The sequence below is a fragment of the Lepisma saccharinum genome, chromosome 9, assembly GCF_977018435.1.
Source record: "Lepisma saccharinum chromosome 9, izLepSacc3.1, whole genome shotgun sequence".
Classification (NCBI taxonomy): Eukaryota; Metazoa; Arthropoda; class Insecta; order Zygentoma; family Lepismatidae; genus Lepisma; species Lepisma saccharinum.
Window position 1 is genome coordinate 43,550,403 of NC_139237.1, and position 121,896 is coordinate 43,672,298.

Genomic DNA, 121,896 nt, shown 5'->3' on the forward strand with positions numbered 1-121,896 from the left:
ACAAACGCATGCTGACACTCAAAATACAAATCCTCATAAATTATTACTTTGACAGTGGTTCCAGGCGCCAGGGACTCGTTACCCTGAAAGAATAAAGTTTCCAGGGTATGCTGCACAGGATAGAGGTTGACATTTTAGTGTGTTCGAAATGGTCACGCCATAGAACCCAATGAAAAATATATGAAGTATTACTGGTACGATGATCGACTTCGATGAATTCCTTGTGTCCTAAATCATTTTGTTACCTCAAAAAATATGTTCATGTAACCATACGTGTATTGCTTCTCCCGCATTAGTAATATGACAGTTCTTCAGAAAACGAAGAGCAACTTAGCTAATAATCTCTTAAATTCTGAACTCAATCTTACTTGTTTATTACTTATGACGAGTGATATTTTGTCAAAATAGCCTTTCATTAGCCTAGAGATACTTAATGGACAATGAACAAATAATTTGTTTTCCGTGCGTGTTTTAAATCATTCCTAATAAGACGTTCATTTTAATCCAAACATTCAGTGGCGGCAATTAGGAGGAGCGGGGAGTGGGTTATGTAGTTCCCCAGCCACATTTTGCCACTTTTTGCCCCCGCACTATGGCCTCTTTATGCTAAGCCTTTTATACCAAGAAAACGTATAATCAGGGGTGCCCACGGGGGGATTATCGCGCAGGCTGCGCCATCGAGATTCTTTGGGGGATTTTTTCCCTTCAAATAACGTAAAATTCAACATTCATATATTTTTCCAAAATACAGGTAAAAATTTTACACCTTAAATTTACCATATTTAATCCATTAGATGAAGAAAAGAAAGCGTTTAAGGTCATTATTGAAGGTGCGAGGGGGGGGGATAAATATCCAACTCTTATATGTTAGGCCTTAATTGACACGTGGGTTCTGGGGGCAATTCTGAATTATACGTTGGCGGGGACAGTATTCAACTCTAAGTCTTAGATTATGGCGGGTATTTTAGTTAGAGGGGCATTGAGCATTAAGGTATCCAATTCTTGGGTATTACTATTGTCTTAGAATGTTGCAGAAATTCTGGTGTGGAGACTGAGAATTAATTTTTTGGAGGAGGCAATATCTAATCTTTAATATCAACAGTAAGTCTAAAATTGGCATGGACATTTTTGTGGTAGGATTGAGTAAGAAATTTAAAGGGGGAGATAGGAAGCTCTTGATAAAGTGTTAAATCTTAGATTGTCAAGGGATTTCTGTAGTGAAGAGAGAGTTTGAACATTAAATTTTGGAGACTGTATTTAGCGATATGGTATCCACAGGTTTTCGACCACGAACGTGCCAAAACAGAAGTTGGAAAAGACTAAATATCCCGGGATCCTAAGAAAGTATTGACACCCCGTTAAATTAATATTCTTGAAAGCCTGCAAAGACATGGATGTAAAAATGTTCTTGCTTGCTTCGCTCGCAATAATGTGTTTGTTACAACAATGCGTGTTTGGCGCTTTACTGAGGTGGATGTGAATTTTTATGCTATAGCTGCATTACAAGACATGAGCGATATTCTCCATATTCATGAGTAACATCACTTCTTAAATTATAGTGCTTAGTGTTGGTATACTGCTTAGGGATTACGATATAGTTTCAGGGCGCAAATTATATGATTTGGGGGGGACATGATTTTTGTGGGGATGCGCCATTGGCCTTGGGGGGGGGGGAGATGGGCACCCCTGCGTATATTGTCCTTGCCCCTCAAATGTTGGCACCCAATCGCTGCTACTACAAACATTCAGATAGATTTGTCAGTTGTACAAACCTTGTAAGCTAAGAAAAGTAACCCCCAAGGAGTAAGAAAACTCTTTCAGTCAAAAACTTATACGATGAAAATACTATGCTCAGGAACATTCATTTAAATTACGAGAAACTTCACGATTGTCTACCATCGCACTTTCTATCATTGCCGCCGAATACATAAAATCAAGTATAGGGTGGGAAATAACATTTTGCTAGGGGTCCACAGTAAAAAGTAACAATAATTAAGAAATTATGGTAAAACCAAATGTTTACTACGACAATTGTGGTTACAAAAACAAAATTAAAAGTTAGTATGCCCGCCGTTTGCTTCTCTCAATGCACGAATACGATCAGGGTAGGAGCTCAGAAGATTCGGAAACAGTCCGTATTCCATTCCATGTCACGGAGGACTTGTTCCAGATGTGCAAGGAGTGTTGGCCGGGAATAGCGGTCCGGTCCGCGTTCCCCTATCATCAAGGACTCAACTGCGTCCTTCAGAAGAGCCCCAAAGTGCTCCGCTGCATTCAGGTCCGGTGATGCACCCGGCCATTCAGAACTGCTGAAGAAGTCAATGCCACTTCGCCGAAGAAGGTCTTGGTTTTAGCATTTGCCTTGAAGCAAGGTGCTTTGTCGTGAACCAACTATTAATTTTGTTTTTGTAACCACAATTGTCGTAGTAAACATTTGGTATTACCATAATTTCTTAATTGTTGTTACTTTTTCCTACAGACCCCTAGCAAAAGGTTATTTCCCACCCTGTATGTGCCTTGTATTTGCAACACAAGCTTAAAACTAATTCACATTTATTTCACTGTATTAACATGCATGAAAGAATGTGATTAGAATGTATGGCTGGTGTATGGCTGCGCATGTGTAAACACTTCCTTGAAATAATTGTGTCCATCAGAGACAAAACGAAAGGAAATGGAACAAGATGCGAGAATAGATTTGAAAAGAATAAAGAGGAAAACAAGGAAAGGGAAAAGAAGTAAGAGGAAAATCGGGAGTGTAAGAGAGAGGGGGGATACATACGTCTTACGTACACATACATGGTCTTACATTTATACTGCCCACCCTAATCTATCACTTTGGAGCTGCTGCCCACCCGGTCGAAAATTTCTGGCGCCGCCCCTGCTTTGGACCCAAATTATGTGGCATCATTCTCACTGGAATATTGTCTGTTAATTGAATGCGGTATTCGAAACCTTTAATGTGTCCAATAGAATCACTAATAACGTCAGAAAATTGATTTTTAAGCTCACCTAGTGTTTCTTCTAAATCCTGCAAAAGCTCGTTCATACCTCCACAGAATCCATCCGGAACTGAAGAGCTGGAAGTTGACGTAAAGGGTTTCCTGGATTGGTTTCCTGGAACTTGTCCACTTCTTGTTTGTTGTGGAGCAAGCTGTTGACCACGTCTTGCCTGATGGAATTGAGAAGCATTCCTTGAAAATCCACTTGTTTTGACTGCTGCTGGCAGTATCTTCTTCCTTGTAGATTACCATTGTTAACAGAGGGTAAAGACACAGGTGCATTATTAAAGTTCTCCTGGAAAGATACATTTTGAATATTAAAACTTGAACAGTTCCATTTAATTGGCAAAACCACTCCGCCGTTGTTGAAACTAACTTCTTGTTTCGGCATATTTATGTCCAATTTCGATTTTATTTGAAATTTCACACCCAGTATACAGTCAACAGGCAAATTGTCACTTACATAAAAAGTTTGTGGCCACGATAAATAATCGCACTTCACATTTAATGTTACTTTTTGGTGAAAATATATATATGTTCCGTTACCCACTTTTAATTTATCATTGCACTCATTAATCTTCATTTGTCTCTTAAGATTTAGTTTATGAATCACATATCTCCTGATAATTGAATCTGTACAGCCAGTGTCTATGCAAGCATTTAATGTTTCATTTTCTAGAACAATAGGGACAAATACTGCAACCACGGTATCACTTTCTTTGGAAGAATTTGCAAATTCTGGCATGAAGGTTTTATTCTGTCTATAGGGGCAACTTTTCATTACATGTCCTGCCTTATAACATTGTCTGCAAATTATTGGTTTACTTTTCACGTAATTTGTCACTTGAAGTAATTGATCTGAAATCTTTAACGATTCTTTGATGTTTCTGCAATAATTGTAATCTAGCTTTTAGATCATACACACACGAAGGGACACCATTCAAAATAAAGTGTTCAGAATAGTTAGGGAGCATTCTTTCAATTCAGCACTGAATAAGCTCTTCTTCAGGCCACCCCAAATCTACTAAAACTGCAGCCCTCCATCGATTTTCAAAAAATTCTAATACATCTTCATTTTTGTCTTGGACACGAAATATGAACTTATTAACAATGAGTTCTTTTCCGAAAGTTGTTACGAATTTATCCATTATTTTTTAACAATTGCAGACCAAGATAGATCACTACCTATGAGTTTCCATATTACGTCACTTATTTTACATGGCAACTTATGTAAAGCAGATAAGTATTTCTCTTGCTGGAAAGATATCCTTTTCAATTATGCTGTTCATATGCCATATAAAGTCAAACCGATTAAGAGGATTTTCTTCCATTACTGAGGGAACATTGTTAATCAAACTTAACAGAGTTGACTAGCGACATTGCTTGTTATTTTCTTAATACAACTACCAGCACAAATTGGAGAATTATTCCCCCTATAATGTATTTCATCACCACTGGAATCAGAAAAGTCAATTAAATTCTTGGAAGGACGTTTATTGACCCACTTATGCCTACAAGGCATTCGATAATACGAACTTTTAACCTCAGCTTTCACTTCAGACCGAGATACCCCTGGCCGTGACGAAATCATCGCCACCTGTTCCTGGCCACTAGTCCTCTACAATTACGTATACTACGGGCTGACAATTTGACTACCCTCACTTATTAAAATATTTAGCAGAATCTGAGGCCTTTGTGGGAAGTACGAAAAGTAAATAGTATATTTAATAATTTATTGAGGAAACAACGACTAGAAATTTGTCGTATACAACAGTAGTAACTTTAACAATAGAAATTTTCCAGTAACAAATTTAGCATAACTTACCTGATTAAAATTAATCATTCAATTTACAAATATAACCAAACTTCATATAGGGCAAAATAAATGTACCGGAATCAGATTGTGTTTCTTACGTGGAAAATATATTATTAATCAATAATTTTGAATAGGGAAGTTCTAAATCTAATTGAATACAAATGAACATGATTTGTGGATGTCGGTTAACTCTGAAAGGACCATCTGCGTTATGGTAGCATTAAACATAATATATATAAATAGTGCATAAATGAAACTAATTTACTAAATCAAGTAATATGAATCTTAGATTAAACTTAAATATATTAATAATAGCTACTACCTGTACACAGATGATGACTTCAGCAGACCGATTCTACCAGTTCAAGATAGAGCTACGATATGTGAACCCAACCGATGTCAGAGTAAGAGAGAGAGAGAGCTCCGCACGCCACCCGAGAACCCTTTCTATAGTCACATGACCTAGTGACGTATTACTTCCCCAAAAAAGGAAACAAACGAAAAACGAATTGCACACAATCTGATTCATATTCCTTTGCGAGCGAGGAATAGCGTTACATGGTTGACTGCCTTTTCTTTGGGAAGTTTTCTTGTTGACTTCTAGCCACATTTAAAACCTTGCATTCTGCTTATTTCTTTTTTTCCTCTTCCCTGTCCGGATTTAGCTAAGTCCGGCTAATCGGGGTCCGGAATAACGAGGTTTTACTATATTATTATATTAATGCCCACGAAAAATACATCCTAACTTATTTCTTTTAAAGCAAAACTGTTATAATCTGATTTCAATAAGAACTCCACCACGAATCACTACTACAACAACAACAACAACAACAACAACAACAAGAATACCAACACGACAAATTATTTGGTGGTCTTGGGAGCCATTGAACTCAACTAGAACACTATGAATATGACATATTTAATAATGTAGTTGGCATATCCAAGTGGGTTGGAAATAATGATCCCTGGTTGAGATATGTCATTGATAATAATTTGAGGTTCAAGACAGAGGTTCAAATTGTAATCGTGCATTAATAAAAAAGGATGCATGTTTGTTCGCTACTTTCATGTGACAAACATCTGATTTTCCATTCCATCCCATTCGAAATGAGTCCAGAAAGAGGTCTAGAGCTTCATGTCATTCGGAAATGTTTGTTTTTAGAACAACCATAAATTCTAAACAGGAAATCCGTGTGTGCTATTCTAAAATATTACATGTATATGTATGAAAGTTGAACTTTGTACCTCCAAAATGAAAAAAACGTTTTTGCGCCACTGAACGCAGATATGCACTATCAAATTTTACAGTCCAGACTCCCCCCTCCCCATCAAAAAAAAATCCTGCATACTAAAGTGGTTCTCGTATTATACAAGGCTTCCAAAATGCTCCTACGAAACTTGTGAAGATCATTCAACATTCGACACCATTACTCAGATACTAGTTTCCAAATTTGACACGAGGTGTGTCTATAATTCGTTCTTTAGAATTTTTCTAAATAAACATGACAGTTGTTCTACATCAACATGCAATGTTAATTATATATTATGCATTAATTAGCTCTTTATACTAGCACTAGACAGTGAACAATATCTGCACAATGCTTGCTTATCCTCTAGTAGATCCTAAAATTTTACATTTATATTCCTGGAAGGAGTTAATTTCCTCAGCACACAGCATATATCTTTTCAATGGAAGGAAGAACTAGAACTTAATTATCGAGATTTTTTTAGGATGTGGTGTAGCCACACTGCGTTCATGATTACACAATAACGTTGTCTGAAGATTATTCCATTTATTTGTCGAAGCTAATTAACCTATATTTTTTGTTTTGTTCAATTTGTAAATGTATGAGATTTTCATTACTTTTATGCAGAGTGTATGTACGAGTAGTTTATTTGTAGCTTTCCTTGCTTATAAATGAAGAGCAAGTATGATTGATGGATTGATTTGGTTTATTTTACTTTGCATTTCTGCAACTTTTGGCTAATCGCGAAGATGAGGATGACTGATGATATGATTAAATTGATGAATGGACAATCACAATGAACACCCATCCCCATGCCTGGATTCGAATATGAAAAATACCTTCTACACACACACACCCATGTATATTTCAAGAATATTTCATTCTTTTCATTCCTACAAATGTTTCTTGACTTGCTATCAATTTTTGAGCATACTGCCCACATGTTTTACCTCAAAACCTTTGGTGGAATTTTTAATGTACAAATAATTAAGTCCGATTTATCCATATCGATCGGGAATCATTGTGTTTAGTTATTGGCTCATAATCTTGTTACGGAGGGTTCTGGGTTTGAATCTGGTCTAGGGTGTGGTTCTCTTGTTGTTTTTGTTCTTTCGTGTAATTAATCTAATCATTCTTTCATTCTCATCATCGCGATTAACCTTAGAGGGTAGAAAAATACGTTAACTAACAATAGGTGCATCCCACTTTTTGCAAAATTTGCCCCAGAACTGTGCTCAGCCTTATCTATCAATGGAAAGTAAACTGTCCTTGCCTACCCAGTTTTAGAACCCAATCGCCGCCACTGGGTGCATCAGGTACTTCTTGAGGGAGAGAGTTGAAGTGTTGAAAACATTTTCAATAGAACTAGGAAGGGGGAAATAGAGTGACTTTATTCTATTGACCTATCTTCTTAAGGATAATGAAACCCAAGAGTGTAATTCCATGTCAGATAAACTAATGTCAGAAAAGTTTTCATAGTTTTGGATTTGGTTGAAATGTGGCAGAATGGTTCAGTTACGTCTGGAAGGCTCGTAATCTAATCCATGGTACATGACGCTTGAAAAGTAGCAGGGAATTGGTGGATATTTGCAATGGCGTAGCACAAAATGGACAGGTGATATCCAAACCAAGGTGCACACACTACATAATAATGTGCACAATACCACCTTCTCCCAATGGTGCGTCCACAATTTTTCGTCAATTTTACAATTTATTGTATCCTCAGCGTTATGTAAAATGAATTGTGTGATAGATATGGAGGCAACCTAATACTTAATGTGTCTCTTGAGCCCACATCAGGGTTACTAGAAATATTAATACTTCGTTTCTTGGTGGATTACAGTTGTAACTTCAGACATACAAAATATGCATCTTTTGACATGTAAGACATTTCAAGACATATTTAGGATTTTGCATTTGGTAATGTAAACAAGCTGTGGGTATGTTGATACAAGGTATGTGTTTCCTTCGGTGAAGGTTTGTTGGGTGAGTAAATATCACTGGGCTGTGATCAATAGTTTCGAAGTTATCGAGTCCTGAAGTTAACTCCGGAACTCATTTCTCAGATTTGGATCACATTTTCTGTTGTGTGCCAACTTCTAGAACTTTTTCCTCGAAGGAACCTAATATTTGGAATACAAGCATTCTAGACGTGATTGAACCATCATGCCAAATTTCATCCAAATCAAATGCTATGACCTTGAGGCCTTGGTTGAACTGTCATGGAATGGCCCAAAATGGGTTTGATGTTTATTACAATTTATTGAAAAATTTGTGTTAATTTTAGATAATCACAAAACTAAAGACAGCCCGCTTGCAGTTTATACATTGTAATTTACAGCTTAGATAGCATAGAGTAACTGTAATCGAGTTTTATTTCAAAATGATTAACTTTAACGTTTTTGTTCACAGTAACTGTACCTGAGTTCCATTTCAAAATAAGTAACTGTAACTTTTGTAACTGAGTTTCATTTCTGCGCAAAGTGACTTACCAGCGGCGCTTTCTTACATGGGCCCGTGGGGCCCCAGTCCATCCAATGACATGTTGTGTTTACTATTATTATTGTTATTATTATTAGTACATTTGTTATCATGATTCATGGTGGATTGCTTATTGAAATCAATAACTGTATATTTTTTTTTAAATATACAGGGAGTCTATAAAGTCCTGCAGGAAACTAAAACTTCAAAACTTCAAAACTATTAAGTTTATTAAAAAATATTTTGTGTGTACTTACAGCAAGGTTGAAAGTTTTTTTTTTCTGCTTGTTAAGGTTCATCGCCAAACCTCGAATTGTGCACCATTCACGTCCAAACACTGTTGCCGTCTTTTTGCGAAATCGAGAAATGCGTGCTGACGGTGCTCGTCTGGGATATTCAGAATCACATTACTTATTTTGACCTTCAGAATCACATTACTTATTTTGACCTTCAGGTCGTATTACTTATTTTGACCTTCAGGTCGTCCAGATTAGCTGGTGTCTGTGAATACACCTCAGTTTTTACATGTCCCCACAGCCAGTAATCGCAAGGTGTCAAGTCTGGTGATCTTGCAGGCCAAGGTGTGGGTCCTCTTCAGCCAATCCATCTCCCCTGATTCACAAAATTCCATTATCATCTCACAGTCTTCGTCTATCAGCTCGTGTGCAAATTTTAACTATTAGGGCCAGGTCTTCACCTTCTTGCATACGATCTTGACTTCGGTATTCCCAGTTCTTCGTTTTAAGCGATTTCATTGGACTCCGGCCTACGCTGTCCTGCACTGTCTGGATCACATCGTCACTCTTTCCTGGCCTTCCACACACTTCCCGTTGACTTGAACTTTTCATACCATCTCTTGATACTTGTGTCTGCTAGGGGTGGTTTCCCATACGTTGTTTGGAACTTTCTCCGCACTGAAACGCAATATTTTAACTCCGCAAACCACAGCACACACTGTGTCTTTTCCTGGATGGACGCCATCTTAACTCACGAGATTACCAGTGGAAGCGTCATTGAGCAGTGTGGCCAGAACAAAACTTTAAACTTCCTTCTTCTCACCCCAGAGTTTTAGTTTCCTGCAGGACTTTATGGACTCCAAGGATGCACTGTTGGCGTGCACTTTGGAAGATGTCTTGCCGCCTAGACGATCGTCAACACATACAGAATCAATTCGATTGAATTTGTTTATTGTACTTTACTACTCTGAGTAGGAGGCTACTGGAAATAATCCTCGAAGGCAGCTGATTTTACACCCTTACTAGACGCAGTCTTCAAACACATCATGTGTCCAGGGACTGACTCATTAGATATACACACAACCATGAGGACGGAGGAAGAATCAGACTCCGAAACGTAGGTACTTAAATATTTAATACAGTGGTTAAAAGTCCAAAAACTCAAGATTAGTTTCATTGTATAGGCTAATGTAATGACTAAAAAGAATAACAAAAATAGCGTGATTTTTTTTCATGTTCAATATAGCATCCAGTTCGGTGATCGAGCGCGTTAAGTAGTCGGCTTTCGATCTCTCTACCGAAGTTTCCGTCACTCATTGTTAGCGTCGCGATTATCTAAAGTGAAATAAAAGCGACGCTAACAAAAATACAAATACAAAAAATAAAACCCTAACGACACGAGCACAGAAAATGAGCGACAGAGGAAAAATTTTACATTTGGTGTTTTTCCTATTTAGCGTCACTCCTCTGCAACTTTTTGCTAATCGCGACGAAGAGGATGAATGATGGAATTAAGGAAAGGTCACTTACAATGAAACAGCCATAGCTACGGTAGGAATCCAACCTGGGACAGTATATTACCAGATCTTTTCCAGCACTCAGAGTGCTCGGTCACTGACTAAGAAGATAAGAAGACAGAAATGTAGTAAAAAAAAGAAGACTGAAGAGGATCAGATATAAAAGAACAAAGAAAACGAATGAGAGATAGGTACAAGCAGAAATTGTACCGGAAACAATTACGCCTCCCCGATGGCGCAGTGGTAGCGTCGTCGGTTTGTACCCGGTGGAGGCACAAGTGGTTCGGATCCCACTGTAAACTGTAGGTCCAGTCCCGATTAGCCTTACTGTGCATAAAGTGGACCTAAACACGAAATCAATCAATCAAACAATAGAAGAAACAATTGAAAATCGAGGTTGGCAGAGAGAAACTTGGAAAGAAAGAGAGAATGATATGGAGAATGAGATGTAAGAGATGTAGATCAAGAAGAAGATAGAAAGAAAAAGGAAAACAAAAATAAAGTTAAAAGGAAATAGACAGAGGAAAATGGAAAGAAAAACGGAAGGAGGACAGGTAAAAAATCAGAGGAAGGGGAACAGTGGCTGCAAGAAGTGGAGAAAAAAGAAGAAGTTGATAAAGCGAGAGAGAGATTGGGAAAGACAGAAAGAAGTAGTGAATCGTCGGCTGAAAGAAAGATAAAAAAGAAATTGGAAGGAAGGAATAAACACCCTGTGTAGTCATTGACACAGACACCCGAATAAAATTTTCTTGCAGCGACAATGTGGAGGTAGAAGTAAAACACCGACTGAGAGTGCAGGAAGGAAGACACAGAATAAAAAGAGTGATGGAGGTTAAAGACAGAAAGGAATGAATGGGATATAAGAAAATTGAGAGGAAAAGAAAAGACGATAGAAGAAGAAAATTATGTTATGTTTGAGTAGAAAGGGGCGGGTTACCCCTCTTGACCCCTCACCTACTATGGGTGTATACATGAAGATTATTAGGTAATTGAGATGTGGCACAGGAACATCCTGTTTGCATTACATAGCTACACGAATAAGTGGACTACTCATAACTGCAAGGCAATATGGAAGAATTCGCTGCTAAGGCACACAGATTTTACACAGAAGCGGCAAGCGACACGAGCTCATTCAGCCTAAAGTAAAATTCACACCAAACCGACCGCGACACGAGAGTTTCACACCGAAGCGACAAGCGACACTTATTTTTCTGCTCAGTTTGTCCATCATAGGGAGATGATACCGATATAATTCTACTGATGAGTTTTATTAGCAGCCAGAAGAAAACGTAATAAGAGACATTGTTACATGGAAATCATGTAAAATTTGTGCAAGTTTTTTAAACTCGGGAGAGGCATGTTGTTTATGAGAACAAATACAATACTGACCTCAAACTGCATACGCTAGACTTCTCGCTTTCCTTTCTATCTTGGATAAAGCAAAGATCTAAACACTAGAGCAGTGGTTCCCAACCTTCGTGAAACCGTGGCCCGGTATTTTATTTTTAAGTCGATGACCCGATCCCAAGAACATTCCACGTACGAGGTGGTATCAAAACGTTTTGTTCGTTGAGGTATAATTTGTTTAATAATGGAATGATTGCCTGTAGTGTCCTCTACTCAGAGTTACTCTTACACATAGTTGCCATGACGTTCGATGTATTTGTGCCAGCGTTTTATCCAGCCCTCAAAACCAGTTTGGGAAAATTCCACAGAACACTCCCTGCCCCACCGTTTAGAGCTATTTTAACCTCCTGTAGGTCATCGAATCTCATGCCACGAATCACAGACTTAGCTCAGACTTTATGGTATCCCAAACTCTCAATCATTGCATGTGCTGACCCATAGGACATGTGCACTGCATCAGAAATTTCCTGGATGGTGATGCGTCTATCATCTCGAATGAGCTCATCATCCCTTGTGGCGGTTGTCGTCGGTCAACGACGTTGATGGCCTGCCACTCCTTGTCATGTCCACACTTTCGATTTTTTGTAAGCAAATTACAGTCGAGAACTGCACCAACAAACTTGGAAAGCCAAAATAACGTTGTGTTCAATTCTTGAAACATTATACACGTCGATATCAACAAATCAGATGTTCAAAAATTATCTAAGGCCGCACGTTGGGCTCTCATCTAGAGCTCGTTGGGGTGGACACCCGTTTTCCACATTTCACCGTCGATCAGATTAGATTTACTCATTACGGTAATACCTCACCAAGGGAGATTTATGAACGTGGCCCATGAGAGAACAACAGTGCTGTTTCCCTGCGCTACATTTTCTCCAATCGCGGTGTGTGCCATTTCAATGTAAAATATACTCGCGAAGCTATTTTGAACGCAACTTTAAATTGGACCAGATAGAGCAGAGAATCAATTCGGAATTCAAACCTTAATTATGCTGGACCAGAATCTTTATCCGGACGATTTAAACGCGGTCGAATTTCGGTGCCGAAATGAAACAATACGCAACTTGCACCGTATTTTAACCCTTTCGTGCCGGTAGATGAAATATTCGTCATGGAAATCCCCCGAGGACGGAGCTCATTTGAAGCAAAATGTAACATGTTGGAAAATATTTTGTTAAAAATGTTGTAATAACTCGAGACATGCAAATGAGAGCTCGTTTTATTCATAATTTCCAAGTCTTTCATTCTGTAAGGTAAACATGTCGATGTGTACCTATTTTCGGAAGCAACGGACAGAGGAATTTCCATTTTTTTTTTTTTTTTTTTTTAAAAAATTGGCTAGCTCCCATCCATCAGCGCCCATAGATTTGGGCAAGCCGCCACTAGTCGCTGATTGCCCCAAGTTATATAAAGGCGAATACGATAGTAGAAATAGTAAATTTATTAAAAAAACAAGATGGCATATGTGCGGTGAATGCTTGGAGATTATACCAGAAAAGATTCCGTGTGTTTTTTTTAATTCGGTTTCCTGTTTATTAAACTTTTTTTACCAAAACAAATGCCTGGGAGATGGAAAAAGAGAAATACTGCACTTATTCAATGAAATCTATGAGAAAGGGGATTGGCCACAAGATTTCACGGAGACTGTTTTGGTACCTCTGCAGAAGAAAAGCAATGCCAGAAAATGTTCTGAGTACAGGACAATCAGCTTGATATCTCACTCGGCAAAAATTGTTCTAAGAATTCTGAACAGACACCTATACTCGAAGGTCAGTGGCGAGTTAGAGGAAGAACAGTTTGGTTTCAGGAAAGGAAGAGGTACAAGGGATGAAATTTGTTTACTGAGGACCATTGGGGAAAGATATTTAGAGAAAGGAAAGGAGGTGTTTGTAGTATTTGTAGACCTAGAGAAAGCCTTTGATAGAGTGAATTGGGTTAAACTTTTAGAAATTCTGAAGAAAATTGGTGTAGATTGGAAAGAGAGAAGACTTCTAAGCAACTTATACATGAATCAACGAGTTAAAGTGAGAACAGGAGACGAAATGACAGAAGGCTGTGAAATTGGAAGAGGAGTACGACAAGGATGCTGCCTATCGCCTACTTTGTTTAATATTTATTTAGAAGATATAGTGAAAACTTGTTTCCAGGGCACAGGAGGTGTCAAATTAGGAGGAAGAAGAATAAACTGCATAAGATTTGCTGATGACATGGCATTATTCGCTGAGGATGAAATAACCATAAATAGTATGTTAGAAGAGTTAAACAGCAGCTGTGAGCAGTATGGGATGAAGATTAATGTAAAGAAGACAAAGGCAATGGTTATAGGACGGAAACCAAGGAATATTAATGTGAGAGCAAACAGTGAAAGAATCCAGCAAGTGGATAGCTTCAAGTACCTCGGATGCACTATAAGCAGTGACATGAACTGCAACCAAGAAGTGAAAATGAGAATCGCAATAGCAAAAGAAGCTTTCAATAGAAGAAAAAATGTTTTTTGTGGACCCATGGACATAGGTCTAAGGAAGAGATTAGTGAAATGTTTTGTGTGGAGTGTAGCACTATATGGTGCAGAAACCTGGACGTTGAGAAGAAATGAAGAGAAACGACTCGAAGCTTTTGAAATGTGGACATGGCGAAAAATGGAGCGTGTAAAATGGACGGACAAGGTAAGAAACGAAGCCGTACTGAAAAGAGTTGGTGAAAAAAGATCTATACTGGAGACCATCAAGAAGAGGAAAAGAAACTGGTTAGGACACTGTCTAAGAAGAAACTGCCTGCTAAGAGATGCCTTAGAGGGAATGGTTGAAGGAAGAAAAGTCCGTGGAAGAAAGAGATATCAGCTTATGGATGATATTAAATTAACTGGGTCGTACGCTATTACGAAGCTTAAGGCAGAGAACAGGGAAAGCTGGAGATTGCAGTGAAAAACCTGCCAATTAGGCAGAAAACAATGAATGAATGAATTACCAAAACATTTGTTTGACGAAATATTCGTCGTCCGTCCTTGAGTTACTTCTGACATCTATAGGCCTCGCCCCGAAAGGGTTTTGTATGAAGAAATGGGTTCCGGTCACTGTTACCGAACGCAATAGAACCCATTAGACTTTATGGGTTCTTAGACATTGAACAATCCTAACCCCGATTAGCAATTTAAATTCACATGAACCGATTTCGATGAACGTACTACTACAAAATGACTTGCATCATTCATCAAACTCAGATATCGTGGATCGCCTCTCCTGTATTAAATGTCTGAAATATTGCCACTTCTCTAAATCTCTAATTAATTATTATCTACTCTCTTTGCTACAGTAGATAGAAGAATCCATCACCTATTTATCCAGTAATCATTAGATTTAGATATGTCATCACGAGAAGTATCATCTCGGCCTGTGCATGGATGTTTATGAGAATCCATTCATCAATTTCATTACCGTACTCATTCCCATCTTCGCAAATTAGTCAGAAGTGGCACAAAAAGCCAAGAAAATAAAGCAAATCAATCAATCAATCATAATACGTACCATTATTTTAAAAAAATACTTTAAGAACACGTTCATTTTAGGTATGTGTTTAATACCTACATACATAACGGCATCAAAATGACAGTAATATCTTGGTATAAATTGCTAGATGATTTTCCAATATACTTATTATTATGGAGCGGAAGTTTCCAACATGTTTAGAATGTCCTAAAAAATGGGGAAAAATGACGTAAAAAAATGCAAAAAATGACCATTAAATTTCTTAGTTTCAGGTTAAAAATTGAAATGAAAAGGAAATTAAACAAAATACAATATTGCTTTTAAAAAAAAGGCAGCACGTTTTGTGTTTCTGTGGCACTGTAAAGAAAAATAAATTATCACGATCCACGTAAAATAATTTTTGTTTAGAAATTTAACAAATTGTATAAAAAATAGGGAAACCAAAATCAGGGACGCATCCGGGAAAGGGTTCATAGACACGCCCCCCCCCCCCTTTCAGGAGAAAGTACGTCGGAAAAGTAACTTTTAACATCCGAAATTGTTTGAAATATCTCACATACAAGAACTTTCTAAATATTTAACGATTTTTTCCACTTACCTTACAGATAATTGCAGTATACCACACCACCATTGTCTTTCCGAGGATATCAAACGAGAATCTTCGTCTGTTGTCAGCCAGACTCAAGAATATTACCAAAATGAAAGAAGTGACAAAATATGACGAAACAATACACCGAATATTGCGAAAAATGACGGGAAAATGCAAAAAATCGAGTAAAATGACCTAAAACTTGAAAATGGGCAAAACATGCAAGAAAAATGCACTTTAAAATTATGTTTTTTGGGTTCTAAACGAAGTGTAATATTGTGTATATTTAATGGTCATCGTCTCCGAGATGTCAGAAAAGAGATGAGACTTCATCAACGTCCACTCCATACTTATTAAGATATGTGGCAGTAACTTCAATTAATACTTGTCTATACTGAACGCAACTCCACCTGGCGGCTGACCTTGACAGCTATTTCTGGACCTTTCTGTCAACCAATCGTCTTTGAGGGTGTGTGGCTCGATGGGTGTCAACAAACTCAGTTGCGAAGTAAAAGCTGAAGGGATTGCATCGCTCTCCCGAAGCAACGTTGCCAAGCGTACTTCTGTTTTTGCCAGTTGTCTATTTGCATGTTTGCGTGTGAAACTCCCTTATATAGGACCACGTCTGCACTTGTACCATTAACACCCCGCTGATTTCTGGTGCTGGCAATACCCTTGTTCGATGAGATTTGTTTCTCGCTTTACAGTACGTTTGGCAACGTGTGGTGGACCCAACGCTCATTTGTTTCGTCCCGCGAACAACGTTCGGTACCTTGTAAAAAAAAAAGCCCGATTTCAGTCGAGAAAAATTAAACTGATCGCTGATTCTCAGCCGCCAGTTGGAGTTGTGTTGAGTATAGAAAAATCCAACTCTTTTTATTCAATCAGAAATAAGGATTTTGGCGCTACACTAGTGGGGTCGCCAGGCCCTTAGAACACCCCTGGGCTCACAGGAAGGAGAACAGAAGTGTGGATGCATTATTGTTATCTACCTTAATTGATAATTCACTTCATTGTGTATTTTACTTACCACGCTCCAAGGTAACGCTACAAGTTTAAAGAAAAAACAAAGATGGCTGGCTTGACTATAAGGTCTTCGTCTGGCTGTCCATTGGCAAGCTAATCAAAGATTCACGTTACTTTACTACAAGTTGACAGGCAATATTTCATTTCTTTCAAATCAAATATCTACTTTTGTGTTTCTATAATGCGTTGAGTATAGTCTCCCGTTTACTTTTATTTTATTTTTCTTAGTTTGTATTCAATATATTTTCCAATAGGTTGTATTCTAGATTTGAAAAATAGAACTTTCGGAAATATTTTAAGCTAGTAGTGAGATGGACAAGAAATATTTTCCTGTCATTTGATTCAATATTAATGGCTTGAATCTTTGTATAAATGAGCTTTTTCAGACATACTACAAGCAAAATACACTTCACTTCTCTTAGTAACTTTCTTCAAACTTTGTAAATATATATTTCGGTGCTAATTGAAAATTGTTTAATAGCACTTTGAACAATTGTGTGTGCACATTTGAGGGGAATATACTCGTTTACCTTGTTCTCACGCAAAAGGTTAGACAGGTGTCTGGAGTTGCCCGGTGTTGATGGTTTCATTGCCCACAACAGGTTAAAGTAACTGTAAAGTATCATATTTCGCCATATTTGTGATCACACATAACCCCTGTCCTCTGTGTTGTTGGGCAACTAGCTTGCACTTGTGGAGACTAGAGAGCACTCCTGTGGTGCGAATCTACCAGTAAGGAGAAGAGCCGCTTGCATTAAGAGGTAAAAATAACTGTGGCGAAATGCCCCCTCCTTTCCATGGAACCACCTACTGTTGCTACACCTTGTTTATTTTTAACATGTAATGTTTTATATGTTTCTTATCTTACCATTAATATGTTTTTGTGCTTGTTTTAATATTGTTGTTTGTGTTGATATAATTTTTTTAGTTTTTGGCTGTGTGTTGATTAATAGCAATACCGGAATCTGAAGACATTTCCGTTGTCGAGAGATAACTAGATCTGTAATATTTTACCCGGACAACAGTGTACGTTGAGACAGAACGTTGATTACGATGTGTAAGAAATTATTTTTAAGTAACTATTTTACAGAGAAAAGTACCTTGATGGTGTATGTAAGTATAGTGGCGCTGAATAACTGGGAATCATGTTTAATGATAGAACAACAATAAACTTTAGTAAAGGTAAGAAAATTATGTTTTCATTCATTCGCTATCACGTCCTGAGAGGGCTCGTTAACATAAAGGAAAGTCTTATAATCCTACCGAGCACTGTGATTGGGCAACTACCGTGACGTTTAATTCTGTGGCTCCGACCAAATGGAACGTCACACTGTTTCTACTGCATTCATTACAATGCCACCTATGTTGTTACTCACGAATCACATGACGAGAGGTTTCATACTTGTGACATTTTTCTACGCGGATTAATAATAAAAACATTACGTTATATTACCGCGTGAAAAACCTCACAGTTTTCCTCATTACTTCGGTACGCATTGCGTCAGTCTTTTGTAAAGTTTCTAGTTATCTGAATCGCCGCTAGAGGCCCTCAGCTTCACCACTTGTTTCCGCGATTACGCATAGACAGAAGCAGTAGTTTTGGGAGGCAGTCTCGACTCGAAAGAACACAGGACACGTTGGTCACGATATAACTCCTCTTCTTGTTCGACCTTCGAGAACAGTGCCTGCCTTTAACTCCAACTCTCGGATCACGGCAAAGAAGTTCTTTCGAAACTGTATGGTGAAGAATACCCGAGAGAGTTGTTGCTGTTGAGAGGGAATCAACGTGGTATTGGGACTATACGAAGTGTCTGACTTTTGCCCACTTTGATTCCTGTTTTCTCGAAGTTGACTACGCACGAGGCGAGCGTAATTGACGATGTTCGAGGGAAGGATAGAAGCTGTCGTTCAGTAGGTTACATCGTGTGAAGTCTGGTTAGAATGCTGACGTTGGAACGATTGCAAGTTTTAATATTCGCCTTTTCTTCACTGCTGCAACGTATGGACGTCGTTTTGAGAAGGGACGTGTTTGGTCAAAACAACGCTTAGGGAGAGGATGATTGACTTTTGACGTTACGATTGCTCAAGGAACCACACAGTCGAACGACTTGTCGCTGAGGTATGTAATTTTTGTGGTAGTTGGTAGTGAATAACGAAGTGTCATCGTGGAAAGTACATAGTCAGGTGGATTATTTGCAAGTGTGAATTATCAGGAAATATTGCAAAGAGTGTAAACGAAAGGGTTACATTTTTCTCTTCGCAACTGTCAAGACGAACGTCACGATTGACCCAGAGTGACGAGGTGCGACGTTCTGCTCTCCTTCTTGCCCACTTACGCCTAATTTGGCGAACTACACGTGTACAGCATTATCGTAGGGTTACGCTTTATAATTATCAAGGAAACATGTTCGCTACGAGTCAGTAAAAGGAATTTAAATGCACTTACGTAATTTGGCGCCGATGTATTGGGAAGAAATTGATACGCAACGTACCTTACAAATACCTTGTAAGAGCACCAAAAGAATTGATATTTGTGTAATGTCGTTTAAAGGCCAAAGATTCATGATTAGGTCTTCATAGTTTATAAGAAGAAACATTTTTTACAGAAATCGCTGATAAGCTAATGTATTGTCAAATTAGTAATGGTGTAATATGGAACACGTTGATGGCATTTCACTTGGAAGTAATTTTAAGAGATTGATCTAATCTATTGTTATAATTCCGTGGAAGGTTGAACTATTGAATGGACGCCGGTTCGTCTAATTGTTATATTGTTGTATTTGATGTTGGGAAAATAATAGTCATTCTTCGTTGCGGGACTTTTATAATAAACTTGACCACGTGTCGCAAATCATAAATTGTGTTACCTGTTTGTCCTAGAAAATATACTCTTGATCAAACTTGGGTAATTGGAATTGTACGTATTTGGACACGGAACGAACCCTCAACTTCTGTTCTAGATTAAAATGCCTTTTTGAGAAAATAGAATCTCCTTGCATTAATACTGGTGGTATTCTCTTTAGTTTAATCAATTGGAATGTCCTGATTCGTGGTTCTCTTACGAGACTGAGGGGACTGTGCAAAAACACGTCATTAGCTTCAAACAAAATAACTATTGTAACAATTCGGTTGGGGTAAGTTTAATTTTGGTTCCACGGTCTCAGTTCACGACTTCCCCTTTTAACATTATTTAACTACCCACCTAATTAGTTACATACTACACGAAAGCGACCAACGAAGCCTCCTGCCTCGCTCACCCTCCTTGTTGCCACTTTAAAACGCAACAGTACCGGTTCTCTCTCTAAAATCGACACACGAAAGCACTCTTTAAAAAAAGGCCTGGTGCACACACTGATATTTCACACAACAAATTCACTGCAATTACACTGAAAGTAAATGTCAATGCCTTACCATTACCTGGTAGCAGTCCATATGTCTACTACTTTTGACGGTAACACATTACTCATGAATATTCCAAGCTCAAATTTAGCAAAAATCAATACCTCGTTTCCGTGCTCATAACCACCAATCATAACTTATATTCTGTCAGTAAATACCCACTGTTTATACTCCATTTCGAGCAATATACCTCCTGGTAAATCAATCTACCAAAACAGGCTAATGTCAACAGTGGGAATTTCTACGAAGTAGGAAAGTTCCGTTCACTTTTTATTTGCCTTCATCAACAATTCGAACATGGTGCAAGATACTTGCACTTAAACTAATATAAAGAGTTTAGTACCCAAAGTTGAGAATGGTAAAGTACTTACATAGTACATTTGTATGGTATGACAGATTTCGGTAATTCTTTTAATTGTTATTTAAGTTTCAGTGAATTGTATTAGGTTGCGTACTTTGCTCAGTTATTGCCTAAAAACCGATCTTGCCCTCGAAAAATCCTTATATTTAAGTGCAATTAGTATTGATACCGCCCGTGCAGAGATAAGCCTCCAACTCCATCTATTAGCTGCCAACCTAAACTATCCATATAATTTTGAGCAGATGTGCATGGTGCTGCCATCTAACGGGCTTGAACTATTGCAAAACTTGTGATGATATATAGGGTTAAAATTGCCAACGAATGAACATGTATGATTAGTTCATTGCTCAAAGTAAGGAGCACATATGGTTTTACCTTTGAAAAAAGGTATTCTGGTGAAGATAAATACAGGAAACGTGATGTGTGTCTGATACGACATTAGTGGGAACTACTGGAGGAATGATGAAGGAAGAAGGCACGTATCAAGGAATTCCTTTCGGGAGGGGCTGAACACCGTCATTTTAAGAGGTGTCACAATCATGTGTTTAAGACTAGTGGTATTGATTGGGTTCCAAAACGGGGGGTGCAGGGCTTAACATTAGCCATAGTGTGGATGCGAAAAAAATGGGGAGCAACTGTCCCCTAAATCGTTGCCACTGTTTAAGGCTGCCATTTCAATAGGAACGTGGAGTGCCAAAGGGAGGGTTGGTGAGGTCATAACCCCATTTGCAGCTCGTGTTGACTACAGAAGAAAAATGTCTCCTCAACCGGTGGGAATGTCTCTCAATTTCCTTATTTCTCCTTTATTCTGTGCTTATTAAAGAGGTAACATCTTACGATTTGACATACACAGCAGGACATGTACTATGTAGACAATTTAGCGAAAAATCTATCGAAGTCAAGGGTGGCTCGGTGGCTCAATTGGTAGAGCAATAGCACGGTATTCCAGAGTTCTGATTCGGGTCCTGGTAGAGCCAGCAATTTTCGCTAAAATGCAACATATGCGACATCTTCTTCATTTCTCTCATCGACATTCATAAAATTAAGGATGTGCCTTCATGGTATTTAGTGTTTGAGTGTGTGTCGAATCAGTAGGCTTAAACAAAATATTTTTTTGCCATGAAATTCTCGGATTGCTTTACACGAACTTTGGTCCGGGCACAATTAAATCATCACTCAAAACTTTGATTTTCAGTTGATCTGTGCAGCTTAACTATTTTTTAATAAAACGCTCCAATGCCCGGCACTGCTGATATATTCACTTTAGAGAGAGAGAGAGAGAGAGACCTTCGATCTCTTCCGCCTTCGACCTGAACTAGCACTACACTGAGGCTCCAGACGTCAATGTCCTTAGCTTTCGACTCGAACTGGACCTAGTAGTAGACTTCGTTACTTTATGGTATTTAGTCCATTTAATTTTCGAATCACTAGAGCTTATAAAGCTACAATGGACACTGACTGATTACTAATCGACTGTATGAACTGTCAAACTTACATCTGAAGTCTCATTCACCAACCAATTCTGTTGTACAGATCAACCGGGAAATTGAAGCCGCGTATTTAGATCCTCATTAAATTCTAGAACGTTCACGCAGATATAACGATTCGTAAATATTGCCAGTAGTTCGACTCCTTCTCTTATTCAAGAACGTTCCCTCCGGCGCTTTCCAAGGATTAAAAATTACATCGAATCGTCTTACTTGTAGCGCTATCTTTGTTGTGCAGCTTCCAAATGCTGACAAGTCTTTACATAGTGCTCAAGTTTTCTGCAACAACACCGAAAGCGCAAGAAAAGTTTACGTGCATTATTATCAACAACAGGGTTATAGAACATTCTCCGTCTCGTCTTGATAATTATTTATCTTCTTAAATTATCGTCGCATTATTCAAGAAGACAAAACCCTTAATTTTATTTAGTGTAAACTAAAAAAATTCCTAGCCCCATGATCCTCACCCTGGATGCGTACTATTTATAATAACAGGGTTATAGAACATTATCCGTCTTGCCTCGATAATTATTTCTGTCAAATTATCATCACATTATTCAGGAAGCCAAAAACTAAATTATTTCTAGCGTAAACAGCAAAAATTCCTGAAGGGGACTCGAGCCCCCTGATCCCCATCTTGGATATGTGCTCTTAACAATAATAAGCTTATAGAACATTCTCCGTCTTGCCTCGACAATTACTTCCCTTTTTAAATTATCGTCACATTATTCAAGAAGCCAAAAACCTAATTTTATCTAGTGTAAACTGAAAAATTTCCTGGGGGGGGGGGGGGCTCGAGCCCCTTGATCCCCACCTTGGGCACGTACTATTAACAATAACAGTTATAGAACATTCTCAGTCTTGCCTCGATAATTATTTCTCTCCCTAAATTATTGTCACAGTATTCAAGATGCCAAAAACCTAATTTTATTTAGTTTAAACTGAAAAATTTCCTGGGTGGGGCCTCGAGCTCCTTGATCCCCACCTTGGGTACATGTTATTAACAATAACAAGGTTACAGAATATTTTCCGTCTTGCCTCGATAATTATTTCTCCTTAAATTATCATCACATTATTTTATTTTGCATCACGAGACACCAAAAACTTCATTTTATCTAGTGTAAATCGAAAACTTTCGGGGGACCACTTGGAAGAAAGTGTGTGTTTCTTGTGTAATAGTGTAGTAATCCAACAAAATACATAAGTACAATAATCTAGTGCAGCGGTACAGTGTGGAGCGTAAGCAAAATACTAAGAAATGAGTGATTTTATCACTTGCCTTCATTATTGATTGGATATCATAGCTGTCTTTCTGACACTTTGTAGTAAACAAATTTGTTCTTATACTAATCAGAGACATTGAATACACAGCAATCTCCGAGGAGGTTAATGTTGCTTATATGAATTTAAATCTTACTTGTATTGTGTTAATTTGACACCCATTATAAATATAAATATGAAAGTCAGTTCTGTTGTTATTGTTCACGAATGAATCTCCATTCACCCTGCAAATAGAGGTCAATGTTAGTTCGCTCCTACTAGAAGAAATATAAATTAAAAAGAAATACATACTTCACCATACTGATGGTGATACAGATTATGAGACTTGGTATTGAGTAACCTCTATTGGGTTAAAAACATAACGTGCAGTGTTCATTCGTGACAATATCAATAAATTATAACTATACACTTAAAGTGGTTTGGTCAGTTACATCATGTCCATAGACAACATAAATATGGAAGTTCTCATGAATTTTATACGGGAACAAAACAAGGCTATGGTGGAACGGAACAAGGCTATGATGGACAAAATTGAAGAAAAAATAGACAAAGTAGAGAAAAAACTCGACCATAAAATATATTGCTTGAGACAAGAAATGAAAGAACATGAAATAAGGAAAATTTTAAATTAAGGTAAGGTAATGTTGGAATGTGTAACGACCGCCATGTTAGGCAGATTTCAGTTGTATATTGTCATTAATCTTATTCGTATACTTTCAAGTTAAGAACTTTGATTAAATTATTTATACTTAATTGTTTTCATAATTCATATATATATTTACGTTTTATCTTATGTTATAATATTATTCGCGTATTTTTGCAACATTTATTCAGAATTTATAGCCTAATAATTATCCCAAATAATATATGCAACGTTTTCATTGTTTTTCAAGCACAAGTTAAATACATTTCTTCTTAATATCGAATTTTGTTCAACAATGTACAAATAAACTAAATCTTTATTTAATATTTTTTTTTTATGTGCAAGGGCAAATATGATTTATTTGATAAAATCAGTTTAGTTATTTATATATAGTGTAATATTGTAATATTATAGCAAAGTATTTCTCCCTCGTTTTCAATAAAATATCGTTTTCCTATTGGCTGTTTATGTTAGGAGTGGGGGAACCACGCTTCGTGTTCTTGGCGATGTAAAAACTTCCACGTTCGCATTTTTAATTGTTGCCAACCCTAACTTTAGCTTACTATCGCTAATTAACATTGATCTGTTATAAAAATTATCAGTTTTTCTTGTGTTATTTGATGTTATGAGTTTGTATTGTAAGTTAGAACAATCTGTTATGCTGCGCCTCGCGCTTGAGGTAGGCAGTTGAGGTCTTGATATTAACTGTGAAGGCGGTGCGCGGACTCTCGTGTTAAATAAATTGCTTGTCACTGCCTGCGAGCGTGCAAGACCCAACAAAATACAATTTTTAACTTGTGCGAATCAGTATGTACGCGCGCGATTCGTGATTAAAGATTTTGGACATTTTAATTATAAAGTATTTGAATTATTTTATTTACTGTCACGTGTCGCAATTTGGTGGTTTCCTTCCTGGACGAAGGGTTGATCGTCTTAATCCCGATCCCTGGGTGAGAACTGGTGCTCCCAACTGACCAGCCGGAGCAAGGAGTGGTGGTACGTTGCGTTGAATTGCATTTTGTGGTGCCGCAACGTGGGGCGTTGCATTGCATTTTGTGGTGCCGCAGCTGTGGGGCATTGCATTTTGTTGCAGCCGCAACGTGGGGCGTTGCAATTTTGTGACCCCGCAACGTGGTGCATTGCAAATGTAATGCAGTCGAACACAAGGTAGAAAGTAGATTTTTGTGTCTAGAAGATAAGGTTAATGAGCATGCAAACAAAAGTGATTCTGTACAAAAAAAAAAGTCATGATTTTAAGATACAACAGGTTGATGTCATGGTGTATTATCATGAAATAAGGTTACAGAATTTGCATGAGGTAAGAGATTCTCACGTTAATCTGGAAACACTGATAAAAGATACAAAAGGTAAAATTGCTACATTAAGTAGTACGGTGGAACATGTTATGTTCACAATTTCAGATTTGCAGAGTAGATTGTCAGTAATAGAAAGTAAAATTAATGCCGAGGAAAAATCAGACATACTACGCCAGTTTGATCCATATTGTTCAGAAAATGAAGGAAATAATACTAGTATGACAGATTTGTCTATAGACAAAGGTGAATGTAAAATATTGCCTCTTATTGAACAAAAAGGCAATCGGCTGATAGAGAATAAAATCGTTGATGTTTTAGACACAGTAGTAGAATCTGTGAATAATTTACATAAATCTACCGAACATTTGTTGTATAAAATAAATCAAAATTCAGATGTCACTGATCAGGTAGAACCCATTAGGTTTGAAAATTATGCATTGTCCTCTACACCAATATAACATTTTTGTGCCAAGGGTGTGCTTGATGATTCCATGGTAAAATGTGGAACTGAATCTGTTAGAAAGGTTAAGGAGGTAATTTCAAATGTGCCTAATGTAAAAGAGTGTGAAGTGAAAGCAAAATCCAAGATCACCAAAGACTTACCCCCTACACACCATGAAAGTCAAGTTGTTTAATCTTCAGATTCTGAGAGAGAGGCAGTTCCTGTTATCAGATAACATCTAAACAGAAAAGCACGTTTCAGAGGGATTCAGTATTTAAGATGTAGATGTAATCTTCCTGAGTGCAAAAACAGTTATGCTGCTCTAGAAGATGGTAATACAAAAACAAATTTGGCTGAACTTCCCATCAAAAGTGATCATGCTTTTCGATCTGATACGCCAGATTCATCTTATCTGGATCAAACATGCATGCCACCTTCACAATACAACCCTCATGGTAGATTAAAACCTAATGAACTAAAAGAATTCCCCAAATTTAGTGAACTTTTCAAGATCACTATCCCTTTCTCATTTTTGGAAGAGGTAGACGAAACTCTTGAATTATATCAAGTCCCACCACAATATTACATGAAATATATAAATGGGCTCTTAACAGATAATGCAAAACAATGGTTGAAACAAGCTAAAGGTAAAATTAGCTCTTATGAAGATTTCAGATGTCAGTTTTTAGATCATTATAAAGATCAACATTGGAGAACAAGGACTTTAACCAGAATATTGAATAGCCCTTATAGCAAAGAAATTCATAGTAACTTGATTCAATTTTTCTGGAAAACCTGGAAGTTGTTGGAAACTGGTCAACCACAAGTCGATGTATCTGAAAAGTTAGCTCAAATTTATTTTCTTCTATCTCAGAAAAAAAGAGAACATTTCCTGTTCCACAATGCCAGTTCACTTGAACAGACTATCAAGGTCTTAGAAAATTCTGAAAGTCTGTACACGGTAACTGGCAGTTACTCAGTTGACAGACCTCAAAACAAACAAAGCTCTCATAGGATCCAAGTTAACTCAGTAAATTATAAAGATGATGATTTTAATCAGAATATAGACAGTAGTGTAAGTGTATTGTTTCTAAGTCACACTTTGTAGGTATCCTCTTTTTTTAATCAATCGAATATCAGTTTTTGACATATTTTGACAATTTTTTGTCGATGTTTTAGCGTTTAGCGATGTTTTAGTACAAATTTTCACTTCACCACTTTTTTTCCCACTCACACTTGGTGGGTATGCATTTGTAGCCTCTTTTTTATCAATTGAATATCAGTTTTTGACATATTTTGACAATTTTTTGTCGATGTTTTAGCGTTTAGCGATGTTTTAGTAAAATTTCCCTTTTTTTTCCCCACTCATACTTGGTAGGTATACCACGATCTTACGTGATATAACTTAACCTATCCTAGTGTAAGTGTATTGTTTCTAAGTCACACTTTGTAGGTATGCATTTGTAGCCTCTTTTTTATCAATTGAATATCACTTTTTGACATATTTTGACAATTTTTTGTCGATGTTTTAGCGTTTAGCGATGTTTTAGTAAAATTTCCTTTTTTTCCCACTCACACTTGGTAGGTATGCATTTGTAGCCTCTTTTTTATCAATTGAATATCAGTTTTTGACATATTTTGACAATTTTTTGTCGATGTTTTAGCGTTTAGCGATGTTTTAGTAAAATTTCCCTTTTTTTCCCACTCGCACTTGGTAGGTATACCACGATCTTACGTGATATAACTTAACCTATCCTTTTTTTATTACGTGCTAAACTGCCTCTACGTGCTTTGACCTACTTTAGAGTAGACCCAAATAGAGAGTTCTGCGCCATCAAGTGGGGTTCAAAAATACCTCAAAAACTCACTTTCTCTCCACGTTCCGCGCCTCATTTATTGCGCTGACGATGTTTCACAGCGAAGAAAACAACACCAAAACATCAAAAACTCACTTTACTCATTTGGGGTTCCGCCTCGAAGTGAGGCTCGGTGAGGCTCGCCTTAATGGTTTAACGTGATATAACTTAACCTATCTTACGATTTTTTTTACGATCTTCAGTGATATAACTTAACCTATCATTTTTTTTTATTTGCACACCGAACTAACTTACATTATATTTTATATAACCTAAGAAATGTGTTGATTTTTTTTTTAGTATGTGGCAATTTTTTTTAGGAATTATTTTTAAAACTGCTCCGTGACCCTCTCGTTCTTCACGTCGTGGACGAAGGACTTCTCTGCGACCAGGATGACGCTGCATAGAGTATCGGCAGGCAGCGCGTCGTGGAACTCGCAGACGATCTTGATGTTGGTGCGATCGTTGACCACGACCTGCTTCCTTTTCGTCGTGTTGATGACGAACATCGGCCTGTGGGCTTTGAATTCGCTGGGCGTGTAGTACACGTCGACGTTTCCCTCGGTCACGCGCTTGTAAGCCGTGTAAGCTTCGTAAAGTTTGAGGTAATCGTCTTTGGTCATGTCGAGGTTGTAATTCTCGCGCGGGAACACTTCGTTCCTACCGTTCTTCAGATAAACGTTCTTGATCTTGCAGTCGTCGAACTTGCTGGAATCTTTTTCCTGATTCTTGTCCCTCCCGGTCTGAAAGAGCACTACGACGAAATCTGACATGTCGAACTGTATGTTGTTGAACTGCGTCGTCACGTCGAATTCCATGTGACTCCCCGACGCCAATTTCTGCACGCACTGGTAACCGTGAAAGTGAATCGGCACCTGCGGACTCTTCAAGATCTCGGCTTTGTACTTGAGGGCGTAGTTCGTTTCGTATTCCACCACCGGCATTCTCAACTCCATGCTCCGGATGACGCATTTGGCTGCTTCGGGTAAAGTGTTGGGCAGCGGCGTGGTGCCGTCCGGACCCAAAGTAGCGTATCGCATCAGTGCGTCGTTGTCGTTGGCAGCTCTTCGAAAGCTGATCCTCAGTCCTCCCTTCCACATGATCTCCTTGTAGTCCGAGAAGAATCCCGGAAGCAGACGCTCTTGAAACTAGTCAGCGGAGCTGACAGATCGAGCTTCCTCCCCAAATCGAATTGAGTCGCGTGCCTTTCCACGAACTCCAAGTAAGCCTTCGCCGTGGGCCACACGATGCTCGTGACGATCTGATCGACCGAATCAGTGGTGCGATATCCCGTGTCGAAGTATTCGCCCCCAACGCTTTCTTCAAGATCGTGATCAGAAAATTTCTCTCTCGCACGTCTATGGCGGTCCTCAACCCTTTGAATTGCACCTCGTCGCTGTCGGCCAGCTGCACGACGTATTTTTTCTTGGTCAACGCGAAAAAGTTTTTCAGTACGAATTCGACCTTCACCCGCAGTTCGGGAACCAACCGCTCGTGCAGGTGATCGATCAAGTTAACCTGATCGCGTTTATGCATGAGGATGAAAAGCGAATCCGTGTCCATGTACATCATGCGCGGACGCGGGTTCGAGGGGAAATTTTCGACCACGTCGCGCGATTTTAATAAGATGGTTCGCGACAGAAAAGTGACCAGAGAAGCACACGCGGGATTCTTAGAAACGAACGAGCCCCACGTTTTCCCGTAAGGCCTTCGAACGTAAGGTTGGTTCACGTGAGATCGAATTTCTTCGGGATTGTTTTTCAGCTCGTACATCTGACCGTACATGCTGTTCATCATCAATTTCGCCGTGTTCTGTTTCGCGTCCATTTCGAGCAGTTTACCCGGCGGCAAGGTCTTCTTGCAATTCTTGACTTCCTTGATTTTTTAACGCAAGGCCATGATCTTGCGAATGCACGTGGCGTTGAGCGTGTCGGGCGAGAAATACTCGTGAAGATCCGCTTCCGTGCAGCCGGTTGGGGATTCGTACTGCCGCGTTAAACATCCACTTCCGTGCCCGGTGGAACGGACGTTCCGGTATGGAATTCACGCCCTTCAACGTGAACTTGGAGTGGCGAGAGCCCCACTGCGACCATGACGCTCGGGTAGAGGGGACGTATGTGAACCCCGAGAAAATTCTATATAAAATAACATACCTGGAAAATATATTCACAGTATAGATTGAATTTTTGTTTTTTGTATTCCCCGAGAAATTCTATATAAATAACATACCTGAATATTCTATTCACAGTATAGATTGAATTTTTTGAGTTTTGTAATCACCCCCCAGAAATTCTATATAAAATAACATACCTGAAAATTGTATTCACAGTATAGATTGAATTCTTGAGTTTTTTTGTATTCGCACCCAAGAAATTCTATATAAAATAACATACCTGAAATTCTATTTACAGTATAGATTGAATTTTTGAGTTTTGTATTCACACCCAAGAAATTCTATATAAAATAACATACCTGAAAATTGTATCGCTAGACTTTTTGATTTCTGTGATTTTGGAGAAAGCATAATGGCATCCACCACCAGTTTCAATCGTAAAAATTATAAAACTGAATGTGTTACTTGTGGGAAGCTAATCTCAAGGAACAATTTATCGGTACACAGAGCAAGATGTAGCGAGACAGGTTCGAGAATTAATCGTTCGTTACCTTCTAAGTCTTGTGCTCGATGCGGAAAGATGATCAGCATTACACATTTAAGTAAACACCTTAAAATTTGCAAACCATCGACCGGACAAGCATCGAAAAGGAAAATCGATAATTCAGAAACGGAAGCTTCCACTTCCAAACAAGTTAAATTATCTAATGAACGAAAACCAATTAGATCTGCATTTAACCGTCATATTCAGGATTTCTCTTTTACTTCGGAACCAGGCTGCGACATTCTTAGTTTCTTGCGTGAAACGAAAACATCCGTGATAAATATTCTAAAAAATAAATTGGAAAATAATTCCATAAAAGTATACGTTGATCTATTTTCCGAATACGAAAAAGTCGACGGTACAACAAGAGTCTTTTATCATCGAACAAAAAACCAGGCTCTTCATTTGGCGGACGTTGATAATTTGGACGGATTTTATTCTGATCTTTCAAATGAACTGGTTAAGAAACACGACGATTTCGAGGCTAAAGGGTCGGGATGGTCTCTGTGTGGAAGTCCTCACACGTTAACCGTTTACGTGAACCGATTCTCGCCTCTTCGCGCATCCAGCTACGTTCCTCTTCCACCGAACATTCAACACAAGAGGGCTGTGTTAAATATACAGAACAGCGATAACAACTGTTTTCTCTGGTGTGTGTTGGCGGAACTTCACCCGATTCATTGGTCAAATAATCCAGAACGGGTTTATCATTACAAGCAGCATGAACCTGAACTGGAAAATGCAATGGCTGGCATCGAATAGCCGATGACCATTTCTGATATATCAAAATTCGAAACACGACCACGAGATGCAGAAGGAAAACGCTTAATCATCAACGTGTATTCCTACACGTTGGATAAACATGTCGTGCATCCCGTCAGGATAAGCGATGTCGACGATGACGATGCTCGTGTGATTAATCTTCTTCTTATTTCAAACGACAGTGTTCACCATTACTGTCTCATTCGTTCACTATCACGCTTGGTCAGAAGTCAATCAACCAAGTATGCAAACAACATCGAAGTTTGCCCGAGATGTCTAACCACGTTCAACGATCGACAACAATCCGATTATCGAAAATACACCGGACGTCAGATTGCTATCGATAAACTTGCCGAACAGAAAATATATTGCGGCAACAACAGACCGGTTCGAATGTTGATGCCCGAAAAGAACGAAGTGGAAGAATTCAGGATGCACAAGGCGTTGTTGGAACATCCCGCAATCATCGTTGCTGATTTCGAGGCGTTCCTCAAACCACTCTCGTACTGCGATCCGGATCCCGGAGTTTCTTCCACCACACCTTACCAGCTTCACGAACCAAACAGTTTCGGTTACGTTGTCGTGCGACAGGATAAAATAGATGAACCGTACGTATACCGAGGACCCGATGCAATCGAACGCTTCTTCGAAAAGATGATCGAGGAGGTTGGGAAAATTGGATGCATGCTGCAAACATCGAAACCGATGCTTCCGTTATCAACCTCAAAATCCAAAAACCAAAATTCGTCCCCATATTCTTTCACAATGGTTCTAATTACGACTTTCATCCCTTAATTAGGAAACTCGGATACGACACTCAAAAAATAGATATTCTTGCTCAAAACGAAGAACGATACATCTCTATAAGTAAGAAAGTTATGATTCCTGAGACTAAAAATACCATCGAGATGAGGTTTCTGGATTCATACAGATTTCTCTCTGCCAGCCTGGACGCTCTTGCCAGCAAACTTTTAGACGAACAATTCAAAATTACAAAAGCTAGTTTTCCCAACGTAGACATAGAACTCGTTAGACGTAAAGGGATTTATCCTTACGAATATGTTAGTGATAATTCTAAATTTAACGACGACGCTCTCCCACTTCCAAGAGAATTTTACAGCAGACTCAGAGAGAAAGGAATCACGGACGAAGAATACCAACACGCGCAACTCATGTGGGAGAAATTAGAATGTAGGACACTCGGAGACTACCACGATGCCTACTTAAAATTAGACGTAACGATACTCGCGGATGTTTTTCAAGCGTTCAGGAAAACGACAACGAATATTTATAAATTAGATCCAGCGTATTTCTACAGCCTACCGGGATTAGCGTGGTCGGCAATGTTATTCCAGACAAAGGTCAAGCTGGAACTGATATCGGACGTGGACATGTTACTTTTCATCGAGAGGGGGATTCGGGGCGGGATGGTACAATGTGTGCAGAGATATGCAAAAGCCAACAACGTGCACATGAAAGCAGATTATGATTCAAATCGAGCATCGAATTACATCTTCTACGCCGACGTTAATAATCTATACGGACATGCCATGGTACAGAAACTTCCTTACGGAGGATTCGAATGGGCATCAATAGATATAGAAAATTTCGACGATAGTGAGTATGGCTTCTTCGCAGAGGTGGATATCGAATTCCCCGACCATTTACACGATCTGTTCAGCGATTTACCACCGGCATCCGAGTTCAAATCTTCGCCTCATTCTAATCAAAGCAAGCTTTTATTGACTCTAGAGGGCAAAAATAGATACGTTGTTCATTACTCGAATCTCCGATTCTTGATCGGAAAGGGTGCTAAGGTAGCGAATATTAGAAGAGTCCTCAGGTTTAAACATTCCGAGTGGCTCAAACCGTACATTGAAACAAACACGCAACATAGGACAGTTGCCACTTCCGATTTAGACAAAGATTTTTTTAAATTGATGAATAACGCGGTGTATGGCAAGACGATGGAAAACGTGCGGAATCACGCATACGTGAAATTGGTTTCGGATAAAAATAAATGCATGAAGTGGGTTGCCGATCCTAGATTCAAGTCGAGAAAAATTTACAACGAGAATTTGGCACTTTTCAATCTAGATATAAAATTGATGAAATTCAGAAAACCAATTTACGTTGGCGCAACGGTTCTCGACTTGTCGAAACTTTACATGTTCGAATTTTATTATGACGTGATGAAACCCTTCTACAATGATAAGATATCACTTTTGTACACGGACACCGACAGCTTTATTTACAGCATACAAACACCTAACCTCTATGAAGACATAAAAAATCCTTCCATGCTTGAGTATTTCGATACTTCTGCATATCCTCAACCCAACAGATTTGGGATTCCTTCCCTCAACAAAAAAGTCCTAGGTAAACTGAAAGATGAATGTAACGGTGATATTATTGTCGAGTTCGCGGGTTTGCGTTCGAAAATGTATGCCTTGAGAACAGAAAGTAGCGTCACTAAGAAAGCAAAAGGTGTGTGCAAGAATACGGTGGAGAACAAACACCTTCCACGATTACATCGATTGCCTTTACTCACAATCGACGATACTAAGTATAGAACAAAGAATCCAAAGTGTAGACCACGTGATTACAACAAACAAAGTTAGGAAAGTAGCATTAGATCCGCATGACGATAAAAGATGTATTTTGTCTTGTGGAATCCACACGTTGCCTTGGGGACACTATCGTTTAGAAATTAGTAAAAATTGTAGGCGATGCAATTGAAAAAAAAAAAACTTTAACTGTCTCACATACACAATAAAATAAATAGCAAGGACAATGAATCTTTTTGGTTTCCGAAAGCAAACAATGGAGACTGTACACCGCACGACAGATCTACCTTCCGTGTTAACTAAACTCAACGGTCTGTTGATCATTCACCTCAACAGCATTTGGACGAAATTGGATGAGGACGTGGGCAAAAACTTTTACGTCTTCAATAACAATTTACATTTCTACGAAATTCCGATCGACGGGAAACTTCGGATCACTGTGAATCCGGAGAACGAAGGGCGAAATATTAAAATTTCTAGCGGCAAGAACATTTTTCGAATGAAGCATGACAATGTGCTTTCTAACATGGAGTACGATGTTTCCGCAGGAGATTATCTTTAAGTTCAACTCCTCGGAGATTACGACAAACTCATTCCTCTCTTCGTAGAATTTCGAATCGTCTATCCTATTATAAATAACCGTTAACAAAATGCCTAACGACATTTTCGGCAACACTAATCGTGTAGACCACGCAGAAGAGATTCTCATGCTGGACGTTCGAGTTAAAAAGTTGAGGAGTGATTTGATCGCTTTGCAGGAGACCTTAAACAAAAGTTTAGAGTCGGAGATCGCTACGCTCCAAACACAATGTCTCGATCCCATTCTGAAAATCGATTCCGAACTGAAAACGCTCATTAAAAAAATATTGATTGATTGATTGATTGATTTAGTTTATTTTACTTCGCGTTTTGTGCCTCTTGGCTAATTTGCGAAGATGGGGATGAGTGATGAAATGATGAAATTGATGAATGGACATTCAGAAACAACCAAGCCCGACCGGGATTCGAACCCGGGACCCTTGGCGTCACAGTCATAAAAAATTATGTCGACGTACCTTCTTACGACAACGTTCAAAATATACACTTGAGCGTGGATTCGCTTCAAAATCATTTGCTCAAATTACAGCAATTTCAATCGAAAAATGAAGATTTGGAAAAATTGAAACTCGAAATCGAAGAACGAACTTCCGCAATCGAAAAGAATTTCTCTGAACTTCAAACCGTCGTGAATGATATCGACGTAGAACGCTTGCATGTCGTCGTTTCCAAATTACAAGAAGAATTCACCAGCACGTTGGAAGAAATTAAATCAAAGTTACAGACTTTGGAAGATACCATGACGAACCTACCATCGTCAGACGAACTGCAGGTCACCGGTAAAAGCGTCGCGAACATAAAAATTCAATTGGAGGCCTATCAAGATTTCGAACACATTCAAACCACCATCGCTACGCTTCAGGCGTCTCTGGAGTTGATCAACGAAGAAATTAAAAATATTCACGCTGAAGCGAACGCGTTGACGAGCATTCAAGACACGTTAAGCACGGTTCAGCAGAAGATCGAATATTTAGAAAATTTGAACGTCGAATCGAACCTTGCTCATTTTCATCACGTACTGGACAACATACAGGGTGACTTGGAATCGTTACGGACGAGCGTACCTTCGAAGGAAGATTTGGAAAAATTGAAAACGGCGGTGACGGCATTATCCGATTCGAGCGACATCAAAAGTTCATTGAGCGATCTCGAAAGTACGGTGGCCAATCTCCCCACCTCCAAAGAATTACACGCTTTGAAAAGGAACATATCTCGAATGCTGAAACGACTGGAAACGGAAACGGCAAACGTGGAACAGATTCGAGATGAAATTACTTCGCTGGTGTCGACGCTGCCCACTTCTCAGAGCGTCGCGGATCTTCACACGCAGTTTACAGAGATGCGAAGCATCGTGAACGATCTTCCCGAGAAGAGCTCGAAATTGAATCAAGTTGAGAACCTTCAGAACATTGTCGTCAACATCAGAGATCAAGTTGGAGTGCTGGAATCCACGCAGGAATCGACGCTGGCCTCTTTCGGTGCCAAGTTGCAAGAACTGAACGAAAACTACAAGCAGTTGAACGTGGAAGTGAAAATCAAACCGTCATTTTCTGCCGTAACGGATACCATAGTCGAGCATTTGCTGCCCATCGAAAATAAACTCGGACACGTTCACAGTAATCTGCTCGGCGTCGACACTAAATTCGCCAAATTGTTCACCTTGCAAGCCATCGAAATCAACAGCGTACCCAATCAGCAGAGAATCTCCACGTTCGTCGAAGGTAACAAACTGTACATGTTACATCCTTATCATCCGTACTACAAGTTTCTCCTCGATGGCACGATTCAGATAAACGAATTTTCGTACTGGTCTCACGGCAGAAAAGCTAGCGTTCCCACCATGACGTTGATATCGAATCGTGGCGTCCAGAAAGCAGGAAACATTCCTCTGGCACGTTGGAACGAAACGCGCAACATATATGAAATACACGAAGACGAAGATCTTACCGTTTTCGACGTGAGTGCCGGCGATAAGCTGATCATTAAAAACACGAGCGAGGTGCCACCCTCTTTGAATCCCATCACGCTGGTGCTTCTCTTCAAACGTAATCTCTAAAAAAAAAAAAATGTCTAGGCAAGCCATCGTCCAAGAATTGCATAAACCTGCACGACGCAACTACGAACGTTTGGCGGTGGTAACCAAGGGCATCGATGACCTCTGGGAAAGTGACCTCGTGGAGATGAGTAGCGGCAATTTGAAAAATGTACATAAATTAAACAAGGGAAACAAGTACCTCCTCACCGTCATGGACACGTTTTCGAAATTCGAATGGGCTCTACCTTTGAAGGCGAAAACAGGAACATGCGTCACGGAAGCATTCAAATTAATTTTTCGCGAAAGCGGCGGCAGACGACCTCGGTTTCTGCACACGGACAAGGGGAAGGAATTTTACAATGCCGTATTCCAAAAGTTTATTCGGAAACACGACGTTCAACATTACTCGACCTTCAGTGACGTCAAAGCCAACATCGTGGAAAGATTTAATCGCACTCTGAAATCGCGCATGTGGTCACGCTTCACACTTCAGGGAAGCTACAAGTGGGTCACCATTCTTCCGGAACTCGTTAACGACTATAATCACACGGTGCACAGAACGATAGGCATGAAGCCAGCTGACGTTACCAAGTCTGACGAGCAACGTTTAATTTCTAGCGTTTACTGTCCAAAGTACACATCCACGACAAAAAAAGCTAAATACAAAATTGGAGACCAGGTGAGGATCAGTAAATTGAAGCGAACGTTCGACAGGGGTTTCACACGAAACTGGAGCACAGAACTTTTTACCGTAGTTCGAGTTTTACCCGGGAACCGTCACACGTATATAATAAAGGACAGTGGCGGTGAAATTTTATTGGGGCGCTTGTACGAGGAGGAACTCTCTAAAACTAAATACCCGACACGTACCTTATCGAAAAAGTTTTGCGTAAGAGAGGTGACAAACTTTTGGTGAAATGGCTGGGACTTCCGGGAACGAGTTAGATCGATTCGAACGAAGTGATTCTATGAGTACGTGGAATGTTGTGAAACGTTTACCTGATTCGGAAAGTCAAACGAAGAAAAAAACGGCGAATTGCTCCCCGACTGCATACGATGTCTGATCGTAGGACCTTCGGGGTGCGGAAAGACGACACTGCTCATTGATAATTTTATCCTCGCACCCAATTGGTTAGACTGGGAAAACAGACACCTCTACGTATTTTCGAAAAGTCTCGAACAAGCGAAATACCAGCAACTTATGAAACTGTACGAGGGACTGGGCATTGCAACTTTCGCATATGAAATCATTCCACTGGACGATTGTCTCGAGAATTCCGTTGTGGTGTTCGACGACATGATCTTGGAAAATCAAAACGAGATTCGTAATTTTTTCACTCGAGGTCGTCACAAAGGATTAGATTGTTTCTACCTGGCACAAACTTTTTCCAAGGTTCCGAAACAACTGCTACGCGACAACGCTAATTTCATATGTTTGTTTCGACAAGACCACACCAATTTAAAACATGCACATGATGATTACGTAGGGGCTGACATGAATTACGATCTATTTTCTAAATTCTGCTCCCACTGTTGGAACAGTGACGATTTCGGATTCGTGACCATTGACATGACTCGAAAAGCAAACCATGGAAAATATAGGAATAAAATAAACGTTTATCTAGACGTCTCAAAGGCTAACAAGAGGACAATTTCAGATTTGCAACAAGAAGAAAAAAATCCAAAAAAAATCAAAGGTCGTGAGAATCTAAAAAATAAAATTTGAAAACAACATTTGTTTTTTTTTTCAAACGTCTGACAAGCATATATAAAATAACCATTACAACAAAAAGTGAGTGTTAGAAAAAGTGGATAGTCTCAAGCGGGTGACAGCAAGAAAACTACGAGAACCGAACGTATTGGCTGAGAATTCGACGTTTCAGAAACGTTTCAACGTATATAGAAAAATGTCAAAACGTCAATTTCAAGAAGAGGACAATCTCAAGTTGCGGGAATACCTCGTGAAACGCTTCAAAGGTTGGAAATCCGAGAATCGCGGATCCTACGAAGAGAAGAAACGTCAGGATCAACCTGTGATCGATGCCATCAGCGGTCTAGGTAAAGAAATTAAAAGTGTCACGGAACAAAATAAAAATTTGATCAACGAACTCGTTCCACACGCAGCTAAAAGTTACGCTGTACCCACGCCCATTTCGAGCATTCCTTCGACGCCGTTCGAACTGAAGGACGTACCGGCACGACGTCAAGCCATAAGCAGTACCTCTTCGTCTTCGGATAAAATCGAGTTGGGACCTTTGGCACGAGACTACCTGAGCACGGGGAAATTCGACAAGGATGAAGTGTTCGGATTGTATCCCAGCTTGGAAACCAACGAAGGCGGTGTGGTGTGGAAGATTGAGAAATCGAAAGTCACCTTCGAAGGTAACGACATTAAAGTTAATTTAGGCGAGAAGAATAGTTGGACCAGGTATCCGGGTACGGTGGGACTGTGGGAACTTGTTGCCAAAAAGCAGCCGAAGGATTACACCGACGAAGATTACCAGAGTTAAAGGGAAATTCTGATCATGACGGATGCCATGTACCAGAACAACGACGCCTCGCAGAATAGGGTGAAATCGAGCAGCGGTGAGAAGTACAGGAATCTCATCAAACCGATATGGAACGAGGTGAAGAGTGGAAGCGGCGTCAAACGCTACAACACGTTACCCAAAGAATACGTTTGGGTGGACGACGTGAGGAAGCTCGTGGACCGATTGTTGGTGATAGCCGGCGAAGAGAATGCAGGCAATCGTAATTTCTACAACGAGAAGGTTGGCATCGTGGACATGATCAGCACGAAACTTTCCAACTTCATCGTGAACGACGACAAGGGCATAGGTTACCTCATTAAAATTATCAACACGCTGCCTCCGAGATTCTGGAACGAGGCCGAAGGAAAGGGACTCGTGAACGACATCATCAACAAGTTACCTTTCGAGATGCATTTACCTGGCTACCAGTACTGCAGACCGGGTACCAAACTCGAGAAACGATTGGAGAGAGGAGACAAGGGTGTGAATCCGTTGGACGCAGCATGCAAAGATCACGACATCGCTTACAACAACACGCAGACGGATCTGGATGCACGTCACGAAGCAGACAAGAAATTGGAACATGCCGCTTTCGAAAGATTCGTCAGCAGAGACGCATCGTTGGGTGAACGGGTCGCCGCATTAGGTACGACCATCGCCATGAACACGAAACAAAAATTTGGGTGGGGTATATAAATAACATACAGTAAAAAAAAAATAATAACAACATGTCTCGTATAACTGATTTGCCGCCCGAGCTACTATGTAAAATATTCAAACACGCAGTAAACGGAGATTGTGAGGATGTAGGGAAACTTTTGATCATAGCAAAAACGACGCCGGAATTTCGTATCCCTTGTGAAATGGCTGTCAAGGACCATCTTCGGGAGATCAGTGGCATGATGTGCGGTGATCTCGACACTCTTCTTTCGGCCGCAGGGGAAAAATTAAACGACAGGTTGGATGAATTGCACGAGGCGAGGCAGGGGAGAAGACGATACACGGATGATTGGCGCAAGTCTAAACAGGAGACCGAAGAAATCATCACGCACATCATCGCGTTTTCCGAAGCACGAACTTTCTTTTTCTGTTAAATAAAAAATAATAATATATATATACGTGTCAAAACTTGATATATAAATAACACACATCGTGAAAAAAAATTAATCTTCGGTATATATAAATAACACACATTGTGAAAAAAATTAAATTTCTATAACACCCTGAAATTTCTCCTTCGATATGACTGAAAAAAAATGAGTGATCTCCAAGCATTAAAACAAATGCTAAATTTGTCAGTCGAATATGTAAAAATTCAGGAATTGGCAGTCGACAAACCTTACACGATAACTTCCGGTTCAATTGTTTCTACCCAGTATGGTCCCAAGGTGCGTCTGTTGCTCAACGGACAATACAGTCTATTTTTACCAGATCGATACGCTAACATGTTATCCGACGAGAAGATATCTATTTTAATCGAGAACAAAACTCGAATCGTGTACAAGGGGACAAAGGAACTTCTTGGTAAGAAAACAAAGCACGTAATAGAATTTGTGTAACGGGGCTGCGCGGAGTATATATAAAATAACATACCTTGAAAAAAAATTACACGAGAGAGGGAAACAAAAAAAATCTCAGAACATATATATAAATAACATACTGTAAAAAAATTACACGAGAGGGAAACAAAAAAATCTCAGAACATTTATATATATAAATAACATACCGTGAAAAAATAACATATAGAGCATCAACATGAAGCCCAAGGGTGTCGTGTACCAGATACCATATTCGAATCTTAAAAATCTAGGTGCCCTCGATGGGTTACTCACCAAGAAACAACGCGAGAAGAAACGTTCTTGCTTGACGAAAGGACATGGAATGAAATTACTTCTCAGCACACCACAATTGAGACGCTTGCAGCGTTCGCGGAAACAGCAAAAGATCGGAGGTTTCATATTCAGCATCCCGGCCATCCTGGCAGCATTGGGGGCCGTTGGAAGTTTGGCCGGCGGAAGTGCCGCCATCGCGAAAACCGTCATCGACTCGAAGAAGAACAAGGCGGAATTGGAAGAACAGAAACGTCACAACCTGGCCATGGAGAAGAAAGAGGGGAAGGGCGTGATGAAAAAGTTTAAAAAAAGAAACAGCACTCACCAACCGAGACATTGAATCTCTGATCGAACCATTACGAATCAAACACTTTAGAGGAGTTTTCATGTCCGACTCGTTACCTTCAACCGTTAAAAGAAGAGAATGCGGCGTAGTAAACTTGGACAGTCAAGAAAATCCAGGCACGCATTGGATATGTTACCACAAAAATGACAAAGCATTCGTTTTCGATTCTTTCGGAGGTGTTCCACCTACAAATTTAGTTCATTATCTGAAAACGAACAATCCTATATACTACAACGACGAACGCATTCAAAATTTCGGAGACGTGAACTGCGGTCATCTCTGTCTCTCCGTGCTCGCGTTTCTCTCTAAAATAAATAAGCCGCCGCAGGTGGAAGATTTCCAGAAAGCATTGTGGAACCTTAAACACGATGGGGGTGTTCCATCTCACGAGCGAATCTTCGATCTTGAAACTCACGCTGCACGACGACATCGTCTATCCTAAATCCGTAGCTCTGCGTGCATTCTACAGCATGTACCTCATACCTAACGTCACGCAGCACAACAACAAAATTATCGTAGGAAGCGAACATATCGTCGTCACGCCAGGTCAATACAATCTTTCCACTTTGCAAGCTCAATTACCCAAAGGCACGTACCTTTCTCAAAATTCGGTCACGCACAGAGTGGAAATCGTATCGGCTACGGAGACCGTGGACCTGGGCACAATGGGAGAACTTTTAGGTTTCGAGAACGACACAAAACTCGAAGCTGGCATCAAGCACGTAGCAACCAACATTCCTAAATTCTTGGCCATAGAGACTCTGAACGTTCACTGTAACGTAGCGGAAGGCATGATCACGAAATCCTCGGACGGGTTGTTGGGAAGTCACAAGCAGACGGGAATCATAGCCACGTTCAAACCAAGTTCCGAATTCATGGAACCGATCATCTACACACCCTCTTCGCCGATCTATTTTCCTGTAAGTCGCAACCGCATAGAAGACATAGAGTTGGTGGTGACGAACGAGAAAGGCGAGGTGGTGGATTTCGCAGGTGCCACGACGACGGCCGTCCTGGAGATCAACGTATAATAAATAACACACATAGTGAAAATGGAGCAGATCGAAAGTTACGAATTGCAATCTTTCCCTCCCAACCGTCGCACGTTCGCCAATCTGGACGAAGCGAACCGGGAGATCGAATACGACGTGGACGTAGGCGACGGGTTCGTTCATCCTCACAGAGCGGACCTCTACCTTCAATTCGACGTGGTGAAGAAGGAAAGCGGAGACGCGTTTCCCCCAGCAGCAGCAAATTTGATACTCGTGGACAACTTCGTGCCTCACCTGTTTTCGCAGGTGGAGGTGAGGAAACACAACACCGTCATCGACAGAATAGATTATCCAGGCATCACGTCGACGGCAGTGGGAACATTGAAATTATCCAAAACGGACGCGGCATACTATCAGGCGGGAGGGTTCGAAGCGGGGATCAAAATATCGACGAGAAGTCACACGGTGCTCTTTCCCATGCGTCTGCTGCCGGGATTCTTCTCGGACTACAAGGAGATCATGTGGAAGGGAGGACTGAGGATCACGTTTCGAAGAGCGGCCAACGACAACGACGCACTGATGCGATACGCTACTTTGGGTCCGGACGGCACCACGCCGCTGCCCAACACATTACCCGAAGCTGCCAAAAGGGTCATCCGGAGCATGGAGTTGAGAATGCCGGTGGTGGAATACGAAACGAACTACGCCCTCAAGTACAAAGCCGAGATCTTGAAGAGTCCGCAGGTGCCGATTCACTTTCACGGTTACCAGTGCGTGCAGAAATTGGCGTCGGGGAGTCACATGGAATTCGACGTGACGACACAGTTCAACAACATACAGTTCGACATGTCAGATTTCGTCGTAGTGCTCTTTCAGACCGGGCGCGATAAGAATCAGGAAAAAGATTCCAGCAAGTTCGACGACCGCAAGATCAAGAACGTTTATCTGAAGAACGGTAGGAACGAAGTGTTCCCGCGCGAGAATTACAACCTCGACATGACCAAAGACGATTACCTCAAACTTTACGAAGCTTACACGGCTTACAAGCGCGTGACCGAGGGAAACGTCGACGTGTACTACACGCCCAGCGAATTCAAAGCCCACAGGCCGATGTTCGTCATCAACACGACGAAAAGGAAGCAGGTCGTGGTCAACGATCGCAACAACATCAAGATCGTCTGCGAGTTCCACGACGCGCTGCCTGCCGATACTCTATGCAGCGTCATCCTGGTCGCAGAGAAGTCCTTCGTCCACGACGTGAAGAACGAGAGGGTCACGGAGCAGTTTTAAAAAAAAAAATCCTAAAAAAAATTGCCACATACTAAAAAAAAATCAACACATTTCTTAGGTTATATAAAATATAATGTAAGTTAGTTCGGTGTGCAAATAAAAAAAAATGATAGGTTAAGTTATATCACTGAAGATCGTAAAAAAAATCGTAAGATAGGTTAAGTTATATCACGTAAAACCATTAAGGCGAGCTTCACCGAGCCTCACTTCGAGGCGGAACCCCAAATGAGTAAAGTGAGTTTTTGATGTTTTGGTGCTGTTTTCTTCGCTGTGAAACATCGTCAGCGCAATAAATGAGGCGCGGAACGTGGAGAGAAAGTGAGTTTTTGAGGTATTTTTGAACCCCACTTGATGGCGCAGAACTCTATATTTGGGTCTACTCTAAAGTAGGTCAAAGCACGTAGAGGCAGTTTAGCACGTAATAAAAAAAAAAGGATAGGTTAAGTTATATCACGTAAGATCGTGGTATACCTACCAAGTGCGAGTGGGAAAAAAAGGGAAATTTTACTAAAACATCGCTAAACGCTAAAACATCGACAAAAAATTGTCAAAATATGTCAAAAACTGATATTCAATTGATAAAAAAGAGGCTACAAATGCATACCTACCAAGTGTGAGTGGGAAAAAAAGGAAATTTTACTAAAACATCGCTAAACGCTAAAACATCGACAAAAAATTGTCAAAATATGTCAAAAAGTGATATTCAATTGATAAAAAAAGAGGCTACAAATGCATACCTACAAAGTGTGACTTAGAAACAATACACTTACACTAGGATAGGTTAAGTTATATCACGTAAGATCGTGGTATACCTACCAAGTATGAGTGGGGAAAAAAAGGGAAATTTTACTAAAACATCGCTAAACGCTAAAACATCGAAAAAAAATTGTCAAAATATGTCAAAAACTGATATTCGATTGATAAAAAAGAGGATACCTACAAAGTGTGACTTAGAAACAATACACTTACACTACTATAGACAAGAATGATCATGCCAAGAGTAACTCACGAAATGTACATTCTAATAGCAATACTCAAAATTACAAGGCATGGGGATTTAAAAATCAGGGAAACGCGTGAAACACCATCATCAAAATGGAGGTGATGGGGGTGATTATAGCCAAATAATATATCCTCCCCTAAAAGATGGCAGTCCAATAGATTTAAAGGAATCTTTTCTAGGTAATAGAATGTTGCTTGGCGACAGTATGTTTGTGAGACTACTGGAATATTTATCACAGGCCATGGTTACTGTAGATCACAATAGAAAGAGACGTATTGGTATGTGCGTGAGTGGACAAAATACTGCACAGTTGCTTCAACAGGTTAAACAAAACGTCAAGATTAGTAGACCACTTATGATTATGATAGGAACGAATGATTTGTTACATGAAAAGGAAATCGAATCATCTAAACAAAGTATGAATGAATTGTTAAGTCATCTTGCTAATAAGGTCTGGGAACATCTTGTTACTTAGCTTACCTCCAGTACCGAGATTGATGCAGGAACTTCAGAACAAACATTGGAAAAAATTGGCAAGATTGGAATGAACATATACTAAGTTATCAGGGAAAGAAAGGGATCAAAGTAGCTGACATCTCAAGTCTATTTTTCACTTCTGAAAATAGGATAAACTTAGAATTATTTGAAAGTTTCGTGGGAATAGGAAAGTTCCGTAGATCAGATTACATACATTGGAATAAAACAGGTATGCTAGCTACTCATTTTCTAGTAGAAAGAGGGCTTGTTGACTTTTGTTTGAATAAGTTTGTAGAAGCTATAGTTAATCAGGGTCAATACTCGCCAAGCAAGCAAATTAAAACTGTAGCACAGATTCACGCAAACCCCAGTGAAAATCAAAGTAAGGAAATTAGAAGGATCAAGGACACCAATAGATTTGAAGACATAACTTGTTTTGATCAGGAAAACTAATAAACTCCTCTTGTAAAAAGTTAGGGAACAAGGTGATGTCTTCCAGTCCTACCATTTGTTTTTAGACTTAAAATCGTATGACATGTTAGATGATGATGTGGAAACTTTAAAGAAAATAAACAAAATTCCAATTAATAGAGAACCAAACTTAGGGAGCACTGAGTTGATTCAGGTAAAAACTTATAATAAGCAAATTGTGGCCTTATGTGATTTCGGGGCGCAATGTACGCTCCTTAGTGAAGAGATATGGAGGTCTGTTAAAAAGTAAGCGTCTCACTCTAGGTTAATTCCAGCCACTCATATTAAGCTTTTAGACTATACAGGAAGAGGAAATAATGCGTGTTAGGTAAGGCCAATGCACAAATTGTAATCTCTGATTACGAGTTCCTAGTTGAGTTCATTGTGGTCCAAAACTTAAAGTTTCCCATAATAATAGGATTAGATGTATTAATGGCTCTTGATGCGAGTCTAGATTTTGCTAACAAAAATATCAGTTTCAATACGCCTCAAGGAATAATTTTGTCCAAATTTCTCTCACATAACTACAACTCTGTTAATTCCTTGGTTCTTGATCACATGATTTTACCTGTCAATCTATGCAGTGAATTACATCCCTCACTTGAAGCTTTTAGGAATAAAGCAAATAAAAGTTCCATTTTAAATAGCAGAAAGAACAGTTATTTGAACTTTTTATTAAATAACAAGACCTGTTTTCTAAAAAACGTGGCTTATGCAAGCTTTACGTGCACAAAATTGAAGTTGATACCAATAAACAAATAGTGAACAAAACTTATCCCATTCCCTTTGCCTATCGGAATTATATTCAGGAACAAATAGATCAACTCATGGATTGGTGCATAATTGGGATGTCAAACTCTGAATGTCTCAATCCTCTTGTAGTTAAGAAACCAAATTCCGAATTACGCATGTGTCTTGACCAGCGCAATGTGAATTCTGATGTTAAACAAGAACAGATAACACCAGGCAAGACAGATGAAATTTTATCTTCGTTTGCCAATTGCAAAGTATTTAGTTCTGTAGATTTGTTTAACGCTTTCTGCCAAGTAGGTTTGACTCCTGATTCCAGAAAATACACTGCATTTCAATTCAACAATGTATTATACCAATTCACAAGAGTGGCATTTGGTTCTAAGAACGGCACCGCAGCCTTCATAAACGCACTGAATCATGTGTTTAAAGGCATAGCTAGTTTCGTATCAAAAGTAATGATTTTGATGATCGCCTCTCTCATATTGAAGAAGTTTTCCAGAGATTGTTAGATGCAGGAATGACCTTAAAGTTAGAAAAATGCAATTTTGGTAAGGATAAAGTGAATTTTTTAGGTTATGAAATAGGACAAGATGGTCAGACAAAAAGTAAATCCTATGTAGAAACGATATTGAAACTTCCTGGACCTACTTTAATTAAAGAAGTACAAAGGATTTTAGGATACTTCAATTGGATTTCAAAGTTTGTACCCAATTATGCTTCTACCGCTTCTCCTCCGTACCAGTTGACTGAGAAAGGGAGAAAATGGCATTGGACCAAGGAAGCCCAGAATTCTTTTGAGAAACTAAAATAAATACTAGCCAAAGATGTATTGCTTTACTACCCAGATTTCAGTGAACATTTCTATGTGCAGACTGATTGCAGTACTAAGGGCATTGCCGGCTACTTGTTTCAAAGAAAACATTACAAATTTCTGCCTATAGGTTTTGTAAGCCGAACCCTCAAACCATATGAAAATGGTTATACTTCTACAGAGTTAGAAGTGCTAGCCTTTTTGTTCACTCTAAATACATTCAGGGCTATCTTAATAGGTCGCACGTTCACGATCATAACTGATCACAAAAGTTTAACGTGGTTGGAGAATACCCATTCTTGGAACAACAGACTCACAAGATGGTTTCTTCAATTACAAGAATATTCATTTAAGGTTCTATATTGCAAAGGTAGTGAAAATTGTCTCGCGGATATGTTGAGTCGTAACTTTGCTATCACACCAGAACAAAAGATATATATTCAATCATTGGAAATTCAAAATGGTCTACATCTTTTACCTAGTAAACATCAGTTACAACAAAGTCAACATGAAGACTCAAATTGCATGGAAATAATAGAATCTCTCATATCAGATATTCAGGTAGATTCTCCTAAACAAGAAACTTTAAGTCAACCTACGAAGTTAAGAACGGAATATTAATTAATAAACACTTTCATAGCCCAAACAAAGTCAGAGTTTACCTTCCATTGAAATATGTACCACATATCATGTATGTGTTTCATGACCTAAATGTACACTTCGGCGTGGAAAGGACATTAAAGAAAGTAAAGAGATCATTCTTTTGGCCTAAGATGAAACGAGACATAAAGAAATATGTGAGTGATTGTGAAGTTTGCATGCGTAGTAAGCAATTTTTCATGAATATTCACATGACTAAGAATCCTGGTGAACACCTGTTCCTAGATTTGCAAGGAATGTTTCCTAGAGGACCTAAAGGAGAGAGATTTCTATTGACCGTGACCGTATTGGATTCAAGCTCACGCTACCTATCAGTGTATCCCATACCAAACAGTAACACCTCCACCATACTCAATAGACATCTTGAAATATTATGGTACATTTAGGCAATCCCACAATTGTCATTTGTGATAACGGTAGTCAATTCAAGTCCCAAGAATTTCAGGATGATATGAGGAATAAAGGGGTTAGGGTCTTCCATACTCCAACTTACCATCCTTCATCCAATTGCGTACAGAGATACCATTTGGAAATAAATAGGATAATGAGAACATTATGCAAAAATAATCATCCTCACTGGCCAACATACATTTCACACATTGTTCACTTATTAAACAATGCCATTTCCAGTCAGACAGGTTATGCTCCGATTGAATGGAGACTCAACCATAGCATTGACTTAGACTGTAAGAAGCATATACAGTTAAATACAGATAATCAAATTCCTTGGAAAGAAAAGCTACTATTGGCAGACATGAAAAGTATTCTTTCCAGAGACAGAAAGGATACTAACAGCAATTTGAAGCATAAACAGAAAGAAATTGTGCAAGTTGGTGATTTGGTGTTTGTAAAAACACATCACTTGAGCTCTAGTGTAAGGAAAATAGTTAGAAAATATTGTGAGTTGTACTCAGGACCTTATTTGTGCCTTAGGATTGTTCTTACCAGTAACGTAGTTGATTTGATAGATTGTATAACAGGTAGCAAGCTCAACAATCAAACTGTTGAAAACTTCAAGATATGGAAATGTTCATCTCATAAAAGAAGGAAATGGTTAGAGTATCTAGCTAGCAAATGTCCCCAGCCACAACTACCTGAAGAAACTACAGTTGACTATAATTTGGAGCTTCAATCTAAAGGGAGCAATTCAGATAGCTTCTATAAAGTAGTTGACTAAATTTTGGGTAAATTATATGAAACATATTCTTGGTTGGACAAACAGGATTGTTTTATACTTCAATCAAAAATACGTTTTCCCAGACCCGGGGGATTTATGACAGATTTCGGTAATTCTTTTAATTTTTATTTAAGTTTCAGTGAATTGTATCAGGTTGCGTACTTTTTTCAGCTATTACCTAAAAACCTATCTTGCCCTCGAAAAATCCTTATATTTAAGTGCAATTAGTATTGATACCGCCTGTGCAGAGATAAGCCTCCAACTCCATTTATTAGCTGCCAACCTAAACTATCCATATAATTTTGAGCAGATGTGCATGGTGCTGCCATCTAACGGGTAAATAAGAAATGACACTGCCGGAGGGATACAATGGAGGGGAATGGAGAGAGAAAAAACGGGATCGTGATCTGGATTTTGCTTGAACTATTGCAAAACTTGTGATGAGATATAGGATTAAAATTGCAACGAATGAACACGTATGATTAATTCATTGCTCAAAGAAAAGAGCACATATACACTATGTTGCCATTCGTCACCGGACACCCCATACCAGTACGTTAATCCGGTCGCAGCACCACACCAGTATCGGGCAGGGCCACTTTTTGCCGCAATGACGTCCGCAACCCTTCGACGAAGACTTTTCACCAATTTGCGATACGTGTCGACGGGAATCTTGCCCCATTCCTCCTGCAAAGCGGCAAACAGCTCAGTGGTGTTTTTTTGGGTGACATGGCCTGGCTCTCAAGCTGTGCTCCAACTCGTCCCAAAGGTGTTCAATGGGGTTGATATCTGGATTTTGGGCTGGCCAATCAAGTTTTTGCACACCCGTGTCCTCGAACCACGTGTTGATAATGCCTGCCGTATGACATGGAGCATTGTCGTGCTGAAACAGGTATGGGCCAATACCGAATTGTTCCCACAATGTCGGTAGCACAGAATTGTCCGGAACTTTTTGGTATGCATCGGCATTCATATTTCCCCGAACTAAAACAAGTGTACCAAGACCGTACCACGAAAAGCAGGACCACACCATGATGCTACCTCAGCCGAATTTCACTGCGGGTACGATACAGTCCTGTAAACAGCGTTCACCAGGCATATGCCACACCCACACATGTCCATTGGACCGCCACATCTGGTAGCGAGATTCATCACTCCATAGGATGGATTTCCATTGTTCGAGAGTCCAATTGCGGCTTTCCTTGCACCACTGCAACCGACGGGTCGTATTGCTAGCTGTGATATGGGGCTTGTGAACTGCTGAGCGACCATGAAAACCAAGTGCGACGATCTCCCGGTGGACAGTACGATCACTTGCAGCACTGCTGGAAGCCGATTGAAACTCCTGTGTCACCATCTGTAACGCCTTCCGGTTTGACTTCACCACACGTTTCAAGCATCGACGGTCACGATCTGTTAATATTTTTCGTTTACTGGGTCTGGATCGGCATGTCATGACCCCCTCTCGCTTCCACTTCACGATAACATCACTCACTGTCGACCGGGGTATCTGAAATTTGTTGGAAATCTCACGGGTAGAATGCCCAAACCTGTGGGCTCCAATGATCATCCCTTTTTCTGCCTCACTCAGTTCGAGTCGTCTGTCCATATTGACTGCCGTAGCTGGTATGAGTGTATTCTCAACCGGCAATGCCTTTTATAGGTTGTATGACATGTACAGATCATCCCAAGCACTTTTTGAGGGGTGTCCGGTGACGAATGGCAACATAGTGTAGTTTTACCTTTGAATAAAGGTATTCTGGAGAAGATAAATACAGGAAACGTAATGTGTGTCTGATACGACATTAGTGGGAAGTACTGGAGGAATGATGAAGAAAGTGTGTGTTTCTGGTGTAATAGTGTAGTAATCCTACAAAATACGTAATTACAAGAATCTAGTGCAGCGGTACAGTGTGGAGCGTAAGCAAAATACTAAGAAATGAGTAATTTTATCATTTGCCTTCATTATTGACTGAATATCATAGCTGTCTTTCTGACACTTCGTAGTAAACAAATTTGTTCTTATACTAATTAGCGACATTGAATACACAGCAATCTCCGAGGAGCTTAATGTTGCTTATGTGAATTTAAATCTTACTTGTATTGTGTTGAATTGACACCCAATATAAATATAAAATATGAAAATCAGTTCTGTAGTTATTGTTCACGAATGAATCATCGTTCACCCTGCAAATAGGTCAATGCTAATTCGCTCATACTAGAAGAAATATAAAATAAAAAGAAATACATACTTCACCATACTGATGGTGATAATGGTGGGGGAGGGGTCACAGCCATACTCTTTGAAAAGGTCACATTTAGTATTGCATTGTTTACTATCAACGACTACCAGCAAGTATATTTGATATTTAAGCAGTGTTCAGTGCAAGGTTCCATTTATTTGACTCTTTTATTGTTCAAGAAAATATTGATACATCAATGGTTAACAATTTATTTATTCCTTTACAAAGTATTTATTTTGCCTTTCCTCTCCCCACTTCCTCAACCTGACATTCTTGTAATATTCACTCTCTCTCTCTCTCTCTCTCTCTCTCTCTCTCTCTCTCTCTCTCTCTCTCTCTCTTTCTCTTTCTCTCTCTCTGTCTGTTTCTGTTTCTTTCTATCACTCTTCATCATTCTTTGTGTGTGACTTTCTTTAAACTTCCTCACCACCTGTCTTAATTTCTCTACACCAGTGGTTCTCATCCTTTCTCAGTTCTGGGCTCACTTTGAAGGATATTACACTTCAAGGTACCCACTTTGAAGGATATTACACTTCATGGGATCCACTTTGAACGATATTACACTTCATGGGACCCACTTTGAAGGATATTACACTTCAAGGGACCCACTTTGAAGGATATTACACTTCATGGGATCCACTTTGAACGATATTACACTTCATGGGACCCACTTTGAAGGATATTACACTTCAAGGTACCCACTTTGAAGGATATTACACTTCATGGGATCCACTTTGAACGATATTACACTTCATGGGATCCACTTTGAACGATATTACACTTCAAGGTACCCACTTTGAAGGATATTACACTTCATGGGATCCACTTTGAACGATATTACACTTCATGGGACCCACTTTGAAGGATATTACACTTCATGGGATCCACTTTGAAGGATATTACACTTCATGGGATCCACTTTGAACGATATTACACTTCATGGGACCCACTTTGAAGGATATTACACTTCAAGGGACCCACTTTGAAGGATATTACACTCCATGGGACCCACTTTGAAGGATATTACACTCCATGGGACCCACTTCGAAGGATATTACACTTCATGGAACCCAGGCGTGTGCCCCCAGTTTATAATTATATATTTGCTAACATCGAGTACTTTAAGAAGCCCTCTTTTAAACTTGCTTAAACAAATGACACATACTTCATTCTACAGAGCATTCCGTGACATTCGCTACGAGACGCTACTCTCGTAGCAAATGTCACGGAATGCTCTGTAGAAAAGTAAATATGTAATTTAAAATAGCTCTAGTCTAACATATAACTAAACACACATGCTGAAATTGAAAATATTTTTTTTATGCGGTTAGCTTTCTAATCTAAGCAGTCTCGATAGCAATGTGAAATGATGACAGTTGACACCTCTCGGCAACCGCATACACACACACAAAGAGAGAGAGAGAGGGGGGGGGTGGGAGACGGAAATATCAAGCGACAACTTAAGTCGACGTGGATGTGACACACAGATAATTAAGAACTCATTGCTGCCACGGAAACGAAAACGACAGATATCCGATCCCCTTGAGTTAAGCATCAGAGACATGTCGATAAAGAGAAATGGTAGAACGCGAAATGTAGAGTTTAGACTAAGTACAACACGAGTTTAATATGAATTGCTAAAACAATTCACCTTTGTAATTTAAATGTAATAGGTTTTTAAGACACGGTAAATAAATTTTCGAACCCGACTTCGCAACCCACCAAACGCCCCCTCGGGACCCAGCAGTGGGTGGCGCCTTATAGGTTGAGAAACGATGCTCTACACGATATCAACCCACTCCCTCCTTGTATCTTACTCTCTTACTCTCTGTCAGTCTCCTTACTAATCCTGTGTATCTTAAAATATATTTTCACGTGTTCTCATCTGCCCCTTAATTTCCGTTTCCATTGCCTTATCTTCAAACTCTCCCATTTTTTGCAATTCCTTCTCTTCCGAGTTGATTTATCTTTGTGTATGAGTCGTCTCTCCCTCTTTCTCTCTTGCTCTCAGTCAAGAACGTCTCTTCCATTCTCCCTTTATCTCGTTGACATAGAGAGAGCGAAAGAGAGGTAGAGTAGAAATGGAATATTCAAGAGGTGCACAGCTATGTTTACACTGAAATGTTAAACCTATCCACAGAGTCAAATATGACTTTTCTTTACTTATTTCAAAAGACATTACACAGGTATACTTGTATCAATTTTATTCCACAACACAAAATACATAAATCAGCATCAGCCTATTAACTATTAATCATTTATCGTTAATCGTCAAAAAAACATTGTAAATACAGTGTTATGTTTTGCAAACATTATATAAGTAATAGCTACGTATATATAAACACAAGATTTCTATACACTTGCACAAGAACAGTACAAACGTTATTTTAATTCTTTCTTGTAGGTATGCAAATGCTCGAAGGCATCCACGAACATCGCCTGAGCTTCTGTACTTCGAAAGAACACAATCAACACATTTGTCCATTTCGATGTATTGATATTTTCATATTCTCAGCCATCTTGTCGTCTCTTACAAGTCTCAGTTTTACATAAATACTAATTTCAAAAGTAGATCCCACATACATACTTTCATCTTACATTCATTTACCAATCACCTTCCTTTTCAATCGAAGATAAACACAGCTCCAGCTGGGCAACGTCATAGACACACGTGCGCGCGGCGGTAATGACACTCCGGATTGTGGGAAAACCCACCAAGGAAGGTCTTGACATATGTCGCGGCGGAAATGAACCGATAAGAACCCTCGGCGCAAGCGACACCGACTCTTTCTGTCTACCTACCCCCAACTCTTTCTGTGTGTGTGATTTTCGCTGTATTTTTTGTCTTCCCTGATTTATCTTTCTTCCTCTTCTTCTCTCTCTCTCTCGCGCGCACGTTCCTCTGTGTTTCATTCCTCCCTATATCTCTCAAATTCCCTTTCTTGTCATTCTCAAGGACTACTTCTTTATTTTCTCTTCTCTCTCCCTTTCGGTGTTTGTGTGTGTACTGTAGACTTTTTCTATATTTCCTCCATTCATTCCATACAAACCAAGGTAGTCTGATTCAAATCAGGTTGAAATTTTCCAAACTGTCATTACAAAAATCGCCCAAATTCCGCTACAAAGACTTAAAAATATTCTAAGTAACAATCATATACTACATGCATAATGTTATACTTTCAGTAGAAGAAAAAATTATTGAAATTTGTATAGTTTATTTTATATACTCAACAAACATTTCGATAGTAGGTTAATATATACAGTATCAGAAACAGAAAAATGTATATTTACATATAATTTTTTATTTGCTTCAATCAAACAGTTCAAATATATTACATGGCGGTTTACCAGAAAAATCTATTCTATAAAGAAACATGTCTATGGGCTCGTTCCGAAAGTCGAACGATTTTAACGCGTTAAACGAGTTATGGTAACTGGCTGTCCCATAACTGCTTCCGTGCGTTTCGTGCAAGAACGAGACTCACCAAACGCAGAGGCCAGGAGGCTGGTTTGTTCGGTGAGAATCGTCTACTGCTTCCAGACAACGCGCGTGGTGATGGATTCAAACTGCACCAGTTCGGAAAATATATTATAATTTTAACATAGCGACATGCACAAGATAAGCATGTCTTAACCGTTCTTAGAATGTGATTAAAATGAGTAACAGTGTCCACAGTAGAGTTTATTTTTGCCGTAAGGACATTTCTTCCGCTGGACACCATGTGGAAACTTTCTCTAAACAATACGCTGCGCCTGCACTTTCGCCTAGAATGTCCCATATGTCTGTAAAATAACTGGTTTCACCAGATTCACGAGCCCAGTTATTTTCGTTAAACGCACCCTATGATATATACGGTGCCAAAAAACATACAAGCAATTTTAAGAGTGTCTTTTTTTAAAAATAAGCAATCGATTTAATAAGAAAAATTCGATTTACATCAAAAATTATTTTAAAAGAAATAAGAATCATGATTTTTATTCACCCTGACACAAACTACTGTTCTGCTAACGTCAAAGAAGCAAGGTGGCTCTATGTTATAAGGGGAGCACGTACTACCCACCTAACTCTACCCCTTCTGCAGCTAGCAACAGCAGCAGCCCCCTTCTGGGCTCACTCAGCTATCAGATCACACAGGCAGAGGGGGGAGGCCCCCAGGAAGAGCCCCAGCCCCCCCCTTTTGCAACGTCAGCCAGAAACATGGAGAAGCCATACTCTCATACCTCCTCCACCGTATTGGTCGCCATGGCAACGAACACTCTTCCGACCATCGTGTCCTGTTCCCCAAGGCTCAGGGGCGCTCGCCACTAAGTAGCTCACGGTCGTGCACGATCTGGGACAGGAACAGTTGCTCGCGTAGGTGATGAAGAAGCTGACGTAAGCATACGTCAGATCGTTCATCACATTCTTGTCGTTGCATTCTGGGAAGTTTTCCACCTTCATCCATGGATGGCAGCATCCATAATGTGTTTCCAGACACCGTTCGTGATGCACTAGGAGGGAAATAAAAATATATTTTATGAGGTAGAATGCGCGAATTATTCTGTAATTTATTCCATTCAAATACAGGGTGTTAATAAAGTCATGATCCATTTTTGTAAAACACGCGAACCAATTTGGGGATCTTGGATCTTGTGAGTGAAGCTGTACCAAGTCACCTAACACCATTGATTCTTTATTAAACCCAAGGTATACCCAGCTAAAGTTAATATTCAGGACCTCAATAATCGTGTAAGCAATGTAGTGTTTCGTGCAACAAAAAAATGTTGTGAACAGTACATTAAACTAAACTACTATAAATGATTCATTCGATTTCAAAACACTGTATTTTCCAACGTATTAGACATACAGATATGAATGATACATAAAAATAACTAAACTCGCCAAGTTTTCGTCACATTCTACAATTCTTCTGTGTGTCTAATCGATCGGGACTTTCCAATCACCCTGGAAATTAGTTGCTTTTTTGTTATCCAGAATTTCCCTCGCTTTAAGATAAGGCAGTTTTGGCTGCATATTTATTAGTTAGCTATGGTCATTTCAACTTACAATGAAGGGGGGTTATGGGTTCTGATTCTCGGTGGAGGCTTATTTCTCTAATGCTACTTTCAACTAACGTACGGTGAAAAAAATTTGCACAAAGTTTGCAACCCTGCGGAGCTGGCAATATTGAACACTGACACACCATTTGAGCTGTGTTGGATTGTACATTTACCAGTTATGTAGTGTGAAGAGCAAGAGAAGGTTGGTGTAAAAACAAGTCAGTATGGAGCTGAAAGAAGACGACCGTCGGAAAATGATCGTGCAATATTGGACAGAGAATCGTGATGTTCGAAAGTCCGAGCTTGTGAAACATTTTCTACGTGTAGGATTTTCCCGTCGTACGGTTTATAATATTGTGTCACAATTGGAGAAGGGAATCGATGTGGAAAGAAAGCCGGGCAGTGGACGGAAGTCGAAGTTAAATGAACCCAGAGTGTTGCAACAACTGCGACGTGTTACTGCAGGTAAGGTGGCAAAATCCTACCGTGAGCTTGGTAGGAGGTTTCAGTGTGATAAAAACACAGTGAAGAAAGCATTACAGAAGATGGGGATACGGAGATATAAACGAAAAACTATGCCAAAAGTGACGGAGCAACAAGTTGTTGTCCAGAAACAGCGTTTACGAACCCTTGTGACAAAAACGTTCACTGCAACAAATGACGTGATTTGTATCATGGACGATGAGACTTATTTCACCCTAGATGGCAATGAGTGGTAGCCGAAAACCTACTTACTATGATCCTGGAACTGCTGCCGTGCCCGATCCAGTGCGTTTTGTTGCCAAAACAAAATTCCCACAGAAGGTGTTGCTATGGCTTGCCATGAGTGATAAGGACTGTCGAAACCTCAGTTTTTCAAGGCTGGCCTTGCACTCAACGCCGACCGGTATGTAAAGTTCTGTTTGCCTAAAGTGAAGCAGTTTATCAATGAATACCATCGTGGGGACAATGTTGTTTTTTGGCCAGATTTAGCCAGCTGCCATTACGCTGCACAAAGTCTTGCGGCCATGGAGCACTTAGGTTTCCCTTACATATCCAAAGAACAGAATCCCCCTAATGTTCCCCAACTGCGGCCCATTGAAGACTTCTGGGCAAATTTAAAGCAGATGGTGTATGCCAATAATTATCAACCACGAACCGTTGCAACCCTCATCCAACGGATCTGCAGATGATTGCGCGATGTTGATCCATCAACATTTGCTCCATCTATGCAGAAGGTGCCCCAAAATTGTCGCAAGGCCAGCAGATTCGGTGTGAATGTGTTTGTTCATTGATGTTCAGATACCATCCTTGTATACCAACCAGCACCCGAAATACATCTGTGCATTTTTGCCCTTGACCACAGCGTTTTCTTTTTGTGCAAATTTTTTTCACCATACGTTATAAGATCCGTTCTGATTAGACTTTCTCAGCACTAAAATGACTTTTAAACAACTTTTACAAATAATCTGCCGACATGGTAAGATTTTCTCCGATCAAATCATGGAATCCGTAACGAGAAATGTGAGATACAAACCCCCACATTCGTAATCTTATCCACTTGTTGAGATGATGTCAGTAGCACCACGCTGCGCTCGCCTTTACCCCCCAGGGTTCTATCCAAGTGCCCATTTTATTGGAGGCTGGTTGAATCCTCTCCATGCACGGAACATTGCTGAAAAAATATTCCTACCTGAAATTACTCACACCGGGAATCGAACCTGGGTCTCACGTGTGATAGTCAGATACCATACCGATTGAACTACCACGGCTCCAACATGCAAGGGAATAACGAATAATAACAATATAAATTGCTTTGCAAAATATCTGCAGCAAATAGAAGTGAATGTCCATCCCTGAGAAGATTAATATTTATACAATATTATAAAGATTAATTTCCGTTTGAGATATGAATTTCTTTTTAGACTTCGAGGTCGAAGAAATTTGCTTCTGGCAGTAACAGGTTTTACTGTTTTAAAGACGGTAACAGGCCAACTGTAATTTAATAATAAGCTTTTTAAAAATTGTTTCTGAATGGCTCAGATATATTCTACATATAATCGTACTTAAAATGCCATCTAGTTAGAAGCATGCTTTAGTTTCTCAAGGAAATAATTCTTATATTTTTTCCGCATAGCAAGTAAAGAAATAGCCTATAATGAGAAAATTTGACATTGAACTGCCTATTGTAAAGAAGCAGACTCTAAATATTGCAGAAAATAAAATTTAATACCTGAAACGCGCTGTAGTTTAACTGTGAGGAGCATGGCAATCCTGGATGATCCAAAGCCTTCACCACCTTGGTTTTTATGCTAATCTTCAGAGTCTCGTTTGTGTAGGCGTTTAAGGAAACTTTCTCAAAGTGCAAGACATGGTGCTCTGAAATGTACCGAACATTTTGTTATGACTTGACTTACAGATGAAAATTCTTTCAGCACTTAGTGATGCAATTTGTATGAATAAATCTACATACATTAGGAATTGTGTCAGTTCTGAAATAAACTAATAACTCCTCTCTCTCTCTCCCTCTCTCTCTCTCTCTCTCTCTTCCCACACACACACACATAACCGTGTATATTCCCATTTATTTGGAGTCACGCCCCTTCACATGTCCTAAGCACTGCAAGTGTAGTTCTTTCAGGGCTGCCGAGGGAACGCGAGGCCCTGTGCGAACTATATCCGCGAGGCTTTTTGTGTTATGTAATGTTAAAATATCGATAACATCAGTTTCTCGCAAAATTCTTCTCTAACGCCAAGTTATTTATTAGAATTGTGTAATTATTATCTATTGTTAAGCAGGAGCGCGCGTTCGCAGTATAGCCCTTTAGCCCCAATAACATTTAAAATTTGGCAACAAGCTTTTCTTAATGACTTTTGCTGATTGAGACTTTGTTTTAGTAATACAAGCCCTAGAAAAAAATATCCTGCGTGTTCACAGCCATGTACTATAAATTTACCCTTCTTGTTGATATATATCAGAAAACTTACTAAATACGGAAAGGGGTTAATGACAGCCAGAGCTGGCCTTAGGGTGTGGCAACTCGGGCACTCACCCGAGGCCCCGCGCTCCAGCGGACACCGCGGTACATAAAAATAATAGTTTGTGCGCGTTTTTTTTACGAGTTTTTAGGATTCCAATTAAGTAACTAATCTGACATAGCCTGCTTTCGTATTTTATTTTGGCATACTTAAACATGTCCAATGTTACTGAAATCACAAGCAAAGTAGCTACTACATTAAGATAGTGTTCTAAAGATTTGTATCAAAAACACTTAACATATATTGTTTGTTTACTTATAGAATGAAATATGATAAATATTATTTTATGGAAAAATGCAAATTCACTCAGTGTCAAAATTCAATGAAAAGTAAAGAAAACAATTATGTTATTGGATATGATTAAATATTACGTCTGACTACCATGCGAGAAAACCAGGTTCGATCCGCGGCAGGTGAGAATCGGGATTTTTTCCACCTGTTCAAGCGGCACCCACCCAGCGTCGTATAAAGTGAGTACCTGAAGAAACTCTGGGGGATAAAGGCGTGGTGCTGATCACATCACCCCCGCCTTCGGCCGTGATCAAGAAAGTGTGGGGCCCTAACTCCACACCCCCTATACGCCTTCATGGCGTGGTGCAAAGCACAGGGGAGCACTTTACTTTTTTACTTTTTCTTTTTAGTTAAACTAACAATATGATACTGAACATTCCCGGTTTTGCAAATAAATATAATGAACGTCATACTAGAGGTAGGCCTACATGAGATCGATTGTAGGTTGATTTGTTGTTTTAAGTCCACTTTATGCCCAGAGAGGCTAATCGGTACTAGACCTACAGTTTAAAGTGGGATCCGAACCACTATGTGCCTCCAGCGGGAATCGACCCGGGACCCTTTGATTATAAGGCAATGGCGTACATCAAAATGAAAACGAAATGAAGTTGTAATAGTGTTTATATTATGATTGTAGGGCACCTGTACTTCAGACTAAGGAACAAAAATTGAGAAAAAGAATTATTATACGTTCCGCGAATAGTTTATGCCCCAGGTCCCGTAATGCTAGATTAAGCTCTGCCAAATGCTTCATGACATACAGGGTGGCTCAAAAAGTTACTTAACACCTTCGGTACAAGGCCACTGCAGTGCGCAACATGGAAATGGTGATGACCAATCCTTATCAGGCCAAGGGGAACTACATTGACGCCACCTGCGCGGTCGGTGGCCATCTTGATGCCCGCCATCTTGAATTCAACTTCAGAATTTTAAATGGGAAGAGGATGATATAATATATCAAATGAGGCTAGGAGTTCACAATAAATGCAATGGTGAAGGTTCTTTCGACGTATCCTTAACCAGTAAAAAGTTTTTGTACCAATTTGACCCTTTTCTAGGTGTTAGAAAAATGCCTTAGAATTTGTTTAGCGCATCGGTAATGCATCGAGATCAAAGTGATGTCTAGGGAGAGAAGTTCGCATGCCATTCCACACGATTTTAATTGGATTCATCAACGAAGAGCTGCACATTATGAATAGTTGTCGCGAACAAATTACAGTGTGATACTGAATTAAAAGTCCTTCACAGTGACAAGGCTAATGTTTATGTTCATAAGGAAGTTAATAAATAGAATATGCGACCCTTGTCATCTGATAACTAACTTTGGACAGAAACTGCTTCACAACGTTCCCATAGTGATCTGGCGTTCCTCCCTATTGAAAAAACTCTGTAAAAAGTATCCTTCTTCCATAAGCAAGGATGAAAAGAACTGTTTATTTAACAAATCCAAGTAGCCCTAAGCATTTAAGGTTCCGTTGATGGAAAATTGACTAACCAATCGTGTTCCACACAGCACGCCACACCATTAACTTACCAGCACCATAGGCGCCGACTCCATGGGGCTTGGGGGGCTCGAGCCCCCCCAATGTTAATGAAGTGGGGGCAGAGCCCCTCAAATAATTTTGCTTAAGAGGATCTAATGTATTATTTTGCTTCTCTTGTAAAGTTTACTCTGAATTGTGCAACATGAACTTAACTTTAAATACACATTTGAAATGTTCTAGACCATCAAATTTGGGGGACTGAGACCGCTAAACCATCAACTTTGGGGGGGGGGGCTATGAAGGGAGACAGCAAAACACATGACTTATTACTATATACTAAGTATATAATTATGAGTATTGTTAACATTTTTACTAAAAAGAGTTTCATAATAACGAGGTGATATGACAATTATACCAGTATGTTGTTTAGTGAATTCTGAACAATTTGAGGTCGTAAACACGACTTTCAGACAATATTGATATGTACGATATTTAGTTATTCTCGAAATCTCTTCCTCTAGTTCAAAGAATAAGGAGAAAATAATTCTAAAGTCTTTGAGTTTATTTAACACTGGCTTGCTGTAAAGTACGCAAGGAAAGCTTATGAAAAGTCTGTATTGCGAAAGCAGGAACGGCTATGATCAAAGGCATTATTGCTAAAGCACGGCGTGCTATGTGTTTATTTATTATTGCAAAATTAAATTTAAAAAGTAAAATATTGTAGGAAGAACAAAAAAGTAAAACTATTTTCCTGCGATTTGTGTTAGCATTTAATTATGTAAATAATTAAATAAAACTGTTAAATATTGTAAATATTCGCTACTTTTATGGGTACGTCAACACTAAGGTTCTTTGCACCCGTCCTTTCTTTACAAGTCTGTTGCGGACATTAAAACACACCCATGCCCTCGCCGGGACTCGAACCCGAGACCTCCGGATCAAAGCGAGTTGAGCCGACCACCCAACACGCTCGGCTACCGAGGCCGGCATAATACTGTTATGATGACCTCTTAATGTAAATACATAGCCTACTTTTAAATGAAAATGTTAATTGTTATCTAAGAAACAAATGAGCAGAAACACGTTTTTCATGTTACGTTTCATTTGCATGAGGAATATAACAGCTGCTTAAAAACCGCTATACGAAGACGAAATTTTTATTTTTAAAAAAAGGAGGAAGTGAGTCATTTATTCATTTATTTCAATGATCAGAGCCCCCCAATAGTTTTGACAAGTCGGCGCCCCTGACCAGCACTAACCATTCAGCTTTGATCTGTTGAAAATGGGTTATCAGATAAAAAGCATCGAATATTCTGTTTATGAACTTCCTTATGAACATAAACATTAGCCTTGTCACTGTGAAGGACTTTTCATTTAATGGAAGCGTCACACTGTAATTGTTCGTGACAACTATTCATAATGTACAGCTCTTCATGGATTTATCCGATTAAAATCTTGTGCAATGGCATGCGAACTTCTCTCCCTAGACATCACTTTGATCTCGATGCATTACCGATGCGCTAAACAAATTCTAAGGCATTTTTCTAACACCTCGAAAAGGAGCAAATTGGTACAAGAATTCAGTCATAACTTTTTACTGGTTAAAGATATATAAAAAAACTTTCACCATTGCATTTCTCGTGAATTCTAGCCTGATTTGATATATCATATCATCCCCTTCCCATTTAAAATTCTGAAGTTGAATTCAAGATACCGGACATCAAGATGGCCGCCGACCGTGCGGGTGGCGTCAATGTGGTTCCCCCTTGGCCTGGCAACGATTGGTCATCACCATTTCCATGTTGCGCACTGCAGTGGTCTTGTACCGAGGGTGTTTAGTGACTTTTTGAGCAGCCACCCTGTACAGTATTTGTTTAAAGACCTCACGTTAGTGTTGGTTTTCCTGTGAAATCAACAGCCCCTGTTGCTCACTAATAGTTACGTTTTTCCGTAGTCTAAATTCAAATTCGTTCCATTTTTTAAGGCATTGAATTTGACTTTCTGATATTTCATGGTTTTGTAGTCGATACCTTAAATGCCTCAAATCATCGCAGCCTTCATTTGCCAGCATGCCCACCCTTCTTCCCAAACAGCTTACAACAAAAACAGAAAATCTTATCTTTCCTCTTCGAGTACAAACCACCTTCTGTCGACCGTTTCCCAGTTTTGTATAACACGCTAATAATGTTCAGATGAAAAGTGTCGATTATCACCATTATATTTGGGTAATCATGATTTATGATGCGAATAGGGTTATTTTGAATGATTGAATCAAATTCGGAACTGTTTAAAACTGACGGCCGATCACCTGGCCAGTGGCGTATGCTGGGTTTAAAACCTGGGCTATCTCTTTTTATCATAATGTTCAAATGGGAGGCTCTTTTTCGTTCAATTTCTTGGATTTTAAGGTGATGTGACATTGCGATTAAAATACGTACATTACAATTTACTAATAATTATAAAAATATCACGGTTTCATTAATATAAAAACAATAAGGAAAACATTTCAAATATTTCATGGTAATTTATAAAATATAGAGGCCCATATTGTGAAATATCTATGTATGCCTACGTGCGAGAATAAAATATACGCGTATAATAAACTTCTTACATTGAATATTTAATTTGGACAGAAACTCCATTCTTCTCTTGGCAACCTCTGTGGTAAAATGGTTATTAGCACAGCACACTATGATGCCAGGGGTCCCAGGGTCAAATCCAGGCATGGACATGGGTATTCTTTGTGAATGACCCTTCATGAATTTCATCGTATGGTCACTCATTCTCATCGTCGTGATTAGCTAAAGTGGCAGAAGAGCAACGCAAAATAACAAATCAAATCCATTCTTCTCTTCTTTGCGATGCCAGAGGCCTGCATATCTTCACGATTTCAAGTTTATCCTCATGCAAAAGCAGAGTAAATTGTTTCGGCAATAGTTCGTTAATTATGTCATTCATTCTCGTTCACTACACGACGCAGCACAGATCATTCAAAACATATATACGTAATTCACTCACTCAATACACTTAAGAAAATCCACACAGTAAGAAACCTAATTTTCTTAAACTTCCTTCAACGCGATTTCCATTCGCAAAATGCTCTTTGTCATCTCCGGCCAGTCAGTCTACCCCAGCCAGTCATAAACAAAGCAGCAGAGGGGTTGAAAACATCGTAAAGCGTGGTTGGGTGAAGGTCAGTGGCCTGCGAGTTCTGCACGTGTTCGATGAGACAGTGTTGTTTTGGCCTAGAGGACAAATTCCCTATCACATGCCAGCCACTCTTTTCCCGTTCCTGAAATTGTAGTTTAGTATCAAAATTTCCCTTACGTGGGAAAATCCCATGCTGGTTAGCACTTTGGCATCGCTGTAAGGTTTTACCGCCGTTGTAAAACGAAGAGTTCCCTGTCTAAGAACCCACTACAAATACGTCACCGACCGCCTCCTGGCGCTGGTCGGGGAAGAATTTAACCGCTGAAACCTGGTGGTAGTTTTAAAGGAAAGGAGTCCATCCCCATGTATAGAGCGAGCACAAGGAAAACAAACCTTGAACGAAAAATCCCCGCTCAGCCTTCTTTTTTCCGTTCAGCTCGGACCATAAGGAAGCATGGTTCACTCTCCCCCTCCTCTTCTCGCGGGAGTACGGTGCACAGGAGTCGCGGGTTTTATACTATCATGTTTTCCCCTCGGTCGTTGTTTGAGAGTGAAGCATCAGTCACATTTGATATTCGATTATTTTCTGTATTTAATCTGGGCTTCGGCGATAGCCTAGGTAGCCTAGAATATACGCGCCTGCCTGGATCTAAAAGCAGAGGCAATCTGTCACCTGGCTCAGAAGATGAACATGAAACAATCCTCCTCGCATATACACCCTGCACTTGGTACCTGGTTCACAGACGAGCTACTTTTAAGGTCACCGCCGTCACTGGTACTTACAACTTTGACTATGTCAAGAACACACTCTGTAACATCACCATCATCAACACTAACACTAAAACCCTTGACGTCAAGTGTCACTGCATTATTTCCGTTTATCGTGGCGAAATTTGAAATGGAAACTGTATTTACAGGCAGCAAAAATTTCTCGAAGGCACCCTTATGACTTTTTAAAAACGCGTCCTTTTTCTCATTTTTTTCTTTCTTTGCCTTTTGGAATTCTTCTTCTTCTTCTTATGGCGGTACAGTCCACTGATGAACCTTGGCCTCCTCTGTGATTTGTCTCCATCTATCTCTACCTTTTGCCACAACTTTCCAATTTCTATACTGGAGCTTCCGAACATCCTCATCCACTCCATCCACCCATCTTAATTTAGGTCTTCCTCGCTTCCTTTGTCCACCTGGGCTATCCAACATCACTCTCTTTGCAGGGTCACTATCACTCATGCGCATCACATGACCTGCCCATCTTAATCTAGCTGCCATTATTACACCAATAACTGTTGGTTCTTGAAATAAGTCGTAGAGCTCCTAATTAAATCGCTTTCTCCATTTTCCATTCTCACATACTGGTCCCAATATTCTTCGTAATATCTTTCTTTCAAAGGTCTCTACCAGCTGTTCATCTTTCCTTGAACTGGTCCAAGTTTCCGCAGCATAGGTCAATACAGGTCTTATCAGTGTCTTGTAAAGTGTTAACTTAGTTGTTCTGGACAATATGGTGCTCTTAAAATGTCTATGTAGTCCATAATAGGCCCTATTCGCTGCTATAAGTCGTGCCTTTACTTCCTCCTGTGAATCATTATCATGTGTCACAACAGAACGCAGGTAGATAAAGGCACCCACTCTATCAAAGGTATAATTAGCCATTGTTATGGTCGGTGATGGATTATATCCGTGTGCTTTGTCTGCTGCCATGTACTTAGTCTTCCCTTCATTCACCACCAGTCCCATCTTCTTTCCTTCCCTTTCTATGGCCAGAAATGCTTCTTCCACTGCATGTAGAGATCTTCCTACTATGTCCACATCATCTGCATATGCAAGTATCTGGATTGACTTATAATATATGGTACCCCTAATTTGCACCCGAGCTTCCCGTATAACCTTCTCTAAGGCAATGTTAAACAACAAACAGGACAGCACATCGCCTTGTCTTAGTCCATTTTCTATTTCAACAGGTTCTGAGAGTTGTCCTCCTACTCTTATCTTACTATTAGAGCCCTCCATACTTATCCTCACCATTCTTATTAATCCTATTGGAATTCCGAGATCTTTCATTGGCAGATATAGTTGGGTCCTGTTTGTACTATCGTACGCAGATTTAAAATCAAGAAATAGATGGTGCGTTCCTATCCCAAACTCCAGCGTTTTCTCCAGTATTTGCCTTAAGGTGAATATCTGGTTAATTGTAGATTTTCCTGGCCTGAACCCACATTGATATGCTCCAATGCACTTTTCTACATATGGTAGTAGTCTTTCATATATAATTCTTGCAAATACTTTATATGCAACGTTCAAAAATGTAATTCCACGATAGTTTGCACACTCCATCATGTCCCCTTTCTTGTGGATAGGTACTATGATACCCGTCCTCCATTCACTTGGCATCTGTCCCTTTTTCCAGATTATGTTTATTATTTCCTTCAAGCCTCTAATGACACTCTCGCCTCCATGCTTAAGCAGCTCTGCTTGCAAGTTATCTATACCAGGTGCTTTACTATTTTTCAATATCTTGACTGCCTCCCATACTTCATCTAACTTTGGACTTTCTATGCCCTCTTCTCCTTCCTCTTCTTCATTTAATCCTTCTTCCAGCATACCTGCTACATGTGCACTGCCATTCAATACATCATTAAAATGTCTTCTCCACCTTTCTAAAATTTCACTACTGTCACTAATTATATCGCCTGTTTCATTTCTACAGACTGTTGTCCTTGGTTTAAAAACATCTTTTGTATTATTTACCAGCTTATACATCTGTCTTACATTCTTCCGCTCATGCAGGCTTTCCAACTGCTTCATCTCTTGCTTCATCCATTCCCTTTTTCTTTTCCTATGGACTCTCTTCTCAATCCTTCTTTTCTCTTGATATTCATCCCTAGCTCTCCTTGTTGCACTTCTTTGCTGCATCCTCTTATATACATCATTCTTTTCTTTGGTTACATTTTGACATTCCTCATCGAACCACGTTTCTTTCTTTACTGGCTTTTGTGTTTCAAGTATTTCCTTTGCTACATTACTGATCCTCAGCTTATATCTATCCCACCTCTCATCTACATTTTCCACTTCTGCCGGTTTCATCCCGACGAATCCCTCTTGAAGTTTACTTCTGTACCTCTCAACCACCGTTGGATTTCTTAACTGCGTGACATTAAATTTAATCAGGCTAGTCGCCTTCATTTTTCGACTATTAGATATTCTTGCTCTAATCCTTCCCATAATCAAATAATGGTCGGAATCGATATTAGCCCCTCTAAAAGATCTAACATCAATGATATCTGATCTATGTCTACAATCTATTAGCATGTGATCAATTTGATTGTAAGTTTTTCCATCCGGGGCTCTCCATGTCATTTTATGAATATCCTTGTGCTGGAACAGAGTTGTTGTTATTACTTGATTCCGAGATGCTGCAAACATTATTAGCCTCATACCATTGTTATTTGTTACTTTATGCATACTTTGTTTACCAATTTGTTGGTTGATACACATCTTCAATGCCTATCTGGGCATTAAAATCTCCAATTACTATTTTTATGTCATTTTTCGGGCAATCATCAAATGCTTTCTCTAACGCATCATAGAAATCTTCTTTTACATCATCTGTGGATACTTCCGTGGGTGCATGTGCATTGATTATACTGTAATTAAAGAACTCTCCTTTAACTCTTAATGTCGATAATCTTGAACTTATAGCTTTAAATCCTATCACTAGATGTTTTAGTTGTTTATGTATTATAAACCCAGTTCCTAGCATATGCAGTCTTTCATCACAGCTATAGAAGACAGTTGCTTCTCTCTTTTCCAAAACTCCTTTTCCGATCCAACGTACTTCTTGCAATGCCACTATCGCAGGCTTATAATTATTTAGTTGATCCAGCAACATCCTCAATGCACCTGCCCTATACAAAGATAGCACATTCCAGCTCCCTACATATAGATCCCTTCCCTTTCCATAATTCGCTTGTCCATTGTTCACGCCAGTCCGTCGTCGGTAGATCTGTCCGGCTACATTTCTTTGAGGTTTCGTAACGTGGTTCCTTTTGTGGGATGGGGTTGTCGGCCCCATGCCCAACCCCCATTCTTGGAGGACCAGGATTTGTTTAGGGTTTACTCCCGTAGGGCAGCTGGCTTCACTATGCCTTACGAGTCTGCCCCACCCTTGGTTTTCTGTCAGGGTATCCTTCCCTTAGCCTTTGGGGATCCCTCCCCTCCCTGCAAGACAGCAGGGGCTGAGCTTAGTTAGTGGCGGCTCTCCTCGCCACATCGCAGGATTTTCATCGGAGCCTTGCAGTATTTACCGAGATGAAGTTGCCACTCCACATCTCACTGCCTCCTCCAATCCTGCTGCTGCTTGTCCGCGACTGTTTCCAGCTAGCCAACATATCTGCTGGACGTTCCCCTATCCGCAACCTGGGGACGCGCCTGGTGGCATGCAGCTCTGCCTCTGGGAAGATAACCCAGTAGTTTAGTATCAAAATTTCCCTTACGTGGGAAAATCTCATGCTGGTTAGCACTTTGGCATCGCTGTAAGGTTTTACCGCCGTTGTAAAACGAAGAGTTCCCTGTCTAAGAACCCACTACAAATACGTCACCGACCGCCTCCTGGCGCTGGTCGGGGAAGAATTTAACCGCTGAAGCCTGCTGGTAGTTTTAAAGGAAAGGAGTCCATCCCCATGTATAGAGCGAGCACAAGGAAAACAAACCTTGAACGAAAAATCCCCGCTCAGCCTTTTTTTTCCGTTCAGCTCGGACAATAAGGAAGCATGGTTCACTCTCCCCCTCCTCTTCTCGCGGGAGTACGGTGCACAGGAGTCGCGGGTTTTATACTATCATTTTTCCCCTCGGTCGTTGTTTGAGAGTGAAGCATCAGTCACATTTGATATTCGATTATTTTCTGTATTTAATCTGGGCTTCGGCGATAGCCTAGGTAGCCTAGAATATACGCGCCTGCCTGGATCTAAAAGCAGAGGCAATCTGTCACCTGGCTCAGAAGATGAACATGAAACAATCCTCCTCGCATATACACCCTGCACTTGGTACCTGGTTCACAGACGAGCTACTTTTAAGGTCACCGCCGTCACTGGTACTTACAACTTTGACTATGTCAAGAACACACTCTGTAACATCACCATCATCAACACTAACACTAAAACCCTTGAAGTCAAGTGTCACTGCATTATTTCCGTTTATCGTGGCGAAATTTGAAATGGAAACTGTATTTACAGGCAGCAAAAATTTCTCGAAGTAACACTTATGAATTTTTAAAAACGCGTCCTTTTTCTCATTTTTTTCTTTCTTTGCCTTTTGGAATTCAAATTTACGTAATTTGTCCCATTCCCTAGACATTCCTACGTATAATCGCTATTCCACACACCTGCACGTACTACTGTATCAAACAAGAATGACTTGAATTTGTTTGATACTTGACACTTCGGCATGGTTGTAAAATCTGGCAAAATCTGGAAACGTTCCTTCTCTTGGAGGGTTTGAGAGCCAATAAAAATAAAGTACTCATATCTCCAGATCTTTACTTCTATTTCATCTGTGGGGGCAATATGCCGACCCAAGGTCCTTTGACCTACACACCGCCTGCCTTGAGAGGCCTGTTTCTGAAGCCCCTTTTTGGAAATGGATGGAGTTGTAAAGTTTGACGTCAGAGGGACGAAAGGCCGCTGAAGAGAATACAGTACACCCCTGATTAGAAAGTGAAACTTGTGTAATTCTTGTTGTTGTATTAGTGTCTTCCTTATGATTTATTTTTCTAGGATTCTAATTTCATATCTATGTTTGAGACATAAATACTGTCGTCAAGTACAGTAAAACGCAATATTAAGGATCGGATGTTGCTTTACATGTTTCCTTCCGACGAGAAGTTGTGGCACAGAAATCGAAGTAAAATAAAGCAGTCAATCAATCATAAGCTGTAGGAAGGATGGAAGATGAGTTGAAAAGAAATGCCTCACGCATTGCTTCCTGATGGTTGGAGGTGCTCAGATAATTGTCAAAATTATTGGGGGAGCTCTGAAATAAATAAATGAATGACTCACTCCCTCCTTTTTAAAAAATAAAAATTACGTCTTCATATAGCAGTTTTTAAGCAGCTATTATATTCCTCATGCAAATGAAATGTAACATGAAAAAGTTTTGAAAATGTTTCAAAGTCTCTTTATGTCTTTTGTGTCTGCTCATTTGTTTTTTTAGATAACAATTAACATTTTTATTGAAAAGTAGGCTATGTATTTATATTAAGAGGCCAACCTAACAGTTTTATGCCGGCCTCGGCAGCCGAGCATGTTGGGTGGTCGACTCAACTCGCTTTGATCCTGAGGTCTTGGGTTCGAGTCCCGGCGAGGGCATGGGCGTGTTTTAACCCTCCGTCATCCGCGCCCTCATAGTAGCACAAATGTCCCGCGCGCGGCACTCAGTGCCGCCCTATCAAAACCAACTTTATTTAGATGAACTATTGATACAAATTGATGTTGAATTACCCAAATACTTACTGGAAATCAGACGATATATATATGAACGCAAACAGTCCATTTCGGACACTATACTAAAACTAAAACCATATAAACTAAAAACATTAGAGGAAATGACACTGAAGTACACGCTCAGACTCTTGAAGCAAATGCACCAAAATATTAATCCCAAAATATGCCTAATTAAAATTTTGCCATAATAAAGGAACTAAAAAATGAACTCATCATTCACAAAATTTTCAACGTAGTTTTCAAGAACGTTCAACGTATTTTTCAAAACAAATTGAAATCATACAACTTATATGGCTTAGAAAGGAACAATTTGTTCCAAAATTCTCAGTCAAAATCTTGCTGACTCGCTGAAAAAGCAATCAAATGAGTAAAATACAACTCGAAGATACTTACAAAATATTAAAATTTTCAAATCTCAATATGTTTCTTCTTGTTTTACAAGATATATGTGAAAAGAGATATACAAACTCAAATAAAACGGACCCAATATTGTCACTTTTCAATACATTTTGACAACTCCGACATTTCGTATGGGTACTGTAATGGTTTCTGCATACAATTAATTTGCATTCCGAACATTTTTTCTTCTTATATCCGCTAAATTCATGTCTGGAGTGCTATGATTTAAGATAGGAAACCTTCCCGCGCTGGGTACTGAGTGCCGCCTAAGGGGGACCGGTCACTTTTGAGGCATGTAAACAACTGAAAAACGCCAGAAAGAAGGTTGGAACGCCTCTATGTTTTCGTGGAAATAGTGTAGATAAGTTTCCTAGTGCTTTCCAGACCATTCTTGCACTGATAAGAAGGATAATTCAAAATTTTAGAGAAGGCGGTAGAGTGTTGCCGCAGGGGTTACGGAGGGTTAATGTCCGCAGGAGACTTGTAAAGAAAAGACATGTGACAGGTGCAAAAACCTTAGTGTTGACGTAACCATAAAAATAACGAATATTTACAATATTTAACAGTTTTATTTAATTATTTACATAAATGCTAACACAAATCGCAGGAAAATAGTTTTACTTTTTTGTTCTTCCTACAATATTTTACTTTTTAAATTTAATTTTGCAATAATGAAAAGCACATAGCACGCCGTGCTTTAGCAATAATACCTTTGATCATAGCCGTTTCCGATTTCGCAATACAGACTTTTCATAAGTTTCCCTTGCGTAGTTTACTGCAAGACAGTGTGAAATAAACTCAAAGACTTTAGAATTATTTTCCCCTTATTCTTTGGACTAGAGGAAGAGATTTCGAGGATAACTAAATATCGTACATATCAATATTGCCTAAAAGTCGTGTTTACAACCTCAAATTGTTCAGAATTCACTAAACAACAAACATACTGGTATAATTGTCATATCATCTCGTTACTTTAAAACTCTTTTTAGTAAAAATGTTAACAATACTCATAATTATATACTTAGTATATAGTAATAAGTCATGTGTTTTGCTGTCTTCGGTCATAGCCCCCCCCCCCCACCAAGTTGATGGTCTAGAACATTTCAAATGTGTATTTGAAGTTAAGTTCATGTGGCACAATACAGAGTAAACTTTACAAGAGAAGCAAAATAATACATTAGATCCTCTTAAGCAAAATTATTTGAGGGGCTCTGCCCAAACATCATTAGCATTGGGGGGCTCGAACCCCACCCCCAAGCCCCATGGAGTCGGCGCCTATGGAGGTGCTTTATTGTTAACATATTGAGATTGAGAGTGCAAGGTGAAAAGAAAGAAGAAAAGATAAGACAAAGAGCTTTTTATTCAAAAAAAGAATAAAAATGGGTAAAAATGTTCCAACAAATTATCGTGAATTTTTGCGTAAATCTTTCACATGAGAAATAGGTCAATATTTTTTTTTTACTTTTTCGGGACCCTTTAGATTTAGCGCTTGTATGTTAAGCCTCCGATTTGACGTATTTGTTCAAATTATAACGTTAAACTAGAAGGTCGGTATTGCTGCTACAACCATTTTCGTCTTCTTCTTCATAAAAACCAAACCCAACTAGCCTAATCTAACTACCACAGATTATTTATTACCCCAAAAAGCTACTAGCCAGTTGGAATGCTTGAAAAGGTTGTAACAGTAATCACTAATCACTACCAAACTAGAATTTAAAGACAGATATAAACAGAATGTTTGAATTTTATTGCCCACAAAAAATAGTCCTTTCTATCTATTTTTCTCACTTCTATTTATTACATTTTTCGTATTAACCCCATGGGACGCGAGGCCCCGGGCGGTCGCCCACTCGCCTACCCTTGCTACGCCACTGATCATAAACATAAGAGCTTGAAGGGTCTCACTTATCGCACAACACTTTAGCATCCTTGCGTTCTGACGTCACAAGAAACTATTTTTATTTTTAGGCTAATGCCCACGTTGTTAGGTTAGGCTGGCTAGGTTTAGTTCTCTTAGCATAAATAATAAATTTTCAGTGTATTTATGCTAATAGAACCAAAACTAACATACCTAACCTAACAACGTAGGCTTTATTCATCTGACGTCAGAACAGAAGGTTGCAAAAGTGTTGTGCAACAAGGGAGACCTGATATGTAGACCGTTCGAGCTACTCTGCCGTTAATATATTAGTTCTTAGCTTAAGGAGAATGCAATTTTCGGAAACTTATGAATCGGTACGTAATTTTAAAGGCTGATGGCCGCGTGCACCAACGCCGATTATTTCGAAGTTCAGATGAACGAGATCAATTTTAATCCACTCTAAATGAACTTGGTTTAAAGATTTGCATTGCACCAACGAAAAACGACGTTCAGGACATTCCGTTCAAATGATCCGAGATTAATTTGTAAGGCTAAACCTGATTGGTTGGCTAAAACAAATGACAATCAAGAACCCCACCGAGTAGTGTGATGTGTTAAAGTATCAACGTGTAGGAGAAGAAAGTAATTCGGGCTGCAAACTTATCTGAATTTGATAAATGTACTGATCAACCTTGTCGACGAGTACAAAGATGTAGTAGGGTGTAAATAAATAATAATCCTAAAAAAGAACTGACTGCATAAGACAAAAGAATAAGGAGAAAGCATGGAACCTTCTTCCACGGGACATCCATGCCTTACGAAATGCATTCGCGAGACAACAGCGTACGCTAAACCTCGCCCGCTCAATAAAGATATTTTATTATTATTATTACTGTATTGTGGTAAGTATTTGAATTTTTCATTTCTTAATTCTTATATATTTATATTGTCATGTCGTGTAAATAGCCAGTAACATGTATTTTCGTAAATTTATACAATCATAGCAACACCATGTAGCAATATCGTGACATGGCCCTAATTTACCTTGCACTTGCACATGTTTTGTGTTCTGGGATAGAAAGTACAGTATTTAGGAACATTTCGACTTTGCACCAGAGAACCACAAATTATTATTATTATTATTTTGCCAGTTTTTAGTTTACACATTTCTCGAATTATCAGCATTTTACATCCAACATATCTAGCATTTGCACGCCCTCGATATCACTTTCCGCTCTTTTTATATTCAAAAACAACTGCCTGCAGTCGAAGCGTCAGTATCGTAAACCAGGATCAGACACCAAAACGGTGGCGAATGGCCGATCAGAAGATAAACTCGTTTTGATGCTCCTAGATCGCGATCAAGTGTTGAACCGTCTTCGTGCAATGGAATTTTCCAGTGATCCTTTCCCGATCCGAGTTTAAAATTTGATCTTCGTTCGTGCACACGGCCATTACTAAACAAATTATTATCATCGATTTACAATTATCTTATCTTCGGTGAAATTAACATTCGCATACCCGTTGTACCGCGCTCCAATGTAAAGCTTAGGGCAACCAAATGACGAACGAAATTCCTTTGGCACACAGCTAGCAGTTTGGCAATCTTTGGTTTGGGAATGAGACTGCATGGCAAAACATTTGCGATTCAAAGACAATGGCATAGAATTCCGATCCCACCTGCCCACAATAAACGTTTCTTTTTCTTACAGTGTTACAATATTGACCTTGGTGCATACCAAAAAAGTAGATATAAAACGGGCATTTAAAAACAAACCGGTTATAACTGGTTATACAAGTGTCATGTGCCATCGGGCACTTAACAAGTGCAATCAGGTGACCCTGTGTCGGGATGTGTCATGTGCCCATCTTGCATCTTGGAACATGCATGTTAGAACATGTTATTTCCCAGTAGGGAACAGTGCATCTTGGGCTAAACTGGTTATAACTGGTTATACAAGTGTAACTTGTCATCGGGCACTTAAGAAGTGCAATTTAAGGCTATGCCTACCCCTCTGCAAGAGGCCACCCCTCTGCAAGAGGCCACTTACACTCACTTCCGGTCCACTTCCGGTCCACTTCCGGTCTACTTCCGGTCCACTTCCGGTCCACTTCCGGTCTACTTGTGGCCAAGTTGTGGCCTATTTCTGGTTTATATATATTGCATCATGCTGTGCAACAAATTATTATCCAATAAATTATTAGATACGTGTTGTTTTCTGATTGGCTGCTTATGATTGGTTTAAATAAGCAGTGTTTCTATTGGCTCTGTAAATCTATATAAGCCAGGGCACAGTGCAGATTCTTCACCATTGCTGGATCGGCAGTGGAACCCACAAGTGGGGGGCAGAACCTGAACAGGCTCCACCAAAGTATAGGAGACTTGAAGCATATAATTTGGCGGAATAACCCAAGTAAGGTCATAGAAACAATATACACTGATACAATAAAAGCCAATTTTTGGCAGGGGGGCCAAAGTGGTTCCTAAATACAAAATCTCAAGAACTAATTGACATAGAGCTATGCAGTTTTTTTTGTCTGCCTGGTACTCAAGTGCTCTATCATTGTAGACTATAGTCGAGAGCCCCAACTCAATTTTCTTCTCTGATTCTTGTTGTTCTATAGCTGGTCTAGGAGGTTTTTTAAGTGCTAAAGGTGTGTGAATATAAAGCTCTGTTCTTAAACATTGTATATTAATAATTTATTGCCTGAAATTATACAATTTGAAAAAGAAACCTATAAAAATAAACATATACCCCAGTATAAACTCTATTTCATGATATTTGTTGTTTTTTCTATAATTTTTATTAACATAAAATTATAACAATTTTAGTTAAGTGTGAGTTATTCCAACATTTTTTTCTAATTGTATATAAATAAACAATAGGTGAAAAAATGAGTAACAAAATAATTAGATCAAACCAAAAACAAGAAATCTTGTATAGAAATGAATATACTACAACAGACATAGATGATGATCTCTCAGATATTCCAAATTTTCTGGCTAAACTGAAGCAAAAAATTATAGATGCAATTCAAAGCATGCTTTTGAAATGTTCCCTCAAAATATACTTCACTCTATCCTCACTGTATATAAATCCTCGTGGTGAACAAGAACAATATTCTCATTGTACCCGTGTGTCAATTTTACACCGTGATGATATCACTTGTTTGAATGATATTTATGATAAAATGTGTGAACAACTTAAACTAAAACAACAAGAATTTGAAGGCAGAGGTTCAGGATGGCGATTGTGTAATACTGATCATAAACTTGAAATTAAATTAGCTCGATATACTCCCCTTGGTGGTGGGTCTAGTTATATTGAGCTGCCCAAAAAGATTAGAAACAAACATGCTGTGTTAAATATTCAAAATGAAGATGATATGTGTTTTCTTTGGTGTATTATAGCACATTTTTATCCAGCACCAAATAATAAACATCGTATCTCTCACTATATGAAATATTTTGATGAGTTTGAACAAATAATGTTTGGTATCCAATATCCAGTAGGTATTTCAGCTATCCAGCAATTTGAAAAACAATATGAACAGCACCACAATCAACCATTAGCTGTGTTTGTTTATGGCTATGATGAAAAATTTCACATTAATGTACTTAGACACCATCCACCAGCTAATGATGCACATATTATTAGATTGCTGTATGTTTCTGAGGGAAATCAAAAGCATTATTGTTTGATACAGGATCTCCCAAAATTAGTGAGAAACCAAATAACATTACATCATAATAGAATTACCATATGTGATTGTTGCCTATCAATATTTCATGGCACAAGTATGAAAACAAGAGAAGAACAATTAAAGGAACATATTGAAAAATGTTACCTCTACCCCTGTGTGACTTATAAGTTTCCACTCAAAACTATAAAATTCAAAAATTTTAAATCACTAGTGCAGCATCCATTTGTGATCTATGCTGATTTTGAGACAATACAGAAACCAATGGCAGTATGCCTCCCAGATTCAAATTCATCATACACAACACATATTGCTAAACATGTCGCTTGTGGTTTTGCTCTGAAATTGGTAAACACATATCACACAAACAGTCCACCCCCTTATATTTATCGAGGTGAAAATGCAGCCCAAAAATTTATCCAAACTCTTCGAGAGTGGGGGGAAACACTTGCTCCAATTTTACATAACACAGAACCGATGAATGATCTTACACCAGAGCAACAAGACCAACATAATAATGCAACACAGTGTGCATACTGTAACAATAAGTTTGATTCACATTGCCCAAAAATTCAACATCACAATCACTATAGTGGGGATTTCATTGCCAGTATTTGCAATCCATGTAACTTGAAAATACAGAGATACAAATTTATTCCAGTATTTATTCACAATTTGCAAAATTTTGATGCACACTTGTTTATCTCAGAATTGGGATATGATGCAGAGGATATTAATATTATACCACGCAGTAAAGACAAATATATCACCATAGAGAAAACTATTAGATTAAAAAATGGAAAAATTGTTTCTCTCAGGTTTCTTGATTCATACCAATTTCTATCTAGTAGCTTGGCAACTCTGGTGAAACAATTAACCGATAGTGAATTTGTTCACACGAAGAAATATTTTGGTGATGATAACATGAAATTGCTGAGAAGAAAGGGTGTCTACCCTTATCAATACATGGATAATTTTGATAAATTTAATGAGACACAGTTACCACCACGAGAACAATTTTATAATCATCTTCAAGATGAGGAGTGTAGTGAGGAAGATTATCAATATGCCCAGAAAATTTGGAATACACTAGATTGTAGAACAATGGGAGATTATCATGACAAATATTTGATTCTGGATACCCTCCTATTATCTGATGTGTTCGAGGCTTTTAGAAGTAGGTGTTTCCACATATATCAACTAGATCCTGTATATTATTACACAACACCTGGTCTATCCTGGCAGGCTATGTTTAAGTATACAGGAGTTGAAATTGGTCTTGTTGACAATATTGAGCAGTTCATGTTTATTGAGTCTGGTAAACGTGGTGGTATAGTACAGTGTCCTTTGAGGTATGCAAAAGCCAACAATAAATATCTAGCTGATTACAATCCTGGCAAATCTTCTACATACATACTATACATTGACATGAACAATTTATATGGTTATGTCATGACCCAATCACTCCCAATTGGGAACTATCAATGGATGACTAATGCAGAACTTGAAAACCAGGATTTTCTAAATTGGGGTGAAGATCATCCAGTGGGTTGTCTATTAGAAGTTGATTTAGAATATCCATCTGATCTTCATGATGAACACCATGGATTTGCTATGGTTCCAGTTTCTCAGAAGATTCCGGGTACAGGGGAAACAAAATTGGTGTTATCTTTTGAAAACAAATATAATTATGTGCTTCATTATCGACTGTTACAATATTATGTCAAACATGGTTTGAAACTCACCAAAATCCACAAGGGATTGAAATTTGAGCAACAAAAATGGTTAGCCCCTTATATTCAAGAAAATACAAATCGTCGCATACAGACAAATTCCAAGGTTGAGAAAAATTTGTATAAATTAATAAACAACTCTATTTATGGGAAATGTCTAGAGGATAAAAGAAATAGGGTGAGATGCTCTTTGGTGTCTGATCCTAAAAAAATCCAGAAGCTTATTAATGACCCCACATACAAGAGCTTTAACAGCATCACTGATGATCTAACTCTTATTGAGAGGAACCCTGTCAGTGTAATATGTGATGCACCAATAGCTGTGGGTGTTGCTGTTCTAGAATTAGCTAAATTGGAGATGTATAAGTTCCATTATGATGTTATGAGGCCCAAAAATAATATTCAGATAGCCTACATGGATACTGATGCTTTTGTATATGTAATAAAAACAGATGATTTATACAGTGATCTGTTTTCTATGAGAGAACATTTTGATTTTAGTAACTATCCAAAAGATCATCCACTGTACAGTGTTGAAAATCAGATGATCCCAGGAAAAATGAAAGATGAGGTGGAAGGGTCCATAATATCAGAATTTGCTGGCCTCAGGCCAAAAATGTACTTCTTAAAGATAGATGGCAAAAATGAAATAAAAAAGGCCAAGGGTATGAGTCTAAGCTGTACTGCTAAACTCACAATAGAAGATTTCAAACAGTGCCTATTGAAATATGAAACCTTATTAATGTCAGCTCATCATCTTACTAGTAGATTGGATGGTGTCCATACCACTATAAAAAACAAAATAGCACTCAATGGCAATGATAATAAATTGCAAATATTAGATTGCAATGTTCATACACGAGAGTATGGACACTATAATACAAGCAAATCTTGCAACAAATGTTCATCATAGATAGATGTAACTTAAAAATTGTTATATCTCCATCCCTAATTGAGCTAGGAGGATGGTTGATAACTTGTTAAACATATAGAAATTAAAATTGTTCTATTATTCTTTCATTCTTCACATCATATATGTATGACTTCTCTACAATTAAAATTGCACTGCATGTAGTGTTCTCTGGTAGTGCATCATGAAATTCACATACTATTTTAATATTAGTTCTATCATTTATAACTACTAATTTTCTTTTTGAAGCATTTATTAGAAACATTGGCCTATGAGCTATGAATTCATCTGGATCATAATACATATTCATATTTCCTTCAGTAACTCTCTTAAAAGCAGAGTATCCTTCATACAATTTTAAATAATCTCGATTTGCTATGTTCAAATTGTAATTTTCACGGGGAAACACTTCATTTCTACCATTCTTTAAATATATGTTTTTAATTTTACAGTCATCAAACTGGCTGCTGTCTTTTTCTTGATTGTCATCTCTTGCTGTTTGGAACAGTACAGCTACAAACTCTGGCATGTCATATCTTAAAGATTGAAACTGTGTTGTAATATCATATTCAAAAAACTTGCCTTCTACAGCTTTAGATATGCACTGGTAAGTATAAAAAACTAAAGGAATTTTTGGATTCTTCAAGATGTTGGATTTATACTTGAGAGAATAATTTGCTTCATATTCAACAATTGGCATTCTTAGTTCCATGGACTGTATAACACATTTTACAGCCTCTGGCAAGCTAGCATCATTTGCTGTACCATCTGCATTTAAAGTTTTGTACCTCATGATGGCATTGTTATCATTGGGTGCTCTACGAAATATGATGCTAAGACCTGCTTTCCACATGATCTCTTTGTAATCACTAAAGAATCCAAATAGCAATCTCATAGGGAACAACACTGTGTGAGATTTTGTTAGAATTTTTGTACCTGCTTCGAATCCAGCAGCTTTGTAGTAAGCACTTTCTGCTTTAGATAGTTTCAAAGTTCCTATTGTAGTGGATGTAATACCAGGGTAATCAATTCTGTCTATGACTGTGCCATGCTTCTTGACTTCAACTTGTGAGAACAAGAAGGGTACAAAGTTATTTATAAGTTTCACATTAGCAGTAGGAGGAAATTCTTCACCAGTGCTCTTCTTAACAATATCAAATTTTATATACAAATCTGATCTGTGTGGATGAATAAACCCATCCCCTGCTGTGATTTCAAACTCGATCTCTTTGTTGGGTTCATTGAGGTTTGCAAAGGTCCTCCTGTTTGGAGGGAAGGACTGTAATTCATAACTTTCAATATTTTCCATTTTGGGTATTTATTTATATATTTATTTATTAAATATTTATTTCAATTACTGCAGTGGTATTGGCACCAGCAAAATCAACTATCTCATTCTTCTCATTTGTAATTGTTATCTCTATGTAATTAACTTTGTCATGTGAAACTGGAAAATAGATTGGTGGGATGGGGGAATAGAAAATTGGCTCCATGAATTCAGAATTTGGTTTGAATGTAGCTATGATACCTGTTTCCTTGTGTCTACCAACTGAATTTTCTTCAGCTTTGATAATCATCCCTTTAGCAATGTTGCAGTGAATGTTCAATGTCTCTATAGCCAAGAATTTTGGTATGAATTTACCTATGTGCCTAATACCTGGTTCTAGTTTGGTGTTGTTGGGAAATCCTAAAATCTCACCCATGCTAGACAGGTCTACCGTTTCTTGCGCAGACACAATCTCCACTCTGTGTGTTACAGAATTCTGAGATAGGAGTATACTGTTGCCAAGTTCTGATTGTAAAGTAGATAAATTATACTGTCCAGGGGGAATAACAATTTTCTCATTGCCCACAACTATAGAATTATTATAATTTGTTACATTTGGAATAAGATACATGCTGTAGAAAGCTCTGAGAGCTATGGATTTTGGATATATGATATCATCATGGAGATGTAGTTTCAAGATCGATGTCTCACTAGAAAGATGAAAAATTCCCATGCTTAATGTACCACACAGCTTTTTGAAAATCTTCTAATTTGATGTTATGTATTTTATTCAAAATTCTGAGCATGGTAACACAAACATGACCACATATAATTTGATTGAAATTTTGTATACGCTCATCATTGTAATAAATGTTTACATGTTTTAAATAATTAATTAATTCTGTAGGGGGCACCCCACCAAAGGAGTCAAATATGTAAGCATTGTTATTCTGTTTATAATAGCATATCCAGTGTGTACCAATATTTTTGGACATATCCAAGTTAACCACACCACATTCTCGAGCCCCCCAAGAGGGGGGGTGGGAACTATTTTTAGGGAGAGCGTCACTCATGAAAACACCTCTGAAATACTTAATTTTAAATATTTTAACTAAAGATTCAATATCTTGGTTGGTGAGTGCTTCTTCTTTTTTTTAAATTTTCTGAGAGCTTTGGATTTCATACCACTGAGTACCCTAGACTTTACACCACTACCCCCTCGTAGGGGGCTCTCCATAGCTAGATTATGTCTTTTCTGTTCTTCTAGTTCTGCTTTATTCTTTTTTGAATCTATTACAGTTTTGGCAATAGCAGCGCTCCCGCCAGCCAAGCTCCCGATAGCCCCTAGAGCAGCTAAGATGGCAGGGATGCTAAATATGAACCCACCACTATGTGATTTTTTTCTTCTATTTTGCAACCTTTTTAATTGTGATGAGCTAAGTAATAATTTCATTCCATTCCCTTTGGCTATACATTGTCTCTTCTTCTCTTGTTGTTTTTTAGTTAAAATTGGATTAATTTTTAAATTTTTAAGATTATGATATGGAATCTGGTAGACAACACCTTTAGGTTTCATGTTGTTTATTATTATTATTTAAGGGTATTTATATATATTTATATTACAAACCCCACCCTAACTTTTGTTTTGTATTCATAGCAATTGTTGTACCCAATGCAGTTATTTTTTCACCCAACGAAGCATCTCTGCTGGTTAATCTTCCAAATGCTGCTTCTTCTAATTTTTGATCAGCCACATGTCGAGTATCAAGATCTGCATGTCTATTGTAAGCAATGTCATGTTCCTTGCAGGCTGCATCGAGAGGATTAACTCCCTTGTCTCCCCTCTTCAATCGCTTGTCAAGTTTGGTACCTGGACCACAGTACTGATAGCCAGGAACATGTACCTCAAATGGCAGTTTATTAATAATATCATTAACTAAGCCTTTACCCTCTGCCATGTTCCAGAATTTAGGTGGTAGAGTATTGATAATTTTAATCAAGTATCCTATGCCTTTAGGATCATTTGCAATAAAAGTAGCTAGCTTGTTACTAATCATATCTACAATACCCATCTTCTCATTGTAAAAATTGTTGTTTCCAGCATTCTCTTCCCCTGCTATCACCAACAGCCTGTCTATAAGTTTTCTTACATCATTAATCCACACAAACTCTTTAGCTAAAGTGTTATATTGCTTGATACCACTTCCAGTCTTGAGTTGGTTCCAGATGGGCTTGATAAGGTTCTTGTACTTGTCTCCACTACTTGATTTAACTCTGTTCTGACTAGCATCGTTGTTTTGATACAAGGCATCAGATAGTATAAGAATATCTGAATAACTTTGATAGTCTTCTTCAGTAAAATGTTTTGGTTGCTTCTTGGTTAAGAGCTCCCATAGACCAGGGGTACCAGGGTACCTTGACCAACTGTTTTCATCACCCAAATTGACTTTTATGTTGTCCCCCTCGAATGTCACTCTAGACTTCCCTATTTTCCAAACTGCTCCTTCATTAGGTTTCATAGTAGGGTACAGTCCAAAGACCTCATCTTTCTCAAACTTGCCTGTACTCAAATAATCCCTTGCCAAGGGCCCCAACTCAATTTTCTTCTCTGATTCTTGTTGTATAGCTGGTCTAGGAGGTTCTTTAAGTGCTAAAGGTGTGTGAATGCTAGATAAGGGGGTAGGAGGGAAGTCTGCATAGTTTTTAGCAGTGAGAGGCACCAAATCATTGATGAGATCTTTATTTTGCTCTGTGATGCTTTTAATTTCCTTACCAAGACCACTGATAGCATCTATAATAGGCTGATCTTGATGCTTGCGCTGCTCATAAAAGCCTCTGTTCTCATCCTTCCACCCCTTGAAGCGTTTAGCAAGATACTCATGTAATTTTAAATTATCTTCAATTTTATATTTTGACATATTTATATTTTTGATTGATGGTTATTTATAATGTTTCGACGTTCAAAAAGTCGTTGATTTTATTTCTAAATTTCCCATTGCTAGGTTTTCTTGTCATGTCGATCGTAGCAAATCCAAAATCATCGCTGTTCCAGCATGAAGAGCAGAATTTTGAAAATTGATTATAATTTAAATCTCCCCCAACATAGTCATCGTAAACATGTTTCAGATTAGTATGATCTTGGCGAAATAAACAAATTAAATTTGTATTATCTCTTAATAACTGCTTGGGAATCTTGGAGTAAGTTTGAGCTAAGTAAAAGCAATCTATTTCCCTATGTCTACCCTGTGTAAAGAAATTTCTTATCTCATTCTGATTTTCTAGAATCACATCATCAAAAACAACAACAGAATTCTTCAAACAGTGATCGAGAGGTTTTACTTTTGAATCAAATGTAGATATGTTAAGTCCCTCATACACGTTCATGAGTTGCTGGTATTTTGGTTGTTCTAAACTTCTTGAAAATACATACAAGTGTCTATTTTTCCAGTGTAACCAGTTAGGGGCCAGCAAAAAATTATCTACAAGCAAGGTAGTCTTCCCACAACCTGAAGGCCCTACTATGAGGCATCTTATGTGATCAGGCAGCAACTCACCATTTCTCTTAGTAGTTTTTGCTATATCTGGCAATCGCTGTACAACATTCCATGTTGGTGTCAAAGAATAACTTTGTCTGCATCTATCCAACTTTTCTCTGCTAATCCAAGCCATTTAACATAAAGTTTATTATTCTTTTTAAGTAATACTTTTTCAATTAGATATGTGTCTGGATATTTTGTTTTACTGAGCTCCTCTTCATAAAATCTCCCTTTTAGTATTTTATTGCTACTATCTTTTATCATATAGGTATTTCTATTCCCTGGCAAAACTTGAACTATAGTGAATAACTCTGTAGACCAATTCTTAGTAAATCCCTTCTCGAATAAATGTTTAAATTTACTAATTCTTACTTGTTCTCCTATTCTGAATTTTGGTTTCTTAATTGTATGTTTATATTTATTACAGTAAACAGTAGAAATCAATCTTGCCTCATCAGCTTTGGTTACCTCAGCTGGTTTCATGTGAATAGTACTGTGTACTGAGTTATTATAATTATGAACTAGGCTAGGTAAAATATCTATCCACTTGTAATTACCCTGTAGAGTAAATTGCCTCCACATTAGATGTTTTAATGTTCTATTGAACCTTTCCACTATACTTGCTTTGAGATCACTATATGTAGAATAATGTTTAATATTATACTGTTCCATTAACTTGCTAAATGTAGAATTATAAAATTCTTTTCCTCTATCTGTCTGTAGATATTTTGGTGTCCTGCCTTTGCTAAATATCAATTTAAAAGCTTCAACAACACAAGCACCTGTTTTGGATTTTAGGGGAATTGCCCATGCATACTTACTAAATGTATCGATAACTGTAAGCATGTACTTGTAATTATGATTTATCTTATGTAAATTTTTCAAAGTTCCTGTTGACATTTCTATCAGATCTGCTTGAAACAGATCATCTACACCCTTTGTCACCACACTCAATCGCTTGTAGTTGCGACGAGCTGGCTTATGTAATTCATAAACTATATCTTGTCTTGACATCTAATGGTATAAGAGAATATGACATAAAATGGATTATCCTCTGGGTATAATTGTTTCAATTCAAATAATAATTGATCACCTGCTTCTACATTAAAAACAGATAATTGTTCATCCTCATGTACTTTATATCTTTTTGCAGATTCATCCCAGTATGCAACAGGTATCTGAAGTGCTCTATGAACACCATCTTTTCTTTGTATGGTGAACTGTGGTACTTCAAAATGCTTACCACTCTTCAAGTAACCAAATTTGAGAAATTTAATATTACCATCGAGGAAAAATTCATGAGACTGATTGTAAGGGTACAATTTGTAAACATTGCCTGCATTGACATATGTCCAGCGACCTCTAGTATTTGGAATACTCTGTAGTCTAACAATATCAACAGTAAAAAAATGTTTTAATTCTTGTTCCTCCAACCTGCTTAATATTTGTTCCAGGTGTTCCTCTATGGTTTGTACTACTTCACTGTAGCTAGGTTTGATTCTCACATCAACATGCAATCGTTTGAACTCTTCCTTGAGGTTGTGGAGTTGTGTGGTAAAATTAGATAATGCTGATTCTTGAGTAGATTCCAGAGTAGCAAGCTGTAGCTTGATGTTTGATATAATCTCTTGTAAACTCTCTACAAGTTTCAATTTGGTACTCTGGCTTGCAAGATCGTGCACTTGATTTTTGATTTCCACAAATAATGCATGAAGTTCATTGATTATCTGGTTGGTAGGTAAAGTATTAATAGTATTTTGAATTACACCAATCTCTTCCTGTATGTTTTTGATGTCCTCTGACTTGAGAATTCTATTCACTGCTCTTTTTACAGATCTTAACTCTTGGGAAGTGGGCAAATTAGCTACAGTGTTTTGAAGTGTGGTCAAGGCTTCTTTCACAATATTTAACTCGCTGGCATCTGCAACACTGCTCAAGGCATCCTGAAGATGCTTTAAGTCATCTTGGGTTGGTGTAGATTGCTGTAATATTTGCAATTTGTTCTGAATGTTATCTATGAGATGGTGAAAATGCGATAATTCAGTTTCGGTATTCAGATTTTCCAATTTGGTGATTTGTTCTTGAATAATGTTTAAAGTTTCGGTTATACTTGGCAACTTGAATTCTAGAGTTTCTTGTACATTTGTTAATTCATTTCTCATAGTAGTCAAAGTATCCTCAATGTGAGCTATGGTACCCTGTATCTTACCAAAATCTTCATAAGTTTCTAACTGTAGCTTGATATTGGCAACGCTGCGTGCGATAGCATTTAATTCTGAAGATGAAGGAAGATTATCGATAAAATTTTCTAATGTTTGTAGTTTAGCTTGAACTTCTGCTATAGCTGTATGCAACTGATCTGTTTGGAGTTCAGTTTTAATATTTTCCAGTGAAGGGGTCTCAAAAGATTGAAACTGCTCTTGTAATTCTGCAATACTGGCATTGAGCTGTTCATATTCCCCCTGAGTTTTGATATTTTGAATAATAGAAAGCAGTTCTGTGCGAAGAGTATTCGCTTCATTGTTTAATTCTTGTTTTAATTGCTCTGTAGCAGTTGTTTGTATTTGTCTAAATTTCTCAAGTTCAATTTTCAATTTGCCTATACTCTCCCCCAAGCTTTGAAGGTTGTCTATGGATGCTAAATTTGTATATTTTTCAAGTAGGGATTTGAGTTCACTATCAATTTTCACTATGGGGTTAATCAATTGAGTTTGGAGATTAGTAATCTCTGTTTGTATGTTTAAACTTAGTGAATTCTGTAAGATTAACAAGTCAGCTTTAAGCTTTTTTAATCTTTCATCTAGTCTGGCAATGTCACTTGAATTATCTGGTATTTCTTGTCTTCTTCTGTTTCCAAATATATCCATTATGTATATTAATTTTGAATATGTGTTATTTAATTTTATTTTTTGTTCACGGTATTTTTATATATTCATGAGAGAATAAATTAATTTAATTTCCATGAAGAAGGGGATTAGCTTATCATACTCGCCAATAATTTCTGCATAGAGATAATCATCTTTCTCTACATCGTATGTGCTGTCGGGGTTCATATTATTGTGTTTAATTCTATACAGATTTCTACCTATATGTATATTTACCCCCGTAGGGGGCCTCCCTTCCCCCGTGCTAAAAGAAACAGATATTTGAATTTTACCTGTGACAGGAATTCTGTAAGATGCAAGATTATTATTGAACACAAGCAATTGTTTCCCTGTATCCTCATCAACCTGATACCAGATACTATTCAGATGGATGATAATTATTCCTTTTAATTGGCGATGAATTTCTTTAATTACATCCATGTTTACAGCTGTTTTCTCTACAGGTTGAATATGTTTCTTAAATCCAAACAGGTTCATTGGCATTATTTTTCATTGGGTTATTTATTATCATGAAATAAGTATCAGAACTTTATGCCCAAGATGCAAAAATAGGTGTGGGTAAACTTGGACCAAGATGCAAGAAAGATCATGCGACACACCCTTGACACAGAGTCGCGTGATTGCACTTGATGTTAAGTGCCCGATAGGGGCAAGTTACACTGTATAACCGGAAGTAAAGACCGGAAGTGGACCGGAAGTGGACCGGAAGGGAGTGTAAGTGGCCTCTTGCAGAGGGGTGGCCTCTTGCAGAGGGGTAGGCATAGCCTTAAGTTGCACTTCTTAAGTGCCCGATGACAAGTTACACTTGTATAACCAGTTATAACCAGTTTAGCCCAAGATGCACTGTTCCCTACTGGGAAATAACATGTTCTAACATGCATGTTCCAAGATGCAAGATGGGCACATGACACATCCCGACACAGGGTCACCTGATTGCACTTGTTAAGTGTCCGATGGCACATGACACTTGTATAACCGGTTATAACCGGTTTGTTTTTAAATGCCCGTTTTATATCTACTCAAAAACCTTTACACATCCCGACCCACTTATATATCAACTGAATATTCCCACAGAATCCCGAGTAGAGATACACTATGAAGATCATGGCAGACACGAAAATTATCGAGCATTGTGGCCCACGTCAACTTTTATTTATACTGACGGGTCGAAGTCTGCAGACGGAGTGGGATGTGCTTTTTACATATCATCTCATAACACAACTCGACAATTTTCCCTCCCACCAGATATGTCTATCTTCTCGGCGGAATGTTATGCTATGTTTAAAGCGTTACAACTTGCCCTGCAATTACGACTCGATCACTCTTTAATTCTCACGGACGCATTGAGTGTACGTACTTCAAGCGCTTTCACGAACCGGCCGGACAGCATATAAGTTAACGGTCTTTCCTTATATTATCCTCCGAATCATGCTAGAACTTCAACAAAAAAGGTCTGTCAGCGACCTTTACATATATTCGAACACACAGTGACCTCAATAAATTTCAAGATCGCGTTGATGTAATGGCTAAACAAGCGAGAACGAAATAACAGGTTGTCCCGATGCGCCTGTCGTACACTGACCTTCTCCCACGGGTCAAAATCAAATTAGAAAAACAGGGGACGATTGGTGCATGCAACAACTACATAAACACCACTACCTATAAAGCCTGGTTTACATTGGTCGAGTAGACGGGAGAGTAACTGGAGCGAGTAGGGTAAAGCGAGCTACTCTCCTCGTGTAAACAACTGGGGAAAGCACTGGAGCCAGTACTCGCTGCAGTAGTCAGGATAGTCGAGTGGCTGTCCACGGAGGACAGCGACTCGACCGAGTAAACGCTTTCTGAGGACAGTATAAAGTTTGTGTTGTGTCTGTGAGTGTCCATGGAATTTGTGTTGATTGTGGGAACAAACAAAATAAACTACGGGTGTATGAAGTTGAAGAGATGAGACTTGACGTATTTGGCGTAGGAAAAATAAAAATAAGGAATTTACGTTCAACCAAGAATGATCGAAAATAGAAAAATCAAAGAAATTAGGTTTCTTCCAGACATGTCCTTGTGCATTTTTGTATTCATTTCTCGTGAAAAAAATGTGTAAACCGTATAGCAATACAGAAAATCCCCCCAAACCAACCACATCCATCAAACACCAGAACAACGGCGAAGCAAGCTTTGCGCATGCGCGAATTGGCCAGACTTGAGCAAAACTTCCAAATATCTGGAATGCCTGAATTTAGTGGAAAACTGAAGGGATAGTGGAAAATTGTTCCAACCCGCAACCCCCCATCCACTTTCACATCTGGTTGGGTTAGCAATAAACCGTTCTCATGCCTGGTACGAGGGTCAGCGACCTTGAGCGTCTTTGGTTTCAAAACATGAATTTACCCCGTATTAGTATTAGTGCAGTATTAGCAATGGTATTAGTGTTTACCATGCGAATGCGTACCGGTCACGTCGTTATACACCCCAGTTCATACCAGGGTTGGCATGTTTAAAACAAAGTGTTTAAAACACACGGTTTTGTTTTTATACAAATGTTTTAAACGTTTAAAAACAATGTGTTTTAAACATGTTTTTTTACAAGTGTTTAAAACACATTTTGGTGATAGATATTTTATAATCTGTGATAATTTTTTTGTTAGGCAACCCTGTTTTTCATTGAATCTGTGTCAATTAATCCGGGCTTTACAGGTCTCACTTATCGCACAACACTTGAGCAACCTTATGTTCTGACGTCACGGGAGAAAGCTTTTTAATTTTAGGATGCCTATGTTGTTAGGTTAGGCAGGCTAGCTATGTATGCACAAGGTAGAAAAATTGTTGTGCGACAAGAAAGACCCGAGCTTTACTGTAGAAATCGAAAACTCTCAGTTTCTTGTTTCGTATCGTCCTGTAAGACTGGTGGAAGCTGGAAATAGAAACTAATATCTGAATACACAATGCGTGATTTTGATCATAACGTGATTTTTTTTTTTTTTTTTTTTTTGCGATACGATTCATTGGTCTGTATAACTGAATGAAGCGCAGATGCTTACTTTTGAAAGATAAATTGATCTGGATTATCTATTATGACACTGCAGGTTGTTTTCTGCTATATAAACTGTTCAGGCAGCATGAAATATTTCACCGTGATTCAGTGGCGTATGCTGGTTCTAACGAGTGGGTAATCTCCGACCCTTGATCATCAAACTCCAAAAGTTTCCGTGCATTTTATATCAGGATCCATATGGGATATAGGAATATTTTGTGGGAATGTTTGTCTTATTGTGGCGACCACAATCAATTAATTCTCATTATTGCAGTTTAATATACGTGTAGAATTTCAAATAATAAAACAAGACAGTATTATAAAGCAAAATAAAAAAAACTGTGAAATATAAAATGAAAGACATGCACTAGTGAAATAGAAACCCTCATTATTAATTTAAGTGCAAAATTTAACTTACCCCAGGACCCGATTACTTGTAGTTGAACTCCAGTCTTCTTATTTGAGAGGTGAACTTCCCAATAACGACTTCATGAAATGGAAAGGTAGGGTTGTTCCGAAGATTACGTAGCAACTCCTTTTCAATTGATAGCAGAGCAAGTCCACTTAACCTGTCCTGTCCTTGGGTTGATCTGCAGAATGATTTTATTCTTTTGAGTGCCGAAAAAGAACGTTCAACAGAAGCTGTAGTGGATGGTATAGTGAGAATGAGTGTTCCCAACTTATATACTCTTATATACTTCTGGCAAGGCAACAGTTAGTTTGTTCTTTACCATATTAGAAACTATCTCGTAAATTGGCTTCCCAGTAAAATTGAGATCTTGAGATGCATAGAGAACGGTGAGTTCATTTTTCAGCCTCACAGAATCAAAGTGTGCACCATATTTTTCCAATAGAGACATGAAAGCTCTTTCTGGAAAGTTACTCTTAAACACTGGGAACTGAAATGAATCCCAGAGGGAAACAAAGTACAATGTATGAAAATCGCCAAATCTATCATAAAGTTGACCATGTAATGTGTCGATCACTTCATTAAACAATCTTCTGTAACTAGTTTCTGGGTCTTCATTTTTTCGTTTCCTTTCCAGGTCTGTAACTTCTCTCTTAGTCGAGTACCATACTTGCGCAAAACCATCAACTCTCATTTCTTTAAGTATTTGCATCACGTCATGAATTTTTTGTGAACAATAGGCTATGTCCAAACTCTTAGTTTGCAATGTGTTGTATAACACATCAGTGTAGGAAAAAATTTTGGAAAATAGTTCGAGCAAGAAACAAGTTTGGAACTTGTTTAAGAAAGAAATGCACCCATTCGCCTGTAGCATAGTCTCGGAATCCCATTCCCCAGCACTTTCGGCAATATTCTCAAAAAACTCTATTAGTTCACTTCTGCTTTCCTTTATTGTGTTGACAAGACGCGAAGAGAAGTTCCATCTGGTAGGTGCAACTTTTGGCAACTTTTTCGCGACAAATTCTTTTAATGCTTGGGTTCTTTTCGTCGATTTAGAGAAAAAGGAACCCAATCCAGATAATGTTGTAAAAAAGATGCTACATTCTTTGATTCTGCAGACCGATTGCTGAAGCACAAGATTCAGTACGTGGCTCTGACAATGGACAAACAGCGCCTGAGGATAAACTTCCCTAACTTTCGCTTGCAGTCCACTAGTGCTTCCAGACATTACTGATGCCCCGTCATAAGTCTGACTGCAGAGTTTATTACTTATGCGGTAGTCTCGTATCACATCTTGAACAAGCGTGAACAAACCATTGGCTGTTCGGTCAGCACTAACGTCAGCGAAAAACAAAAATCTGGCCATTTTCGTCAACATAACGAATGCATGCTGACAATTGCGATTTATTAGTAATATCAGTTGTTTCATCTAATAATATAGCTACAAAATTAGCTTTGTCTACTTCGCATTTTATAGCTTCACTGACCACGCTACAAACTGCCTTTATAAGGTCATTTTGAATTAGAGGAGACGTGCCTTTAAAGACCGTTGCACTTTGCAAGTGATCGGCAAGTTGCGAGTCATACTCGGCTGTATACTGCAACAATTCTACAAAGTTTCCTTTGTTCAAGGAGTAACTTTCTTCAGCATGGCCTCGAAAAGGAAGTTCTTGCTTTGCGAGGAAACACACTGCATTTATTAAGCGCACTAGTATATCTCTATTTCTCTTCACCATTTCATTGTGCCGTACCACATCCAAAGCACGCTGTTTGTCCAGTTGCACGTCAATACGTGTCTGTGCGAAAGATTGCAACTTGACAAAGGAAGTTATATGACTTTTTGATTTTTCATGTTTGGCACAAGCGTTGCAAAGATTGTTTAGATTACAGTATCCGCCACGCGTCCAAACATTCTTTTCAACCCCGAAAAGTAAGCACGGCCAACAAAAAAGCTTATTAACACTTGTACTTCCTGTCAACCATGGTGTTTTGTCATAATTTGCTTGCGAGAAATGTCTCACATATTCCCGATTTTTGTCTTTGTATATAGAATTAAGTTCAAGCGATGGCACTGGCCTACCTGTATTAACAATTTGCAACTTCTCCTGAAAAGATCTTGTTCCAAAAGGTTTCACCAGCAAATCTTCTATCACATCCATTATCCTTTAACACAGCACTATCACGACAAACACTAACACCTAAATAAATAATAAACACCAAGCACAGCACAAAGCCAACGACCACACGCATTCAGTTTCACGCGCCAAACTTCTGTTGTGTTCCTGGCTCAGAATGAAATTCCCGATGAATGATAAAAAAAATCCCTTTCCGAGCTCCAAATTCCCTGCGATGACAGGTTTTAAAAGTTCGAATCAGTGCAGGCCTGAGCATGAAATTTATTTCGGGGTGGGGGTGGAGAGGAGGGTACTCATCCCTTATTAGCAGCCGCCACATAAAGTTGAAAAAGTGGGGGTAGAAGTTCTGAAGATAAATCTCAGATAATTACAACGTATTATGCAAGGTGTTTAATCCTGCAAATGAAGTAAAATTAATTAACACTATACACTTTTTAAATTAGATATATGTAGGATTTCGGGGAGGGGATTTCAGCTCCCCGAGTCCTCCACCTGGCTACGTGCCTGATGTGTTTGTTCCTTATATGTTTTAGTCGTTCATCTTCATCACTATTAATCTAAAAAAGTGGAATAGTAACTTAAATTAGCTAACATATATATAATTTATTTATATCTTTTCCTTTAAAAAATATTCAGTTCCGTGAAGGAAGTACTCTCGCTGCTTTTGAAGATTAGAGGGAAGACACAATCACTATTTTTGCAAATACAAGAATGGGGGGAGTCAGCTTATAGGTGCATTAATTGCTTAAGTTTTGAATTTTAATTTAGTTTGCTTCATCTTCAATATTTAAGCTTTTTCCTTTTGATAAATTTCTATGTAACAGACATCAGCAAGACAGAAGTAAATGTATAGTGAAAATTAGCGTAGAATTAGTTTGCCTATGTTATTCATATTTTCCTGTTCTTCGCACTTTACCGGGTATGTTTTCCCTATTTCCCTTACAGAAGACAATTTGTGAACCCAAAATTCCCGTTCCTGAGAAATGTCCCTGCCATAAAAAACACAGTTTCTATGTTTAGCGACGACATAGCCTTCGGGAGAGAATTGTGGAGGAGGGTTGTAGGAGGTCAATGATCGCCAGCGGAGGGAAAGGCAAACTCTAGGGGTTGAGACCGGTGGACTCTCACCAGAAGGAGCTTACCCTGGCCACGGAATCGCCGCGCCTGAGAAGCAGAGTTTCCTCCCCCTCTTTTCTTTCTCTTCCCTCCTCGCCAAGGGTTGTAAAGGAAGCGGGTGGAATGACGTCAGGGGAGATTCCCTAACGTCATTCCACCGGCTGGAGAAAGGTTCCCGGACATTCAGCGGCAAACAGTTGGAAGCATTCGCGGCGCGCTGGAAGCAAAGAAATGTATGCATAGAAATTGGTTTGGAAGAATATTGCAAAGAAATGTATATTTTTTTTAAAAAAAAAAGAAAGAAAGAAATACAGCCGGGTCATCTGCGATTACCTGACCCAGAGTATACGCCGCTGCCGTGATTTTTTTCAGGACGAGGATAGTAATTCTATAATATTTAGTTTCTTGAAATTTAGATGAATATAAATCCTAACCTACTTCAGTAGTGGCGGAAAAAGTGGGGCTATTACCCACAACTTTTGTCCCTGCAGAAGAGCTGTGCGGGATCCCGAAAAGTCGGGACCGGGATCGGGAAAGAAAATTTCCGTCCCGATCCCGACTTCCGGAAATGACTTCCCGACTTTTTGGGATCTCAAGCAGTCTGGAAATTCCGAATGGTCATTTTAAAACGTCGTCAATTCTAGACGTTCTCTGCATTGTAAATGTCTGGAACTTGTCGGAAATTGTTAGGTTTTGGACCAGAAGTGCAAAAACGAGCACTTAAGATGGAAATTACGGGTAGAATTCGAGATTTCAAGAGCTTTGGGAAATTTCGAACACATCCCGTCCCGAAAATTTTCCGCCTTTTTCGGGAAATTGAGAATTTTTCCCGTCCCGAATGTCGGGATTTAAAGAATTTCCCGTCCCGACCCCAAAAAAATCTGTCCCGCACAACCCTTCCCCGCAGTATGGTAAACGTTATCTCCAAAGGCAGATAAACTGTCCTTGTCGCCACTGTACTCATAAAAATGAGTATTTCTTCTCTTTAACGACTTTAACTATAATTTACTGGGAAAAGGTTGAATTTGTTTTGTTTAAAACATGTTTAAAACATGTTTTTTTACTCATGTTTAAAACTATGTTTAAAACAAAAAAACATGTTTTAAACAAAAAAAAAACAGTTTGTTTTGTTCTTTTTTTAAAAAAAACAAATTTTGCCAACCCTGGTTCATATACAGTGCCGGTAACTTCCTGTCAGTGTGGAGAAACTTCACAATCACTCACCCATTTATTTCTTCAATGCCCACTTCGGCAACAACATCGCAATACTCTTTATAAACAATTACAACGTGTGGATATCCCATTTCCGAAGTCCCCTTCGACTCTTACTTTACGAACCGCGGACTGACGTCATGTGGATCTTGTATAGCTTTGCACGGAAGCACAAAATCGTAACGTAAACAAACACAGACTGGAAATGTAAACAAACTTTCACATAGCAAAACACGCACGTGTTTAGACTTTAGAGACATGGTATCAGAAAAAGAAGAGTGTTACTAAAGTGTAGGTGTTCTTTGAGAAAAATGAACTGTTACCAACTAAGACCTCTGGCAGGAAATCGCTAATAGGCGGTGTGTGCCCAGTGCGCCAAACGAAGACGACGACTGCATGGCAACACTGCTCCGTGTTTACATTTTATGTTGTAAAAGTAGGCTGTGAAGTAGGTAAACCACGGTGAAAGTATTTAATAATTAAAATGAAGGAGTTTGCTGACATAAATTATATAGTAAATAGCAACTATCAGAATCTTTGTCGTTTGTGTTTGAAGAGTACAGAAATGAAACTAAATCTATTTTGCTCTGAAGGAATCAGACGGGGACTCTGCCAGAAGATCCTGAATTGTGTTTCACTGATTGTGAGTAAAATTAATGACTGGTTTTGATTGAATAAAAATATTGTTCATATGAAAGGAAATGCAAAGGAACGAGTTTACAATACCGCACCACTCTCAAATTTCTATGAAATTTCGCCTACTCACTAATTTGGAACTCCTAATCGCGAATCTGCATGTAATAATTGGCGGTCGAGTATGGAAATCGAGAAAAAAACAACGTAACGTATCGCACAACACTTTAGCAACATTGTGTTCTGACGTCACGGGAGAGAGCTCTTTCATGTTATGCAGGACACGGTATAGTTCTCTTAGTCAAAATATTAATTTTCCTTTGTATTTATGCTAATCGAACCTAACCTCGTAGGCATTCCTCGTCTGACGTCAATACACAAGGTAGCAAGATTGTTGTACGTAAAAGAAGACCATTAACGAATTGCGAAAGAAAGATGAGGTATAGTTCTCTTAGCCAAATTTTTTTATTTATGCTAATGAAACCTAACCTAACCTCGTAGGCATTCCTCGTCTGACATCAATACACAAGGTAGCAAGATTGTTGTGCGTAAAGGAAGACCATTAAAGAATTGCGCAAGAAATATGGTTCCGAATTATTGTGTATGGACAATCACAGTGGTAAATCGCAAGGTTATTTTACAAGTTCTACACGTAAATGTACAATTTTAACAAGTGACTGCAAATATGAACTACAGATATGGGTAAATGTCTGTTATATCGGAGACACATTTCTATCGGATATTTTCAGTTTTAAATGGTTCGTACTTACCAATTGTGTATTGCGGAACATAGTTGAAGGTGCCATTATGCTTTTCACATGTAAATAACTTCGATTTTTCACAATACGAGTATTTCTTTTGGGACCTTTCTTCCGTTGCGGAGCATATAATATTTCGCGCACAGCTGTGGATCATCACGCGTTGTGCTTGTGTTTTGTCGATTTGGAGTGGGCATGCAGTGTAGCAATCTTCTTAACCGAAAAATACCTACTTTCGTGTTCATTATGTCATCACAAACCATTGATGGATAGCTCCAAAAACCATTCCCGATAGCCCCAAAAACCATTCACGTTAGCCGCACGAACCATTTCCGGCAAGGTTAGGTTAGGTAAGCATAGTTAAAAAAATAAAAATAAAAAAATTCTGGTAAAAAAAAGGCACGTTTGGAAACACTTCTTCCTCTTGCGAGACCGCGTGACTTTCAACACTCGTGCCATCTGCTGGTTCATAATGGAAACAACGGCATAATGTTGTCGCTTCGCACAAAAGGTTACTTTTATACATCAAAAGTGCTTATTTTCTGTTGTGCAGCATTCCATAGTGACAAAATACCTCCACGAAGTTTGATAAATGCAACAGAAACTCATTTCCGTAAGTAGTTTCTCCTGTAAATTTGAAGGAAAGTGTCTCCGATATAACAGACATTTACCCAGATACGTCATCAGGACACCGAAATTAGTAACTAGGCGAAATTTTATAGAAATTGGAGAGTGGTCCGGTATTATAAACTCATGCCCAGTTAAAATATCCTACTAATGTCTCTGTCAACTTAAGCAGAGATAATGTTTTGGTAACAGTATGGTATAGGGAAAACACATTTCACTCGTTCATTTCGTCATTTTTTACATCCGTACTTACCTATTATGCATTGCGAAATATTGTTTAAGGTGGGATTTCGCTTTTTTCATGAAAATAGCTTTAATTTTCCACATATCAAGTAATTATTGTTCGTTCCTCTCACACACAATATGGCGGAGAAATCTTGACTAGCGTTGTCGATGATCAGTGGGTTTGCAGTGCTGCAACCTTCTTAACTGAAAAATACCTACTTTCTTGTTACTCATTTTGTATTTTTTCGGGGTTCGAAAATCCCACGAACCATGCATGTTTAGCCCCATACACCATTCACGGATAGCCCCACAAACCATTCTAATAGCCCCACGAACCATGCACGGATAGCCCCACAAACCATTCATAAATAGCCCCACGAACCATGCATGCAAGGTTAGGTTAGGTTCTGTGAGGTTAGGCAAACATAGTTAAAATTGTCATGTTCTGGCAAAACAATGGCGAGTTTGTAAACACTGACCGGGGGTTATGTCATTGAACGCATGGAACATTTGGTTTACATAGTCGAATGTAATGGAGGCAAGAGCTTTTGTGGATCAGAGAGACATTAATGTCGAAAAATACATGATTTACCGGCCAAATAAGTTGAACGAAGAGAGAAAACACTTCCACGAGCTTTCAAAAATCTACAGAAACTCAGTTCCGCAAGTAGTTTCTCCTGTAAATTTGAAGAAATGTGTTTTCCTTATACCATACTGTTACCAATGTTTTTAGTGTATTAACATTAGCTAGAACATCACAGTGCTAATCTTTGTTGCTTATGAAGGAATTTTTTTATAGCGAACATGGTTTTGTAATTCAAATAGACATTTTTGTTAGTGAAATGATATGTCATATTCCTGTGTTATCCTAACGAAATAGAAGTAAGTAAGTTGAATGTACATTAGAAAACGATCCTTATAGGCAGTGTGCTTGAATACACCAGACTTTACAATGTGGGAAGAAATGAAGCACTTCTTCCATTTATGGTGTGAATATTTGAATATAATGATATATAATGAATATTTGTTAACAGTTTGTTATATCGGAGATACATTTCTTCATTTTTACACAAGAAACTACTTACGGAAATGAGTTTCTCTAAGGTTTCTAACGTTCGTCGAGGTATTTTCTTTCATCGTGGAATCTAATTGACTGGGAAATCATCACCAACGCACAATTGCCATTGCTTTCCTACATGAACCGGATGCTTCATACGTTTGATGACGTAACCCCCTGTCAGTGTTTCCAACCCACCCTTTTCTTTTTAACTATGCTTGCCTAACCTAACCTTATCGGAAATGGTTCGTGGGGCTATCTGTCAGCTACCCGTGCATAATGTGCAATTTGCACACATGACGAACACAATAGTAGGTATTTTTTGGTGAATAAGGTTGGAAACACTGCATACCAACAACAGTAGTCAACGTGTGCCTGCCATATTGTGTGTTAGGGAAGCGAAAAAAGGAATAACAAAAACTACTCTCTATGTGAAAAATTGTGTTTGTTTTTGTGTAAAAAGCATAATGGCAGCTTGAACTATGTTCCGCAATACACAATTCGTAAGTATGAACCATGAGAAACACAAAATATCCAATTTTAATGTGTCTCCGATATAACAAACTGTTACCGAATATTTTCACCAGGTTTCACATCGTAAGTACTATGCTGCTAAACTATACTTTCAGAATTCTAACTCTTTTTTTCCTTTCTTTAGTGCCTGCTATTGATTTATGGAATGCTGGGTGATTAAATAATACAATTGTACTCTCACTTGCAGGTGTCAGAAAATGATAATCTTCCAAAGACTGTGTGTCACACATGTGTAGACAAGCTCGAAAATTTCCAGGACTTCAGGGATGCTTGTCATGAGACTGAAAATCTTCTTCATGCATACATCTCGTCTTCTAGAGAAAGAACTGACATATCGCCAGCAGTAACAGATCCTAAGGTATTTTTCTTTTATGAAACAGTTATGTCAAGTTTTTACTACACACAAACACATACCATGAGCTTCGCCATAATTTTTTGTAGCAGTGTCAGGCTAATGATAAAACTTGAATAGTTGAAAGAATGACAATAAAAATTGATATGACTATGATTATTATACAGTAATAACTATTACAAATGATTGATTGAGTTATAATTTTTGGGTGCTTCGGCACGTCCGCAGTTGCAGTGGATACAAATTTGTGTAGATGAATATTCCCTCAGAAGCAAACTTCCATACATGATCAAGTATGTTTATCGTTGTCCTTGGGATGCTGGTAAGTATGATACTAAACGGAAGTAGAATCACAAACCTCTGGCTCCAGATTGCAGTGAATTGTGGGAAACTTGCATTGGACAGAACGTTGGGGTCTATTTCATGGGTGTTTCCAGCAGGGGCAAGGGAGGGGGCATTTGTTCCTCCTGGAATAACGAGAGGTAAAAAATATTGATTTGGTTCATTGTGCTTTTTTCTATTGGAAGTTAAAATAAATTTTATCCCCTTTTCAGATAATTTCAAATAAAGTATTGCCATAATTTCGAACCACTTTTCTTTGTCCTCCACAGGAAAATGTTGTTTGCCCCTCTGGGGATAAAGTTTTGTTTTGCCCCACCCGAAAAAAAGTCTAGGTATCCTCACGTTTGTGTTGCATTTTCATGACATATTTTGTGTTTGTGTTAAGTGTATAATTCAGTGTTATTCTAGAACAATTGCAAAATTTTAATTTTTTTGCAAATCAGAAGCACCAACAATATGCCTCCATAACCATCCCAAACTTATTTATACACAGTGTTACAATTGAAACAAAAAATAGGACAATTCTCGCTGATGATAGAAATGGCTCATATGTTGATGTAATATTGCTGGTGAATTTAATTGAGAAATTAATTTGGATTAATGTTGTTTTTCCCCCAAAAATGCTCTCCCCCCCCCCCCAAATGCAGAGTAGAACAAGAATCTTACACAATCGTCATAAACTTATGACTTCTTGTTTTTTCCTCCTGTAGAGAAGAGTATATGATCTTTTGCTGACATTCTCATGCACAATTGATTGATTTGCTTTATTTGACTTTGCCTTTTGTGCCACTTTTGGCTAATTTGCAAAGATGAGGATGAGTGATGATATGATGAGATTGAAGAATGGACACTCACAATCATCCATGCCCAGGCCAGGATTTGAACCTGGAACCCCTGACGTCGTAGCATGGTGTGCTAACCACTCTGCCACGGAGGCCGGCATTTTTAGGCTCGAGTTTCAGGTTTGAGTACTGAAATCAAATTCGTGGTAATTTCTTTTAAGCAGAAGATTTGCGCAAGAGCAGCTACACAATGATAGTCTCCCTGCATTTTCAGCTCACTTTAAGCCCTAATGTGAACCCATCAGTGCATGAAGCATCCCCCCCTTTCTTTGTACAGTTTCCTACATTTCTACATTTGGAGAGACCACACTGCTTCTAAACACTTAAAACTTCGTAATAACCTGTTGTCAACAAATATCTAAAGGTAAAGGTACACCCAATGGTGAAAGAAACAGTAGGCGAATTGTCCACCACCATTTACATTCGGTCTGTATTACACAATGTGATTACAATGAATTGAAATAATGATGTCAATAAGCAGAGAACAATGCCTGCTTCGAACCAACATAATTTCATTCTTTAAAACAACACAGGATGTAGAATAAAAAGTAACGAAAATAGTGGTGGGCAATTTGCCTACCATTATCTTTACCGTTGACTGTACCTCTGTGCGTGTGCACACATGCCACAAAGGCATATGGGGCTGTGAAGGTATAGAGCTCCACATGTTCTTGATTTTGGCCATAGTTGGGATGTGATCAGCATCATGCCCGGCTGCCTTTACCCCACCCCCCAGGGTTGCCCATTTATACGAGGCTGGGTGGTCCTCAGAGCCACACAGACACAAGAAAATAACTGGAAATTTTCTTGATCCAGTTCACCTGCCCCAGGCTTGGAACTCGAATCTTCCATGTGGTAACCACATGCTCTACCAAGGAATTCTGCATGAATTCTCTGTGGATTTTTCTCCGTAGATGTGAAAAATTGCAACTTTTATTAATCGAAATGTCATTGAATTTATACATATTTATAAATGCTCTGAGTCAAGTTTTTGACAGCTTTTATATTTATCAAGGAAGGGAAAGAAAGTTGTGTGGAAAATAGAACAGAATTCTCTCAATCCGTTTACTTTGTTAGTGTCCTTTACAGAACAATCTATCTGACAGACGGAAGATTATTGCAAGATAAGATATATTTAAAGTTCATTACTTAAATTTGAGTCTGATATTATTTTACAATAAACAGTTTTTCGTAGTTTAGTATATCCCATAAAATTTGTGACGTGTGTTTGTAGATGTATTTTGAGTCTGTATATGAAATGGCAAATGTAAATTCTGCACCTTTAATTAAATGTTTTAAATATATTTACCATTTAATTTAACTGAATTAGAATTTTTGGGTACATTGGAATCACACAAGCCCTTTATATTGTTAATATATTTGTGTCCTAATACATTGAAATGAAGAAAACATGTGCTTGTATCCTTAAATTTTTGGAAAGTTTGGCTCGAAAACTGGGAATTATACTTGAATTTTATGATGGTTCTAGAGTGTCTACCAACTGAGCTACCGTGGCTCCCAACAAATATCCAAATATTGAGACAATGGAGATAGATATACCTGAAATGTCAATAAATCTTTTATTTCCATTTGGTGTTTCTTTTAAGTATGTACTTCCACTGGGTATTGGCAACTGGCAACCCAAGATCCCTTGATTAAAAGTTGACAGCCCCACTACTATGCCATTGGGGAGCCTAATCTTTATTTTTGTGGTATTGTAATGTGTCCTGATTTTAAAGTAAGACTTTTCTCACATTTGCGGCAGTATTATTGTTATAGTCAATTTTTTTAAGGATCATTAGTGCTCCATGCTAGGATAGTAAAGTTTCATCTACAGGTAACACAAACACATGATCGGAAGAGGGATTTGATGCTAGGTTGGAAGAGAAAGAAATTTCATGCTGATTTAACTGCATAGCCATGATTTTTTTAGAGGGGCCACACCTTTGATTAAATAGAAACTAGTATGTTTGAAAACCTTTGATTAAAAGGAAAATTAATATGTTTGAAAATTGTTAAGGGAAAATAACTTGGAATGTACCTGGTGTATCAACTGCAATTACTATTTGAACAAGTGTTCTCGGGCTACCAGCATGTTCTTTTCATAATATGATACATCGCTAATAAGTATCATTGAATTAATAAATGTGTGCATTTACCAAAAGCATATATTATGTTCAAAACATAGAAATGTCATTATTCAGTAATTCTGATGTGATAAAATCAAAGGAAAGGGACACATTCTTTATTTGTGGAATACAGTATTTGAATACTTCTGTGAATTGAAAAACAGTAAGTACCAAGTTGCAAGCCATGCGGCACCATTTGTCAGCAACCCACTGTATCGTTGATTGTTTTCAGTCAGGGGTCTATAGATGAGTTGATTTTTTCACGTCACTTTTACCTTAATATTGCAATTGTGCGAAGACTATAATAGTGTTGGTGGTTACATCTAATACCCCAACAGCATTTCGGATTTTCTGTCTGTTCCCCTCCTCGTCAAATCTAGGTGCAGGTCTGCATTTCATCCCATTTAATCTGTGAAATGAGATGATTTTCATATTGAAATTCTGAAAATGCACGTAATCATTGCATGTGCTTGTAGGTGCATCTCACATCCCTTCACCACTTAAACAAAACAAAAAAAACAATGTTCATCTCTTGTAATCGGATGGGGTGATACTGAGAACGAAATACGTAGTGCAGTGGTTTGCTTTTTTTCATCTGTTTCACTTCAAATGTGGCAACATCTTAATGCCAAGAAGGGAGAACAACTTATTTCCGGCATGTAGCGAACTGGCCTGAACAAGTCTGTAATTCAGTAAGTTTAACTTTTATTTTAATCATCAGTGAAACTTGCTGTGGTGGTCTAGTCGGTAGAGGGCCTGACTGCCACGCAAGAGACCCAGGTTCAATTCCCAGCATGGCCAATCTAAGGTTCGAATTTTCTGACTTTGTCCTTGCATAAAAGCGGTTCTGGCATTACCCAGAATGTAGTATATTGGTACCTGGGGTAAAGGTGGCCAGAGCATGGTACTGATATCATTAATATGGAATTCTACCTGCCCCCCCCCCCTCCCCCCTTGGCAAGGTTCATTGAGCACAGAGAACTTCACCATCAATGAATCAATTAGAACACTAATTGTTGAAGTTTTGCATACATATGTTTGTTTCCAGTACATGCAACTCTGAAAGTTACCTACATGTACAGTAAACCCTCATTAACGTGAATCCCAAGGGACCGAAAAATCAACAGTTTGTGCTAACCTGGGACTCAAATTTTATTGTTGCAATACAGTTCTTTCTACACATTAACCATTTACAATACGTATTATGTATGTCATCATAGAAGACTGTAAGGCCTCCCCGATGGTGCAGTGGTAGCGTCGTTGCCTTGTAATCAAGGGGTCCCGGGTTCGATACCCGGTGGAGGCACATAGTGGTTCGGATTCCACTTTAAACTGTAGATCCAGTCCCGATTAGCCTATCTGTGCATAAAGTGGACTTAAAACACCAGCTCAAACCAAACCAAATAGAAGACAGTACTACAGTAATTAACTTTTAAAAAAAGTACTCACAGATCATTTTCTGGTGAAAAACAGTTCAGTATGTGTTGTGATGACACAGATTCCCAGATAGCTTTTATTGTATCAAGCTCACTCCTACTTGGGGTTTCAGTCTTCTACGTTTTAAAGAATAGAAAAACACATTTGAACACATTGTGATCTGAATCTGTTGGTTACAATACTGTATAAGTTGGTTGTTGACAAGATGATAGAGATTGTTGAGCGATTTCTTACATACCTAGCAGAGGAACAACAGAAAAACAATATGAAAAACTTTGAAAGTTTGTGTTAAATGAGAATGACACAACGGACTAAAAAACAGTTCATAATTCATGGTAACCGAAATTACGTTAACCGATAAAACTTTCTATAAGATATAATACATCCTTGTCGGGACCAACATTTTGTTCATGTTAACCGAGTGTTCGTCTTAATCGAGTTTGTGTTAACGAGGGTTTACTGCATTTTTATTATAATGCTAATTACCAGATATATGTATATACAGTAAAACCTTGTTAATCCAGACTAATGGGGGATAAGTTGACCGGATTAACTGAAATAACCTAAAAGAACAGTAAAAAGTGCATTAAAACTCCGTGTATAGCAACAAAACACGTTTATTATGGTGTATTTAAAGGGCATAGGTCTAAATACACTATACAGTATAGTACAAAGTCTGCGGGAAACAGAATTTCATCAGTGGTTGACTGCCTTTTCTTTGGGAAGTTCTCTTGTTGACTTCTAGGCACATTTAAAACGTTGCATTCTGCTCTTTTTTTTTTTTTTGGCTGTTCAGATTAAGCGGAGTCCGGCTTGTCGGGGTCCGAATTAATGAGATTTTACTGTATTTATTAATTGTGTTATTTTTTTCAGAGGATAGAACCATCTATAGAACATAACAGGAAGACAACCACCATTAATGCTTTACCAAAAGAAGTTGCCATTAAAGTTAAAAGAGAACCAGAAGATTATTCGTGTGTTAAAAGAACTAACAGCAATAGCTGCCCACAAAGTCCAACAAAAAAGGTTAAAGTAAAACTTGAACCAACAGAAGATACTCGTAGGAATTTAACTTGTGCTGCAGAAAAGCAAATAGACAATGTAGATGCCCCTGCAGACTTCAGTTACAGTAATAGAAAAGGGTGTACAGTGCTGCCGTTCATTACTAGTAAAGGGGAGCATGTTTACTCACACCCAGGAGAGGTTCATAATCATAAGACTTCAACTATTGCAGACAAAAGGATTGTAAATAGTTGTGAAATTTTACAAAACCAATCATCTCAAGAAGAAATCTCAACACAAAATCTTCAAATTACTGCAGTTCAAAGGTATGTATAAGACATACATATTGATATTGGTGATTTTTATACTTTAGTATTATTTTAAATTTACTATACTGTACTGCACTACATACTACAGATATTAAGCCTCATGAAAGTGGGAAATGTCCATATTAGTGTCTTGCCAACACTGATAGTGAAGTCCTGATTCCAACAATATTTATAACATAAATATTGATTCAATTTTATCATTTTTTATTTGAAAAATCTTGAATATACAGGGTGGTTGAGAAAAATGGATTGAAAATTTGCTGTAGTTTTTGTAATATTTAAGCAATCTTAATGAAACTATGTACACAAATCACATTATGGAATAGGATTACATATGTGCATATGTAAGCTATGAAAGTGTGTTGTGGAATGACAGCCAATAGAGTTGTAGGTCCATATTTTCTGACACTACCTGACAGTGTTGCAAGGGTATGTTTGGCCCATCGTATCTCGCTGGTGAAACATTGGTGAGGTTGTTATCGTGCAAGACAGCATCCCACCACTATTCACACTTATCGTACGGGCCTGGTTGGACCACAATTTTCCGGGATGTTGGCTGGGATGACAAGTACCTTGCGAATGGCCTGCCACAAAAAAACCATGGATTCCATCGTCATTCGTTGGAGAAAGCTGGTGGATGCTTACATTGAATTCTGAGCTGACACATGTAATCCTATTCCATAATGTATATATACAGAAAATTTCATTTAGATTCCTTGAATGTTATTTATGTATTTGAAAAATCCTGAATACAGAGAAAATCCATTTTATATCAGGGTATCAACACAGAAAATAAACATGAAATTAATAAATGAGAAGCACGCACACACACATATATGTATAACAAAAATGAAAACAATAACAGTTAGGGTATGACAAATATTAATTATTCTTCAACTACTTGATACATGCCATTCTGAAAGCCTGCTTGGATAAATGAAGCCTGGAGGCTCATTTAATGAATTGTACATGGTTTGTAGCCTCTACAGAAGTAACCTTTGTTCTAGGGATAGCTTTTGTGTAAAAGGATGGTTTTTTACCCACATGCCCCCTTTGCGTAGCTACAGGGTTTGCATGCATATTTTATGTGCCACTTTTAGAAATGTATCCAAAGCTACATAAGTGCAGTCTGACAAGATTTTCAGCCATGAAGTATAAGCTGCTTATTTTCTTTTATTTGCCATCTCTTTTTCTGCCTCTGCAAGTGCGACAACAAGAACTAGTCTTTTTTAAATATTTATCATGTTAGATGCAAATCAGTACTTTAAATGGAAGTTCTTAGCTGGAGGGATGCTTGCATTGATCAAGAAACAGTACAATAGGCGGGAAGATGCTTCAAGGAAGTTTTCTTAACAGGAGGATGGGGACATTCCTCCCACTTTGAGAATGGTTACAGATAAATAAAATTCAGGTTTCGTGCCTGAAACACCATTGCAATCTGTGTATTTGTGTGCATACAGGATGGGGTGGTGGCACAATGCCTCAAAGATTTAATCAGGTCCTACCCGAAGGTCACTTCATGCAACTGATACTCAAGAATGAGTGAAATGCCCATTGCAAAGTATGTTTTTGGAGCAGAAATATGGGTGATGTATGTAAATTTATCCAAGAAGTTGTTTATTCCGTATGGTGGCCAAAAAATTTTTTTCTTGAAACACGCAAGAGTGGAGCATGACAAAATCAAGTGCCCAAGTGGATGGAGACATATCGTGAGACATGAAAGAGGAAACTGAAGGGATAGACCACATTGGCAGGTCCAAACAAATCATTAAGATGTGATCTGGGAAAACTAGAAACAAATTAAGACATTGGACATCCTGGAAAAGGTCAGGAATTTTCTTTTTGTGGAAAAGTCATGAAAAATTTGTTTTTGTAGTAGTGCATTTACCCTTTTTAAGTGGGTATTTTGCATGTGCCAGATCTCTTCCGTAATGGGTAATGTTAAAAATTATAACTCCTCATCGCTCTCCAAAAGTGCATTTTCTATACTTGAAGAAGATAGGAAAACTTCTTTCCTGCTTTGAGCTATAACGGAAAAGCTCCCGACTTAAAATGAGAGAAGCCAGTCTGTAGAACCATTGTCTAAATCTCATGGTGATTGTGCCAAGTTAAATAGTCTGGAGATTCTAAAGAGTGGCATTTTATGGTTGAAATGTGAACTAAACCAATAGTGAAACAAGCAAGTCTGTAGCTTGTCATATACATAAGATACTAGACAGAGAATCGAGGATGGATATATCTGTGGAACTCACTGAATGGATTGACAGTAGGTTTTTGGGGAAAAAAATAGTACATGCAAAAGAATGTTAACTTGTTGTTGGCAAAATATATGCTTCAATTTTATATGCTCAGTATTTCCAGTAGTTCCCGTGGAAACTGCATAACAAGCACTCGAGGAAAAGGGTCATGTTTTCAAAAATATTTTGTATTTTGTAAATTTTCATGTAGAAATCTACTACAATAACTAGTGATTAGTATTTACCCCTCTCTTTTACAATTTTTCGGGGTGTTTGGTAGGTCTCTTAGCTGGAGTAATATACACAGTGCGGCAATTTAAAAAGAGACTGGTGCTGTAAAAAATAAACAAGTCCTCATGGAAAGTTACTTACCTTGGATCATTCAAAGTAGTACCCTCCTGCATCTACATCTCATAGCGCAATGCCTACCAATGCAAGGAAGGATTGCTGAAATTCGTTTTGTATAACACTTTTTAAAATACATGTCATAGCCTTCTTGATTGTCCCTATAGGCTTGCTACAATATGTGAAACGTTTCCGCAGCAGTTTTACCCAAGAGCTCACAAAACTTGATGTTTGCTCCTTGTTCCATGTTTAAATCACAACACATGCCCACTTTCAACAATGTCGCTCAAGGTCAATGAGCTCTGCATGGATTGTTTGTGAGATACCCGTTACTTGTTCACACCACAGAACGCATGCACAGTGGTGCCACCTACCGAGAAAAAAATCAAGTCTTGATTTCAAATTGCCGCACTGTGTATTACAAAATTTCACTATAATTGTTATGAATTTTTAGATAAAAAGAATTTCGTTAATCATTTGTCAATACATTTAAAGTATAACATGGGAACTCACCCCTGATAGTATTTACTAGCTTCCTTCCCCCTACCCAACAGTCTATTACTGTTCTCTCCATTACCTTTACATTTCAAGTTAATATTCTTTCATATATGAATATGTGTATAAGGTGTAAACAACACTTAGAAAAGAAAGAAGCCCAATTGTTATTGAAGCGACAAATCATAAATCCTTTATTAGTTAATTAATAAAAGTTATCAATGGTGATTTACAAGATGACAATTTTGTTTTAACTATTTTCATGGACACTGATTGTCCGAATGATGTCTGGAAAAGTCAGGAAATTTTGCTTTGTGTTTATAAGCTCATGAGTAGATAGTTTTCGAACGGAAATGACAAGTGTCACATTGAAGTTTCCCACCAATGTGATAGTGATAAGCGACATAGGCCCCTACAGTCAATAAAAAAAAAACATTTACTTTGCATGCTTGACCAACTGATTGAGGTGACACAATACACACTATTGAGAAAGTGGCCCAATCCTAGTGACGTGCACGGCATGCAAATGGTTGCATTTGTTTATGGTGCTATGATGGCAGGGGTCCCAGGTTCGAATCCTGGCCTGGGCATGGATGTTTGTGTGTGTCCATTCATCATATCATCACACATCCCCTCTACGCAAATTAACCAAAAGGGCACAAAAAGCGAAGTAAAATAAAGCAAATCAATCAATCAATCAAGCATTTGTTTATGAATGTTTGTTCACAAGTGCCATGTGTTGCTTTTCACCTATCACCTGTAGCTTTAGTTTGAAAGTTCCCTTAGCAGAAAACAGGAACAAATTGGGAATTCAAGAGGATCAAAATTACATACAAGTTCCCCATCTCCCTGCTGTACATATGAAGGCAAAAGTAATAATGGAGCAAGGAAGAAAGAAGAGAAGAATAAAAATATGAAGTGAGTGGGGAAATTATAAGGGAGAGTGGTGTCTGAGGCGAAATGGTTATTTTACATCACTTTTCCACCTCTCACATTATTAATCATGAAGATAAGTATGTATAATGGTTAAATGGAATAGATGATGGGACAGACATAATGGCACCATCATACCTTGCCTAGGATTCGAACTTAAAGCATGTAGCTTTATAACATGCTAAACTAATCACTCCATCATAAAGGCTGGTAAATCATGCCATTGTACTGTGGTGACAACAAAACTAAGATATGTGTCAACGAAACATAAAGGTTGGTTCCAGCAGACAAAATCAATTTAATGAAATCAGTTGGAATGCAAAGAGGGAGGTTTGTTTCGATTGTGGTGCCTATTTGCAGTGTGTTATAATAGGAAATTGAACATAGAGACAATTCTTCAAACTGTAACTAAAATGTCTTCTGGTACCGCATGTGGCTTAGAATATGTTCCTACCTGTCTGTAGGAGAAAAGTAAATATAACCCAGACAAATTAGTTGTTAAATAAGAGTAATAAAAAAACACTCATGTCATTTTAAAATGTTAAAAATTTAGAGTTTTGTAGTTCTTTATAATAATTATAATTATTCAACTTGATGCAAGGCAATGGGTTCTCTTGTACTAGGAAACATACATTTTTTTCTTGATAAACGTAAACACCCCCTATATGCCTCCATGGCATGGTGCAAAGCACAGGAGAGCACTTTTCCTTTTTTTTAAACGTAAACAAAATACCTATACTCTGTTACTTCTTACAACTATTGAGCTTGAAGATACTAACGGAAAGTATGCTATTCTGTTGTAAGATGTCCTGTGTTTATGTTTATGAATAATATAATTGTGTATTTTTTTTCAAATTTATGTTTTATATTTCAGGTATGTTATGCTTTGTAATTATTCTTAATAATGTGCATTGCTTCTTGCAATGCAACTTCAAAACAATAAAAGCATAATGTTACTTCCAGAAAATATCATTTCCAAAGCTTGACAAAAATGACACTTGTTCATTGAAACATTTCAAATTCAAGAAATATAGTGTTGGTTTAGATGCAACACACATGATTTTATTGTTTTGAAGTATGAATAAATGCAAGTATGTTTCTGTATACTTATTCTTTATCAGGGCTGAGCCACTATAGCTAGTATACTCAATCTCTTATGGAAAATTCATACCAAAGCGACAGGTCACATGTGTCACTTGGAAGTGAGCCGATCAATGGCAATGTTTCACACCATAGCAGCATGAGAGGCTGCACAAGGTAAAATCCTCAAATGACATGTGTTCCCTGTCGCTGCCACTTGTATGTGAATTCTCTCTTAGAGATTTTCACCTATACTGATAGTTGATAATTTTAATAAGTCAAAGTGCGTAGTTCAGATTATGTATAATCTTTAGGTTGCACGTTTTCCATAGCAATCTACAAGTTACATATAATTCAACATGACATAATGATAAATCACAGGTCTCATATTCAAATTCCTCCCTGGAATCTTATTGCTAAAATAATGAAAAATTCCGCATTGCGTAAAAATTCCAGGAGATATAGACTTCTCAAAAAAATTGTGTGGTGTTTTTGTGGACTCCATTAGACACCAAACTTTGGAAAAAATCGACCTGCATCAATGATACAATCTCAACTGACACTTTCCAATATCAATAGCAGTGGTATGAACCAATACCAATACCGCTAATGTATCAGTATCGGCTCAGCCTTGATTCGTATGTGCAATGCTAGATAAGATTGTGACCTTCACTCTTGCAAATTTGAAATGTTCTAATAGTTCTGTGTGTAACATTCTAATTTTATAGGGCTGTAGTGAAAAATAGGCAAAAGGATGTTAATGAAGTCCCCAGCCAGGTTAATTCCACTACCGTAAGGGAAAATTTACAAAATGAAATGTCATCAAATAACATGGGACTCAATAATGATTGTCTGAAAAGGTTAAAATTGCCACAAGTCACCAAAGAAACTGCAACTGTGAATATGTTACCATCTGCTGTAAAGTTATTTCTGCAAGAACATGACATTTATTTGAACAAAAGTCTTCAAGATGTCCGGGACCTGACATGGAAGAAACATAACTGTCCGCAGTGTTCAAAGTGCTTCCTGCAGAAAGTGGATCTCACAAGGCATTTGAGAACTCACACTGGAGAACGGCCATATGTCTGCAGTGTTTGCTTTAAGAGATTTGCACAAAAAGGGAATTGTGATAGACACAGCAAACGTCATTTGATATGTTGATAGGTAATTATTGTGATAATGAATACAAATCAGTTTTCGACCCTTTATTATATAAATAAAGCATATTATTTCTTAAGATTTGTTTTTTTTTTTTTGTATTGTACAGTCATGAACACTTCTAGGTTGTAAAGTGCTGACAACATAGCTTGGCAAATGAAATGGTGGTAGTGCTTAACAGTGTCCATACTTATGAACTTGACCCAGTTTCAAAGCGGTTACTATATGGCGTATGCTTTTAGAAAGAAAAAATTGAGACACTTGAAAATTTTATGAACAACTTACCATCTTCTGATGCTCTGAGTGCTATAACTCGTAGTGTTGCCAACATCAAACTGCAACTTGAAACATATGAAGATTTTGGAAAAATTCAGAGTACCATAACCCACCTTGAGGGTACCATAGCAGCAGTACAAAGTGATCTGACAAATGTACAAGAAACTCTAGAATCCCACTTGCCTGGTATTGTGGATACCCTTGTCAGTGTTCAGCAACAGATCACAAAACTTGAAAACCTCAACACCGAATCTGAGCTATCTCATTTTCACCACTTGATCGATGGTATCCAAACAAAACTTGAAATTTTACAACAATCGACACCTACTCAGGCAGACATAACCCTGCTCCAAGATGCTATGCGTAGTGTGGCTGACGCTAGTGAATTAAATGATGTGAAATTAGCACTTGAATCTTTGTAGAATACTGTAGCAAATCTGCCTACATCACAGGAACTTAAAAATATTAAAAGAGCAGTAAATCGCATACTGAAATCAGAAGATATCAAGAATATCCAGACAGAGATCAAACAGTGGCCACTCTACCAACTAATCAACATATTAATGAACTTTATACCCTGTTTGAGGATATTAGAAGACAAGTCCATGATCTTACTGCTCAAAATTCAAAATTAGCAGTTGTTGAAAATCTACAGCAAATTGTAGCTAATATCAAGCAACAGCTAGGGACCATGGAATCCAACCAAGCAAATGCTCTGTCTGTTTTTGCTACCCAGCTTCAAGAGATTGTCCAACAATACAAAAAACTTGCTGTGGACATAAAAATCAAGCCAGGCCACGATGATGTTGTTAGGACTATCAATGAGCATCTTGAATCTGTAACAAGTAGATTGCTTACAGCAGAAAAAGAAATAACTGGCCTAATCGAGAATCCTAAGCATACAATAATTCTTGAATTGTACAGTATCCCCAACAAAGAATATGATTCACCATTTACACCAGGTGGTAAACTGTATAAGCTGTCCCCTGCACAATTTTATTACCAGTTTTTTGTTGGGGGCACACTTAGACCAATCAAGATTAAATATTGGTTACAACCACAGGCACACCACTACCCTACCTTATTAATTACTAATGCTGACAACAAACCAAAAATCACCAGTGTAGAGTTAGAGGATTTTACAGATCCCAATACATTAGAACTATCTTATGCTGAAGATGATGGATCTCTCGAATTTAATATACAAATAGGAGACAAATTATATTTAGAAAACCCTGTAGTATCAGCTGCTGAACACTCTATACTTGCAATATTCTTGTTTACATACTATGTCTAGACAAATTATTGTTGATGAATTACACAAACCAGCCAGACATAACTATAAGCGACTACCAGTAGTCACAAAAGGCATAGATGATTTATGGCAGTGTGACTTGGTGGAAATGGCACCTCGTGGGGGACAGTTGAAAAACTTAGACAAGGTAAACAAAGGATACAAGTACAGATGGGGGACAAAATAATACGAACACCTGTGAATGTAGAGAAAACCTTTATTAATAGGGGGTTGGACCACCCTGTGACTGAAGTACACTTTGTATGCGACGTGGGATGGACGCATAGAGGTCATGCACAATGTTTAAGGGAATATGGAGCCATTCTTCCTCCAGAGCAGTCTCCTTTTCCGAAAGTGTGGCTGGAGGCTGACTTCGAGTACAAGTTTGGACTCCAAATATCCCCACAAATGTTCTATAATGTTGAGGTCAGGAGACTGTGGGTGCCATTCAAGATGTCCTACTTCATCGTCATGTTCTTCAAACCATGTTTGGACAGACAGCAGTGTGGATAGGAGCGTTGTCGTCTTGAAAAAGCGGTCGGTCCCCAGGAAATAAAGTCTGGACAAAAGGATGGCGATGATCCCCCAGAATGCTGCGATAGTGACTGGCATTGATCTTCCCATGCAGAAAAACAAGTGTTCCCACACCATGCCAAGATATCGCGCCCCATACCATAATGGACCCACCTCCATGCTTCACAGTCGGCAAGAGGGAGTCAGGATGAAATGCATCTCGAGGCATTCTCCACACATAAACGCACCCCGTGGTCTGAAATAACGTGAATGTTGATTCATCAGACCAGATGACTTGTTGCCACTGCTGTGGGGACCAACTTCTGTGAGCTCTGCACCATTGGCGTCGCTTGACAGCATTACGTGATGTCACCAATGACTTACGAATTGCCACTCGGCCATGAATGTTTGCAGCATGGAGTTCCCTTTTTACAGTTTTGGTTGAAATGGGGTCCTGGAGATGCCTGTTCATTTCAGATGTTATCTCGGATAACGATTGCTTGTGCTTTCGGGCCACTATGCGCTTCAACACCCTCCTATCCCGAGCAGCAAGCTTTGTCTTTCGTCCACTGTTGTGCTTTGAAGACGCCATCTTACCTTGTGTTGTGTACGCTGTCATAACGGCTGATACTGTGCTCCTTGCACACCCAACAAGCTTTGAGGTTTCAGTCACCGTGGCTCCAGCTGAACGTGCTCCAACAATCATGCCTCTTTGGAACTCTGTCAGGTCTGACATTGCAGTGTCTCTTGAGAGCGTATGATAGACGAATGCACCACCAATGACTGCTGTTGGCAAACTAATACCTTCCCCTTCACAGCCACTAGGTGGCAGACTTCAGTGCCAGGTGGTGCTGCTGTACTGCCGGTGTGAAATGTGGCATACTTTTTCACAGGTGTTCGTATTATTTTGTCCCCCATCTGTATATACTTACTGTCATAGATACATTTTCAAAATTTGCCTGGGCATTGCCGCTCAAATCTAAGACTGGAAAATGTGTTACAGAAGCTTTTAGGACAATTATTAATCAGAGTGAAAGATCACCACGCTATCTACAAACAGATAATGGCAAAGAATTCTATAATTTGGTGTTCCAACAATTTATTAAAAACCATTCAATAAAACATTACTCGAGTTACAGTGATCTCAAGGCCTCTATTGTAGAAAGATTCAACAGAACTCTAAAAGATCATATGTATAAACAATTTACCCTTCAAGGTAATTATAAATGGCTTACTATCCTACCAGAACTTTTAGATAGATATAATAATTCAGTTCACACTACAATCAACATGAAACCCTCTGAGGTAACTTCATCTGATGAGCAAAAATTGATCAGTACTGTTTACTATCCTAGATACCAACCAACAACAAAAAAACCTAAATACAAAGTTGGTGATCAAGTAAGAATTAGCAAATATAAGCACTTATTCAAAAGAGGTTTTACCAGAAATTGGAGTACTGAATTATTTACAGTGGTTCAAGTTAAACCTGGGACTCGTAATACATATATAATAAAAGATCACCGAGGAGAAATTCTCAAAGGCAGGTTTTATGAAGAAGAACTCAACAAAACTAAGCAGCCAGACACATATCTTATAGAAAAAGTTATTAGCAAAAAAGGCAACAAAATACTGGTCAAATGGCTAGGACTCCCAGAACACAGCTGGATCAAGGCAGACAAAGTGATACTATGAACACCTGGGATGTTATAAAAAGACTACCAGATCCTGAACAGCAGAATAAGAGAAATGGCAAACTGCTGCCTGATAATATTAGATGTCTTATTGTTGGACCATCGGCTTGTGGTAAAACTACACTAATAATTGATAATTTTTTATTGGCACCTAATTGGTTAGACTGGAAAAACAGGCACTTGTATGTCTTCTCTAAGAGCTTGGAACAATTAAAATATCAGCAACTGATGAAGTTATATGATGGATTGGATATAGCCACTTTTGAATCAGATGTTAAACCACTTCATGAATGTCTCGATAACTCTGTTGTTGTATTTGATGATATTATACTGGAAAACCAAAACAAGGTTAGAATTTTTTTTACACAGGGCCGACACAAAAACATTGATTGCTTCTACCTGGCACAAACGTTTTCTAAAATACCAAAACAGTTGATAAGAGATAATAGCAATTTTATGTGTGTGTTTCATCAAGACCATACTAACCTCAAACACATACATGATGAATATGTAGGTGGTGACTTGAGCTACAATAATTTTTCTAAGTTTTGCAGTAGGTGCTGGAACCAGGATAGTTATGGGTTTGTTACAATTGATATGACAAGAAAACCTAATAGTGGTAAATATAGAAATAAAATTAACAATTTTCTAGACATTGAAACATATATAAATAACCATGAAAAGACCAATTATTGATGATCTTAAATTAAGAGACTATCTTGTAAAAAGATTTAAAGGATGGAAAGTAGAGAACAGAGGTATCTATGAAGAACACAAGTGCACAGAACAGCCGATTATTGATGCTATTAGTGAATTAGGTTAAAATATTAAAACTATTACAGAGCAAAATCAAAATTTGATTACAGAGCTTGTACCTGTAGCTGCTAGGAACATATTAGATTATCCAATCACCCCACTTTCTAGTATTCATACACCTAGTCCTGTTGCTCCTCGAAGAATTGAAGCTAGTCAGGATCCTATTGAATTGGGTCTTCTTGCTCAAAAATATTTAAGCACACCTAAAGACAACAAAGATGAGGTTTTTGGTTTATATGCCGACACAGAACTTGATGGTAGCATCATACATAGAATTGGCAATTTTAGGGTAACATTTATGGGAGATGATCTAATATACTGCTGGACAAAAAAAACCGGACACTTGCATTTTTTGTGATAACGCAATGGGTCGATAAAAGCTCTGGTACAAGGGCTAACTAAATGTTGCAGAAACTGAATTAAGTACGAATGCATAAACTAAGTCCGAGCCTATGAATGGTGCATATGGTACTACATGATCTGCCGAACATTCTGCAATATACCTGCGAGCTGTTATTGCAATTCAGATGTCAAATATTAAAGTGTCCGGTTTTCATTGTCCAGCAGTATAGTATATTCAGAATCTCATCTTGGAGAAAGAGGTAGTATTGTTAAGTATCTTGGTACACCTGGATTATGGGAACTGATGACTCCTAAGAGACCTGGCAGCTATACAGATCAAGACTATGAGCACTACAAAGAAATATTAATAAAATCAGATGCTCCATACCAGAACAATGATCCCACACAAAAAAGAGTCAAGTCTAGCAGTGGAGCAAAATACAACAACCTAATCAAGCCCATATGGTCACAGATCAAAACAGGTAGTGGGATCAAACAGTACAACACATTGCCTAAAGAATTTGTCTGGGTTGACAATGTCAGGAAACTTGTAGATAGATTGCTAGTAATAGCTGGTGAAGAAAATGCCGGTAACCACAATTTTTACAATGAAAAAATTGGAATTATGGACATGATAAGCACCAAATTGTCTAATTTTATAGTGAATGACACTAAGGGCATTGGATATCTTATAAAAATTATTAATACTCTACCACCTAAATTTTGGAATATCTCTGAGGGTCGGGGGCTAGTTAATGACATCATAAACAAGTTGCCATTTGAGCTACACATACCTGAATATCAGTATTGTGATCCAGGTACAAAACTAGACCATCGACTAAACAGAGGAGACCCTGGTGTTAATCCCCTAGATGCTGCTTGCAGAGACCATGACATAGCATACAACACACATACCGATCTTGACAAGTGACATGTGGCAGACAAAAAATTAGAAGAAGCTGCTTTTGGTAGATTTGTAAGCAAAAATGCTTCTTTGGGTGAGAGAATAGCAGCATTGGGGACTACCATAGCTATGAACACCAAACAAAAATTGGGGTGGGGGTTGTAATAAATTAACTAAATTAGCTACAATTTAATTGTGATAGTTAATCCCAGAATATGTATATAATAAACCAAAAATGAAGGCCAAGGGTGTTACGTATCAGATACCTTATGCAGGTCTTAAATCTCTTAAAACTATTGATAGTCTTCTAACCAAAAAGCAGCGCAAGAAGAAAAGTTCTTGTCTTGCCAAGGGACATGGTATGAAATTGTTACTTAGTACCCCACAATTAACAAAAATTACAGCAATCTAGAAAAAAATCACATATAGGTGGATTCATATTTAGTATCCCAGCTATTTTAGCAGCTCTCGGCGCAGTTGGCAGCTTGGCTGTGGGATCAGCTGCTATAGCAAAAACAGTAATAGATGCCAAGAAAAATAAGGCAGAATTAGATGAACAAAAGCGCCATAATCTGGCCATGGAAAAACAAGGCAAAGGTGTTAAGAAAGTTATGAATAAGTTAAAAAAAACAAGAGCCGCTTACCAACCAAGATATTGAAGCTTTAATCAAACCACTGGGCATCAAATATTTTAGAGGAGTATATATGTCTGATTCTTTACCAGAACAACCACTCAAAAAAGAGTGTGGCATAGTTAATTTGGATAAGTACAAAAATCAGGGCACTCGCTGGATTTGTTATCTTAAATATTTAAACAATCAGGCATTTGTGTTTGATTCATTTGGAGGTGTTCCACCTGAGAATTTAGTAAAATATCTAAAATCAACTAATCTTTATTATAATAATACCCGTATTCAAAATTTCAAAGATATTAATTGTGGACATCTATGTTTATCTGTTCTTAGATATCTGTCTCAAATAAATAAACCATCAATTGAAAATTTTCAAAAAGCTTTGTGGTATCTAAAACATCATGGGAGTATTCCATCTCACCAGCCAAAATTCAATATTGAAGCTCAGATTACATGATGATATAGTTTATCCCAAAGCAATAGCTCTTAGAGCATCCTATGGCATGTATTCGATCCCTAATATTACACACCACAACAACACAATTGCAGTTGGTGACCAAAAAATTGTCATCACTCCAGGCCAGTATAATTTGTCTACTTTAAATGCTCAGTTACCCAGAGGTGTAGTGTTAACTCAAAATTCTGTCACTCACAGAGTAGAGATTGTGTCTGCTACAGAAACAGTAGATCTGGGTACTATAGGAGAGCTATTAGGATTCGAGAACAACACAAAACTTGAACCAGCCATTAAACACACTGCTATTAATATACCTAAATTCTTAGCCATAGAAACTCTAAATATTCACTGTAATGTGGCCGAGGGTATGATCACCAAATCAAATGGCATAGGCACTCACAAACAAACTGGCATTATTGCAACATTCAAACCTAACTCTGAATTTATGGAACCGGTCATCTATACTCCATCACCAACATTATATTTTCCTGTGTGCCATAATAGAATCGACTACATTGAGTTGATAGTCACTAATGAAAAAGAAGAATTAGTTGATTTTGCTGGAGCCACAACAACTGCTATCATAGAAATTAATATTTAAATAAAAATACATACAAAAATAAATAAATAAATAAAATGGAAAATATTGAGAGTTATGAGAGCTACAATCATTCCCCCCAAACCGGAGGACCTTTGCAAATTTAAATCAAGCCAACACAGAGATTGAGGTTGATCTTGATGTAGGAGATGGATTTATACACCCTCACAGAGCAGACCTATATATTAAATTTGATGTTGTAAAACTCGATGGTACAGATTATCCAGCTAACACAAATATAAGATTGGTAGAAAATTTTGTGCCACATCTGTTCTCTGAAATTGAGATCAGAAAACATGGTGTTGTTATAAACAGAGTAGACTACCCTGGTATTACCTCTACAGCTTTGGTCACACTAAAATTATCCAAAACTGAGGCCTCAAACTACAAAATAGGTGGATTTGATGCTGGTGATAAGATAATATCTAAGAGTCACACAGTATTGTTTCCTATGCGCCTGTTGCCAGGATTCTTCTCAGATTACAAAGAAATTATGTGGAAGGGTGGTTTAAGAATTACATTTAGAAGAGCTGCCAATGATAATAATGCTTTGATGAGGTATAGTTCATTAAACTCTACTGGTGCAGCTCTGCCTAATACCCTACCTGATAAAGGCAAATGCCTTATTCAGACTATGGAGCTAAGAATTCCAGTAGTTGAATATGAAGCTAGTTATGCTCTTAAATACAAAGCAGATATCCTAAAAAATCCACAGGTGCCTTTACAATTTTATACATATCAATGTGTGCAGAAGCCTGCAACTGGTAGCTATTATGAATTTGATGCTACAAACTCATTCTCCAGTATACAATATGACATGCCAGATTTTGTGGTGGTACTGTTTCAGACTGGAAGACACAATAATCAAGAAAAAAATTCAAGTAAGTTTGATAACTGCAACATCAAGAACATATATCTTAAAAATGGCAGAAATGTTGTGTTTCCTAGAGAAAGTTATAATTTAAACATGCAAGGATAATTTTCTTAAGTTATATGAAGCATTTTCAGCTTACAAAAGGGTCACAATTGGGAATACTGACATGTATTACTCACCAGATGAATTCAAAACACAGAGACCCATGTTTGTCATCAACACCTCAAAAAGAAAACAAGTTGTGGTTAATGACAGGACAAACATTAAAATTATCTGTGAATTCCATGATACACTTCCTGATGACACCATATGTAGTGTTATTCTTATAGGTGAAAAATCATATGTTTATGATGTAAGAAATGAGAGAGTCACAGAGCAATTCTAGAAGACATCTCATATTACATTGTCTTAGTATTAGATAAACAAGTTGTATTTGGTCTTGAATTAAAATATTTAGAATGTTATAAGTTAATATATTAATATAATAATATAAAAATATTTTGAATAAATATTTAAAATTATAGTGTATTATTGTATAATCAAAAAATTCTTAAGAGCATCCTGGATTAGTTTTAAGTTTAGTTAAAACAGTATCGAAAAAATGCATATTTTTAACAAATTTATAAACAGCAATTTTAGCAAATTCAGGTTTAGTCACATCAATTTGAGGGGGTCATCTTTTCTCGGAAGCTTTTTTTTACAAAAATCGTAGGTTTTACACAGTAACAATAAAATTTTATAGACATTTTGCCTTAGTTTTAAGTATTTCTATTCAGTCAAAACACCTCTTCATTTATCGCGCCAGTAGTAGTATCAATTACACTACTTTCGTGGCATTGTTCGTGGTTCATTGCACGTTGGCTGATTGTGCTTGTTTTTATTTTGGTAAGTTCTTGCATCTTTTGATCTTCAAATCCACTTTCTTCTGTTTATTCAGGTCTTGGATCAAACATGTCCGGAAGAAAGCGACATGTGATTTCCTAGACAACACGGATGACGAAGAAGAGACTGTAGGACCAGAGGGTTGTGGTGTTTGCTTATAACTCGTATAATTTTAAAAGCTCCACCACATTCTCCTCGTTATATTAACAAGGAGTTTTGCATCATTGTGTTCTTGACGCTCGGCTCTAGACGTCGAGCAGAGTAAATCCGGTAACGCTGTTTCCCCTAGCGGGAGAACCGTGTAACTCAAGGGGGAAAGCTTCGGCTACGGGCGAGGTTTTCTCCCGAGAGAACAGGAGTTGCAGCTGAGGCATTCGTACAGTAAGGAGCTTCCTTCTCCTTCCTTGAACACCGGTGAGGGTGATCGGATCCACGTCGACACATGAATTTGACTGTGCCGTTTGACTGATGGCTGGACATGGAATAACTAGGTATAATAATTTAACTCATTTCGATTTATGTTAAAGTTAATTGACTGGTCATGTTTAGTTCATTATGATTTTCAGAAATAGTTTTTGAATTATCCATTTAGTGCTTTAAAACTTAGTTCGCTTATTCCATGCCAAGCATAGTACAGTTAAAAATTCGACATCTTGATTTGTGAGTATATAGTCGATATAATAACGTAAGGATTCCGATCACCTAAACCATAAACATGCCTTTGTATTTATTTAATGGGTGTTCATTGTTATAATTTTTAACGATATGTAAGTTTAAAAAGGGAATTATTTATTTTTCCACGTGGGTTTTATTATATTGTACAGACAATTATATATATATAGGGAGAGATTTTGTCAATTGTTGGGGAGAAGTTTCTAATTGTACGGGAAGATAGTTTGTTACAATAAATGGCCACTAAAATGAAGTTTGACGTATCCAATTGTTCTTATATTTACGTTCATTAGCGTTCCACCTTGTTTTGATATATATGTTGAGATTGTTTCCGTTTTCGTGGCTAGACGACCACGAACACGGAAACCAATATTAAGTCTCGACTACTAAATAAACTGAGAACTATATTGTATGGTGGGGATTGGGTGCTCGAGATCCACGTTAATTTCTAAATCAGCATAAGGGGCCAATTATATCTGTGGTAGCCTTGGAATAAATGATGATTTTACCACAGTGGCAATAAATGGTGGAGTAGAGTAAAAAGAGAAAAGGGTTGCGGGTTTTGAATATTCTTACAGATCTAGTTTTTGACAACCAACCTTTCTTTTTGGGGCTCTAATTTTGGCCAGTGCTGATGTGAAGTGGTCATGGACTTACTGGTATAACAAAACCTATTTAATATTTTTGTTTAGCTTCCAAAATTTATGCCACTATATTCAAAGGACACGACCACGTCACAACATTCAATGGTAGCAGAGCAAACGAGTACCCCACTCTACTGTTTCGAGAGTTGCGTCTTGCTTTTGACTTGATATATTTTTTTTTTTTGTAGGATTTTTGGTATATTTTCCCATTTACGATGTCGCTACTCTGTCTACTCTGGCTATACTTTGGACATAATAGACATGACTACATAGCATCTTACTGGCGGAAAAACATTTTCCATGTCCCCTGGGCCG

At 38.3% G+C, this 121,896-nt stretch overlaps 2 protein-coding genes across 4 annotated transcripts; one reads left to right on the forward strand and one right to left on the reverse strand.

Annotated features, from left to right (window-relative positions):
• Window positions 1-67,247: 67,247 nt before the first annotated feature.
• Window positions 67,248-67,850, reverse strand: LOC145992412 (protein CFDP2-like). Its single transcript, XM_083128794.1, has one exon. It carries the CDS (start codon window positions 67,848-67,850, stop codon window positions 67,248-67,250), a length of 603 nt encoding a protein of 200 aa, XP_082984920.1.
• A 27,044-nt stretch (window positions 67,851-94,894) lies between these two features.
• On the forward strand, window positions 94,895-120,491 carry LOC145992647 (uncharacterized). 3 transcript variants are annotated; one of them, XM_083129019.1, is made up of 5 exons: window positions 94,895-95,111; window positions 98,490-98,660; window positions 104,278-104,732; window positions 110,554-110,989; window positions 120,321-120,445. In XM_083129019.1, exons 1-4 carry the CDS (start codon window positions 94,953-94,955, stop codon window positions 110,984-110,986), a joined length of 1,218 nt encoding a protein of 405 aa, XP_082985145.1. In that variant the 5' UTR covers window positions 94,895-94,952; the 3' UTR covers window positions 110,987-110,989; window positions 120,321-120,445. The 3 variants fall into 3 exon arrangements, with proteins under 3 accessions (XP_082985145.1, XP_082985147.1, XP_082985144.1); XM_083129021.1 differs by lacking the exon at window positions 110,554-110,989 and having other exon boundaries at window positions 120,321-120,491; XM_083129018.1 differs by lacking the exon at window positions 120,321-120,445 and having other exon boundaries at window positions 110,554-111,064.
• The last annotated feature ends 1,405 nt before the right edge of the window (window positions 120,492-121,896 follow it).

Excerpts from the sequence above, each read along its gene's own strand:
- LOC145992412 (XM_083128794.1), bottom strand. The coding sequence starts at position 67,850 with ATGGGGCCGACAACCCCATCCCACAAAAGGAACCACGTTACGAAACCT.
- LOC145992647 (XM_083129019.1), top strand. The coding sequence starts at position 94,953 with ATGAAGGAGTTTGCTGACATAAATTATATAGTAAATAGCAACTATCAG. Across the intron at positions 95,112-98,489 it reads TGAATTGTGTTTCACTGATT|GTGTCAGAAAATGATAATCT; the intron begins GTGAGTAAAATT and ends TCTCACTTGCAG. Across the intron at positions 98,661-104,277 it reads CAGCAGTAACAGATCCTAAG|AGGATAGAACCATCTATAGA; the intron begins GTATTTTTCTTT and ends TATTTTTTTCAG.